Source organism: Meriones unguiculatus, chromosome 15, assembly GCF_030254825.1.
Source record: "Meriones unguiculatus strain TT.TT164.6M chromosome 15, Bangor_MerUng_6.1, whole genome shotgun sequence".
In the NCBI taxonomy this organism is placed as follows: domain Eukaryota; kingdom Metazoa; phylum Chordata; class Mammalia; order Rodentia; family Muridae; genus Meriones; species Meriones unguiculatus.
In genome coordinates, this window is record NC_083362.1 from 36,325,721 (window position 1) to 36,469,899 (window position 144,179).

General features: G+C 43.2%; 2 protein-coding genes across 6 annotated transcripts; one reads left to right on the forward strand and one right to left on the reverse strand.

The window, feature by feature from the left end:
• The first annotated feature begins 17,780 nt into the window (after positions 1 to 17,780).
• Positions 17,781 to 88,824, forward strand: Mfsd6 (major facilitator superfamily domain containing 6). Of its 5 annotated transcripts, XM_060368341.1 has the most exons (8): positions 17,781 to 18,269; positions 41,609 to 43,203; positions 67,599 to 67,696; positions 81,605 to 81,766; positions 82,519 to 82,617; positions 84,045 to 84,325; positions 86,438 to 86,462; positions 86,623 to 86,766. In XM_060368341.1, the coding sequence occupies exons 2-8, from the start codon at positions 41,660 to 41,662 to the stop codon at positions 86,631 to 86,633; spliced, it is 2,220 nt and encodes a 739-aa protein (XP_060224324.1). In that variant the 5' UTR covers positions 17,781 to 18,269; positions 41,609 to 41,659; the 3' UTR covers positions 86,634 to 86,766. The 5 variants fall into 5 exon arrangements, with proteins under 5 accessions (XP_060224324.1, XP_021504955.1, XP_021504954.1 ...); XM_021649280.2 differs by lacking the exon at positions 86,438 to 86,462 and having other exon boundaries at positions 17,784 to 18,269; positions 86,623 to 88,824; XM_021649279.2 differs by lacking the exon at positions 86,438 to 86,462 and having other exon boundaries at positions 18,264 to 18,394; positions 86,623 to 88,824.
• A 2,248-nt stretch (positions 88,825 to 91,072) lies between these two features.
• Nemp2 (nuclear envelope integral membrane protein 2) lies at positions 91,073 to 110,487 on the reverse strand. Its single transcript, XM_021649275.2, has 9 exons — positions 110,360 to 110,487; positions 103,538 to 103,653; positions 100,027 to 100,258; positions 99,833 to 99,905; positions 98,786 to 98,879; positions 97,965 to 98,079; positions 96,113 to 96,338; positions 92,584 to 92,760; positions 91,073 to 92,104 (listed from the first exon to the last, which is right to left on the reverse strand). The coding sequence occupies exons 1-9, from the start codon at positions 110,451 to 110,453 to the stop codon at positions 91,966 to 91,968; spliced, it is 1,266 nt and encodes a 421-aa protein (XP_021504950.1). The 5' UTR covers positions 110,454 to 110,487; the 3' UTR covers positions 91,073 to 91,965.
• Between the last annotated feature and the right edge of the window lie 33,692 nt (positions 110,488 to 144,179).

The window sequence follows — 144,179 nt, forward strand, 5'->3', positions numbered from 1 at the left end:
TGAGCTCAATATAGAGAATGAGGTTCAGTAGCAAAACAAACAGCAGCATCAGCAAACCATGATGAATAAGAACTACATTGCAGAACAAAAGGAAATGCGTTTACATTTATACTTTAACGGCAGCTGCCCTGCTTTGAAGCAACCCTCACCCCACCCCACTTCCATGGGAGCGTTATTTAACTCTGAGCAGTCTGCTTTCCACTTCTGATCTTACTAGATGTTGTAATTATTTTCTATTTGCTGGTCTGACCCAAACCCAAGCCTCAGGGGAGCTTCATTTGAAAGTTTACTTCATCTGAAAGTTTTTAGTTACTTGAAATCGGAGCCAGTAACAGTGTTAGCATTTACTGTAAACTTCCCACCAGGGGGGTACCAACATCTTTGTACAAACAGAATCAGTTTAAAGTCAAATTGTGGCGAAGGTCCTGTCTCTGCTAAAATATTTCAATTGGTTACGTCACTGTGTTTGAAAAGAACCATCTTCCTTAAACAACTCACATCTTTCACTCTGTTTTAAAACAATCATTAGCTACTCCTAGAACTGGAAACTATGGAGAAGAGAAAAAGGAAACCCCCACATGGAGATTTCGTTTCAGCTTAATATTAGAGTTAATTTGTGGCATTCTTTCTCCATAACTTAAAAGCATAAGAGAAGAAGAATTTAAGCCACAGGGTAGAGGGGACATTTGCAGGATATACTGATTGAAGACTGATATGCACGAGCAATAAAGAACTTCCTTAAAGACCTTAAAGTCAACAAGAACAAAACAGAAGGCCAAGTGAAAAAGGACTCTAGGCCCCTGTAAAAGAGAACATTTAAATGGCCAGTAAGGACATGAAAAGGCAACCAACATCACTGACTATCAGCAAAGTGCGCCAAAACTGCATAGAGATCACTCCGCTCACTCGAATGGCTAAAACTGAGCAATGTCAAGTGCCATGAGAACCTACAAAACTAACATCCTCTTACAAGCCGAGCATGGTAGCTGCAACTCAGTCCCAGAATATAAGAGTCAGAGGCAGAAAAATTGCTGTGAGTTCTAGGCTAGCCTGGGCTATAGAGCGAGTACCAAGCCAGCCTGGCTACATAGTGAGAGCTTGCCTTATAGACTATAAATAAGTAAAATAAAATCTATTTATACTGATGGTGGTAGTACAGATTTGTGCAATTACTTTAGGAAAATGCTCATCGGTATTTAATAATACGAATATATACATAGTCTATGATCTCTTTCCTAATATATAGCATGTAAATATATACCAAAAGATGTGCTTTAGAGTACCTTTGTGTCACTGTTCACACTCACTGACATCGCAGCGGTGTGAGTAAATGCGTTACAGTGTGCTGAAACAGAATGAAGCAACATGGATAACTCACAGTTGCACAATAGCAAATTAATGCAACACACACACACACACACACACACACACACACACACACGTGCGCACACCCACACAGTACAAAACCATTTTTATAATGCTCAAAGTTCAATAAGTTGATAGAACACAGCATCAGTATTCCTAGCCATAATCCAGGTGTTCTTTCCCTAACTGTTAAATGTTATTCTTTTTTATTTCATGCGTCTGACTGCTAAGTCTGTACCCCATGTGCACACAGTGTACAGGCACAGGAGAGCCTGTGGAAGCCAGGAGAGGGCACCAGATCCCCTGTGACTGGAGTAGAAGACAGTTGTGAATTGCTATGTGGGCGCCAGGAAATGAACAGTGCTCTTAACTTCTTTCCAGCAGTCTTTCCAGCCCCAGGAATGCTGGCATTCTTAGCTGAAGGAAGCAAGCAGGCCCAAACCTGCACTCCTATCTGGGGGCAAAGAATTACCACTCTTACTCCATTCTCAATCTTCAGAGTTCCCCAGAGAACCAGTTCAAGATTTGGGATTCTGTGTAATCCCCGTCTGTATCACTGCTCAGTCGGCTTCCCCATCCCTGCCTTCCTTCTCTTCTCCAATCTCTTCCCACAGGTACTAACTCAGCTATACAGTAGTCAGTCAGCATTCCTAGGAGACCAGGCTGCAAAGTTGGAGCAGTATCGTATTTCCCTTGAGGGGCTTTCTGGGCTCCAGCAGCCTTCTCCCTCTACCTCGATAGTTTGTGTAAACTATTCCTTCATTAAAAACAGATGCATGAACCAGGCATAGTGGTGCATGCTTTTAATCCCAGCACTCAGGGAGGCAGAGACAAGGAAGATCTCTATGAGTTTGAGGCTAGCCTGGTCTACAAAGCGAGTTCAGGACAACAATAAGAAAAAAGGATGCGTATATTTAAATGTCACGTATTTTACACAATTTGTTTAATTTTAACTTAAAGTGTCATAATAAAGCCAGGCTTGGTGTCATAGACCTGTCATCTCAGCTTCTTGGGAGGCAAGGGGTGGAATAATTGCAAGATCAAAGCCAAGCTGGGCAACTTAATGAGATTCTCTCTCAAAATAAAAGCTTAAAGAGATGGAGGGTGCTGAGGATATGACTCAGGGTGGAGAGCTTGCTGACATGGATTCAACCCTCAGCCCTGAAAATTAAACAACAAACCAGGCATATGCTAGTGAATGAGGAATGCTTGAGGAACATACATTCGTGTCTGAACTCTTCTCTGTAACAGTAAGTTTTTAGAAGAGGAAGTTTGAGGTATTTATTGACAGCAGAAAAGGTGTGCCAGTGGTATCACCAAGAAAAGTTGGGAGCTACAAACTCCTGACCCCACATCCTTGTCAACACTAGATCATCACGCATTTACATCCACGCCAAAGAAAGGCCAGCCCGGATTACGTTCCATCGTTCTTCACACTGGCTTATGTGCTGCCGAGACCCTTCTGTCTGTCATTTGTAAATTGGAGGCCTGTGTATTCCATAGGTTATACTCTGTAATTGTATAGAACAGATGAAAGTTTAAATGTTTATAAAACCACTTGCAAAATTGTGGAGAAGCAAGTTGGAGCTCAATTCAAGAAGCTTCCAAGGGATTCGAGATATTCAGCTATGGAAAGAACTTCATTCTAACCACATCAACCCAGCTGCCACGGAAAAAAGGGAAACCCTAGATGGCCTTTCTCAGGCTACAGCCATTACAGTGAGCTTTCATGGTCAATTAGGATTTTCTCTGTCGGGTTTTCTTTTTCAACTGGAAAACTCCCAGTTGCCTGCTGGCCATTTTTACTTGGATGCCTTCATGGGCCTTAAAAGAATCATCTTCCTTTTCCTGCCCCCGCCCCTCATTAGTCTCCTCTAGCATTTATATCCTCCTGTAGCGTTTCTGGTTAGAGGTCTCCTCTTCCACTAAGGAAGGACACCGGAGCTTGGCCCTCATCTCCGAGTTTTCTGCACTCCTGTCTTCCATTAGACTCTCATCCTTCTGACATCCAGATACCAGCTCTGACCTGACCGCCCCCTCTGACTGCTCACAGTCAGCAAGACACCAGGGTCCCCCTCCCCCATAGTACTTTAAGGAAATTTAAGTTTAAGGGTCAGGCTCCTGGTTCTGTGGTTGTGGGAATGTGAGCACTGGGCGCGCGGCCGTAGTCAGTGGCTGGCACAGCTGTCTCAGAAAGCCCCTCCAACAGCTGTCCTCCTAAGAGCCCCTGGGCAGTTGCTACTAACAGCCTGGCTTTGGTTTGACGCTCAGCGTTCTCTTCCTGATACTCAGCCCGACATAATGAAAATGAAAACAAAGTACCTCTCTGCTTTGGCTTTGAGCCTTTTGGCTCTTCCTGTCCTTTGCCTGTTCTTCGCCTTTCCCTCTAAGCACACAGCATCTAAGAATTAAAGTCATGAAAAGAAACTGCACGCACAGCACTCCATTCTCTGTCATGTTAGGTCTTCAGTTGTGTGTCATCCATAACCCTTAATCTGCGATGTTTGGCTTTCCAGTCCACAGGCATGTTGAAAGCAAGACTCGCTCCACCCCACGATGTGAGTCTGAAAACGCCCCAGCTTAGCAAAGGCTCCTTAAAACAATAAAACCACTACTCGTAGTGGGAAAGACAGCATATTCTGCCACCAGCTGAGGGGAAGAATTGTTTCTAAACGCACTGGTGTGGAAGGCTCCCATGGTGTACAGTCCTGCAAACTGAAAACAAGGAGCAATCCAACTTATTATAAAAGTTATGTATACATGTACACACATATACATATATCCTCTGGCGTTGGTAGAACATTCTTGTGGAATGTATACAATTTACCCTTGTTCATTCACATGCTGATTTCTCTACCCCACTATCTGGTTTCAATCCCTACATTGCATTGTGATGTCTATTCTAAGCGGCACCTGTCTCAAGTTTGTGTAAACATGCCACCATTTGTTCTCTGTATTGTCAATTAAACAACCAGACAATGCTGAGCAAGGGAGAGAATAGGATGGGACATCCTGGTCCGGAGGGAAAGAGAAGGAAGCCAGTGGAGAGAGTCAGAGAAGAGAGATCTGCAGGAGAGGACATGGAACCAGGAGGAGAGATGAACCAGACCTAAGATATGACTAAAAGCAAGTATAATGGATAAAATTTGAATGGGAGGAAACTATATGGGCTTGGAGGTTTAGGATGGAGTATTGCCCAGCATTGTGTTCTAGGTTAATTAAATAAATCCCATTCTCTGTGTGGTGATTTGGGTATACAGCCGGTTTAGGAATAACTGCTGTTTAAAAGATAAATCAATAATAAGTATTAATAATCAACAACACTCTGGACGTAAGTTAGATGAGAGTAGAGACGTTGTCTATTTGATATGTAGCTGTGTTTCCAGCGTCCGGAAGAGTGCAGCGGTTTGAATGAACAGTGTCCCCACACAGGTGCAGGCCATTGCACACTTGACCCCCAGGTGGTGGTACTGTTTGGGGAGGTAAAGGGGGAGAGGTGTGCAGCTTTGCTGGAGGAAGTACATCACTGGGGGTGGGCTTTGAGAGTTTAAAGCTTTGCCCCCTTGCGGTTCTCTTTCCCCTTTGTACTTGCAGTTTAAGATCTGCGCTCTCAGTTTCCTGTTCCTGCTGCCATTCCCTGCTGCTGGCTGCCACTCTTCCAGGGCATGATGGACCCTTCTGCCCTGGGAACCATAAGCAAAAATAAATTCTTTCTTCCACAAATTGCCTAGGTCGCGGTATTTTATCATAGCAGCAGAAAAGTAACTAATGCAAATTGTGTGAGTTACATAAATAGACACTTGATAAATTCTGTATTGGCTAATTCAGCTAATTCAGTGAATGAATGAGTGAATGAATGAATGAAAAATAACTAAAAGTATTTGACAGAAACATTAAGACCTGAAACTAATTTCTGTATCTAATTATCTCCAAAGACTTATTATATGTGAAATTATGGGAGGATATTTTAAAGAGGACTATTTGAATATGACCAAGTACTTCTCTTCAACCAAGTATCTGAACTATGCTCTAAGCTGCTGAGAGTGTAAGCTTCTAACTGCCACAGCCAGCATGTCATGGCCAGTCTTCTTGCATGCTGCCACTCTTTCAAAAAATGGGTGTACCAGAACTCTCAGTACTGACAAATGTTACCGAAAAAATCACTCAGCTGTTGGTACTTCATCATTTATTCGTTACCAGTGCAGATGTGCTCCAGTGGTATAAAGAGATTTTGGGTGGCTTTCCAGGCAGCGAACTGTCTCTGTTCTCTTCACTTACTTTGGAAGCCGCTTGCCTGCACTTCCTGCTTACTCTGGTATAGTTTTAGTCCTTCTCAAGTCTCTGATGGGGTTGAAGACCAAAATAGTTATAGTTTTACAGTTAAGTTTAAATTGCTTAAGAATTAAAAAGGTGTTTTAAGGTCTAGAAAGATGTGGGGTTATTTTGGTAGATATATACAAGATGTAATAGAAAATGATTTATTTACAAAATTTTCGACTCATCTAGATAGGATAAATGGTATTTTCTTCAAAGTTACCAAATACATGTAAACTGAACATTATATATGTAAATCTTATCTAATAGTTTTCATGATTGTTCATAATTGTGCTTATTGCATATTGTCTATTATTTAAAGGCCCTATTAAGTGAACTTGGGGAGGGACATGTGTGGAGAAGGGGGAGGAAGGGATTGGGAGGGGAGGAGGGAGGGAACTAGAGGGGGTATACAAAGTAGATAAAGTGTAATAAAATAAAATAAAATAAAAATATTCCAAGAAAAAAAAGGCCCTTTTAAATTAGACAGAAAAGGAGAACTGTTGGAGGCTAATCTGGTGCTATGTATTCTAATCTCAAATTATTTTGCTCCCCAGGGTCTGCTTTGTCTTCTAAATTACACCTGATTGGATAATAAAATCGCTGACACTGGGCTGAGGGAGAGGGAGGCTAGTAAAGGTAGGCTGCTTTTGGGGGGTCAAGAAGAGACAACGGTGAGAGGATGTAGGAGGGATGAGAAAGTGCAGATTCCAGAGAGGATCATAACTGCAAGTATTGGAGACTCTGGATGGGTAGAAGATAAATGGATGGTAAGGCAGTAGATTAGATTTTATGCTCAGCTCTACGGTTAGCTTTTGACTAAATCACAGTATCCATCTGTGGTTATTTGGAGAAATTATATAACCAAGCTTTATTAAAATATGAATGAATATTAATTATTAATTTAATAACAGAGAAAGCAAAAGTTTCTTTTATAATGGCCTGGTTTATTATTTTCTTCTATGGTTTTTATTTTTATAGTTTATTTCAGCAAATTTATCACGCTGGCTGCGGTGGTACATGCCTTTGATCCCAGCACTTGGGAGGCAAAAACAGGTAGATCTCCTGTGAGTTCTAGGCCAGCCTGGCCTACACACTGAATTCCAGGACAGCCAGAACTATGTAAAAAGACCCTGTCTCAATAAACAAACTAACCAACTAAAAAAAAAAATCAAATTAAAACGTATTTAATGGTGAGTTTTAGCAATACAATGGTGAGTTTAAGAAACTTCTTTTACCTAAGGCATCCAGCCTTAAGAACTTTGATTTAGCAACAGAAAATGGATAATGAAATTAGCTTCATTGAAAAATCACTGGATTATGTGTGACCATATTTCTAGACCCCTATTCTGGTCCACTGAGCATCATGGCTATCTCTACCGATAGGATTTTGCATTACCTCAAAGGTTATGGTAAGTGTTGTGTGGTGTAAGTCCTCCAACCCTGGTAAGTTGCCTCGCATATTCTAGACTCTCAATTATGTCATAAATTTTAAGATCAGTCCATTCCTACAAAAAAAAAAAAAACTTGCTTAGACTCTTGTAGTATTATGTTTAGTCTACGTTAGGAGAGAAATGACATTTTAACAACATTTTAGACTTTACTGTACTGACACAATAGGTTGCTTCTATTTATTTGGTTTTCATTAAATTCAACTGTTGGAAATCAGTCGGCCCTTAGCAACTCCATGTGGGAAGACACCAGACCTGTCATCACCCACCCTACGTTTGGTTCATTTCTACCATCGCTACATGGTACTCTTTATTCTCTCTCTCTCTCTCTCTCTTTCTCTGTCTTCTTCCCTCCCTCTCTCTCTTCCCCCCACTCTGTCCCTTCCCTCTGTCTTGTCCCCGATACCTGTCTTCTCGTCTGTCTTTCTCTATCCCTCTCTCCCTCTCTCATGTCCCCATTCCAGGATGGCCTTTTACTTCCCCCTCCTCCAATAAACTCCTTGTGTTAGATCTGTTGCATGGTGTGATCTCTTTGTGGCGCACCTTGGCCTGGACCTGCCAAAGTATATTTTACTGATAAATCCTAACATCAACAATCTTTTTTTTTTAAAACTTTTCATGTACTTGGTCAAATCATAAATATTTCATGTTTTAGTATAGTATGAATGGTGTTTATAAATTTGAATTTTCTGACATTCATTGTCTATTATTTAGATAAATGCAATTGATGTGTGTGTGTGTGTGTGTGTGTGTGTGTGTGTGTGTGTGTGATATCCATGTGGAAATTAGTGGTCAATCTTGAATGTCATTCCTCAGGTACTATATATCTTATGCCTTTGTGAGATACAGTTCTCACCTGACCTGGAATCCATTGTTTATGACAGGGTAGTTGGCCAACCAGTCCCAGGGATCCTCCTGTCTCTGCTTCCCTGGGCCCAATATTTCTTGTGTGTGTGAATGTTTTGTCTTCATGTGTGTTTGTGCACCATGAGTGTGCCTGATCCCCTGGAACTGTAGTTACGGATAGTCGTGAGCTAACTAGTTTGTGGATGCTGAGAATCAAACTCCCTGTCCTCTGTAAGAGTGACAAGCACTCTTAACTGCTGAGCTTAATGTTTACATGGCACCCACTTTACTCACTCAGCCACCTTTCCAGATCCTGCAATTCACTTCTAAATTCATTTCTCTCTCTTTCTTTTCACACTCATATGAACATTTATTCACAGATAAATATACAAGGGAATACATTTTATTGCAGTTTCTTTCTATGAACGTTTACTTTTGGGGAAAGAAATCCAGAGCATGTGATTTTTGTATGGGCAGAGCTTCTGTTGTTGTTGTTACCATTAAAGTCATATGGAATAGTAAACTGAGATTTTTATTTTCTTTCTTTCTTTCTTTCTTTTATCAGTTACATTTTATTAACTGTATCCCAGCCGTGTCCCGATCCCTCATTCCCTCCCAGTCCCTCCCTCCCTCCCTCATCTCCACCGTGCCCCTTTTCAAGTCCACTGATAGGGGGGACCTCCTCCCCATTCATCTGATCCTGTTTTATCAGGTATCTTCAGGACTGGCTGCAAAGCCCTCCTCTGTGGCCTAACAGGACTGCTCCTCCCTTCAGGGGTGGGGAGACCAAAGAGCCAGTCATTGAGTTCCTGTTAGAAATAGTCCTTGTTCCCCTCACTTTGGGAAACCAATTGGTTATTGAGCTACCACAGGCTACATCTGAGTGGAGGTTCTAGGTTATATCCATACATGGTCCTTGGTTGAATGTCAGTCTCAGAAAAGACCCTGTGCCCAGATATATTTGGTCCTTGTGGAGCTCCTATCCTTTCCCCATGAGATTTTTATTTTCATTTCTCAGTTTTCAAATATTTTTTAAAATTTTTATTAATTACAGTTTATTCACTTTGTATCCCTGCTGTAGCCCCCACCCCAGCTCCTCCCAATCCCACCCTCCCCCTTCTTCTCCTATGCCCTTCTCCCAGTCCACTGATAGCAGAGGTCCTCCTTCCCTTCCATCTGACCCTAGTCTATCAGGTCTCCTCAGGACTGTCTGCATTGTCTTCCTCTGTGGCCTGGTAAGGCTGCTCCCCTCTTAGGGGGAGGTGATCAAAGAGCCAGCCACTGAGTTCATGTCAAAGACAGCCTCTGTTCCCCTTACTAGGGAGCCCATTTGGAGACTGAGCTGCCATGGGCTACATCTGTGCAGGGGTTCTAGGTTATCTCCATGCATGGTCCTTGGTTGGAGTATCAGTCTCAGAAAAGACCCATGGGCCCATATTTTTTACTTCAGTTGCTCTCCTTGTGGAGTTCCTGTCCCCTCCAGGTCTTACTATCTCCCCTTTCTTTCATAAAATTCCATGTACTCTGCCCAAAGTTTGGTTATGAGTCTCAGCATCTGCTTTAATACCCTGCTGGGTAGAGTCTTTCAGAGGCCTTCTGTGGTAGGCTCCTGTCCGGTTCCCTGTTTTCTCCTCATCTCATTTATTACTTTCATTAAGCATAGCAGCATTTATTACACACATAAGATCTACATAGACAAGTATCATTTATAAATATAGTTTTTTTTATCCTTTCATTTAGATTTCTAAACACTTTCTTTTCTTGTTTTATTTTGATAGATGGATTCTCTAGTACAATGTTAAATAGTGATTGGTTTTTGTCAGATGCTTATTCTGCATCCATTGAGAATATTACGTATTTCCTTTTTATCCTGTTAATATAGTGAATTATATTGATCTTCTCTCTATGTCTTCTCTTCCTTGTTTTTTTCCCCATACAGCTCTGTAATGTCTGGGATTGTCCTATTGTTCAGGTTGTTCTCTGACTCACAGGTCCTTCCATTCTGTCTCCTGAGGGCTGTTACAAAAGATGTGTGCTGCCATGCGCTGTCCAGGCCTGAACCTTTATAGTTTCCCTGTTTCTACACCCCTAGTGCTCAGATTACAGGTGTGCAGGTACATACACCCCCATGGTAGCTGATTCCTAACACCAAGCCAAGCTTGCACTCCTGCCACAAACACATGAAGTGTGTGCTTTTTGAGGCATCAGCGAATTATATTTTCTTTAAAAAGTGGTTTATAATTTGTATCTATGTTGTGAATATTGGCATAAGATTTTCTTTGCTTAGGATAGTTTTATGGATTTGGGTCTGGGCTAACGATTCTGGAAACAAGATCTAAGCTAGGAAGTATCCCCTCCTTCCCAGGTAGTTCCAGGAAGTGGTGTTGGTCCACAGATGACTGTGTAGCAGAACTTCCTGTGGAACCATCTGGGCTCGGTGTCCTGGAAGGCAGAGGGTATGAAAACACAAACACTCATGTTGGTGATACCCCATGCTGTGAAGGGCTTTCCCCAGAGGTCTCCATCACTGAGAGAACTTGGCATTTCATCTAGTCCCATAAATTTAGTTCCCAAAAATTGTCCCTGTAGTGCTTAATGTTCTTTTGAGAGGATTGCACAGCTCTCTTCCTCTTCTAAGCATCGATAGTTTGTTCCTCCTCTATTTCCTATCTAATCTTTGTATAAGTTTGTCAGTTTTCTTAATTTCTTCAAGATACAGCCTTAACTCTATTGACTTGGCAAATATTATATGGTATCAAAAGCATAATCCATGTAGTTTTTTAAATGTTCAGATGGATTTTATAGAAATTAAACAACTTGGGCTAGAGAGGCGGCTCCATGGTTAAGAGCACTGGCTGTGCTTCCAGAGGACCCATATTTAATTCTGAACACCCACATGGCACTTCACAACTGTAGTCCAGGGGATCTGACTCCCTAATCTGGCTCCTGTGGGCTCCAGGCTTACACATGGTACACAGATATACATGTGGGCAAAGCACTATAGACATAAACTTAAAACTTTAAAAATTAAACAAAATTTCTCTGTTTACAGGGCCTCTTTTAAGAGAGTGAAAACGCTTGGTGCAGTGTGGATCTCTACTCCCAGATACTTGAATGGCCGAGCCAGAACTATGAATTGGAGGGCAGTCTGCATAGCACAGGCAACATGGTAAGGATGGGAGCAAGCTGTGAACTTGGAGTAGTAGTGGGAAATTACATGCCTACTGGAGAAATCACATTTAGGATATACAAAGGCCCCCCAAAGCTCAACCATAAAAATACAAACCACTCCATAAAATGAACAAAAGATCTTAACAGACACTTTACCAAAGAAATATGTGTCAAAGAACATATATACAGGTGCTCAATATTCTTAGACCTTAGGGAAAAGCAATTAAAGCCTCAGGATGAGTCATTACGTCCATTCAAGGGGCCCAAACTAAGACACAGTGTGTAACAAGTGTTGCCGTGGACTCCTCGAAGGGGAAAAATACTACAGTCATTTTGAGAGCATTTCAGATGGTTTCTACTGTCCTTAGACATTTATTCTAGTGAACTTTTTTCAATTGCTACTGTTTCCAAAAGTTTAATTGAAACTGAAACACCTCAGATGCCCTTTATCAAATGAAATGACTGAAAAACTGGACTCTATTTACACAAAAGAATATTACTGACCAATAAAAAGGAATGAAGCTCTGATTCATACACTATTGTCTCATGATAATTCATATAGCCATGCCAATAAATTATAAACTGGTATTGCTAAGTGAAGGAAGTCACACCCATTTTGCATGATTCCATATATGTGTCTTTCTGGAAAAGGTGAACTACTGGAACTAAATGCCAGCAGGTGATTGCCAGGCATGGGGAAGATGGTAAGGGATGCCTTCTTTTAAAAGAATGCTTTGAATGGCACAGATGCTCCCTTCTCACAGGCCAGAGGTAGGTGGGGTGGGAGAAGCCCTTTTGTAGGATGGAGTCCCATTCAAGAGGGTGGAGCTCAAAGCTTGCTTGTTCACCGCCTAGAACTTCCTCCGTTTAATGCTGTTGCATTGAGGATTGTTTCAACATGAAATGTGGGAAGAGACACAAACATTCAAACCACAGTTGTGACAACAGTGGACACATGTAGGTCACAGACACTTCATATGGGGAGCAAGATGAACACTGGAAATACTAGGGCATATGAAGTGCATGTCCCTGATAATGGCACATCTAACTTGTGATAGTCTTCCTGAATATATGACCTTGAATTTACCAATGAGAAAATACCATTTAATTTGATTTTTTTCTCTTTGTCAATTCCTTTCTTTAATATATTAAGGTTTATTATACAAGTCATTAATTTGGTTAGTGTTTTTTCAAGAATTTTTTTAGGCTGTTGCAAAAGATACTGCTACCCTGATCTCTTTTACAGTATCTTTGTCATTTTTATATAGGCAAGCTTTCTCTCTCTCTCTCTCTCTCTCTCTCTCTCTCTCTCTCCCTCTCTCTCCCTCTCTAGCTCCTAAAGCCTAAAGCTGGGAATAGAACAGCCATTACAAAGGTGGTTGCAGTGGTCTGGCATCAGGTGAAGGCAAGTTTGGGTGTGTATGGATGAGCAAAAGCAAACACTGAACATGTTTAAAGCTTTTTTGCTTGATGTTCTAGACTACAGGGATTGAATAGCTTTTCTTAGGAAGAGATGAAGAAAGGAACATGATGGAAATACCATTTTGAAGGTGCATGGTACCACTCACAACATATGTTACTTCGTGTCATATGACAGTTGAGTTATTGACAGTCATGTCCTAGTAATAAAGGGCAAGCCTGCCAGCAAAAAGGAATATGATTTTAAATCTCCTGCTGTCTCCTTGACACTCTGCCCCATTACGCTAGGTTATCATTTCACAAGATCACGGCTAGCAGACAGTCAATATCATATGATATGGAACTGAATTGGAAGTAAATGAGAAAATACTCCAGAAAATATATGAAGAGAATTATACTAACAACTTGTTATTCATTTTTAAGTCTCTTATAAACCCACACATAGGATATTTTATTAGTCTAATGAAAAATATCTGTGTCAAAGCAATAGACACTCATATAGTCAGTGGTAAAGAATAGAGCAGTCGTGATAATGTACAAGTGTCAAATGTTGATTGTCATGAATGCTTACAATGGTTTTTGTCAGTTTAATAAGACTTCCTAAAATAGATAACAAGCACTGAGAAGGCCTAATGAGTTATTGTTTGTACTTTGATACAACCATCTTTCCAGAGACTCAAGACAATGAAGACAAAATGGGTCAGAATAAAAGAGGGCTTCATGTGGGAACTAGCAGGCCCTGAATGCAAAGCACAGCTCGCAGTCACTTTTCTTCAGGCGCCCATGACAGTATCCTACCAGGTCTCCTCCTACTTCATGGCTGATTATTTTTGGTTTCTCCGCTGGTGAGTCCTGACCCTCCTCGAGCTCTTTTAACACATTGTCTCTCTAAAGGCTTCTCCACAGTCATGAATGGCACCTCAGCACCGATGACAGCCAAGTCTAGCCTTCTCTTTTGAGTTTTGGACTCGGTAATTGCCTAGTTCCCTGTTCCACCTGCGCTTCAAACTGCATGTGACTTTTTCTTTCTTCTCCAACCTGCTCCTCCCACGGTAAACGTTATCTTAATCTACTCAAACAGCCAGAAACCTGAGTCATATGTAACACCTTTCCCTTGCCTCCCACATCCAATTTATTACCAAGTCTTGGGTCTGATCCAGCCTCTGCTCCCCATCCCTCTGTGACAGCTGTAGACCAAGAATCCATGAACCACTCTCCTTACCACTGGATATTTTGTAACTTCCTTCCTGGTGGTCTAGCCCCCTTCCTGCCATCTTCCAGCAGCAGCCATTGTGAGCTCCTTAAAAGCACAAATCACATCTCCTTAGCACCTTTTGCTGGGTTCCTTTGAGTTCAAAAGTTTGTACTGTTTCTCGTGGGAGGCTCTGAAGCCTCCCCAACCCACCTTCTGCCTGTATCTCTCCGGTCTCTACAGTCTGAGTTAGGCACACGGCTTCTGGTTTCCAGGCTGTTCCTCTGCAGAACTCCACCTGATCATCTCCTACTTCGATTCAGCTCTCAGCTTAATGGCACTTCCTCATGAAGGCTTTCTTTTTCTTCACATCTAAATTACATTCCTCCATTTTTCTGGTGTATCTCCAGTTTGTTTGTTTGCTTTTCCTATGTTTGGGACTTCTGACTGATTCTCAAGGTTCACTCTCCCTCTCTTAGGGTCTCAGTAGAATCTACTTATGCACCCAGCCTCTTTCCCTCTTTAGTGTCAAGATGTGGCCATGTGTTTGAGTCCCAGCTAATGGGAAATAAATGGTCCTAATGGAGCACACTGGAAGATTTCCTAATAAGGCCTGGGGATTACAATCTCTGTTGTTGAAAATTAAAAACAGTGTTGGGATATATAATGTTTACTATTAGCCCTAAGATTATCACGGCGACATTATCTAACCCGATATCACAAATAATAGACACAGACAGCTGTTAGATTTATAATTGCCTTATTTACCTTGGGCCAGGGAGATATTTCACTTACATTGTCTCAATCTCCCAGCCCCCATCCAATGGCATCTCCTTAATCACACTCATCTGGTCTACCTTTCATCAGTATCCCAATATTCTTGCTTATATTTCATCTTGATGTTTTCTCCATCCACGCCAACCTTGGAGTCCTTCCTCCCAGCCAATGTGGTTTCTTCTCCAAGCTAGCCCATTATGGTATCCTCCTTCCTCCTCTTTTCCCATTTGTTAGTTTCCTGTGATTCTCCTGTCCTCTGAAGACTGGGAACCTTAGCCACACCAACCCTATTCTGCCCTGCCCAAGTATATGCCATATATCAGTCAGTCAGGTAGGTTTACAAAACAAGGCTAGGTGTAACCAGATCTTGAGGGTCAACATCAGAACAACCCCCAGCAAATCTCCATTTTTCATGTATTAGGAATGTGATCCTGGGCCAGAGATGGAAACTTTGTATTTGTTGCGGGGTTAGAGGGTAGGAGCGAGGGCAACTACACTATATGAGGAAACTATGCAAACCCATTTAACTAATAGACTTTTATAGCTGCGTTACAATAAAGAAGGTAATTGGTGGGTTTTACGAGGATCAAGGCCTCATGGGAGAATGTACAATGCAAAGGGCACCCTGCTGGTATTATGCAGCCTCTAGGGACTGCAACCCTGAAGAGCAAATATTTTAAAACATTATTTTTTGGTTGCAAAATAGAATAACTGACAAGAGAACACACCAAGTGCAGGCAGGCCTACAAAATCCAAGGAAAATTAAAACACAAACGAGGGCTGCAAAGGGGTATGGCCAGAGAGAAAGAGGAAAACCCAAGGGTTGTTAGCCATAGGCCTTGGAGGAGGAGCATAGTTGAAGTAACACTTTTACAAGAATAAAATCCTCATCCCTCCATGTACAAGCATACATGTTTATAAGTACTTGAATGAGTGATTAAGAGTCAAGGCTGGATGCCAGTCTATATAGGTTCAGTGCTGTCTCTCATTTGCTAGTAGTATGACCCTGGCCAAGTTACTCCATTCTTATATGCACAAGTCTCATTTGTAAAATGGGATAGTTGCAACCCTGCCTGCATGTGATTTCTGTGGAAATTATGTGAATAAATGAAGTTGAAAGCACATTGAGCCTGGTACATGGTCAATCTCGTGTGTGAGGATTTTTTTTTTTTTTTTTTTTTTTTTTTTTTTTAGTTATTGCTACTCATTACAATGCATTTATCCTACTACTTAAGGACAAACAATCCTTCCAAAGGAAATAACAGAAACAAACATTAGGAGGACAAATGAATTAAAGTAGAAGAAATTAGTTCATGAGATAAAGTAAGTCGTAGACACATGGGCTGAATGTAAAGGAAAAGCTTGAAAGATCAGTGGGTACCAAATGCTCCTGATGACTATGTGAAAGGCAGCAGCACTCAGGAAGGCTTAAAATGATCAACCTCTGGTTACCTGTCTGAAGGCCTTATTTTTTCTGTCTGAGAAATGTAGACAAGATCCACAGCTACTCATCACACTCTAGCCAGGGGCTTGCTCTTCAGTGAACCAGGAGAGCAAACACGTGCTCTCCTGGGCCCCATCTACCATCTTCCTTGTGCAGCCGGGAGGAACGGCACAGCTCAGACTGCAAGACTATATGCCGATCCGAAGCACTCCACCTGTTTTAACTAGCCTTAAGTGTAGCCTAGCCCCTTCCTCTGGCTTCCTGCCAGGGGATTTCAACATCTGTTTGCCGGGCTTCCGGGCGATGATCTCTGGGACGGCCGACCTGTATGTATGTGGAGGCTGATTTCCCACTCCACACAGACTGGCTACCCCACAGGGGGTAAGAAAGCACGAATGGCATGGTGAGGCGCAGTAGATTATGTTTGCTTCGCGCATATTTGTGTTTAAATGATTTTATATTATTTTTAAATTATAAAATATTTAAATACGACCCAGGGGACACAGTAAAAACTGATAAATTAAAAGCATTGTGGTTGCCAAGAAAAAAAAAAAAATCCCTGTTCTTACAAGGCCAGTTAGGCAGCACTTTCTCCTGTGGTGGTACTCAAGACTCTTCCCATTTGAAACAGAAATGCTAGCTTTCGCTCCAGGGTAGCTTGGTTTTTCTTTTCAATATGGAGCTGCTTTTGTGGGTCAGGCACCAACCCCCTCTCCCAGGTGTTTTCTACCCTCCTCCTCTCCCACAGCAAAGGACAGTTGGATCTTCAGCCAGTTTGCTTACTTTGGGCGCTCTGCTCTCTCTCTCTCTCTCTCTCTCTCTCTCTCTCTCTCTCTGTCTCTCTCTCCCTCTCTTCCTTAATGGCTGGACAGAGGATGAGAATGATAAGTCTCTTATGACAGCCCAGCTGGGTGCTTGAAGAGCCATTCATGTCCACATATCGCTGAGCGACCCAGAAGTCTCCCAGCCATGCCAGAGCAGATAGATCTGTCATCCTGAGCCCAATAATCACATTTATAGTTTTCCTCTGACACCATAGCAGACATCACCTTTCTGTGTCTGAACATTTCGGGTGGATTTATCCTAAGACTGGCGTATCGCCTATAGAAACTGTCCCTGGACACTGGGGCTGGGTGTGGGCATCCAGCAACTCTGTATTTATTTATATTTTTCCCTAAAGAGGGGCTCCGCATTTTGAAGCTTCAGGGCCAGTAGAATTCTCTCTAGTAATGTCTCATGACCAGGACAGCAGAGCCTGGATTTTCTACTGGTTAGTAAATTTGAATGTTAACTTTTAGCCTCATTTTGTTGCTGTAACATCAGATTAACATCGCTTACATTTATAGGATTAGGTGGTGTGCCCACAGTGCTTCCCATACAAGAAACAAACGTTACCAAGCGTTGGCAGTCATTATTACTGGCTTCGTGAGAACAGGCTCCACGGCTCCCTACACCGCCGTCACGGGCACGGACATACACTTGCCAAATGAAGCCTGCATACAACGAGCTCCACTCTTAACAAATAACACAACTTAGTTCTTAGCGTGACACCTGCTGTCAGGTTACCTCTTCGGAAAGGGGTCACGTGATCAGCTGTTGCCTAATTGTGCCCAGGTTCCAGGAGCTCCTGGAAAGAGCATTGTCTGTCTCACAGCCCTTCTCTGCAGGGTCATCCAAGGGCAGTCCACCGAGGCTAGCACCAACCAGCGTTAGCTGGCTGTCGCCATCCCTAGGCCAGGTTCCCGTTTACGTTGGTCCTCAAGCCCCCTGGGGAGCAGAGCGCCGCCCAGCCGGAGCTTGTGGGGTGTGATGCGGTAGCGATGTGGCGTGATGGGACATCGCCCACCTCGTTACCCCTCCGGACTTGTCTCCCTGGCTGAGCTGATTCCTGGGTCCCCCGGGGCGGCCCCAGCGGGCGGGAGGTGGGGGGGGGGGGAGGAGGCCGCCGCCGCCGCAGGAGGCGGAGCGCTGCACCTGGCGGCCGGTCCTCCAGCTCAGCCCCGAAACGGGTCCAGCCGGTCGTGAGCGGCGGCGGCGGCGGCGAGGACGGGCCCGGGACCAGAGCGGGGAGGAGGAGCAGACGAGGTCGCTCGGCGGCTGCGCCGGGCCACCGCGCTCGCCCGCCCCACCCGGCCCGCATCCAGCCGCCGCAGCCCCGGGAGAGGAGCGAGACGCCAGCCCGACATGCCGCGCTCCGGCCTGCCCGCCGCCGCCGCCCCGGCGCCCCGCGCCGCCGCCCCGCGCCCCGGGGACCGGGCTCCCCGCGCCCCGCGCAGCTGAGCAGCGCCAGGTGAGTGGGCCGGCGCCGCCCCAGCCCCCGGCCCCCGCCGAGCGCCTGCCCCTCCCGGCCGGCCGCCGCCTGTCATCCTCGGGGTGCAGGGCTGCGGCCCCCGCGCTGGCAGCACTTCCGCAAACGTAAGTGGCGTCGGGAAAACAAAGGCGCTGCCCGGGAGCCCTCGCACAGCCGCTGCGGAAGGCGGGGGCGCGGGTGGGCCCCGCGGGGCCAGGCCCTGCAGCGCCGGATCCCGCTGTCGCTGGGAGGTAAACATCCCCGGGAGAGAGGGGGAGGCGAGACTGTCCCCACGGCCCGTGACAGGGACGTGGCCCCCTGCGTGGAAGGAGACAAATACGGGGAGTGGCACACCTCTTCCCCGGGCTGCTGCCTTCCTGGGAGAAATGCGTCCTGCTTAGCTTCAGCTAGGGGATGGGTCCCTTCGCGCACGGAGATTACCCGGGACGGTTTCTGGAGGATGGTGAGGAGTTCAGATGTGGCCCCTCCCCCTCCCCGCCCCTCCCCGCGGTCTCGCCCGGGGAGTATTACCATTAAGCGCGGCACGCTACGCGTTTTGCTTCTCCCACGGGCCTGCGGAACCACAAACATTCCCTTCCATCCTAACACATTTGATAAGCACGCCTACACCCACTGGAACATATGATACTTGCCGATCCGTCCTAGAAATAACCCCGCGGAGCTGAAGTTTCAGCTCCCTAGTGGTGTCTAACTAGTTTTGTGTTCTTAGATTGTTGCTACATCATCCTGGGCTGCAGTTTTCTCACAGTAGAGAAAAGATGTCCAGATAGTACAGCAGTCAGATGTCTGGACGTTCACGATACTGTGTGACATTAGGTGTAGTTGAAAGTAGGCGGCGTGCGGTTCAGGTGTTATCAGCGACACTGTAACAGAGGTGAACGTTTGGTAGGTCCGTGTCCTGCACAGAACGTCGCTTCTCCAAGACCCAGCGCTAGGTAGCTAGAGCCTTATGCATTATTGATGGTCTTATGAAGCAAGGGGGAGGATGGAATCCTCTGCATTGGAAAGCGTGCCTCTGACACTCAAGAGCTGCCTGTCATTAGCAGACGTGGAGGATTTTTCAGATAGTTGCGGATGAATAAGAGTGAATACAAATTCACATTGTTTAGGAAAAGATGGAAACATTGTTAATGAGCTCAGCGCAGGACATTGGAGAAAGTAAAAAGGGTCTCATTTCAAGAATGAATTAAAACTATACATATTTTACAGTAATTGTTTCCTATAATATTTCTCCATAAAGGTAAATATAAAACAAGAAGGCAGATTAAAGCGGCACCAAAGAGCACACGCTTGGTGGTCTGAGTATTGATCGGGTCACCAATTCTATCGATCATATAAACATGCACACGCATACATATGTGCTATATATATATGTGTGTGTATATATAACTTCTGCATTATCAATAGTAATATGGAACTTTGGGGAAATCTTACTTTTTTAAAAGTACCATTCTGAAAACGTAATTTCCAAATCTCTGTACCAATGTCTGACCCCTGATTTTGTGCACCATGAAATGGATGTTCAGAGAAATTATGCAACTTAGACCAACCACATTTTCAACAAGAGGTGGAGTTAGATTTGACCCATGCCTCGGCCCAGAACAAAGCACAGGAAATTTCCACAGGGTGTTTCTCCCAGCCCTGGAACGATTAAGTATCCCCACCTACACTGGTGCATTCCTTTGCTTCTTGCCTTTGAAGATTAACTTTGTTTCAACACATATGTATTACACGTGGCCATGCAGAATAATCGTAGTAATAATGTATATAAATTAGTAAATATAAAATAGTTTTATCCATTGAATCCTACCATTTTTGAACTTATAAGGAGTGTAAAATGAATAGCCAAAGGTAGGTTCTTATGATTTACTTCTGATCTTCAGTAAATTTTTAGAGTTCTTACCACAGGGAAATGGAGACAAGCAGCAGCTGTGCCTCCTAGCTGCACTGGTCTTTTGACTTAGGAAAACCCAAAGTGTATCAAGTGAAAAGGCAGGTTGCAGGCCAGATTTATATATATTTACTTAAACATCAGTATGGACACAGGTGTAATTCCTTGTCCTCTAACTGCTGAATGTAGAAAGTGGCAGGGATAGAGACCTTAGAAAGTTAGATTTGGGTTAAAAAATTGGGAAAGCATATATCCTTTTATTATATAAACTAAAGGGAGGTGGAAGAAAGGAGTATTTCATTTAAGAGAAAATTGAAAGCACTGACCATAACACAGTGTTTGTTTGGTTTGTTTGTTTTTTTTGTTTTAAAGTAGTGTGGGGTCAGGGTAGATGTTCTGGGGGGTGTGGGGCAGAGTCAGGAGTCCTGGATGGCCCTGCTCCTCTCTCCAGCAGTAGCTGTGGTGTAATCTGCAGCTTGCTGGGTTTCCTGTGAGGAGAAAGCTGTGGTGCATATCATGGGCGTCCACTAGGTCCCAGCTGGGATGCCAGAACTCCTCTCTGCCTGGCCTGCCTTGTAACTGCAAGTACGAAGACACTCTTTTCTTTTTTCTTTTTTCTTTTTTTCTTGGTAGAGTAAGTTGATAGGAGGAATCAGCTTACCTGCTGTGTCATCTCGGGGAAAATGTGGCATTATAGATGACTTCAGTTTTACTTAATGTCATTTCAGGAGCAGCAAGTTATCATCAAGTTTAGTCTGATGTACATGTGTATTTAGTAACACTAAATACTGCTCCACAGTTTTCCCTACTACTGCGTAAATGCAACTAAAATTAATGTGTACAATTTTTAAAAGTCTGTATATTTTCCTGCCCAGAACTAGAAATCCAAAGCAAAATACATTCAGACTTCAAATACAAGAAAACAAATCACTCTTCTTGTGTTTTGTATGTTAAGAAAATCTGAATAATCTTGGTTTATTAGAATGCAGCGTGACTATAATGCACAAGTGGCCATTATAAAGTTATTTTGTAGAGGAGGCAATCTGACAGGCTTAGGCATCGTTAGGCTTCATGTAACATTTCATTTAAGATTTTTCATTTTGTTTCAGGCAGAAAGAAATCTGCCTGATTTGGGGATGATCAAGAGCAAAGAAACTACCCTGGTTAAGGCCCGTTTGGGTAAAAGTTTCTTCCTTTAGGTGGAACTCCCGTGGCATTTTCCAGGGCACAGTAGTTTTAGGTTTCACTGTGAATTTGGGGCAGTAAACACACCTTAGGGTATCCAGCTGAGACATTCCTTCTGGGTTTGCAATTCCTGCATGTTTAGTTACCCAGAGTCACCTGTCTGGGAATTTACTATTGTGGCCTCCAGTGTGTGAATACAGCTTTGTTCATCTTGCGTGTTTTCTTGAGTCCTGAGTAGCAGGTTTTCTAGTATTAATACTCATTGACTCACTACCCTCTCTCTGTAGCTGATTTGGTCTTTATATTTGAAAGATATTTATTTTATAAAACAGCATAGTCTCAATTTATTGGGCAACTTTTGTAAGCTACCAGAGTGCTTTGCCATGACAAATGATGTTTGGTTTGTTGGTGCAAAGGCCCAAAGAGAAAACCAAAATAAATCCTGAAAATATGGAGCGCAAGCCTTGAGTTTGTGTCTGCTGTGGATGTTACCCTCCTAGTTGCTACTTTGTGCTCTGGTTCAGTAAAATGCAGGAGTAACTGAGCCACAGGTATGCTGAGTTGAGGGTGTGTCCATGTTTGGCGGTATGAATGAAAGCACGGTGCTGCTTATGGCTGGGGACTCTGCTGGGCTTTAGGATGAGGAGGGGCAGAGTGAAATCATGGAGCAAAGATGGAAGAAATTCAGTCTCCTGGAAAAGCCACAGCCAGGGGATACGAAGAGGAATGAGCTGGGTGGCAGGCACACCTTGCTCACCTGTTGTTCTTCGTTTCTTTGAGAAGAGAGGGTAGCTCAGGGAATATGTGAAATTAGACAACTTTGAATAACAGAAGAAACGCATAGAAGTATTTTGATCTGAGATGCTGAGTGAGACTGGAGAATGAGAGGAAGGATGGGAATTCCGTGAGTCAGCCTTGGCTGGAGGGAGGCCTGCTTTGAGGCGGAGACAAAGGAGAACTACAAAGAGGAACTGTTGGTGCCTGGACTAGCCTGATTTGTGGGTTTGCCATGCCAAGGGAAAGTGAGTGACGAGTCTGGACTGGTAGTTCCCTCCACTGCTCTTGAGTGCCTTCAGCTCCCCATGTGTTCAGCTGAGCACCCTTGATAGGGCCCAGGGCTTGCTCACACACAACAAAACACACATTCCCTATAATAAACACAGAAAGGCTGAGTGCATCTATTGGCAACCCTACTCTATGACTATCAAAAGTTCACTGCTCTTGGCAAACATGGTTGATCCTGAAGACCCTCCAGTTCCAGCTGCTCTAAAGCCTTCTTAGTTCTTTTCATAATGGTGTCGGTACTGGGTAATGGGCAGCTTTGTCTGAAAGTCACCTTTGTTAAGGAAGTTTAACCACAAGTCTTTATTGTTATACTTAGAAAAAAGAGACATGTATCTCACTGTTTTCTTTGTAATGGTGCTACCTGTTATAGGTGTAAAGCTCCTGAGTGAGGCCCTTGTGACAGGCCCTTTGAATGGTTTCTGTGGGTGACATGAGCCGTCTCTGAGCAACAGACATCAGATCAGGGTGGCAATTCCCTATGAGTGTCCATGATCTCCAGGATCACGGGTGCCCCAGATGTCACTTAGGTGTCTTGTATTTAATGCAAAGATCTTTAAATTGTGTATTTAAAGAGTGATAAATGTTTGTTAAAGAAAAATCTAGTCACGTATAAGGTGGAAAATGACTTATAAAGTCCTAATTTCTTTACCCACAGATAAGCCCTTAAAACAATTTGGTGTTGTTTCTTTAATATATTTTAATCTAAAATATATTTCATGTGAAGGTCACAGGTTTACAGATAAACACTGACATGATGTATAGAGGTTTGTCCTGCTTTGTTTGTTTTTGTTATACTTTGTTTTCCCATGGCCTGGATATGATGCTAATTTTTCTGTTATAACGATAAACCATAATTTATTTAACTGCCCATATTACTCCTGCTTCTCATTCTTTACAGTGGAAACCATTTCATATCTACACTTAAATCTTTGCCTTCCAGAATGCCTATAGCTCTGCTTCAGTTGAATGAGGGTGCTTGTCCTCTTCAGCAGCATTTTACAAGGTGCTGCTAGGATTATATATTCAAACTTTGTGTCTTTAACACATTAAGTAATAAACTTTTACTGAAGATAATTATATCATTGATAGCATGTGGTAATTCTCAATTATCAGAACCTTAGTGGCAAAAGAAGCAGCTGAACTAGTTTAAATGACATATGGAATGTGCTAAGGGAAGACAAACTTTTTGTTTTTTATGTTAATATGTTTAGTGGAATCAGCTAAAAAAATTTGTAATAAGCTTACAGCTATAGAAAAACATGTTTTAAATCATGATATCTATATTTTGGTTAAATTATAAACTTAATAAAAGGTGTATTTGAAGGAAGTGCCCATGCTTTGACTATGACTTTTCTGTGAAGAGACCTGCTTTTTTAAACCCCTTTACTTCCTTGTGTCTGCTGTTAGCATAGCCACATGATAAAAGCAGCCTTGCCAGGCCACAGAGGAGGACAAGGCAGCCAGTCCTGATGAGACCGGATAAGCTAGGGTCAGATGGAATGAGAGGAGGACTTCCCCTATCAGTGGACTTGGAGAGGGGCATGGGAGGAGATGAGGGTGGGATTGGGAGGGAATGAGGGAATTAAAAACAAAACAAAACAGACTTTAACTGAATAATCATTTATTAAGGATCCATCCTAAATATATCATTAGTCTATATCTAAGAGTGCTGTGAATGGTTATACTACTATACGAAGTTATGTTTTTACTTTTCAGTGTTCCTAGTTTTTTGTGTATATGTTCTTGGACCCATATTTCTACTGTAATTGTATTGACCATACTCATTCTTTTTCTGAAAATATTGGATGGGAACTCCTTGTGTAAATCTGGCTGAAAGGAGAATTCATTTAGCTGGTTTTCAAAAGCAACTTCTCAGCCACTCAAATTTTTCTTTTTAAAAACTGATTTTCACTTTATATAAATTACTTCAGTGGTATAACAAACATGTTTTTATTGAGGAAAAGTCTTCTATAAAACCTTAAACAAATACTCTCTTTCAATGTGAACTCTTAAAAGTCCTTTGTTTTATTTCTATGAAAAGATTTTAAAAATCATTTTTATTGCTAGTTTCCTGACAGACAGATGTGTAGTCACTAGACAGAGGTGTGACACTGAGGCAGCTGTCAAATAGCCACTTAGGTGGGACAGGACGATAGTTAAACTCCACCCTTCCTGTTCTCCTGTCTTCTCTTACCAGTCCTGGCACCTATGAGGAAATGGGAGGGAGAACAGACCAAATACCAAAGACTAAATTCTCAGCCCCTCTCCTCCATGACCACCAGTGTGTAAGACATTTGTTTAAGGATTTCAGAGACCCCTGGTCTTAATACTGTGGCCTGGAGGAGGCAAGTGGTGGAGTTTCGGGTCCCTGCTGAGGGCATGAGTAGAATCCTGACTGTAAGATGTGCATCCAGACTGCATCCTGGGTTATCAAGTAGAAAGGGAGCCAGGTAAGGTGGTGCATACCTATAATCCCAGCACTCCGGGAGGCAGAGGCAGGCTGTGAGTTCAAGGCCAGCCTGGGCTACAAAACGAGTCCAGGACAGCCAAGGCTACACAGAGAAAGCCTGTCTCGAAAAACCAAATAAGTAAGTAAAAAAGAAAATAAGTAAATAAATACAATTTTAAAAAATAAAAAAATTAAATATTTGCATACCCTATAATCTTTGGTCCTTAGTACTATAATCCGGGTGTTCCCATTTGTAATGTTACTTCCTTGAGGAAATGGTTTCTGTGCTTCAGCAATTGAGGGACAGTAGATAGTGCCACCCCTGCCTATTAACTTAGGTTGTTCTACACAAACAATGTCATTTCTGGGTAGTGATGGTGGTTGAGGAAGAGATCAATAAAATTTGCTCCTACTTCACAAAAGCTTCTGAAATCCTTTAAGTCACCACATCATATTTCTTAACAGATACAGACACAGGCTCAGTGGGACATTGAATTCTCTTGGGTATCTTTTGGATTTTTTAAATTGGAGAAATGAAAAATATATAACTATGTTTTCTTTAAAAGCTTTTTCACTCTTAATACCAGGCTTGTTTGAAGATGGGGCATTTATTTGAAAGAAGGTAATGAGTTCTGGGACCAGCTTCAAACTTATATTCTAAATTATTCTTACATACCTACCCATATACTAAGTTAGACACCTAAAACACAGTCAAGAATCTGAACTCTATGTATTATCTGAACTCTAATTATTTATTTATTTATTGTTTTTTAAATAAATTAAATTTATTTATTTATTTCAATTTATTTACTTTGTATCCCCGATGCAGCCCCCTCCCTATCTCCTCCCAGTCCCACCCATCCTTCCTCTTCTCCCCATATGCCCTTCCCTAGTCCCCTGATAGGAGAGGTCCTCCTCCCCTTCTGTCTGACCCTAGCTTATCAGGTCTCATCAAGGCTGGCTGCATCATTTTCCTTTAATTGACATTTGTTTTTCTGCACAAAGCAATAATACTGAACCACTTACTTGGCTTTTTGTTAAGGTTAGAACTATTTCTCTGTTTTAAAGAAATGCAATCAATTCATTCCTGTTACCCTCTTAACAGATTAGAGAGACGTGTTAAAGATTTCAAATCCTTTCTTTCAGATTTGTGATATTACAGATATGTGAGATCATTCTTTAAAATGAGCAGCTATTTTTGGCCTCAAGACAGTTCTTATTGTTGTACTCTGTAATTCAAGGATGTTCTCTGAGAGGCAGAGCCCCACTCCTCCCTCCTCTAGGGGGTGGACTAGGAAGCTGACTCAACACAGTCTTTGAGCATCATGGGTGAAATACCAGCCTAGCCTGGGGCGGGGCAGGAGGCGGGGTGCCAAACAGTTCTGGAACATTCTCTTGAGAATAATCTTTTTAGAATAATTGCAAAAATCAGTAGAGTACCATGGAGTAAAACTACAGCTGCCATTCTGCCACCACTAAATGGTTACGTGTTGGCTTTGATTGGGGGGAAAATGCTGTTTTTCATGCATTGTTTCAGTTCAGTACTAAAACTCTCTGGGAGCAGTTGGCTTGGGTTGGAATTTTCATCCTCTTTTCACTAGAAGGAAAGCGAGGGTTAAAGAGGTATTGTTTCATCAAAGTCTAGGACTTCGTTGTGTTCTTTTCTAAATTTAATCTCTGATCAGAATAAATTTTAAGAAACATGTAAAACATATATTGCTACTGGGAATGGCCAAGTGACAGGGTTAAAGAACAGTATGCGAAGTATGTGATCCCTCTCTCAGAAGGCCTGGACTGCTGTGGGTAGGGAGAAGAGATCTGAGAGAGAAGAGATGGAAAATAGGATTACCTATCAATTGTGTAATAGGTCAGGTGTGAGAACAGTGAGTGAACATGGTGGAAGGAGTGAGACAGTGTCACAGGATGAATCACTTTCCAGGTGTCAGCAACGGCAGCATCAGACACTTTACAAAGTGCCCTTTGTCCTAAGACAAACTATCACATCCTTATCATACTCAGGGAGAGGACCTTACACTCAAATAAAAGTTCAGTCAGTAGGGTGTTGTAAAATACAAATGTGGGCTTTCTCCTCCCTGCCCACCCAGCAGAAGCTCTGCATTGCTCTCCATATAAAGAATGGCCACGTGTTCTTGAACATCCCCAGTGCCGTGCTGAGGTCTCGTATGCACTGTTTCACCCCTGCAGCTGCCCTGATGCAAAGTCTCCCACTCCTTTGTAGCTGAGGAGACTAAAACTTTGAGAAGTGAAAACTTTCCCAGAGTTTTGACAGCTGTGACCCCAGTCCTAGAATCCCTGCCTCTCTCCTGAGCTGCTCTGCGTCTCTCTTTCAGCTCCCTCAAGAAGCTCCCTCACAGGCCTTCATCTGCATGCTTGCACCTGTTTTAGCATTTGAAGCAGTGTGTTGGGACCCCGAGTGCTTCTGTACTCTCACTCCTTGACTAGAAAGCAGGGACTAGACGGTTTTCACTGTGTGAATGGTGGGACACAGAGTGCAAGTCCATCTAATGGTCGGTGGTAAGCTTATACCTGTAAGATTAAAACTCCAATCTGTATTTTTAGTCTTTGGCACTGGGTTTTGTGCCGTGCTTTCCTTCAGGCTGGTATTCAAGTATTCGGTACTCTGTTCTGTCTGGCAGCTTCATGTGTCCTACTGGAAATTCTGTAAGGATGGTTCTCCTATCATTTCCTATCCTGGAAGACTTTTCTCTTTTACCTTTGTGCAAGAAAAACCCTAAAGGTTGCTCCAGGTTCGGTTTAAGTCTCATCTTTGCCTGAGATAAACCCTGACTTACAAGGTTCATTTTAGGGCTCTCATTTTCTTTCTTTTTCTTCATGTGATCGGCTCCTTTGTTTTTGTTTTTGTTTGTGTCTGTGTGCACATGCACACGAGCGTGTGTGTGTGTGCATGTGTGTGTAACCGTTGTACACAGAACTGGATCACATGGAATATTTTACACAAATATTATATATAATGTACTTTGGTCATGCCCCATCCTGTGTCTCTGTACCTTGCCTTCATGCCTCTTCCTACTCTCACATGCCACTCTCTTCCAGTTAAATGTTGCTGATAGTTTTATGTCCCATGTACACATACAATTTTATGTATCTGTATACAACGTGGGCACCACAAAGCGAAAACGTGGCATTTGTCTCTCGGACACTGACTTAAGTTTTAATTGATTATCTCTGCTGAGCCCATGTGCCCGCAAATGACCTAATTTCTTCCTTCTTTCTGGCTGCAAACTTCTTCCTTGTGTATTTATCCCACATTCTCTTCATCTGTTCCTCTATGATGGACACCTCAGTTGGCTCCACAGCTTAGCTGTGTGAATGGTGCAGTTCACGATACTACGCACTGAGCAGGTGTCTCTGGATGGCTGACATGGAGCCCCTTGGGGCTGGTATCACTATGTTGTGGGGCGGGTCTCCTTACAGGCTTATGAGTGACCTCCACATTGATTTCCACTCAGGCCGGACTAGTTTATATTCCCCCCAGCAGCATATATATGTTCCCCTCTGCCAATATCCTTCCCAGCATTTGCTGTTTGTTCGTTTTTCTGACATAGGGTCTCTCTCTGAAGTCATGGCTGTCTTGGAACTCACTATAGAATGCAGGCTGGACTTGAGCCCACAGAAGTCCACCTGTATCGCCTTCTGGTGCTGGGATTAAAAAGTGTGTGCTATCATTCCTCAGCTCTTGTTGCTAGTTTTCTTGACTGCCGTGCTGAGGCCAGTAAGATGGACTCACAATGTGGTTTTAATTTACATGTTGTCTGATCATTAAATATTTTCCATTATTTATTGGTCATTTGTGCTTCATCTTTTAACTCTCATTCTTTTCATCAGCCTGTTTATTGCTTGCATTTTGAGTTGTTTGTATATCCAAATTTCAGCCTATCAGATGTTTGGTTAGAAAGGACTTTTCCCATCCTATAGGCTGTTTTTGTTTTCACCCCAGTATTTGTTTTGTTATACAGAAGCTTTTTTATTTCGTAAGACTCCATTTGTTAACTGGTAGAATTGTTAACTATGATCCTTTTCAGAAAGTTCTTTTTGTACCTGTATCTTGAGGTGTTTTCCCCCTAACAGTTCAGAATTTCAGGCCCTACATTAAAATCTCTGTTCCACTTGTAGTTGGTTTTTGTTTAGGGTGAGGTAGAGATCCAGTCAATTCTTCTGAGTGTAGATGTTCCGTTTCTTCAGCACTGTGTTGGCGTCTTCATGAAAACTCAGGCGGCTGTAGTCGTGTGGCTTCTATCTGAGTCCTGTGTTACACTTCGTTGATCTTTGTGTCTGGTTGTTGGTTGTGTGCATGTGTGTGCATGCTGCTTTAATTCTGTAGCTCTGCAGCATAACTTGAGATTAGGTAAGCCGATGCCTCTAGCATTGTTCTTTTTGTCCAGCACTGCTTTGCTTTCTAGGCTCTTTTGTCTTTCCATATTAGTTTTCTTACTTCTATGAAGGATGGCTTTGGGATTTCTGTGGGGATTGCATTAATGTTTACATTGCTTTACGTAGAATAATCACCTCTTCAATGACAATTCCTCCAACCTATAACCATGAGAGGTCTTCTAGTATCTTCAGCTTCTTCTTAAAAAAAATTTTTTTTTAGTGTTTTAAATTTTTCATTGTAGAAATCTTTCATGATTCTGGTTAGATTTATTCTAATATTTTTCAAGAGCTGTTTTAAATTGGGTTATTTCCGTTTTTCTTTCTTTCTTTCTTTTAATTCTTGAAGTATTTATTTTTGGGGCTGGAGAGGTGGCTCAGCAGTTAAAAGCACTGGGTGTTCTTCCGGAGGATCAGGGTTCAATTCTTAGCTGTACACAATGGTCTGGAACTCCAGTCTTGGGGATCTGATGCCTTTTTCTGGCCCCCATGCACTGCAGGCCTGTGCATACACTCAGGCAAACATCCATCAAATAAAAATAAATAAAATGTTAAAAAAATCTTCAAAAATTAAAAAAAAATCTATGTGTGGGCTCATATCTATGAGTGAGCATGGGGCATGCATACCAGCACGTGCAAATGGGGGTCAGAGGGCAGCTCTCTGCAGCAGGTTCAGGGGACCAGCAGGTTGTAGAGCAAGCCCCTCGCCGAGGCATCTTGCCGTTTCTCCGTAAGCTTGTTACTGATATGCAGGAAATCTGCTGGGTTTTTTCATGTTGATTTTTGTCTCCTGCTGCTGTTTGTCAGACCAAAGATTTCTGGCAGCAGCTTTGGGGTTACTAACGGAGAGAATCGGTCATTCCGTCTGCAAGGAAGGGTGCCTTGCAAGTCTTTGTTTTCTCACCAACTCCTGTCTGACGTGTGAATACTTTCCTCAGAACTCCTGTTGTCTGTAATTTGTTTTCATTAATTTATTGTTGCAGTGTAATATGGCTTCTCTTTCATTACTGGTCTCCACTGCTACTTAGCTCTTTCACATTGTTTAATGTTTCTTTGAGTTTAAGGGTTATGTTACCTACTCTAAAGCACAACTTTGTGGCAAAAGAGCATGCATTTGGCATCTTCTTCAATAGCTGCTCAATACGTCTAGAAATAGCACCTGCCAGGATCACTGACTTTCTGGAATTGAACCCCATTTCTTTGGTTTACTCTGGGTGTGTGCTAGGGCTAGCTGTCTGCTGTGCCTCAGTTTCCTCATCTGTACAGTAAGGAAGGGGTCATGTGTATTCTGGAGAGCTGTTGTGAAGATTAAGTGACTTACTCCTTACAGAGCCATGACAGGTTGGTAATGATAGTGACAAAGCACTGTGCCACCAATTAACACACAAATAGGCCACCATGATGGTGCAACTGCAGGTTATGGGTCTGTTTGTCATCCCACAGACAAGTTTCCTCAGGGATCTGGGAAGGGCCTCTCAAGAATGATGGGGTGACAGGTTCTGGGAGGAGGCTCAGTCACCACGCAAAGCTGAGGGGAAGCTCGGAAGCCTGGGCCCAGTGCTGAGAACCTGGACGGCCCAGCTGGGAACTGGACTAACAGGGTGGGGTGAGCACTGCTCTCCGCTTGTCTTAAGGTCACAAAGCCTCAGAAGGAAGAGGAAGATTCCAGAGCCAGTCATTCCCTGTGGTGTGCCTCAGGGCCGTGTCTGTGGGCTGCTACACAGTGAGTTTGCATTTGTTTTCATGACATTGACTGGATGCGTAGCAGAGGCTGAAGCAACCCTGAGCTTGAAGGACCTGTCGGGTTGACATTTGCAGGTATGCTTCTGAACACAGCTCTTCTGGAAAATGCTAGCAGCAGAACAGACTGCCTGGAGCGGAGTACGTAAACACCAGGACTATGAGGCTGGATTGCAGTGGTTTCCCCTCATCTCCGCCGGCAGTAAATTGCAGCAGTCAGTGGCTGAGTTCTGCTTTGGGACTCACATTGCATAAGGACATTTTGAGTGATCAGTGACAGTTCACAAGGTAGGGCTGGATCCCAGGGTTCGGGAAATGGATGTTTCTGTTTCACAGCATCTGCCAGGCTTCTGGGCAACATTGAGTTACTGCAGTAATGACACAAGGAACAATTCCCTCCTGTGTTAACAGGGATTGTTTAACTCTCCTCGTGGATAGCTATGCCACTGCTACATCAAAACATACTTTGTCAGCGTGTTCATGAGTCTGGCCTTGCAATTATGCCAAATAATGCCTCAGATCTGAAGCTGGTTTCCCCGAGCTTCCACTCTCTTAGCATATATGTATGGTTAAGGCATTTTAATGTAAGCACCAAATGAAAAAGCTGTCTATTTTAGCAAGAATGATTTCACTGCCTCAAATCAATAATTTGGAAATCCCTGCTGTAGGAATGACCCTGAGTGGGTCCTGGTAGGAGTCCTAGTAATGCTGTGGTGTTGACTACTAGCGTTCAGGTCTACTCGGTGACAAAACTTTTGGCTTTCTACGACAAAACAAAGGCCATTCTTATCCAGTTAGAACTAGCTGCAGTCCCTGAGTGGCACATACATTTCTGAGCATGGTGTTGGTGAAGCAGTCACAACAGACGCTTTCTGACTCAGAAGATCTGACTCAGGAGACGGTTGGATGGATAAGTGTTGGCTGACTGCTGTCCAAGGATTCACAAGCTGCTATGGCAAAGCTCCATCCTGCACTGGGCAGCGAGCTTAATTTTTCACGGTTTCGGAGACCAGGAACTTACAGGTCCCAGAGCCCTGTGAGGTTTGCTTCCTGGCTTTAAGTCAGCGGCCACTCACCGTGTCCTTACATGGCCTTTTCTCAACAGGTGCATTTGGGAAAAGAGAAGCCTGTTTTGTTGTTGTTGTACAACTATAATCCCATTGCAAGGTCCTTCTCTCAGGACCCATGTCCGGAGACATCACAGTGGTGTCTGGAGCTTCAGCTTGGCACTTGTCAGGGAGATGCAAACAGCTGCCCTCTCACCCCCTGTATAACAGAGACCCCTCACTCTGAGCACACTACACCTCAGCCATTTCTAACCGTCTGCACACTTTTCTGCTCTGTTCTTGTAACAGTCAGATATAATCCAATTCCGTGTAGGTACACTGGCCTGTATAAATCTTAATTTTATTAAAATGCAGACATTGTTTCTGGATTGCTTCTTTCCCTTGAGTCTGAGGTTGTAGAGATGACCTCATTTCTACCTTGTTTCTTTGTTGTTACAGCAGTTTCTCCATGATTGGGTTCTGCTTTCTCAAAGTCCAAATAGGATATGAAAATAGTGTCTCAAAACAAATGTCCTGGTGCTACATGTCTTCAACCCCAGGACTGCGAAGGTAGAGGCAGGCAGATCTCTGTGAACTTGAGGCTAGGCTGGTCTACATAGTGAGTTCTAAGGCTGCCAGTGTTAAAAATCGTGAGGCTTGTTAACCGATATTCTCTGCAAGAAGTTAATTAGGAGGAAGGGGGGAAAGGGGAGCAGGACATGGTGGGGAGAGAGAAAGGGAAAGGGGGTGCCCCAAGAGAGAGAGGGAAAGAGAGAGAGAGAAAGAGAGTGTAAGAGTGTAGGAGAGAGAAAGAGAGTGTAAGAGAGAGACCACGTGTCGGGGTCAGTCCTTTAAGGAGCAAGATAACCACGCCTTCCAGGTGTGGCCACCTGGCTGGTGACACATGATGACATCATAGGTTGCTGGGTAACCCAGGAGCAGGTTGTGTTCCAAAATACTAACATTCCTCCCTTTTTCTATAATTAAAAATGGGGAGCTTGGGCTGCTTTTTATAAGGTAAGTTAATGTATATAAATTTAGGCTCATTGGAAGCAGCTCTTGGTTGTCATGCAAGGGTTTGAGAGAGAGAAGAATTATAGCAACAAAATGGTCAGATTGCAAGGTCAAGAGTAAGAGAAGCCTCTGCCCTGGAAAATTTAGGGTAGAGGGTTGTCAACAGAGAGAGTTGCCAGCCATGCAAGGCAGCAGGTAGGGGCTGGGGAACGCTGGGAAAACCTGGAGCTGCTTGTCCTGGTCCTGAAACACACCATTTCAGCCTTTTGTTAACAACAAGTGAATTCTCTTCTGGCTACTTCCTGCTGACACTGGGGGTGCTGTAGGGAGGTCAAAAGGCTGAAATGTTGGCCAAGTCCAGGAAGAATAGGCTGTTTTGATGCTTTCCAGGGTCTGCAAGAACATCCATGGCTGGGAGGGAAGGTGCAGGTCCAGCTTGTTGGAAGTCTGTGAGGTCAGAGCTGAACACCTGTAGCTGCTTTGGCGCTGTTGTGGCTATAGGAAACATCTGTGTCTGGCAGGACACTGAAACACATATATAGGCAAAAGGTAAAGTTGAGTATAGAGAAAATCCTGTAGGTATACATTGAAAACTTTTGGGAGAACAAACAGGAATAGAAGGTTTGGATCGATGAGGCTTGTACATGGGAACCTCTGTCTACCTGGGGGACCTTTATTTACCCAATCACTGGTAATATTTAAAAGCTTTGTTTTCACTCTGTCATTGAGGTGAGGTTTGGTTACAGAAGCATGTAAACTTAGAGACCCTGGTGCCAGCTGGCACTAGGTGTAGAAATTTAAAATTCTCTAGAGGACATCCTGTCTGGAGGGACGGGCGTCTGGGCATCTCCCATTGAGGGCAGGAGTCAGCGACCTTTCAGAGGCGTCCCAATGGGAAGGTGTGACTCGAGCAAGAGGGGTCCTACCTGGTCCATTAGCTCGCCAGCTTTTGGCCAGAGACTGGGGCACGGTGCCCAGTGGGGCACAGTCGGGGCACGACAGTTCGCATAGCACTAGGTCTTCTCATGAGTGAGTGAGAAAGGGGGAGAAGGAACCGTGTGTAAGAGGGGACGTACCGCCCAAGGGAGAGTGAGGCCCTAAAATGGAGGTCAGCATAGAGGGTCAAACCTAGACAGTTAAGGCTATGGCTGGGGGGAGGGGGAGCTCCGTCTCAAAAGATAGTACAAAGTTGCCAGAGCTCTGTGGTCAAGCTTCCCCTACCAAGAGAGGTGTTTATGCTGAGAAAATGGAGTGAACTCACCAATCTAGTGGCTGGTCAATAAGGAGAACTCACCAATTCAGCCAGTGCTGCATGCAGTAAACAGCAGTCTGGTAGCCAGGAAAGGAAATCCCAAAACCAGGAAAAGGGGAGGAGTCACACCTTTTGAGATAAGCAGTAAGTGCAGTACTTATCTGGAGTCCAATTGACCTGAGAAGTGGATTTAGGTGGACTTTCTGCAGCTTACAAGAATTACTTTTAAGTTTTAAGATGGAGATAAAACTTTAGACATGTTAGTATCACAATTGTACTGTGGATTGAGAAAAAGGCAATAGACATACATATTTGTGTTAATAGCATAAGTACTTTTTAAGGTGAACTCTGTAAAGGCAAAAGCCTTTTATGAAATAAAAGGGAAACTCACTTGATCTTAACTTTTAGTATAAGCATATATATTATGGAGGCTTACAATCTTGAGCTTAGAACCATAATAGTATGTGGTATAGTGGAATGTTTTTGTATCAGAGTCAGATTAATAAATTAGAGCCTTATTGATAAAGGTTAAAACTCTGGACACTCAATACAACAGTAGCATAACAACAGGAGGAAATATTAAGCCTTTTTACCTATTTAAGATACCTTAAATCACCTTAGACCTTGTAACCTTTATAACTTGCATTTACCAACCTTAAAACATTTTTTTAGACCTTCAAACATTTGTAAGTTGTATTATCAACCTTAAGACACATTTTTAGACTCTCATACATGTATAACTTACATTTACCAACCTTAAGACACTTTTTAAGACTCTCAAATATGTATAACTTGTATTTATTAACCTTAAGACATCTCTCAAATATGTTTTTTGAGAGGGACCCTTGTATTTGTTATCATGAGACATGGTTGAGACTGCTATGAAAATTTATTGTCCTTTAAGTAAAGGGATGGTAAAAGGTTTCATTTAGGCCTGTTTCTTGAGTCTGGACTGTGTCTAGGCCTAGAAATAGCATCTCTAGGACGTAGGCTTAAGGCCTGGTCTCCTGCATATGAAGAGAACTGGGAAGGCACCTGAAGTCTCCCAACATAGAAGTTGGCAATATGTCTGTGGGACCTCATTCTGAGGTCAAAAACAGACCTGTGCGAGAGCTGTGGAGGTTGCTGTGTCAAGGAGCCATTCGTCCTCTGCCAGGCCAACGAGCTAGAAGGCTGGAAGTGTCTGGAGCTCTGGTTGAACCTCCGTGGCTGGGCACAGAGGACAAGCCTGCTTGGGAGCATTTTGACTTCCAGAGGCCAGTTTGCCAGCAGCCAGCTTTGGCATGTCGGCAGTGGGACCAGCATCCACTTGGCTGCATTTGAACACGTCACCTGGCAGAACGGACTTTTGGCCATGCAAACATCTTGCACTTTTGCGGGAACGCCAGCAGCTTCCGAACGAGGCTAGGTCTAGAGCCATTTGGGATGGCTCTTACTATTTTTACCAACTCCTATATAGTGACGCAAGGACCATCCTCAGCTGTTTATTAAAAACTGCAGTGAGACCATGTTTGCATCTGTAGGACTATAAATATGTATCTTATGAAATGACTATTTACCTGCATTTGTTAACCATTAAATATTAGGACTTTAGGTTTTGTCCTTGCTAAGTTAGAATCTTAAAAGTCATGACTATAATTTATTAAAGTGAGAGCACAACAGTTTTTGTATGATTTAGTATATAAAAGTTTATAGCTTATAATAGTCTAAGGCTATACTACAGATTAATAACATCATTTTTAGAGAACAAGACCAAGCTTATATTTTGATAGTAGAGATATAGTAAATTGACCCAGTTTTAATGTAAATAAATACCTCTAAAATTAATAGATCTTAATTTAGAATATTGGTAAACAGCTTGTACATAATAATGAACCCTTGAGCTATAAGTTTAAAACCAACAATTTAGCAGAACAGTATAAACCAAATTATACTGTTTTAACACTTTGATAGTAGAGATGTACTAAATTGATCCAGTTTTAACATAAATAAATACCTGTAAAATTAATAGATTGGGCACCCACCAATGTTAAAAATCATGAGGATGTTAACCGATATTCTCTGCAAGAAGTTTATTAGGAGGGTGGGGGAGGGGGAGCAAGATATGGTGGGGAGAGAGAAAGGGAAAGGGAAAGGGGGGTGCCCCAAGAGAGAGAGGGAGAGAGAGTGTGTGTGTGTGTGTAAGAGTGTAGGAGAGAGAAAGAGAGAGAGTGTAAGAGAGAGATCATGTGTCAGGGTTAGCCCTTTAAGTGGCAAGGTAATCACGCAAGGTAAGCCACAGCCTTCCAGGTGTGGCCATCTGGCTGGTGACACATGATGACATCATAGGTTGCTGGGTAACCCAGGAGCAGGTTGTGTTCCAAAATACTAACATCCAGGGTTATACCATGAGACCCTTTCTCAAAACAAAACAAAACGTAATGTCCTGAATTTAAACTAAAATAGTTTATTACCTATATTTTAGATTGAAATTCATGTAAACATTTCTGAGTGTGCCTTTCATATAGAAGAAAGGGAATGTTCTGTGACAGGATATTTCCTTAAAGGAGTTAATTGCATTTTTTTGAGACCTTGTCCATTTGTTAATGCTTGGGACCTAGTTACCAGGTGGATTTTTGACCATGGGAAACCTTACAAGGGTACAACAAAAAGTCATTGGAATCTAAAGAAAAGAATGGCTAGCGAGTCACGCCTCTGGCTGGCCTGTATCCTGACATTAGAATTTGCATCTGGACATCTGTTCCTCATTGTGCCTCCCAAGAGGACTTGATGCCTTCCCCTGACCTAGCTGGTAGTCTCACCAGTCTGTGGAGGGCAGTTAAGTAAAGGCCACTGACATCCGTTAGAGCACAGTCAAGTGTTTTTTATAAGTCTGAAGAATCTTTTTGGTCGGTGACAGAGGTAGTTTACTTAACATCTCTTGAAAGGCCTGAAGTCACACAATTCCACATTTTTTTTAAATTAAGGTTATTTTCAACTGATCTATAATAATATAAACATTGTATCTATGGATGGAATACACACACACACACATATATATATGTATATATATATATATATATATTTTTTTTTTTTTAAATAAAAGAAAATAGTTGGGTTTAGACGGTCAGAGTTCATGAGAGTAGAGCAAAGGCATGGAAGCAGGAGCAGCTGAGAACTCACATCTTGAGCCACAAGCAGGAGGCAGAGAGCACAATGGGAATGACACAAAAGCCTCAAGCCTGCCCCTAGTGTCACACTTCCTCCAAGGATGTCACACCTCCTAATCGTTCCCAAACAGGGCAACCAACTGGAGACCAAGTATTGAAATAGATGAGCTTATGTATATTAAAATAGATAGGTCCATTTTCCTTCAAAGCAGCACAGACCGTTTCAGCGGGCTGACAGAGTGAAAAGTGGCTGCTGTGCTGGGCAGAACCTCCGCTGTAATTCCGTTACTGCTCGTTTTGTCTACTTTCGATGCTGTAGCTAGTAAACCTGCCTGCGAGGGTGCCCTGAAGTGTTTTCCTAGGTCCTAGATGTTTTGTAATGCTCTTTATCTTTTCAAATATTTGTCATTTCTTTATAGTGAAAACATTTGATATATTCTTTGGATTTTCTGAATGGAAAATCCATTGTTTTTTTTGTTATCTGTTTTTTACTCTTTTAAATAAAAGCTTGGTGTGTATAGTTTTAAAAGTGAACAAGATTGTTTGTTTTACGTTTTCAAAGCAGACAACAAAAATGAAAACAAAAGTGTTTGAACTTTTGTTTCCTTATTCTTAGACACAAGTTTTTTGTTTTTGTTTTTTTTCTTTTTGTGTTTTGGATACTATGATTTCTGGACCTTTGAATGTAGGAATGTCTACAGCTGTGGGAGGCATGGAGTTGACTCCTGCCCTGTGCCTTGCTGTCTGTGCCCTCTTGCTTTCTAGTGGAACTATTCTTTTGCTGTCTGTGTTGATGGTACTGTTCACAGTGGGGACATGGAATGGACTATGATTATTTCCCTGTCTTATACAACCTTTGTTTTCACTGTACCTTCATCAGCTCATCCCTGGACTCTCCTCTGAGGACCTCTTGAGATGCACTGGTGTTTGACTAATGTCCTAATGTCCCTTGGTTGGCAGAATTGCCCATGGAGCCTTCCCATCTATCCTTACCGACCAGTGGTCTCATGGCATCTTATGACCTTCATCCTAGTGTTCCCTTTGCCTACCTCATATATGAAATCACTTATTTCCTGTATCATTTGCCCTGCTCTCTCTTGATTAATCTCATTCCATGGCAGACCACAATCCAGGATGAAATTTTTTTCAGATATTACATATGTCAGTTCACTTTATTTCGTTGTCATCATGTGCCCTTAAACTCTTCCTTGCTTAGAATTGTGACTGCTGAGTGTACACGTGCACTTTTCTGTTTCTGTGTTTATTTTCTGTCATCTGTAGGAGAATTAGGGAAGGAACCCAACTACCTATGTTTAGTTTGACCTGTTCAACCCCCACTGTCATATAATTTTATCCATTTTAAACACAACAAACATTTCTTTCCAATTTGAATTAAGAAATTAAAACAGTTTAGGAAAAGGGGGGATTACATGTGTTTTTCAAGTGATGAAATGTAATCGAAGCTGCTGAGTTAAACAGGAGCAGATTTTAATAACAAAGAAAGAAAGCAACAGCACATTGGAGAAAGTTTGTCATAACCAGGCAGTAAGAGCTTTATGTCTGCGGGGGGGGGGAGCTTTTTCTCTTACTACTACGATAAGTAAGGTTTAGGGCTGGGAATGTAGCCCAGTAGTAACATGCTTGCTGAGCATGTGCAAGGCCCCATATTCTATGCCCAGCATCACAAAAGGGGAAAAGTGGGAAAAAGGAAGAGAATGAAAAATGAGCTCTTCTGCTCAAGGTTGTGAGGTCAGCAGGCTGGGCTGGCTTGTGGTGTTCTTGATGCTGGGAGCTCCTGGGTCACCAATGGAGCCAGGTTTGGTTTCATTAACCAAAAAGCCTAGCTGGCACAGCTCTAAAGGCCGACTATTTTGCAGGTGTTTCTTAAAGCAAAGGGAACTGTGCTGGAAAGGCAGGGTTTGGAGTAAAAGTCTGCTATCAGGAAGTGTGTCGGGTCCAGCTGATCAACAACACAAGGAAATCCGAGCCTTGGTGCCCCGTGATAGCTGTGTATACTTCAGTGAGAAAACGATGACGTGGTGGTTGCTCCATCTGGTCAGAAAAGACATATAGGCGGTGATCGTTCTGGAGTCCAGTTTAAGGTTAGTAAAGTAGCCAGTGCATCTCACCTGGTTCTGAAGAAAGCAAGAAGGAAAGATCAAGATCATATATTTTGGTGAGGGAAATACAGTGGTAGCACATTTTCATATTTAAGAATTTGGAGACGAAGTGAAGGGAAAGCTATCCAATGCTATGACCATACAAAGTCAGTCATTTAAGAATGACTCGGGATTTTTAAACCGTAGGAGTTAGTGGCTGCGTGCTACGTCAGTTTGGGGGCTAGCAGGTAAATCAGCTTTCCACACAGGTCCCATTCCAGTGTGCTTCTAGCTGCACAGGGTGGTGCAGGCATTGACCCAGAGTTCCACTCTGCAGAGCAAGTGAGGCATAGTGAGGCAGTGAGATCCTGCCCCAAGAAATGTTTTTATTGTTTGTATAGGGGCTTTGTGGAGATTTAAAGATGTTTACATGCAGGATTCTAGAACTTTTCTGAATGTCAATTCATATTGAGAAGAAAGAGGGTAAGGTCATTGGCTGGGGTGGCAAGTGGAGCTGATGTTTCTCTCTGCTAGAGAAAGTTAAAGGATTTGAAATCGCTGTAATGAACAAGCCTTTTGCACCAGTATATTTTCACTGCAACTAGAGAGGACAAAGTCTGATGCAGGCACAACCTTTTGACTCCTAAATCATTTCTGTAATAAAAGGAAGAGGAAATTGTGGAACATGGCATGGTTCCTAGGAATTTATACTACTGATGTATTGTAATCTTTCATATGGAAGATACTCCCCTCTTTTGATTTATTTTATCTTTTGTGGTATCAGACATTTTGATGGTAGAAGTGTCCAACCTTTTGATACCACAACACGATCTCTTGTAGTTTACAAATATGTTGGGCCACATTCATAGCTGTTCAAGAATGGATGGGTGTTGTATAAACCCAGTATTGCACAAGATTATGTATACTGAAGCTATAAAGCAGTTTTCACATCCAGGCTCTGCTACCTACTAGTTCAGCACGCCAGGCCTCAAATTTTTTATCTGTAAAATGGACAGAATAGTAAGCATGTTGTAATGAATGTGAATTAATACATGTAAAAGTCTTTAAGTGTTTTGTGGTGTAGTAAGGGATCAATACCATTTTTTCTTTTGTAAACTACTAGGAGGTTGAAGCCACATCTATTTCTGTGTGTATGTCTTGCTAAAGGCCAACTCCAGGGTCTCACACACATTGGCCAAATGCTGTACCACAGAGCTATATGGCAGCTCTCAATAGATGTCACCGGTTTTTGGTTCTAATCTCTTAAACTCATGCCCTAAGTGACTCTTTAGAGCAGTGGTTCTCAATTTGTGAGTCATGACCCCTTCAGGGGTCAAATGACCATTTCACAGGGGTCACATATCAGATATCCAGCATATCAGATACTTACATCATGATCCATAATAGTAGCAAAATTACAGTTATGAATAGAAACAAAATACTTTTATGGTTGGTACCACAGCATGCATGATGGACTGTATTAAAGGGTTGCAGCATTAGGGAGACTGAGAACCAGTGTGGTAGAACATCCTATGTAATGTTGGTGATGGCAAGGTTGCAACCATACCCAGTGCCTCACCAGCAATCAAATACCATCAGTGGCCATCACAGTACTTACTTTTCAGAAGAGATATATTTTACCTTTGTGTGTATATATGTGTCCCTCCAGTGTGTGTGTGTGTGTGTGTGTGTGTGTCTGTAGATTTGTGTATGTGCCTGTGTTGATGGAGATCAGAAGAGGGCATTAGAGCCCTAGAGTTGGAGTTACAGATAGTTGGAATGGTTGCAGGCCACAGGTTGTGGGTCCTCTGTAAGAACTGAAAGTGATTTTAACCACTGAGCTACTTCTCCATCCTCATATTTAATTTTTTAAGGCTATTTTTCTTGGCCAGGATCATGTGGCTGTGATAAGAACTCACTCCCCAGTTGTGATTTTAGTTGTGACTGAAACTCCTCATCTCTCTGCAGGGTGAGGCTCTTACTGTCATTACTAAGTGTCTTTTCACTTCACTTTACAGACCACGACTCAGGATTTTGAAGGTCACAGACCCCGATGCTAGTGGTAAGCCATGGCTGCAGATGATAAAGTTGCTATCCTAACTGATGATGAAGAGGAGCAGAAGAGCAAATATGTGCTTGCGGACCCATTCAATGGCATCTGCAGGGAACCGGAACCAGCGTCAAACGAAAGCCCCTCCTCCGCAGAGACGGCTGCTATCCCCGAGGAGGAGATAGACTGGATAGAGAAGCACTGTGTGAAAGTAAGCAATGGCCTTCTCATCTCCAAGGTGTTTTACTTTTTCTTTTACTCCGCCTATGGCTCTCTTTACCCTCTCCTGCCTGTGTACTATAAACAGCTGGGAATGTCGCCCAGCCAGAGTGGACTGTTGGTGGGCATTCGGTACTTCATTGAGTTCTGCAGTGCCCCCTTTTGGGGCGTAGTTGCAGATCGTTTCAAAAAGGGCAAAATTGTCCTCCTCTTTTCACTTTTGTGTTGGGTTTTGTTCAACCTGGGCATTGGATTTGTCAAACCCGCTACCTTGAGATGCATACCAAAGATGGCTCCAACAGCTCCCCCCACCAATGTAAGTCACTCAGTAACTGTCCTGTCACTGAATTCCTCCACCATCACCTTCTTTACCACACCACCGAAATCACGTGAGAAAAGAAACCTGCTGCGGCTGTCTGAAACCAAGCCCAACATCTCCGACACCGCTCTGCTCTCGACAGCGTTGGCTTTGACCAGTGAACCCACGGTCCAGCCCGAGACAGAGGAGGTTACCCACCAGGCTATGGACTTGATTTTGAACACAAGCACAGCGATTCCCACCCCCAGAGGAAATGTCACCAGGGAGACAACCACTGCTGTTGCCACCACCACCAAATCGTTACCATCTGACCAAGTCGCCCTTGTTTACGACCAGCAGGAAGTGGAGGCGATATTCTTGGTTATCTTGGTGGTTGTCATAATAGGAGAGTTTTTCAGTGCCTCTTCTGTCACGATTGTGGACACGGTGACCCTCCAGTACCTGGGAAAGCACCGAGACCGCTACGGGCTGCAGCGCATGTGGGGCTCCCTGGGCTGGGGCCTGGCCATGCTGTCTGTGGGCATTGGGATTGACTACACCCACATAGATGTGCTCATTGATGGGAAGGGGTGTAAACCCCCCGAGTACCGGAACTACCAGATCGTCTTCATCGTCTTCGGGGTTCTCATGACCATGGCCCTGATCGTCGCCACGCAGTTCCGCTTCCGCTACAACCACTTCAAAAATAGTGACAGTAAAGGGAAAGAGGTGGAGATCCCGCAGGTGGAAAGGGACAACTCCACAGAGTCCTCCGAGGAGACTCCAACCGCTGCGACTCACTCGCAGGCCTTCAACTTCTGGGACTTGATCAAGCTGCTGTGCAGTGTGCAGTATGGCTCCGTGCTCTTCGTGGCCTGGTTCATGGGCTTTGGCTATGGCTTTGTGTTCACCTTTCTCTACTGGCACCTGGAGGACCTGAATGGAACCACAACCCTCTTTGGGGTCTGCTCAGTCCTGAGTCATGTGTCCGAGCTGACGGCTTACTTCTTCAGCCACAAGCTTATTGAGCTGATCGGCCACATCAGGTAAGAGGGTGCTTACTATTGGCTGCTCCCAGCAACTGAACTTCCTGTGATGTAGCTCCTTAATAGGGTGGGGCCAGGTGGGGGTGGAGCTTTCTGTTGCTCCTCCTTCCAACAGGACCACAAGGAAGCAAGGAACAGATTGAGCTGGATTATCTACAAGAGACAAAAGCGGGCTACAACCCATTCCCACAGAAGGGCTGTGAGGCTGTGTAGTAAGGGACTCAGGCAGCTAATATTTCCAAGTTCCAATGTGGGGAACTCTATTGTTCTGTGGAGCCTGAGGGCCTACCTCTCCGTGGCACTTCTGAGGGATGGTTTTAGTGGATAAAGTGATTATCTTTCTTCAGCCTTTCTATATTCCCAAATACCTACTGATAAAGAGCCAGGGAATATGGCATATAAAGTTCGTCAGAGCTGGACATGTACCTCAGTGACAGAGCCCTTGTGAGTGTGAATTCTGATCTCCAGAACTGCCAGGGAAATAAAAAAGAAAGAAAAGGAGGGGAAAAAAAACCCTTATATTCAATAAAATTGTGATGTAACATAACATAGTTCTCTAATCCATGCTATTACATGGAAGAAATTTTCATGTAACACTGTCCGCTAGTGACCTTAATTTTTGAAGTTGTATGTACCTTGATGGCATGGATTACTTGAAGTCTTCTTTTTATCTTAAGTTTCCTAGGTTATCCTTTTAGTTAAAATAAAATAGACAACTAGTCTTCTTTACCATTAGCATTTGTGGAAAGCAGATTGAATAGCTGTTTTATAGTCACATCTGCTCTAAGATATGGAGCAAGTTACATGTCATGCTTACCTGTAGAAAGGTGGAACGGGTCTGTTCATGAACTTGGCCTCACTAAAACCACCAATGAGTTGTGTGTCTGTGAAAAATCTTCAAATCTGTGTTGCTCTATAAAATTACAGAGTAGGCAGTGGGAAGGCTTGGAAAACGATACTTATTCATTTTAAACTGAGGAAAATATTTTCTAATTTAAAGTTTCCTCCAAGTCATTGTGCATAATTTTCATTTTTTTTTGTGTGAGGTTGTGCCCTGTTCCTTTTCTTTGTAATGTCTTTGATCATCCACTGTCACTAAAAGCACTGTGTAGGTGGTTCCCAGAGCTAGAGGCCCCGTGGCACGAGTAGCTGAATCAGAAAGGGTGCTAAACATTGGGGATTCTCAAAACCACCTCTCAAATTGGTGGAAGCCACATCCAGTGCATTGCCCTCGATGAATGTGTTCCCTGCAGCCTGGATGTAGGAGTGGACCTCACTGCTCAGAGTAGCTCTTGAATAAGCATTTCATTCCTAAGGACATGTCCAGTTAGGCACCAACAAAGAGTGGAATTCACAGACAGAATAATTTAATCGACTAAACATAGTTAAAAACAGTATTAAATATACATACATTTTCAAATAAATTCTATACTAGCCCTCCTTACATGGAGAAAAACACATTTCCCTTCTGTCTACATGAACTATATATATATATGTATACACACACTTTTGGGGGTGTTCATTTATTTTCTAGCACAGGGATTGAGTTGAGGGCCCCCATACATGCTGGGTAACTGCCACTGAGCTGTACCCCCAGGCTTTAGGTGCATTCCTTCTACAACAAAATCACAGTGCACTACTACTTTTGGTAACTCAATGAGATTACACTTGCATTCTTCCTTTCTAAGTAGTATTAGTAACTGCTTAGAAATCTAAAGTTCACATAATCTTAATTTTCTGGTTTTATGTACAAAGAACATATCCCCTTTCTTGCTTAATGATGTAATGAAGAAGGTGGCTCCTGTGGTTTCTGTGTTGCTCTCAAGAGCTTTGAGGATTCCATCAATATTATGTCATTCCCCCATTTTGCTTTTAAAGTCTGTCCATTAAAATATTAATCAGAATCTTGAGGGATAGCTCACTGAGTTACAGGGCTTTCCATGCAAGCACAAGGACCTGAGTTTGCATTCCTAGGAGAGCATTTCATTTGGATGTCACAGTGTGCCTGTACTATGACACTCTTGAGGGGATATGGAGGGGGCGGGGTGACAGAAGAATCCTTGGAAGTCCATAGGCCAGTGAGCCTGGACACCCAGCATAGAAACAACAAAGAGACCCTGTCTCAAACAAGGCGGATGGTGAGGATGGTCTCCTAAGGTTGTCCTCTGACCCTCACACACATGTACAGCATGTGTGCATCTACAGTCACAAACGTGAATGTTCACATACACACATCATGCACAGATACACAAAGCATGTTAATGATAAAATGTTCTAATGGTTAAAATGAGATTATACCCACATCTGTTCAGAGACAGGGCTGTTTTTCTTGGTAAGAACTTTGAGAGCCCAGTCAGGTGGTGGTTGAGATGTGGGAGTTGAAATGTGTAGGGATGACCATTTCAACTTTTTGTTGGAAAAATATCATACATGAAAAAGCCTAGGAAATTATCTAAGAATTTTAGACGTTATATAGAGCCATAAATATATGCCCCTGGGTACTATGCGTTTTGTTGTTTGGTTCCTATTGGGAGTTTTTAGTGTTAACATTGCAGAAAAAAAATTTAAAAATATCCAAATATAGTTAGTTACAACTATGTTTTCATAAAATCTGTGTGTGTGTATGTATGTGTGTATGCAAACATGCAGAGGCTACATTAGGTTTACCTCGTTTTTCTTTTCCTTTCTTTTTCTCTTTACTTTTTGACTCTTGGTGGGGGACAAGATCTCACTGTGTAGCACTAACTGTCCTGGATCTCTCTGTGTAGACTAGCCTGGCCTCAAACTTACTTAAATCTACCCGCCTTTCCCCCAGTGCTGGGATTAAAGGCCACAATGCCTGGCTAACCTTCTTCTTAAAACAGGCTCTGTCCCTGGCCTGGGCTCGTTAAGGCAACAGGCCAGAGAGCCCCAGGGACCTTTCTGTCTGTCTCCGTGCTGCTGGGTTCCACCCTGCTGCTGGGTTCCGCCGCACTGCTGGGTTCCGTGCATGAGCTGCTGCTTTTTTATGTGGGTTCTGGGGATTGAACGTAAGTCCTCATGCTTGCAAGGCAAGTATTTCACCAACAACTGCTCTGTGCCAACAGACCCTTTTCCACAAATTGTTTATACGGTTTCATAATGAAGAAAAATAGTTAAAAATAGCCATCTATCTCCTTATAAACCATATAAAATTAGACAACTCCACAATTGCGCACAATGTTTCAAGGAAAGACTCAACAGAGGCACAGGATAAATAATTTCTCACTGTGACCTTGGGTTTTGTTCTTCTTTATAAGGTAGCTTTGTCAGGAAAATGGAATGATTCTTAATATTTGCACTTAAAGAAAATCTTTTTTTTTATTTGAAATCATAAGACTTTGGAATTTATTGCAAGTATGTTTCTAATCCTGTTTATGTAAGGATGGTTTACTGGAGCCCTAAATATAGCTTAAGGGTATGTTTACCTTGATGAATATTTGAACAGTGATGAGTAGGTCGTGACCAAAAATAAATCACAGTAAATCATTATAAATGTATAAGCTATTGTTAGTGTTCCAGCATCACCCATGTCATTCTATTTACATTTATTTCCATTTTAAGGGATACATGAAAATCTACTCAATCACTTGATCCCACAGTTCTTATATTGAAGGTTGGTCCTGCCATGAAGTAGTATCTAGAGGGAAGAAAATATTACCTATGTTTTCCATGTATTACTACATAATACTAGCTATGGACAAGCCAGTTAGTTTGGCAAAGATGAGTTGGCTGGCAGGAGGGGTCACAGGCCTCCTGAGAGGAACACTGCAGGAAGGCCCAGGGTAGGGAGGAAAGGTGCAGGGCAGCCCCTGGCTGAGGACACTGGGAAGGACACACAGTGCCCTGCGCTCACTGGAGAGACAGTGAGCCGAGAGGAGGGAGACATGACCTCTCTGTGTGTGAGTCTAGATTTGTTTGCTTCTCATCCTTTTCCTTGTTTCTACCCATGTCTTTGTGCCCTCTCCTGCTCTCGGAGCTGCTGCCTCTGGAGCATACTGGTTCCCGAGGCTATGCGTCCTGGGATGGGGTACGCCGTCTTCTGAGGAATTCAGCTAATGCAGTGGTTCTCCACCAGCAGGCTCACCAAGACAGCATTTATAGCTCCCCATACCCAGGCTGTACCCACATCAGTGACATCAGACTCCAGTGTGTGCTTTCTGAAGTCCCTAGAGGGTTTCACTGTGCAGCCAAGGTTAAGAAATGCTGGGCTAATGAGATGCATTGATGAGAGGAACCCAGGAATGATCGGGGGCAAGGAAGGGGGGTCATTTTTCTGCCTTTCCAGTATATACAGTGTGGTGGTATAACCTTTGGGCTCTGTTCCCTTATCCTTCCGAGTGGTCCTTTCCTTGCCTGCAGTTCTTGTCATGCATGTTTGTGCTAACTGGTCCTCAGGGAAACTCATCTTAGAGTGGGTGGGCCATTCCACCACTGCTCTCTGAGCCCTAGGGGTCTTTTCAACTTGAGATCTCTGTGCTGTATCAGTTCTCTGCAGCATGTGTGTCTGACTCATGAGTCTATCTACCATGTGGATCATTTCTTTCCTTTGCTTCACCTGGCCATGCAGAAGTTGCTTGCAGCAACCACATGTTCAAGCTTCTCCATTTGCTTACTTAAGTACTCAGATGAAGAAAGACTGGTGTCTTTTCCCCCGATTAGATGTGGCCTCATACAGCATCGACAACCTAGGAGAGCTCCGGTGACCATGGCCACTGTGATGACACAGAATGGACATCAACAACTTCCTTGTTCTTTCCCACCAAATCTGTGTAGCCTTGGATGGCCTGGGACTCTCTATGTAGGGCAGTCTGGCTGCGGAATCCAGAGATCTGCTGCCTCTGTCTTGTGAGCCCTGGGATTAAAGGTGTGCACCACCATCACTGGCTAACTCATTTTTTGATTAAAAAGCAAGGCAATGGTGGACCTTAAACAACTTCTGGTCCTCTTCTGATTTAAAGGAGGAACAGTTCTTTTTAAAAAGCATTTTCTCCTGGGCTGACAAGGTCTCTCAGGAGGTAAGTGTCTGCCACCAAAGCCTGATCACCCATGTTCAATCACCAGAACTAAGATTTTAGGAAAGAACCAATTCCTGCAAGTTGTCCTTGACCTGCCACACAAGTAGCTGATGCCTGTCACCTTCCCACCTCCACAAAGTTAATAACCACGATACATTTATTAAAATATTTGATCACAGTGAAGTGTTTTAAAAGACATAATTAAGTTTGCAATGTGCTCTAGAGGATCAAGTATTACTCTGTAGTATTTAAAGTAATCAGTGTAATTGTACAATTTAGTTGAATACCCTGCTAATCCCTGCACTAAAAGGGCTGGTAAAGACAGAGGCTATTGAAGCTCAAACTGATGCTGGCGTGAGCAAATGTGAACTTTCTCTGCAGGCAAATGGGAATCATAGCAAGGTTCAACAGCAAGGCCTCAGCCCAACACATGGGAGGGCCACTGACTTGTGTAGGCCGCAGCTGAGTCTAGAGCGAGGAGCCTACTGAGGATGTTCCTAAGGCGTCCAGGTGGGAGGCAGTAACCACTTGAAGTACAGAAGTAGCAACAGAAATTGAGAGGCCACTACGGGAAGGTGAGGCTGACGGGCTGCAGCAGTAAGTAGAGTTATAGACCGTGGTGTGTCCCGATAGGACACGATAGCTGGGGGATAGGAAACTCAGAAAAGAATGTGGACTTGAGGATATTATACAGGGAGATGTCAGGCACACTGGACTACTCTAAGTGGCTTGAAGATATGGGACAGTTTAAACCATGAGCATAGGCAGGATCACTAAGAAAATCTTCTGGGCTAAGAAAAGTAGGGGGTTGTAGCTGTCCCCAAGACAGCATTGCATGTTTCTGATGGTGCTAAAACGTTGGTCTGTGACTTTTGGCACTAAGAAAGTGCCTGCATGCTGGGCACATGTAGTGTTTGGGGTGTGTGAACTTTATGTAGCTTGTTTCTACATCTAGCTTGAGAAGGAATTGACCTTCAAGAATCCTCTGACACCATTCTGAGAGCCTGTGGCCTGGTTCTTGAAAGGCTGCCTCATAGCATATGCTAGTACAAGCTGAGTCTGGCGGCCCAGCTCAGCCCAGAGCTGCCACTTGATGCTGACAGCATTTGGCAAGTTAGAGACCTTTTGTGTCTGTTGTGTCCTCTTCTGATGGGCACAGGGTTAGTGACTATCATTGAGAATGCTTTATGAAGGCTAGATGAAACATGGCAGTTTCTCATTGCAGTGGCTGGTACAGCCAAGGAGTTCAACTAATTCTGAATTGTTTATTTGTCCATCGTTTATTAAGGTTTTCATAGCTGCATGACCTATTGAGTCTATTAAAAGTGCAGCTAACAACAGCAGTGTGTGGATCAAGGACTTGTCAAAGTCAGGGAGCACAGGGTTTCCTGGAAAGCTTACATTTTCCTCAAACATACTGGTCAAATCAAGTTTTTTTTCCACAAATTTATGGTGGCTAGAGATTGTCAGATGAAATGGATTTATACTGAACTGGTAGAGCAGTAACTGACTGAGCCTTTATAGTTTTTTTTAATTTTCATTTTATTTTTTTTAATCATAGTTTATTCACTTTGTATCCCGGCTGTAGCCTCTTCTCCACCCCCTCCCAATCCTACCCTCCCTCTTCTTCTCCTATGCCCTTCCCCCAGTCCAATGATAGGGTAAGTCCTACTTCCCTTCAATCTTACCCTAGCTTATCAGGTCTCAACAGGACTGGCTTCTTTGTCTTCCTCTGTGGCCTGGTAAGGCTGCTCCCCCAACCCCTCAGGTGGATGTGATCAAAGAGCCAGACACTGAGTTCGTGTCAAAGACAGTCCCTGTTTCTATTATTGGAGAACCCTCTTGGACACTGAGCTGCCATGGTCTACATCTGAGCAGGGGTTCTAAGTTATCTCCATAAATGGTCCTTGTTTAGAGTGTCAGTCTCAGAAAAGACCCCTGTGCCCAGATTTCTTGGTTCTGTTGCTCTCCTTGTGAAGTTCCTGTTCCCTCCAGATCTTTCTATCTCCCCCTTCTTTCATAAGATTCCCTGCACTCTGCCCAAAGTTTGGCTATGAACCTCAGCATCTGTTTTGATGCCCGAGTCTTTATATTATAGTGTGTGTGTGTGTGTGTGTGTGTGTGTGTGTGTGTGTGTGTGTGTGTTTGCTTGTATTATGAACATGCCTGTGGGCGACAGAGGACAACCAGGTCAGGTTTCCTTCCTCAGATGCCATTCACCTTGTGGGGAAGACGGGTTCTCTCACTGCCTTAGACTTTGCCCAGAAACTGCCTGTCTCTTCCTCTTGAGCACTGGGATTGCAAGTATAGGCCACAACACCCTATGTGAGTTTAGGGGATCAAACCCAGCAAGCACATTACCAACTTAATTATCTCCCCAGGCCAGAATTTCAAATTCTTATGAATCATGAGATGCTCTTAGAAATCAGTCTTGTCTAATCAAAGTTTATTACTTCCAAACAATGAAGTACTTTTGCCTTTGGTAACTTGATGTCTTCTAGTGAGTTAATAGAATAAAGTAACCTTTCCTTTGCCAGAACAGTCTGTGTAGTTGACTGTTCTTCATCCTTACACAGAAGGAAAGGAGACAGTTTACTTAGAGCCCCAGTGCTGAGAATGGAAAGTGAGTGAGCTTTCTGCTGCAGGGGATTGATTTAGTCATTTATCCCCTAGGTCTGAGAAAGGTGGATTACAGTCAAGATGGTTGTGTCCTTTGCCCTCTGTGGGAAGGACGCCATAATCACCCTAGAAGCCTCCATTTTCCACAGTTCAATTTTGTTATTGCTTGTCATATTTTGTTCATTTGTGGCATGCAAAAGTGTGGTGCAGCACCAAAGAGAACAGACATAAAGTCTAACCCTTGAAACTGGTTGATCAGCCGAGCATTTCTAGCACGTGTTTTCATCAGCAGGGACCTTTAATGAGTACAGTTTTGCAGTATTTGGGTGTGGCAAACAGGCCATTTCTTCCAGAAGCAGTTTCATAAATACTGTGCTTTATGCAGTTTTGAATTTTTGTTTCCTCAGTTGTTAAATTCTAAGCTTTTCCTGTAAGATCACGGAGTGGATGTGACTTTATTGTTTCCTCATTTTACAGTGTATTTAGGCGAATTAACTCTCACGTGCTAAGATGAAATAGATTTAGAGATAAAATAGTTCAGGTTCCTCATGTGAAGACTTCACCCTGAAGATCTGGCCTTGGAGCCTGCCCTGGCTTCCATCCTGTGTCAAGTCCTTACACACCTTAGCTGGGTGTGCAGAGCCGGAGTTTGTTCGACTCTAAGTCTGGATGGCAGTAATTACAGAGGAATTAGAAGGAATTTCATGAGCATTCATGTACCGCATTAAGTGTGGAGCTGGGAGGAGAGCAAAGATGGGGGAGGTGGAGGGGGCTGCTGTTACTAGCTATGATACTTAATGTGAGGTATTTTTAAACTTTTAAACATTATTTTGTACATTTGTGTTCACATGCTGTTTGTGTATGGTCTCATATACTGTGTGTGTGTGTGTGTGTGTATCAGGGAAAGCTTTAATCAGTCAGTTGTCTCCTTTCACTTTTACTTGGCTCCCAGCTATCTGACTCAGGTCACCCAGCTTGCTCAGCAAGTTCCCGCTCGGCCGTCTGCTGCCCCTAGTAAGTTCTTTTCAGTTTATCAGAGTACTAAGAAGAATACATGAATTACATAGTTTGCATACTAGGAAGTATCCTCCAATACTGTTAGTTCTAGGCTCCCTGCTTACTCATTTTGTGTGGGGGGTTGTGCATGTCTACCTCAGCCCATGTGTGGTGGGCGGAGCGTAGCCCACGTACAGGAGTCAGGAAACTCAGGTCCCTCAGGCTTGGTGGCAGGAGCCATCTTGCTGACCCTAGGTGCCTTTTTCTGAAACAGTGATACATGGTGCTCAGTTAAAAAGGAGCTGGGACGGGGGGCGCTGCTCTGTTAGCTGGGGCTCCTTAGAGCCTCCGAGAAACACCTCAGGGGTTAAACTCCTTGCTGTGCAAGGACGAAGACTTGAACTCACCCACACCGCACACAGCTGGGAATGACAGCACACATCTGCATTCCTGGCGTTTCTACAGAGAGATGACGTCAGATCCCTGCAAGCTCCTGGGTCACTCAGCCTGGTGTGTACTGTAGGAACAAGAGACCCTGTCCCAAGTCAAGAACTGGCACCCAAGATTGTTCTCTGATTTTCACACATGTGTCACATGCACACACGCACACACACATGCTAATATTCATATGGAAATGCATGCACAATTACTAACACCCATATATAAACACACAGTCAAAGAGGCTCCACCATCACCGTGGAACACAAGAATGAGTAATGTTTCTTCGGTTCGCCCAAGGTTGGTGTCATGATAGCATGACACTATGATCCTAGTTGCATAAAAGAGAAAGTAATTTATTTCCTGTGGTGACTTACAGCATAAAATCATATTCCCATCCCACTGTCTTCATTAAAAAAAAAAAAAAATTTGCAGAGTCAGTTGAAAAAAAAAATGGTTCTGTTTTCATTATAGGAAAGGAGTTAATGACTTCTGCCACTGACCGACTGTGTGGACCACAGGCAGACGTTTTACCGGGTTTTCTTTGAGCTCCAGATTACAGAACTGCTATCTTAAAGCAGTCTTCTCTTTTAGAAGGGAAGTAATATTTCACAGGAGGTTTAGAGCATGTATTAAAAACACTATTGTCAGAAGAAAGGACGCTATTTCCCCCTGGCTTAAAGGGCATAAACTTGGATATTTTTAAAGATGTATTTGTAATTCGGCTGCCCCGCCCCTACCACACCCACAATAATAGCACTGTCAGAAAGAGACTAACCACGAACAGTCTTCAGAATTCTCCCAGCCTGTGACAGGGTGGGGTTCCCTGAGAACAGGCTTGAGGTTTAGCCTTGCCTGACTTTTTGAGTTATTATTGTCACAGAGGAGTGGACCTGTAGACCACCTGACTCCCTGGCAGAGCCCTCTACCCCACAGAGATAGAGCCAGATGTACCTTACTGTGTGGAATCCTGAGCTACAGTTGTCCAGTCCCCCTAATTCCTGAAACGTTAGTAGGAAGGTAGATCTAACCGATAAAAACCGTATCAGCTGTACAATCTGCCTCAGCAGCTCACCAGGATCTGACTTTGAAAGAAAATTTGGCAATGATAATGTTATTTCTAAAATTGAGTGGGGATGTATTCTACTTATAAAGACGCCAGTGAGCCACAGACTGAACAGGGACCAAACACAGGACGTCTGTAGCAGCTGGGACAATAATGACGCTGGGACAGTATAGCCTGGCACCAGGTGGCCTTGGGGGCTTGTTTCCAAGGTTGAGCTTCGCAGTTAGACAACAGAGCACCAAGAAGGCTGTACTCATTCTAGTTTTAAAAAAAAAAACCAGAGTTTAGAAGGTCAGGGGCTTAGGAAGCCTGGAATTTTAGAGGGTTGGGATCAGGTGACCTTGCTGGCTTATGTGAGCCACTGAGGAATATAATACACCTTTACTCCATGCCAAGAGACCTGGCTTTAACACAGTTTCTTCTGCCTCCGAAGAAACTAAACAGAACTCCCGCCCAACTGTGTGTGTGTGTGTGTGTGTGTGTGTGTGTGTGTGTGTGTGTGTTTTGCTGTCCAGGTTTTTTGAGACAGACTCTCATGGGGCCTGGAACTCACTAAGTATGCTAGGCTTGCTAACACTCAGAATCTTCTGCCTCTGCCTGCCTAGCGCTGGGATGACAAGTGGATGTGGTGCTGCCTCTCCTAGTATTTCGTTTCTATATGGGTTCTGGGGGATTGAGCACAGGTCATGCTTCCCAGGCAAGCTTTTTACCGATTGAGCTATCAACCGAGCCCCCTTAGTGCCATTGCCTGTGACAAAAATATGAACACTCTCCTTTGAGATAGCTTGATGCAGCATAATTCTCACTATAGATGTTATTACTTTTATGTGGGTAGATTTCTATTTTTCAATTCCTTTCTGATTCTGCCTTCAAAGAAATAAATACCTACATATATAGGAAATGCTTTTTAAAGTTATTTCAAGTTTAGAATAATATTAATAAACTATAAGACATAGAGTCTCAAAAAGAGAAAAATTAGTGATTATGAACAAAAGAGAATAATTAGCTCTTCTGTTCCTTGAAAAAGCATCTTTGCCATTAGCCATCAGGGAAATGCAAATCAAAATGACCCTGAGATTTCACCTTACACCCATGAGAATGGCCAAAATGAAAAACTCAAGTGACAACACATGCTGGAGAGGCTGTGGAGAAAGGGGAACCCTCTTCCACTGCTGGTGGGAATGTAAACTTGTACAACCACTCTGGAAATCAATCTGGCTCTTTCTCAGACAACTAGGAATAGTGCTTCCTCAAGATCCAGCCATACCACTCCTAGGCATATATCCAAAAGAGGCTCAAGTACACAATAAGGACATTTGCTCAACCATGTTTGTAGCAGCTTTATTTGTCATAGCCAGAAGCTGGAAACAGCCCAGATGCCCCTCAACTGAAGAATGGATGCAGAAATTGTGGTGCATCTATACAATGGAATATTACTCAGCAATGAAAAATAAGGAAATCATGAAATTTGCAGGTTAATGGTGGAACCTAGAAAGGATCATCCTGAATGAGTTGTCCCAGAAGCAGAAAGACACAGACAGTATATACTCACTCATATAGACATGTAATATAGGATAAACCTACTCAAATCTGTACATCTAAAGAAACTAATCAAGAGAGAGGACCCTGACTAAAATGCTCAATCCCCATCCTGAAAGGCAAAGAGGAAGGACACAGAAGAAGAAGAAAACAGGAAACAAGCTAGAAACCTGCCCCGGAGGGCCTCTGAAAGGCTCTGCCCTGCAGACTATCAAAGCAGATGCTGAGACTTAAGGCCAACTGTTGGGCAGTGTGCATGGAATCTTATGTAAGAAATGGGAAATAGTAAGATCTGGAGAGGACAGGAACTCCACAAAGAGAGCAACAGAAGCCGAAATTTGAACACAGGGGTCTTCCCAGAGACTCATACTCCAACCAAGTACCATGCATGGAGATAACCTAGAACCCTTGCACAGATGTAGCCCATGGCAGTTTAGTGTCCAAGTGGGTTACATAGTAATGGGAAGAGGGACTGCCTCTGACATAATCTGATTAGCCTGCTCTTTGATCACTTCCCCCTGAGTGGGGAGCAGCCTTACCAGGCCACAGAAGATGACAATGCAGCCATTCCTGATGAGATCTGATAGACTAGGATCAGAAGGAAGGAGAGGAGGACCTCCCCTATCAGTGGACTTGGGGAGGGGCATGCATGAAGATGGGGAGGGAGGGTGGGATCGGGAGGGGAGGACGGAGGGGCTTATGGAGGGATACAAAGTGAATAAAGTGTAAGTAATAAAAATTCAAAAAAATGGAAAAAAAAGAAAAATTATCTTTGCAAAGAATTATATTTTTATGTTATATTCTAGTCCCCAGAAGACTTATTAATAATAATACACTTGGAACCAAGCTATTTGTAGCTTAAAACAAAAGGGCACTGTTCCAAGAATGAAAATTAACCCAGGGTTTTCAGTTGTTAGTCCTGCTTTCTTCTCCACCTCCAACAGCTGGGTTGGTTGAGGCACTCGGAGGCTTAGCGAGAGCAGGGTAACTTGTTGCATTCTGCAGCTTTCTGACTGCGGCCTGCTCCAGACGCCTGTTCGCTGTATGCCAAGGTGGCAGCCAGGGGTGCTCTGGTCAGGAGTGAAGGCCGCCCCCTTGTTCTCCGTTTAGACCGCCTCAGTGGAGACCCACCTAGGAGTCTGTGGTAATCTTAAGTTTGTCCCAGCGACCTAAGAACTACATGGAAGGTAAAGGAACGTTTACACATATGCAAAAGAAACACGCTGCCATGAATTCCTGTCCTTTTGTACAGTGAAAAGGGGAGAGTGATATTCAGCACGGCATAGTCACAAGAAGAAATCGCATGTAAGAGTTAAATAGGCTGAATAGGTCAGCATAGAAGGCTCTCAAAATTCAAAACAAAAATTAAGTGGGTAAACATCTGGTACATTTTACAGCTTTTAACAGTAAATAAGTATTAAAAGTTAAACATCTTCATGTGTATACGGATGCGTTTAGAAAAATATTGAATTGAAAGGCAGAGTGTACTGTAAACTTTTATGAGCCTTGGATGTTTTTGACAAGCCATAAAGAAAAACGAGCATAGAAAACCCATGTTCTGTCTGCAGAAGGAGGGAAACGGGTTCTAGGTCTTCATTTCTTCGTGCGTGGTGTTCTCTGAATTTCCTTTTGTTTGTATTTCCTATTGGAGATTTGAATCCCTGACTCCATATAGTGGATTGGCATACCTGTTAAACTTTTGGAGATCCAAATGTATGTATGTGTAAGTCATTGTAGCTGTATTTTAGAGAAATGTATCCATCCAAATATAGCAGGTAAGAATAGCACTAAGAATTTTTATCCTTGCTATGTTCATTGCTATATATTTTCCCTAAGTAGCACAAGCACAAATTATTTAAAAAAGTGTACTTTGTATCATTACCATGGCCACTGGCTCTATTTTCTCTTGTTTAACAATGAGACCTGGTCAAATTTATAATATATCTACTTAAGAATCCATTTTCTGTTTTGTCCAACAACTCTGATTTGAGCAGCAGTTTTAGTTCTTATTTATAAAGGGGGAACTGGGGCCATCATGGGGCTATTTAGAATGTGCAAGGACCTGGGTTTGAGCTCTCGTAAAGGGGTAGGGCTGAACAGGAGTCAGGGGAGGATCAAGCTTGCAGTGAGGATATGAAAAATCCAAGTGATAGCCAGTGTCTGAACAGCCATCGAGTTACTTGATTCATTCAGTGTCAGTCTACATCTTAGTAGAGAGACCAGAAGCCTAAGTCATTTAGCAGATTGTATTTCTACATATCCATGGAAATATTTAGGGAGTTGTAATTATATAATTTAGAAGAAAAGAAATTCCCTAGAAGCTTTTTTTTGTAGAATCTCTCTCTAAAGCCTTTCTAACCTAAAAAAAAAAAAATCCATTCTTATTTCTGGCATAGTAAGAGCTATTCTTTCTGCAAACATGCTTGAAAGAAAACATGCTATAAAAGGCAACCTTAGCAGATCTTTGCCTTCCTTTGAAGACAGAAGACAGAATGAAGGTCTGGCATTATCAGTGGAAGATGAACTTTTGATTACATTCCCCTGGGTTTCATGTCTTTTGACCAGGCCACTGTGTGTTGTGGTTGCCTGTGGAGGCTGGGAGTGTTCAGGATAGTGTTGGTCCACAGTCCTGGGTTACCACCATGGCCAGGCATTTTATTCCACTTAGGAGACCATGGAAGAGTAAAACAGATCAGCTGAGGCCTGACGACAGCAGCCATTCTAAGCCCTAGCCGGTTGGGTAGTATGGCAGCATAGTTTGCTTTTACTCTTCTCAGTTTTGTGAAGTTTCAAGTTCTTTGTTGGTAAAATGGGGCAACAACTCTGTCTGTCTTCATTGCATTTTTAAGAACCAGTGAGGTGATGCATAGCATTTACCAAGTGCTCAGCTAGGAACAGGAAATGGTGTCATTACTGTTGTAGGTTCACTCCTTGAGCAAATATTTATTAAACACACAGTCTCAGCAGGCACTGTTGTGGGTGTGGGCATAGTGCAGTGTGTAATAAGACAGATACACATGCTTGATGGGGTGGGCAATAGAGAGTAAACATTAATCTGATAATTTGTGGCACAAGGCAAAATAAAGCAGTGTGAAGTGTCCCAAATCAGCTAAGGCGAGAGAGTGGTTTTAGTGTGGGTAGGCTGGTGTGTGGAGGGGACCCTTCCCTGAAGAAATGGCAGCTGAACCAAGTCCTGCACATTAAGACTTGGGGACAGAGAAAATCTAGAATGTGAATGGCCTGGGTACAGAACAGGAAGTCAGCACGGTGGGCATGGGTCCTGCAGGCCTGACGATCTCAACAGCAGAGGCGATGCTCTTCTAAGGGGAATGGGCGTAAACCGTCGACTTTGTTTGGACAAATGTTTACAGAGGACAGCACGCATGCGCGCATGTTGATGTGAATGAATGCGTGGCTGGGCCTGTGTGCGGGGACCGGAGGTCGCCGTCTGGTGCTTTCTGCTGTCGTTCTGCACTTTATCTTTTGAGTCAGGGTTGCTCACTGATTGGCCAATGAGCATCAAGGATTCTCTGGTCCCTATCCAACCCTGTGAGCTAAGGTAACAGATACACAGGATCATTTTAGGCTTTTACATGGGCACTGGGCATCCGAGCTCACACTGTGTGTGGCAGGCACTTTACCTGCTGAGCCGCGTGTCTCTCCAGCCCCTTTTCTTGTTTTCTAGAAAACAATTACTTGGTTGATAGTTTTAGGTGTTTATGTTGTCATACATCTGCAAAGGCTCATTTTACTACATTCTTTGGATTTCAGAGAAATAATGAAGTGTTCTTTTCTTATTGAACTACAAGTTGATACTTTATGTACTCTCAATTCAGTTGAAAAAAAATTTTTTTTAAATTTTTAACAGCATCAAGATTTCTATTGCCCTATAATCTATAGCACAAGTAACGTATAAAAATATAGTAAAAATCTCTTGTGGCAAGAAAATATAATTACAGGATAAGACTGTCCGAACAGTGGCGGCAATGCTACCATTTATGCTTATTGTGCATAAAGTGCTTTGCAGAAGCGTGTGCAGGGCACTCTGCCAACGATCTCTAGCTTAACCTCAGGGCCCCTTGAGTGAGCTCTTGCTAGGTCCATTTTAAAGTGGGAAGTGTAACTGGTAAGTGCCCATGGTGGCACAGCTTGTAACTAACAGATGTGCAGTATGTGTGTGTCCAACCTTAGACAATGTAGCATCACGCTCTCATCTACGTTGAGGGACTTCACAGTTTAATTACACAAAAAAAGTCATGAGGAAATCTCTTAGCCCTGTAAGCCTTTGTTTTATGACTTCGTGTTCTGGGGCTCCTGGGTGCATGTGGCTGGTGGGCTATCCCAAAACCGTCAGACCTCAGAGCTCCACCTTCAAGTCCTAATTTCTAAGTTAGCATGGCAAGAAGGTAGTTTCTTCATGGAACCCATTCTTGCCTTTTAGTCACCTTTTCTTTTTGGGTTAAACATGTTTGCTACTCAGGTACCATCTTGATAACAGTTGTGCTGCTGAGGGCTGGTCTATGTCCTCTCCAGAACTGGCCTGTTGACACTCAGTCTGTCAATGGATGGCGTCTGGAGATGAAGCCTTTCCAGGTTGTTAGGCTGGCATGAGGTCGTGAGAACATGGGATTAGTGCTCAAGGGGCTTGTATGCTCATTTCTTTTCACATTTGTTGGTTCCCTGCCTTCCTCCCTTTCCCTTCCCCCTCTCTCCATTGGCCCCTCCCTCCCCCTCTATACCTTCTTTACCCTTCTACCTTTTCTGTCCATTTCTACCTTTCCCTCCCAGTCTCTTCCTCCTGCAGCTGAATGAGTCTCAGTCTCATTGCCTGGAATGTAAGGAGACTATAAATAGGTAGGCAGCCTTCTGCCAGAAAGTAAGAGAATTGTCACCAAACACAACCATGTGTCGCCAGGCCCAGAACTGAGAAATGTCTGCTCTGTGAGCCACTCAGGTACCTTCTTGTGGCACCCTGAGCTAACTGATCTATGCCTCTTTATCAAGTCGGGAAGGAAAGCCTGAATGGGATTGTAAACAGACTTCCAAATATTCTCACAGTCAGGGACACAGTAAAGGAACTCAGGACTCAGCATGGCAAGGTAGCAATGGAATGAGTCCATTCCACCACTTGCAACAAACCTTTATTCTTCTGCATGTGTATGCATTCTTGGTAACATAGACATTGGTTTGGCAAACCTACTGTGCAGGCTGTAAAAGCAAACAAAAATCAAACCAGATATGTCCAAAATCTCCTCCCTTCTTTTTTTGAGGGGGAGGTGGGGTGGGGTGAGTGAAACTTCAGCCTGGTCATTTATACATATCAGACATATGGTCAGGGTGACCATAATAGGTGACATCATGATTTCACTGTGATTAATCAAGTCACTGGTAACTACTATGGCTATTTTCTTCCTAAGGTATCACTACTAATTGTTTTATTCTTGAGTTGTGTGAGATTTTGTTAGAAATCTGTTTCAAATGTAGGTAGAACATTAGAGCACATATTTATATGAGAGAGAGAGAGAAGAAGGAGAGAGGGAAGGAGAGGGAGAAGGAGGAAGAAAGAGACTGAGACAGAGGGAGAGAGAGATTTCCCTGAAAGGTTGATGATGGGAGGAAGGGCTGCTCTTTGTGGTTTGTTCCTACCTTCCTTATCTCTCAGCAGTGTGTGGAACCCCTTCCTGGTGTCTGTTCCTTACACAGTAGATTTCAGAGCACTGCCTCTCAAAGCCAAACAGCTGCAAGTACCCCCTTTTTGGCCCTCAAGTAGCAGGGAACCCTTCCTCATGCTGCCCCCATCCTCCCTCAGATGGATGCCTGTGACATCTGCAGCTTCCTCAGTGGAGATGGCCTCCGGGCTCCTTTCCTCCCATTACACCATTTCCTGCTGGCTGAGATTTCATTTGTAATCCAGAATAATGGAGCAAGGGAGCACTGCTGAGTGGCATTTGCTTTTCTACTTTTCTCCTATCTTCTCAATGATTCGTGAAAGTTAAAAATGCCAACCATTTTTAAAGCCAATGCAAACACACCAGCTTCCTTAATCTAAATGCACAGCTGTGTCCTGTGAAAACACATTAACATGCCAGTGAACTGTCCAGGGACCTACCCTGCAGCAGGAAAACAGCACGTGGCTGGTAAGTCCAACAGAGACATTGTGGCTGCATCTCCTTCCAAACCCCTGACCCTTCTCTTTGCTCATCTGTGAAATGGGCTGCTGGAGTAGACGCTGTGCTTCTCTTAGTTCAAACTCTGGCTCTATCTTTATGTTTGATTTTGGAAAAAATCACATATCAGACCCTCACTCCCTGACTGCCCTTATTCTTTATTTCCACGCTATTCAGATTGTGAGCAGCAGAAGTTTGCACAGAGTCATTCAGACAAACTTGTCAGTCATTATAGCCACTGGTGGTGTTAGGCCCAGCATGAGCCTAATTTTAAGACGGTATGAAGAGAACCCGGAAAACTAATCATGGATGCAAAATCGCAAGAGGTTTATTTTGACCATTGCACAATGGGGTCACCCCTGCTGGTCAGCAAGGAGTGGCTTTTAAACATCACAATATGAGAATTCTTTATTAAGACAAGAGGATAATGCAAAATAAAAGAAGAGAAATGGACTAGGGAAGAAAACTTAGAGAATCCTGAGCAAAATGGAAGCTGTTGATAAAGGATAGAGTGGTGGGAAGGCAGCAACCGACAAGGGAGGGAGGGAAGAAATAAAAGACTGTCTAATGTGAGCTGACCTCAAGGCTCTTAGAGGGTGTGTATTAGAAGAAAGACAAAGAAAACGAAGCAAATGTGGGGAAGGGATTGTGCAATAATGCCAGGGCAGGCGTAGAAGAACCACAGACCAAAATATTCAGCTGGGTTGTATCTGCATGAACAAGGTGCATTGCACAGTTTATTCAATACAGAAATATCTGAGAGGCTAGGGCATAGGGTACAGAGGATGGTGTAAAAGAGTTGGATATTCATAGATGATGAGTTTATTATGCCAGTGGCGGGGGGGGCATGCCTTTAATCCCAGTACTTGGGAGGCAGGCGAATCTCTGTGGATTTTGAAACCAGCCTGGTCTACAAAGTGAATTCCAGGACAGCCAGGGCTACACAGAGTAACCCTATATCAAAAAACAAAACGAGAGAGAGAGAGAGAGAGAGATATGATTATGCCTAAAAATCACATTTCTGCAGGGTAAAATCCAGGCATACTTATACCAAAGAAGTGGCCAAAAGATTAAAAAATGATTACGTCTAAGAAGGAAAACGTAAGTATGAGAAGTGGCACAGTGAGACACTATAGTTTGTTGTTGGTTTTTGTTTTGTTTTTGAGACAGGGCTTCTCAGTATAACTGCCTTGGCTGATCTGAAACTCACTTTGTAGACCAGGCTGGCCTGGAACTTACAGAGATCTGCTTGCCTCTGCCTCCTGTTAGGCCCAGCATGAGCCTAATTTTAAGAAGGTATGAAGAGAACCCAGAGGACTAATCATCGCTGCAAAATCAAAAGAGGTTTATTTTGACCATTGCGCAATGGGGTCATCCCTGCTGGTTAGCAAGGAGTGGCACTGGGAAACAAAGGCCTTAGGTTTTTAAAGGACAAAGCTCTGGAAATTCCAGGGGTTGCAATCTTGGCGATTCAGGATTGGATGAGGTATTTAACTTTTAAAATAATTGGTTGGTTCTGGGCATCCTTAGGTCCAGTCAGCCCTGTCTTAAATATCTGATCTTCAAGTCAATTTGAAATTTCCTGCCACATGAGATATAGCCACAGTTAAAGGTGGGAGAGTGATTAACTCATCCCGTGTCTGTTCTGAGGAGTGGGAGTTACAGGCTTTGGATCAAAGGTCAGGAGCTATTCAGGAGAATGATTGGGGCCATTTGGCCCAGTTTCCAAACAAAGCCCATTTCACAGGTGCCAGCCAGTGATTTCTCTCAATTTAGTAGAGATCTCTGCTTGTTCTCTTCCTTATCTCTGCCCTCACAGATGGCTAATGTCAGGAACTTTTACATTCCTCAGCTCTCTGGAGAAGCACTAAGAGTGGGGATGGGGAAGGCATGCAGCCCATGCCTTTCTCCAGAGCTGGCTGACTCCACTCTGAATTTGGGACCTGGGGTCTTATGTGCTTCTCTATGTACAGGTTTGGGAAGAATTGTCAGGGCGTACATGTTCTTGCTGAAAGCTTTGCATTTTACTTAATGCTGGCCCATACTCTTTTTTTTTCTCTTCTCTCTCTCTCTCTCTCTCTCTCTCTCTCTCTCTCTCTCTCTCTGTGTGTGTGTGTGTGTGTGTAGGGAAGAGAGCTGTATGAGTGCTACAGCACACATGTAGAGGTCAGAGAACAACTTACTAGAGTCAGTTCTGTCCTCTCACCATGCAGGTTCTGGGGATTGAACCCAAGTTGTGAGGTGTGCAGTAAAACATTGTTCCTGACAGAGCCACTTTTCTAGCACTACATTTATCCTTTAAAGGCTTCTTTGATCTGCTCAGAAAGGGCTGTGTAGAAAAGGCCACCTCCAGCATGCCTGTACCATGGATATAATCCACGAGCCCCACTGTGTTCCACACTTGAAAAGTGCACTAATTAGTGCTGTTTGTACAAGCCTTTCATTTCCTGTCAACCAGTGGAAAAGTAAATACCAACTCCCCAGATAAAGTAAGTGGGCAAATACATCTGGATGAGGCTGTACAAAGTGCTCATAGCCCTTCTCGTAGACCTAGCTCTCCCTAACTGCAGAGTCCCGAGACACCAGCACTGACCCATCATCTATGGCGAGGCTGTAGTGACACACTCTTGAGGAAGACACATTCTGCATGAAGTATTTCTGCATGTTTGTGTGGCAAATGTCTAGCATGGGAGAAGGCATTTTTCTGAGCTAAGCTGTCATTTTTCTGGGCTGTGTTGTGTCCCCTGAAAACTCCTCGAGTTGCTAACGTCCAGGACCTCAGTGACTGTGTGGAGTGAGTGCTTTTAGAGGTGGTTCACATTCACAAAGGCGCATCCATCATGATTGCTGTCCTTATGAGAAGTTATCAGCACACAGACAAGCACAGAGGGAAGACACACTCCACAATGATGTAGGCAACAGCAAAACAAGCTGGAAGGCGTTTGAAGAAACCGACACTGCTGTTACCCTCTTCTTGAACTCTAAGCCCCAAGAACTCTCAGACAGAAACTGTCTGTTGCTTAAACCAGTCAAGTACTCTATGGTATGTACTGGGGTAGTCCCACAGGACTGGATTCATCCCGCTGTGGCCTCTAGTCCTTGATAGACCCAGCCTTGGCTTGGCCATTTGTAGTGACATAGAACATGATAGTTCATAAGGCAGCTAAGATTTTGTGTCACATGGAGCTCGCAGTTGATGTGGCAGAGCACCTTACTCAGAGACACTTCCGCAAAGTGGGGAACGCGTTGTATAGCTGAAAAGCCCAGCCTGTGGCCTGAGGTGTAGCTTTAAGCCGATCTCAATCATCAGAAACTGCCTTCTTCCTTCTACCAGTTCTTTTGGAACAAGCTGACCCAGACAGATGCTGGAGGCCCCAGGCAGGTGCAGGAAGAAGCCCAGCTGGAAACCAAGGAAGACCTCAGACAATACTGTACTATGCCAACTGCATCCTCGTCTGCTTTGCACCCCCTCTTCTGAAGGAGGGGCACCCACATCTTGAGTGTCCTTTCAGCTTTCTTCTCAAGTTTCCTTGGCTGCTCCTTCCGCACTGTATCATCTGAGCTTCTCTAGCCCCTTCATTTTCTGGCTCATTTTTTGTCTATTTATCGTGTTTATCTCTTCAAATGTACCTTTAAGAGATTCTCACCATGTCTGGCCAAAGCACAGAAGCAAGGGCGATCAGCATTGAAATCTCTTTGGACTTGGTCACAATTCTGACTTCAGCTTGAATTCTAATTAACTTTTTCAGTTTTCTCAAATGCCACCCAGGGTAACCTAAACTTTTGATGCCTTTTTCCAAATAACTAATATATCAAATGCCAGGATTATGCTTTGGAATTACACCACTTACACCATGTGGCTACTTCAGCCCTACCAGGAAAAACTTAATAAAATTGTGTGTGTGTGTGTGTGTGTGTGTGTGTGTGTGTGTGTGTGTATGTTTTCACTTGGCTTTTACCTAGTTGGAAAATACAACAGCCAAGTAGAAGTGGACAGATTCCATTAATGACAGTCCTATTTATTTTTGAACATTCTTAATTTTCTTCATATATATATATATATATATTGTTCATATATATATGTATGTATGTATATATGTATATATGTATATGAACAATAAAGAGGTGGCCAGGGACTGGCACTACAGTGGCTTTGCTAATGGTGGCTGTCATTGTCCTATTAGCTTCTTAACCATCTGACAGGAGATGGACCTGACAGAGATCTCAGACATGCCTTTATTGTTATCTGCACAAGACACACACAGCTAAAATGATTGTCGCCCCCCCCCATCTTCTGATGCAGTGTGGTTCTTGTGCTGTCTCCCAAGGATGGGGCAGTAGCTCGGGAAGGCTGCCTGGTGTCCCCAGGAGCTCTTGGTTACCCCTTCAGCTGTGCTCTGGGAATGCCACTGGTTCTTTGAGCTTTGTGGTTTACATGCCAACAATTCTGTCTTCTGGTGAGTCAGGCCCATGGTGAGCAGAGCCTCCTTATCTGCTGCACACATGCTGGTTCCATTGCGTAACACTTCAAGATGCCCTCCAAAGTCACTTGTCCCTATGCATTGAGCTGTTTAAATCTTCACAGAAATTACAATGTTTCTCTTCAAGCTTTATCATGAATATGTTGCCAAATATGGATATCCTTTTTAACCTTCCTATTTCTAAGAAGTTAATTTATTTTTCCCAAACTTTTCACTTATTCCTGTACTATAACTTGCTATCTGAAAATAAAGTCATGCGTATAAACACAATACATTCATCTTGAATACTTATATTTCATTTGCCATTGTATCCCTAGAACTTAGGGCAAAATCTGCTTGGTAAATATTTATTAATTGGTGTTTGATTTAAGGTGTATATAATCCCCACCAATTCATGAATGTTTATTGAGGACCCATTATGTCAGGCAGAAAGGGTAACTGAGAGGCCACAGGATCAGAGACCTCACCTTCCATGACTACATGGTCAGCCTCTAACCATGTAAGTGTTGTGCAGAGAGTCACATGAGGCTGTGAGTGCGTGCAGAAGAGAACAGTCCTGGCGTGAGACCTGAAGGAGCACCATCAAGACTAGGGTGGAGGGGGTGGTGGGTCAGCTGTTCCTTTGGTGCTGGAGGATATAGCATTGTGCCAGGTAGGCTGTGTGGGGATGTTTCCTGCTGGACTAAGGTTGGTTTGATTTGACGGTCCGTACTGCATCCCATGTGCTTTCTGATGATGTGACTCTTGAAGCAATAAAGCAGTTTCCTTAAGTTTGTCTCCACAGACTATCTTTCTGTTGTTGTTGTTCCAGAAAGAAAATAATTGTGGCAATACCATTTCATGTGACATTTTCAACTATTTTGGCAACTGTATGGTTCATTTTTACCCAGACTCTCGATAGATTAAAAATATAGGAGCACTATTCAATAGTATCTCAGCTAGGAACTGGATTTTTTGTTTATTTTTATTATTTTTGTTTAGTTGTACATGTGGGTCTGTGCAGCAGGGCTATGGGTGTTTGTGGCTGCCAGAAGAGAGTGATAGTTTGGCCAAAGCTTGAGTTTCAGGCAGTCGTGCTGCCTGACAAGGGTGCTGAGAGTTGAACTTGAGTCCTCTGGGAGAGCAGCCAGTACTCTGACCCACTAAGCTATTGCTCCAGACCCTGCTGTTTTAAGCCGAAACAGAAACCCAGATCCGGGGACTTGGAGATGTAGATTGAGGTGTCTAACTAAGCTGAGCGTCACAGGAAGCCCACTTAGACTTCCTGTCTATGCCTGCACTGTCTCTGCAATCATTTCTAGAATAAGGTCTGCACTCATATTTTTTTTACCCTTTTGTGTATCTTTTCAATACACATCTTCCAGCTTTCTGGTTAGTTTTCACTAGCTCCGCTTCTACTGTGTATATTGCTCTTTGCACTTTTGTCCTTTTAACCCAGATGAGTCTGATCCCAGGTTGTACGAACGTCCTTAACACTTTATTCCACGTGTTTGTTTATGTTGCTTTCTTCCCACTGCATTGTCAGGGTTTTTTTTTTTAAGGAACATTTTTTGTTGGTTTTTATTCGCCTTGAGCCCTGCAGTGAACAGAGCGCACAGTGGTGTCTCAGCTGATATGCACTGTTAGAGCTCCATGTTCATGGTGGGCCTGTCTGGCTCAGGGGTGGGACGGGGTGGGGGAGGGGCAGTTGGTACCCTCCTTATAGACACTGTATCAGTGTGAAGTGCTTACAGTCCCAGGCATGTTTAGGCTACAGCCATTTGAAAGGAAGCCAGCAATGCCAGATCATAGATGGCTGTGTACCCAGACCATCTGAAAATACCACTAATGAAGGATAGGGAAGGGCAGTCCTGGCTCTTACAGTAAGCATTCAGGGAAGGCAGCAGGCAGAAGGGTGGTTAAGTTTGTCCACAAGCTTTCCTGTTCCTAAGGCTAGAACATATCTGTTTAGTCAGGAATGGTTTGGACAGCAGGAACCTAAGTAGGATTTGCAATTTGTGTTTCATGTTGGGGCCTCAACCGACTTTCCCCCATGTTGCCTTTTCTTTTCCAGGGTTTTGTACATTGGCCTGGCTTGCAATACGGCGCGATATATTTACATTTCCTACCTGGAGAATGCCTGGACTGTCCTCCCCATGGAAGTTCTTCAAGGTGAGCTGGTGGTTGGCATGAGAACTAGCTCTCTGCTGCTCCTGCAGTGACCTTAGTGTCCCTGACCTTCTGCTTCAGGATCTACCCGAGAAGGGCGGGTCCACTGCTCTAAGGGCTGGGGTTGGCTCTTCACTGCTCTGAGTGCTGTTTTGTGTTGAGCCAAACGAAGCTGGATGTTCTCCATGCCTTTGTGTTGAAACAAAGAACCAGGAACTGTAGGATAGCCCTGCTGTTAGGCACAGGCCTCCACAGCTGGTTTTAAAGTATGAAAAGATGTATGTTTCAAAGGCTCAGGGTCTTCTCATTTTTTTTAGATTAACTAGCACATATGAGAAAATATGGCCCTAGTATTTTATCTCCAGTTATTTTTATCACATCTAGTGGTTTATAGGGAAAGCTTGAGAGTCATGTTACTGTTTTCCATGGATCATCTAAGTCGTTACTCTGACATGCCGTCGCAGTGCTCTGTTCCCACCAAGATAAAAATTTGAAAGATTTCGTGGGAGGCTCTTACTGTGTGGATTCAGAGCATTGAAAGCACGGGTCTGTGTCTACAGTTCCACACCAAGCTAGTGTACAAGATCCTACCCAGGTCTAAAACTTCTGCTTGGCTGTTTATCCATTGGCTTTATGATTATGATCTTTAGGACAAGAGCACTGGAGCTGAGTGGACTGTGACAACCTCCAAAATCATTGTTCAAAACAGTCTGTGACTGCATAATTTCATTAGCTTTATTAGATGTTACTGCAATCATTTCCTAACACAGAAGATATGAGTGCACCTCAGCCAAGATAATGTCCTGTTCTGATTCAGATTCACAGTGCCTCATCTAAGTACACTGTATAAAACACACGCTCATTTGCCACAGTCCCTCATCATAATGATAAAAAGAAGATGCTAAATTAAAGGACATGTACCATTTATAGTCATGGAATGATGTAATTTAGAAATAGACACACTTTAAAGGTGCTTTTCTCAGATCTGATATAATGAGCAGTAAGAGAAAATGTGTTTACAAATATATATACGAAGTTGGGTTTATAATAGTAAGTTATTGTTTGTCAAAAAGTAAGCTATTGACTATAATAATCCGAACTCTGAAAGGGTTTTTCCCTGAAGCAGGCTCGGCATGGTTTCACTTAAGAGTCATAAAGTATTAACATGAGTAGCAAGGGGGTCTCATGGTAAGAAGGAAACCGGATCCTTGGGATTCCCCACTTCAAGGGCCTGTTCTCTCCTTGTATTATTTAGTTGCACAATCTGTCGATACATAAAGAAATCTGTGTGCCTACTAAAAATTGATGTTGTTATGAAAATATAAAAGTATATAGTGTATATACACTAATTACTATTTTTCCTTTAATTAGATATAAATTACATAGAAAAGTTTACATAATATACTCAAGAAAAAAATAATATCCGTGAATCTAGTCATAGTTGTAATACCAGTACTTGAGAGGCTGAGGTAGGAGGATTGCTGTGAGTTTGAAGCCTGCATGGAATACAGTGTAAAAGCTTGTCTCTAAAAACCAAAACAAACAGCAACAAAAGGCATCATGAGATGGTCACAGGAACAACAGAAGAGCTGTATCAGAGAGGAAAACAAATGCTCTTTGTTGTGAGTTTAGAAATCCTTCCCTGTTATTTTTCAAAGCTGTATAAGGTGAGCCAAGCCTGAGACACGCTTTAAGAAGCTCAGGTGCTATGGTCAACCTGACTGCTTTGGAAGCCAGATACACAGCGTGTGCCTACTGCGGTGTGTGACATGGACAGAAGAGTGCACGCTTGCAGTGAGGAGCTCAGTGGAGAGACCAAGCAGCTCTGTGAAGCAGGGAGTGGCCGCCTGGGGCCAATGTTTCTTTATTGAAACATTCTTTAAGCTCCAGTCTAAGCGGAAGTCTGAGGTGCCACCGAGTAGCATATAGATATCTGCTGCAGAGTGGCAATGTGGGCCAAAGTGTAGATGGCAAAAGTCACATGGCACCATCAGGAACACACGTGCTGTGCTGTGCGCAGGCAGGAAAGGAGTGAGCGTCACATGCTGCTGACCAGGCACATCCTTTCCTATGGTCTGCACCTTAGGGTGTGCCATGGGGGAGCTGGGCATGTTCTGAACCTAAGAGGAATTGTTCTTCCTGTGGCCAGCTATGGCTTATACTTCATCCTTCACTTTATTCTCCTGTGTGCCCATAGAAGATCAGTGCTGATCTCCCGACAGTAAGAAAGGTCTGTGAATGATGCCTCCTGACCCAGCAGGGGTTCTGCAGCTTCCCCAAGTTCTAAGCTGGAGGACAGCTTCAGTCCCAGGCAGGGTGAGTGCTGGCTTTCTAAGTGCACAGAGCCCACAGAAGGCAGTGGCTCATGCAGAGACCAGTCAACATGACGTTACTGAACAGGCTGTGTGGGCGTCCTTGACTCTGCTGCCTGCTCAGGCTTGTCCAGATGACCTTCTAATCTCTGCCCTTACAGGAGACACCCTTAGGATACAGATATAGCCAAAACAGGAAACAATGGTAAGGAAATACTGACTTTAGGACAAGCCCACTTTCACCATAGATGAGTTTTAAGGGTAGGGGTGTAGCTTAATGGCAGTATTTGCTTAACATGTGCCAAGCCCCTGGGCTTGAGCCCAAGCACCGTTGGGGAAAGAAAGATAACCCCAACTGAGGCTGTTACTTAACTGCTACCAAAGTATCAGGACGTTGAAAGGCTGAGGCTGGGGTACAAGACTCATCACAGGCCGTCTGGACCCCGAACAGCCATCATGGTCACTTTGTTATTCTTAATAGGTGTCACATGAGAGCCAAAAGGGTCTTTTGAAAAAAGTTTTAAAATCTTATTTATGTGTGTGAATATTACAGCACATGTTGAGAAGTGAGAGAATAACTTTCAGGAATTGGTTCTAGCCTGCTCCGTAGTCCACCTCACTATTGCTCCCCCGTTGGGGTAGCAAAGGGGCTACTCAGACACCTATTTGGGGTCAAAAGGTGGCCAGTGGAGCTGACTAGAACTGTAAGAACTCAGCTCTTTCCCCTGTTGTTATAGTAAGTTTAAAAAAATGGCTGTTAGGCTATATAATGTTTATTTTTAGCCCTATGATTATCACGAGGTATTATCTAACCTGCTATCACAAATAATGAGGCACAGAACCTGTTAGATATAGAATTGCCTTATTGACCTTGGGCTGGGCAGATAGTCTACCTACACTGTCTTAGTATCCTCACCATCCATCTCCCAGCCCCCATCCAATGCCATCAGCTTCAATCCTCCTCATCTGAACTACCTTCCATACAAAGTCCTGTGGGACTTGTTTTTATTCTTCACCTGGGCCTTCCCACGCCATTATTGGAGCTCTTCCTCCTGGCCCCACGTGGTTTCTTCTCCAGGCTAACCCATCCTGGTGTCTTCCTTCTTCCTCTCTTCCTCTCTGTCTCTCTCCAAAGCCAAGGAACCTTAGCCATGCTTACCCCATTCTGCCCTGTCCAGGTATGAACCAATCAGATATAATGACTTAGCAGGTATACAAAATGAGGATAGGTGTAACCAGTTATTGAGGGTCAGCATTGGAAAGACCCCCCAAATAATTCCCCTTTTCTGTCTAAATAAAAAGGACATTTTTTATACAGTAAGAATAATATGAAACAATTATAAAAACAAATAGGTAAAACTATACACACACACACACACATACACACACACACTTATGTAATGTATGTCTAAATGTATGTGGCAATCTTGGAGACTGTATCTATTCTATCTATGAGGGTCTACGGCTTTGTACCTAAGCTATTTTTTATAGTTTGTATCTATCAACCTGAAAACATCTATCTAGATGTAATATATCTTTTTAGTCCTTAGCAACTAAGCTAATTGTAATACTATGACTATCTGGTCTTCAACACCATCGGACACTTGAGAAGGAACAAGATTAATTATTTGAGTAAATAGGAAGCGTATGCTAGCAGCTTCTCTGTCAAAATAGAATATTGACAGAGAAAGTTAGCTGAACAGCCACCCAAAACTCTAATGTTGGAGCATCATCTTCAGCCTTCTGGTCCCAGTATAATTGACAGACATACATGTGAAGCAAGAACTATTTAGAACTTGCTTACCCTGTTTGGAAGAGTTTGGCAGTCAACTTGGCCTGCATTTGAGCTTGCCCATTTTAGGCAGAATTTTGTCTGTCGTGAAGTGAGGGCATTTTTCTTTGCCAGGGTGGCTGGTTTGCCACATTTGAAGCCATCTCCATATGGAAGTTCTTCGATGCTCATCATCTTCTTTGAGGTAGGCTGGGTGCTGCCAGGAGATGACATGTCTCAATGTCAAAAACTCCTTAAAGTAATCAAAAACATTTTTAAATGCCATATTTTGTAGGTCTCTGAAGTTTTTGAAGACTTATCTATGTATTTTTATATATAATCTATCTATCTATAAAATTATATATTAAACCTAAGATCTATATTTTTGTGATAAATTAGACTAATGTTTGACATAACCATGAGTTGATTAACTAACAATTAACTTGCATTGCCTAATATCCTAAATAATTTGTAATAACAATTTAAAAATATTGGAAATAACCTTGAATTTATATCAATATACTAAAATTTATGCCAATATGTAAAAAATAAACTTATTTTTGCATCAATATACAACAGCCAATACCACTGAATTAAAAATTTTTATTTGAGAATAACAAATAAAGCCTTACATTGAATAGATTCCATTATCTACCTTTTGTCTCATTCCTGTAAGATATCCCCATATTCCCCTTTCTTTCTTTTCAACCCCCTTTCTCCTTATCTAAGAAAGAGGAAAAAATGAGAAAAGAGAAAAATCTGTAAATCTAACCTCATTTTTCTTCTGAATAAGACCATTAATAACTTATAACCAACTCCCAATGACAATAAACATTCATAACCCCAGAAAACAACCAAAAACTTACCCAAACCCTCTTACAGGAAACTGGACATTGTTCTCATGGATTTCTTCTAACTGATTTTGGGACATATAGAAATCCTATTTGGGGGCCCAGAGAACACTGGGAAAAGTGGTTACTAAGCGTCAGGTTTTCCACGCACAGCAAGTCGGCGGTTTCTTTTAAGAGAGAGTGGGTCTGTGTGATGGCAGCGTTGTTGGGTGGTGGTAATACTGCCAGGACTGTATTTTCAGTCTTCACCCTTACTTTTACAAGAAGCATTTAGACACTCAGGACTGTGACCCTGAAGATTGACGGAAGTTAAGATCAAGCTTGTTGAGCTCCTTCCCTGTGTGGAGGTCAGTTATAGTGTGTCACAGAAAAACTCAGCCATGAATGTGACCAAAATTGTACTTGATACTAATGTGTATTGTGCTAATGACCTGAGTTCAGTCCCAGGCACACACACAGTGGAAGGAGAGAGGTAGCTCTTGTGAGCTGTCGTCTGACTTCCACACTTTATCATGCATGCACTTTGTCCAGCACACAAAGGAAACAAATGAATGTTTTGTTTGTTTGAGTGGAGGCTTAGCACTTAAGAGCATAGTCTGGCGCTCTTCCTTAGCATCCACCCAGATTTGATTTCCAGAACCCACATGGGGGCTCACAACCATCTGGAACTCCAGTTCTAGGGGATCCAATGCCTCTGGCTTCCACGGGTACCAGACATACGCATGGTGCAAGGTAACCATCCAGGCAAAACACCCACACACATAAACAAAGAGAAATGATTTTGAGGAGAGTGAGGCCCAAAGGCTGCCATGGCTGAAGAGATACGTTTGAAGATTTGCTTTTATTTGTTTATCTGTGTGTGTGTGGGGGGGGGGGTTGTATGTGCCCCATGCCTGCAGGTGCTCACGGAGGCTGGATTGACAGGTGGCTGACAGCCACACAGTGGATGTTGGAAGCCAATTTCTGGTGTTCTGGAAGAAGAGCCAGTGTTCTTAACTGCTGGGCCATCGCCCTAGCCCCAGAGGAAGTCCCTCTGAGTTAGTTGCATTAATGTTTCCAGCACTGAGCTATCAGATTCAGCCAGCTCCTCTGTGGGCTCCTAAAGGTAGGAGCAGAGTTGAGACTGATGAGAGGTGGCTTTCTGTCACCAGTCACTGGGCAAGCTGACCTTTAAGGTTTTACTGTCTCATGCAGCATGTTAGTGAGGCAGTAAGAGCCCCGTTTCCTTCTCATCGTGCTCTGGAAATGCACAGGGAAGCTTTATAAGATGATTAGCATCCAGGCCTTATCTGATGGAAGACCTTCTAGAGTCCATCTGTTGTCATGTGTGTTGGAAAACTTCTGCCTGGCTTAGTCCTTGAAGCGCATGCAGTGTGCTCCGTGAATAACTGCGAGAGACAGATATAGCAGGGACTGGCAGAGCAAGGTCAAGTACATAGTTTACAGTTACTGAAAGTTCTTTTAAAATGTTCTCTTCAAAAAAGAAACTCTCGTCCATTTGAATTCACCTGAAACACCTTTTTTCCCCCTGAAATACCTTTTGTTCTAAAGACCCCCTCTGACAGTTGTGCCCACATTTACTTTTATCTAATTTTTTCAACCACATGGCCTGTTACACAGTTTAGGACTTAGCTAAACTAAGTAACTAATTAGTTTCCAAACACTAGCTTTACTTCCTGAGTGTAACCCCTTGAATAAAAAAATGCGTACCTTTACCTTTTGAATTATTTCTGTGTACAGAGAAAAACATCAGTTTTATTGCTCTCTGTATCCTGCACTGTAGTTGGTATTTTCTAACTTTCCAAGATCCTGGTCAATAGCTGAAATAGTTCTGTCTTAAAAATGTGTAAGTATCACAGAAATTCTGAAGCCTGGACCACTGTCACTTTCCTTCCATGGATACTGCCTCGCTGTCTCTGGCACGTCTGTGATGACACCGGAGTGTGATGCTCCTACATTTAAACTTTCACCTTCATGTTAGTTGAGGGAGTTTCCGAAGTCTGCAGGAATCTAGAAACCGCAAAGTACAGTTTGCTTTGCATTCCTGTTCCCCTGACAGTAAGCTCTGCATCCTTGGGCAAGAGCCTCACAACCTTCAGCTATACGGTGAGGCTGACAGTATAAATAAGTATAATCAACCAGCTGGTCAAAGTGTTAACGCAGTGTATGGCCACAGTTCCTGTCTAGTTGGTGTTAGGTAACACAGATGTACAAAGGTAAAGAAATAGACAAAAACCAATATCATATGCTTTAGAAGATTCCCCTATTAGGGGCTGTAGAAATGGCTCAGTGGCTAAGTACTGTTCTTCCAGAGGATCCAAATTCAAGTCCCAGTGCCCATGTCTAGGGCCTCAGAGTTGTAACTCCAGCTTCAGGGCATCCGATGTCTCTGGCTTCTGCTGGCCTGGCACACCCACACAGAAATCTACATGCATACACATTATTTCAAATAATAAAACAAAAGTTTTTTTAAAAGGCTGTCTTCCAAGAGATTCAACTGCATATATGACATGACAACCTGGCCATAAATTGGTTCTGAGGCCTTGTGACCAAAGCATGTGGGGATCATGACTGATCAGTGCACTGATCAGTGGTCTTCAGATTACCTTTGAGGATGTGGAAAATTTCCCCACATTGATATAAAAGTCATTTTCATGGCCGCATGGAAAAACACAGTAGAAGATCCTGATGCCAAGTCCTGACATTAAACACATTCAGTTTTCACTGACACAACTGAAGCCTGCTTTAAGATAGGCAGAAGGCATGATGTAAGAGTCATGAGGTTCTCAAATGTCGCATGAGGTTTGTGGAACTCACTCTGTTTTCATTTGTGATCCAAAGTACATAAATGAGACATATCTAGTATTTCTTTTCTGTCCACTTCTGTGTATATATGAAATTGGGAGTTTTTCTCCAGCTTTATCCAGAGTGTGTTTTGCCCATAAACACTTCCCTCCTCACCCTCCATCATGGGGCAGACTGCCTGCCTCATTTCAGGTCATTGCCCTTTTACTGAGTATGAAGCCCTGTGCTGGATGCTGGGCTCTCAAGGGCGTTAGTGCTCTCTTCTTTCAGGTAAATCCTGTCCCCTTAAACCTGTTGCTATATTGTACACTACAAACTCTGTGGTGGCTACAGTTATCTCCTGTCTGTTGTCGGATGTATAGGCTCTCAGGCACATAGTAAGGTAATGTTGAATGGAATCAGTGCTACACATTGGTAAATGGAAAGACAGAGGCCCTTAACAATAATCACTCCTCCTCTTCCTCCTCCTCCTCCTTTTCCTTCTTCTCTTCCTCTCCTTTTGAAAGTCCTTTGTTGTTGTTGGCTATAACTCACTACCTAACAGCTTACTACTTAACCTGTTTTCTTTGCCTCATGGACAAACAGCTTTTTAAGGTACCCCTTACAGTTAGTTATGTCTGGCCAGTACAAAATGAAATACTATCTCTCCGTTCAGCCCACAAGACTTCCCATGTGCAGTCACCCTTCTTCCTGGCTCGGTGGATGTTGAAAGCCGGGGCCATGGGGCCCTGAAGAGGGCAGAAGCAGCTGGGTCTGTGGACTCTGTGGAGCAGAGCTGCTCACCCTCCAGTCTCCTGCTCATTGGACTTTCATGCAAGCAAGAAAATTACTGTGCAGAGCCAAAGTCTGAGGCCTGCACACTAGGACAGTCATTACCTTAGCCATTACAGGTACCTTCTGCTGCCTGCCTGGTAGAGGCCTTTCGTAGGGAGAAAGCACTCTCTTTTGGAAGCTCTTCTGATCCCCACATTTGGGAGGCACTCTGGACCGAGTGAAGCATGGCTCGGGGTAAGCATTCTGCCTCAGCTGCTGCTCTGAAGGGCACTAAGAAGAAGGTTGTGTCTTGTTCAGGGAGTGTGCACAGATAGCAGAAGCAAGAAAAACAAAACAATCCCACTTCCCAGTGCTTTGTGAGTTCTCACCCTTCCAGCCATCATGACTTGATTTCCCCAAGTGAAGCAGCACTGTACAAATGCCTCTTAAGAAGGGACCTTCCCCCTTGCTTGTACATTCTTTTACTGCAGTACAATACTACCATGGGCCAAGAGAGAACAGTTTTGAAATACATGTTTTGGAATATTATAAGGTTAAGAATTCCCTGGGTACATTAAAACTTTGGAACATGCATGTTACAGCAGCTACTTAGGAAGGGAACAGGGTAACAATATTCATTTAATAAGAGGATAGGATCCTCAGTAATGATTGATATTCTCAGCAAAACTTCACAAAGGAATTTGACTTATGCCAGACCTGAAGGAATTATTGTGAAGCCACATCATGTAGCATTTACACACATCAGCTCTGAACTCACATACCTGGGATTCAGGTTCCTCCTGCTGCTCTGTTGTCCCTCTGGCCTTGAACAGGGCTAATCTCTCTGTGCCTGAACCTCCTTTTGGAAAATGTGGAAAAGATACTTCCTATGGTTTCAAGGATTAAATAGAAGTCTATGTAAAACCACCTAATTCCTTGTAAAGAAAGCTGTTGCGAGGGTACTGCTGACAGAAGTCTTACTGTTAATTGCACCTCTAGGCAGATGCCGCCTCAATAGTATGGAAACTGTTTCATTTCGTGAGGCTTCAAAGCTAGTCCTGCCCCACCCCAGGAGAGCTGTGGGGACTGAGACACTAGGAATGCATCCCTGTCTGCTGTTGCGGAGTCATTCACTCAGCATATATACCAAACACCTACCATGTGATTTGGTGATAATTCCTAGCAAAGGACAACAGCACACTTATGGCAGATGGCCAAAGAAAGCTAACCATGTTTTACAGAATCTGTCTGGCTGCCCTTGTCACTGCCACTACATGGGGAGCAACGTCTTTTTATTTTCCTTCAATCTAACAATATCATCATCTGATTTTTAGGATTTAAAATTGTGTAACCCCTGTAGAGGCTCAGTGATTAAAAGCACTTGCTGTTCTCTCGAGAGGACCTGGGTGTGGTTTGTAGCACCCCATGGCACTTCTCAAACACCTGTAACTCCAGTTCCAGGAGATCACATGTGGTATACATAAACTCACTCATGCAGGCCTGTGCATGAGTGCATGTGTGTATGTGTGTGTGCAAACACATGCACATACACTAATAATAATAATGAAACTTTAAAAAAGTTGTGTCCCTAGTATAAATTCATTAGCCTGTTCTACTAAGTAAATTTACTTATTTTCTCAATAAGGAGTCATTGGGCACTGCTTTTCACACATCTCTAATTTTAAAAAGCAGCATTTTCTGTTTCTGTTTTGTAAGAAAGTTGTTTTAAGGAACACTGTTGCTAAGGTTTCCACAGTCATGGCTTTTAAATATAGAAAAGGCCAAAGGGGTCCAGGATGTCAGCTTTTCTGTTCCTTTAAAAGAAGAACACAACAGTATGAAACATTAGTAAGAGTGTGTGAATAATAAAGTTACTAAAGAGTTGCATGTTCAAGATTAAGCACAAAACCACAATTTCATAACTTTCTAAGATAATGTTATCCCAAGGAAGTTGGACACGTTTAATTGATTCTTTTCCATTGACAGGGCATTTTGAAATGGGTTATTCAGAAAAATCAGTTTGAACTCTGTGTACTCCCGGGTAAACGCTGGTGATACAAGCACGCACAGTGGCGTCCGCGCTGCTCCTTACCTCTGGTCAGGGACTGTGCACATGACTGGTTTTTTTCTTCAGTGAATGCCTCCAGTTGCTTCAAAGAACATGGTTTGCAATTATCTAGTAATGACCCCTTCACATTAGGGACCCTACAAAATCTAACTGCGCAGATTCCTTTTTATACAACTGCCACCTAATACCTGCCAACAAATTGTAAACATAATGTAAGTGTCTCCCTGAAGGTGTACTGCTGAAAAATGCTTTAATTTAAACATTTTTAAAAACACAATTTTGAAGGAGGAGCGGGAGGAGAGAGATGAAAGAGAGGGAAGAAAAAAGGGAAAGATGGGGAGCAGGAGGCAATGAGAGAGAAGTGTGCACATTGCTACGCAAATATGTTTGTGTATAGCCAATTACTCTATTATAAATAGGATAATTCAAGACTTATATTTGATCCAAAATCACAACCAAAAATATAATTTAATGTTGTAGTCACATACATAGCCAGGCCTATTTACTTCTACTTATAAAACCTACAACTGATAGCTTAGCCACAGCCGTCAATAAAGTTAACCTACAACCATTTTGGGTCATTGGAAATAATTTCTTAAAAATGAATCAATTTCAATTCTGCTGTGCAGTTTGTTTCCCAGGATACTTTTGAACTTTATTCTAGTGTTATTCCTAAAAATAATATAGGTATCTCAAAAAAGTCAATACCATCTTTAATAAGATAAGTAAAATTTTTCCACTATATACTGTCAGCATTCATAATGAAGAGCCTGTGTGGACAGGGTTTAATTTGGAAGAGACTGACAGTATCTACAGTGTTGCAGTTGTTTAATCAGACAAGGCAAATAATTTATTTGACATCTGTGGAAATTAATTAATTGGGCATGCTACTAATAGCTACTCAGTCCATGTTTCTAGTTAAAAAGTAACCTAGATGGATTCAGCATGTATCTCAGTGGAAATGCTTGCCTAATGTATAAGAAGGCTGGACTTAACCTCAGTAGAACCTAAACCAAAGCAAAACAAAACCCCACAAAACCTACGTCCTTGAAATGATGACTGAACCATATATGAGAAACAGGAAAATTATTTCAATGTTTCTAAATTGATGAGCACAGAATCTAATATTCACAGTGAAGAGAATTTATTCCTTTAAGGGCCTCCTTAAGCACAGTCAGTACAGGTGACTTTGTGCCCACACAGTGTGACTTAGGATTCAACTTTTCGGCATTCCTTAGGTGGGGCCAGCTCATGCTTCGTCGAGGGATAAATACTGTGTGAGACCCACAAAACCCTCTGCTGTTCATTCTTGTAACAGTGTGCTTTCCAGCAGGGCCAAACAGAGGACACAACGGTCCTCTACAGCTACACAAATGGCCAGTCAACACCGGAAGGTGCTTAGCAGTGCTGGTCAGGGAGGCAAGCCATTGCTCAGGGGGACACTATTTCCCAGCGATTAGGATTGCTACTGTGAGAAGAAAATTTCAAAATAAAAGTTCTGGTTAGGAGATGGAAAATCTAGTGAACGTCTGTATTTCTAGTGGTAATGTTAAACGGTACAGCTGCTGTGGGAAAACTGCTCTTCTTAAAAATGTTAACTCTAATGAATGACACCTGAACTGGAAAGTCCACTTCTAGTGGTATAAACACCAGTGTATAGTCATTTACTTGAATATACGTAAATGTCAATATTTAAACAATCTCACTCTTAATAATCAAAATGTGGAAACAACTCAGATGCCATCAACAGAGGAACAAAATATGGTATGTATGTGCAATGGACTATCATTCAGCCTTTGAAAGGACAAAGTTCATTTTTATATTAATAATTTTCTTTTAGACAGTTTCCTACATGTATATAATATATTCTGATTACACTGCCCGCCCTCTGGCTTTCATCTCCCTCCTATCACTGTCAACCCTCAAACCGCATCTGTACCAGTCCCTTTTTCCAGGGTCATGACTTTTGGTTTGGTTTTTGTGACCCATTAAATTTACTCAGGGCCATGTGTGTGGCCATTGGGTTGGAACTATACATTTGAGCTTGGAAGGCTTATCAGTGGATGACTAGCTGCGGTCAAGAAGTCCCCTCTCCCCGACTCTTACCAGTAGCAAGCATTTGGGATGAGGGGTAGAGCTCTCCGAGCCCCACTCCTTCCATTCCTGACTTTTGAAGGGCTCATCCTAGTGCAAAACCACTGTATTCATAGCAGCTGTGCATTCAGTTACCATTGCTCTGATTGCTCAGAAGACGGCATTCTGCAGTCCTGCTCCTATCACCTGGCTCTACGTTCTTTCTTTCCCCTCTTCTGCAGTGTTTCCCTAGGGCTTATTATCTATCACTTATTCTCAGCACTTTGTACAGCCACAGTCTGTACTACCATTCATTAGAAAGAGGTTTCTCTAAGGATGATAATGGATGATGCCCATTTCTGCATGGGTATAAACATAAATATTTTAAGGCAGCTTGATGCTGCCAATTTAGCAAAATAATACTGTTTAGTCCCCCCCCCCCATGTTTTTGTTTGTCTTTTTGGCCAGTTTTAGAGCACTAGGTTCCCCTTGTGGATCAGGGCTCAAATCAACATCAGTTGGCTATCCTCCTAACAGTAGCGCCACCATGGCACAGGTGGGCACCTCCTCCCTGAAAGATTGGATTTGTAGATGTGCAGTTACGCCCTGGGTACAACTACTGACATTTGCCTCCTAGCAAACTCCTGGGACCTGCAAAGAGAGGGAGGAGGTTTTCTGCTCCACCCCAGCTTGATTTCTCAGTGCATGCATCCAAGGTGTGTAGTGAAGAATGGGAGATGCTGAACACGTGCTAGCATGTGCACACGCCTTAAAGACATCACCCTAAGTGAAACAAGCCAGACACAAAAAGGACAAATACTGTTATGACCCTACCCATATGAGACCCAGAACAGTCTCCTCCACAGGGATGGAGAGGATGGTGCTTGTTTAGGGAGGGCCCGGGGAGTAAATCGTGCAGTGTTCTTGTTTAGGGTGATAAAAAAGTTAAAGGGATGGAGAGTGGTGATGGATGTACAACACTGTGAGTGTACCGAAAGCTGCTGAACTGTACGTTTAAAAATAGTTAAAATGGTAATTGTGAATACATTGTATGCTTGCACAAAATTCCCAAAGTGCAAACATATAGTACATTAAAATGGCTTTAGGGATACATTTGTTATGTATGTTTTATTATAAAATATGTGTATGTGTTTATGTATATGCATAGAGTATTTATATTTTAGAATAGATTCCTGGTTTAATAATTCACATCACAAAAAACGTGTGATGGGAGGCGTGCTGAGCAGACACTCACTCGCCCTCACTCTTCCTCCGTAGGCGTCACACATGCAGCCATCTGGGCAGCATGCATCTCTTACCTCAGCGCAGCTGTGCCCCCTGAGCTGAGGACTTCTGCACAGGGCATCCTGCAAGGCCTTCACCTGGGGTTGGGGAGAGGATGTGGTGCCATGATTGGAGGCGTGTTAGTCAATTATTTTGGTAAGAATAATTTTCCTTTTGTTCCTTTGGGGAAAATAGGTTGTTTATTTTTTCAACCATGCAAGAGTTCAACTTCAGTATTCCTATCCTCTTTTTACATTGCATGGTCATCATAATTGTAAAGCGTATGCTTAGGCTGTGCAGATGTTTAGAGCCAGCTCACAACCCAGTCTTCTGGCAAACAGCTTAGTGAAATGCTGTAGACACCTCAGAGGAGCTGAACAAAGGAGTGTGCACACATGCTTTTCGTTGAGTCAGGTACCCACACGTGCTGCTAATGATAAAAAACAGAATCCATCGTTGTTCCTCACAAAATCTTAACTGTTCACTGGCCACGCCACCCCACCTTCACATCACAGCCATCTGCCTCATCAGACCTCTCGTTGGAAATACGAGGGCTGAGACAAAGCAGATTATGCTGGGATTTTTGACTGCCTGGTCTTCTGTGCGAGGCACGTGGGGTTGTGTGAATTCGTAGCACTGTTTAAGCCCTGCTCTCCACATACAGACGAGCAGCATTGTTTGTTAACCAGTTGGTAGACAGTCACCATAACAATAGTGCTACTGAGTGCCCTGTCAGGGTGGAAGTTAGGGAACCAGAACTGGGGTGCTCTGCTGCTCCCGTGTTCCCCCATTACAGGACACTGACTGGGCTCAGCCAAGCTGCACTGCCTCTCCCTGGTGTTAGGTGTTAAGGTGGAAGGTGGCTGTGTCCTGGAGTCACCATCTGGCCTGCTCTGCTTGCTTTCAAGGGGCTGCTGCAACCTTCCGAGGAATTGGCATGGCCTGCTTGGTGATCCTCCTGCTGTTCGCCCTGATCCAGTGGCTGGCAGTGCCAGACGACGAAGAAGGTGAGCATCTCCTCTCCTTTCTTCTTTGGGGCCGAGGTGCGGGTGGGGTGGGGGTTACTCATGTGTATGTAACCCACATGAGTCTGCAGCCCTGCCTCTTTCTATTGGTTCCCTGAGAACGCCGCTACCCTGTGGCGTGACATACTGCAGGTGACCTACTCTCACACGGTAGAGATGCCACCTCCTGTGATAAGAAGACTGGCTGCTGAGCTGATTGTTAGGATTACATAACAGTGCCAAGTGCTGTGGAAGCATTAGTTTTTTTTTTTAAACTCTTTTTTTTTTTTAAGATTTATTTATTTATTACTTATGCAATGTGTGTTAGCATGTATACCTGCACACCAGAAGAGGGAACCAGATTTCATGTTTAGATGGTTGTGAGCCACCATGTGGTTGCTGGGAATTGAACTCAGGACCTTTGGGAAGAGCAATCAGTGCTCTTATCCTCTGAGCCATCTCTCCAGCCCCCACATTAGTTTTAAACCTCCCGAGAATTAAGAAATTTCAGACTTAAGGCAAATACATATAAGGCTGCATGGTACCTTCCTACTAGGGACGGGGTGCTTTTATTAATCTCTATGCCTTTACCGTCACTAAAAACCTGTCTACTGATGCTTCTGAGAGGCCTGGCCTTTAGTAAAACTGTCACACAAAAGGGAAGGGAGGGGCCAGGGAGACAGCTCAGCAGGTAGCTGAGTTCAATCCCAGGGAGCCACATAGTGAAAGGAGAAAACCAACTCCTTCAAGTTGTCCTCTCGGGCCTTCATGTGTGTTCTATGTCACTCCTACAAATGCCACACACACAGTAAATAAATAAAAACATAATTCAATTTTTTGACATTTTAGTTGTAAGGCTAGCTTTTATCATCTGAACCATCTCTCCAGCTGATTTTAAAAACAATTTTTTTTAAAGGAGGGAGGTTTTATCAAATGTAATGTGTACATGATATGAACAAGTGACATGAAGCTCTGGGTGAAAAAGGTCAAGCAATAGACTGCATTTGTTCTTGATCACGCTGCGGCCCAGCACAGAACTACTCATGTTGGAGTCTCCCATCTTTCCAGCAGCACTAGCCTTGGGGCCCATGGTGCTTCTAGTAAGAGAAAATACTGCATGTAACAGAACTTCAGAGGGATGGTTCAATCCCACTGAGCTTCTCAGGAGAAAGCCAGTGGTGGTTCTTCTCTGTCCACGAGCACGGGCTCTAGGTGTGTGCCACCGTGTCAGGCTGTGAGCCTGGGGCTCTAGGTATGTGCCACCGTGACAGGCTGAGTCTGGGGTTCTAGGTGTATGCCACCACCATGTCCAGCTGTGAGCCTGGGGTTCTAGGTATGCTCCACTACCATGTCAGGATCATCTTCTTCTTCGCATTGTTTTTAATATGTAGAAAACTCGAAAATAATTTTATCATTAATTTTCTCTCTAGACAAGACAATGTTGGCAGAAAGGATTCCTGTTCCCTCTAGTCCTGTTCCCATAGCAACCATCGACCTGGTACAGCAACAGACAGAAGATGTCATGCCACGCATTGAGCCCAGGCTTCCGCCCAAGAAAACCAAGCACCAGGAAGAACAGGAGGATGTGAACAAACCAGCCTGGGGGGTCAGCTCTTCTCCCTGGGTGACCTTTGTCTATGCTCTCTACCAAGTGAAAGAGATGATGCAACTGACAAAAGACAGCCGTGCTTCTGAGATACAGCCTTTACAGGTAACCCTCTGCTGGACTAGCCGGGCACCTTCACTCTTCCTCCTTCCTCATTCATCAAAAGATCTGGAAAGCCTGGTAGGACAAACAGACATGCAAGCAGAGGGTTTCAGTGGTCTGAGATCACTCTGACACAGGAGTGTTTACGAGGCTGCAGAGAACGAGATTGTGCTACATAGAGCTCAGAAAGGCTTCACAAAGGAGTTGATAATTCTAAAACAACAAAACAAAATCTCTTATGTGTTAGTGCTAGAAAATACAGCCTGCAGCCAGAATATACAGTGCTTACTTTTGGAAACTGTATTACTAATTTCCATAATTTCAGAATTCCAAGGGGATCACTATACATACCAGGAATGCAGTGACCAGCTGCTAGTAACCCACTAATGCATGCCTCAGATGGCTCTATCTGATACCCTGCGCAGTAAAGTGTGGCTCTGAGAGGCCTCACTTGGGAGGTAAAGGCATGGTCTTTCTTCCTAAAGGAGCAATCTTCCCTGAGAAAAGGCAAATGGTACTGATAAAATCAGCAATTATATAACAAAAGTAGCATCCTGACTTTGGGAAAGGAATGTAGCTACTGTGGACAATTTGATCAAGGCAGTAAACCTACTTCCTTGTTATGTCAACCTTTTTCTATTTTCTTGATAAGTAATGTCAGCTCTGTACTTAAAAGGACCCAGGGCAGGTCAGACAAGATGGCCCAGTTGGTAAACACACCTGCCTGTCCCCATGCCTGATGACCTGAGTTTGTTCCCTGCAATCCACATAGTTGAAGGAGAAACTCCCACAGTTGTCCTCAGATTTCCATACCCACATCATGGCACACTTACACACACAATAAAAAAGGGACTCAGAAGAAAAAAATGAGAGAAAATAAACAGTAATTTCTTTTTTAAAAAACTGATAAACTAGTGGTGATCACAGAGATGGCCTAGCAGCTGTGTCTACTGCTTTGGGCTCAAAGCATCCATGATGGGCGGATCACAACTGCCTGTAACACGAGTTCCAAAGATCTAGGGGCCTTCACAGACACCTGCACTCATGTCCCGTACACCACCGCAGGCCCACACATAATTAATTCAAAATAGAAACAAATCTTCATAAGAGAAAAAGCAAGTTTGTCAAACTAACTTCATTAATCTTGGCTTCATAAACTCTAATTGCATGGTTTTACCAAGCTGACCTTTTACTGGTGGCCATATGCCTGCCCTTCTGGGCAAATCCTCCTTACTCAGCTATCGAGCCAGGACTGGACATGAGAGTCGGGGGCACCGAAGGCTTCTGTTCCGTAGAGCAGGAAGGTGAGGCAGGGAAAGGATTACCCTGCTACCTGAGAGGCAATGCTTTGTGAACCCACCCTCATTCTCACAGAGGCCCAGGAGCCTACACAGCATTAAAGTCTGCTTTTCACACCCTCTGGCATGAGTTAAAATTAAAGGACTAACAGGTATGGTGTAGTATCGATATAGTATTGACATGATATAGTAATTACGTTTCAGAATGTAGGTTAAGGGACTGACAGGTATTAATATAGTATTGATATGAAGTAATTACATTTCAGAATCATAGGAATGAAAGAAAAAATTAAACTACAGAAAATAGAAGTGGTAAGCATCAGTTCAGAAGAAAACCATTTCTAAAAACCACGTTCCCTGACTTGTACGATCAATGTGGCATCTTACAAAACTGTGCTTCAGTGTTCTCCGTTCACTCCCCTGGCTTCACAAAGCTCGTTTACACTCCCCGCTGTCTTAACCATTACCTACTGCTCATTTTGAAACCCCACATGTACATTAGACTCTGCACCACAGGCATTCTCTGCCTGGCTGTCTTGAGGCTGAGGGTCCTTGCTGACTTCCTTCTGGACAGTGTCTCCTGTCTCTTGAATACTGGGATTTTCCCAATGGCTAGCATTCAGGTATCCCATGGCCCTTGCCCGGTGACCTGCCATAAGGCTGGGGTACTCAGTAAATATTTGTGAATTAAGTTGTTTGCCTAGCAGTGACAAGAACACTGATAAATATTCCTTTAGCCATAGGCATTGATAAATGTTCCGTTAGCCGTAAGTTATGTCTGCTTATAGTGTTTGTGTTTTTCATGCGGCTCTGGCAGTTGCACCTAGGAAAGGAGATGAAAGGTAAGATGTCTATCCTATTCTTTTATGCACTGGTCCCTGAAGTGGACTCTTCGAGATCTTCATGTTTGCTGTGTCCTACTTGAAAATATGTATAATGGATTGGAGTTATTCTCTCTCATACACCATGGGATTGTTTTTTTGTTTTTTTTTTTCCTTCCAGGGGACCAATGAGAATTGGACAGTCTCTGCAGCTGGTGGAGCCCAGCGTGTCCCATCTGAGACTCACTCTGACCTACCTAAAAACCAGCCATTGCCAGACACAGCAGCATCTCAAACACAGTCCAGCCCCACTCATCCTAATGCTGCCCCCCACACAGAGGAGAGTGGGGAGCGGGAGGCTCAGCCCACTGCGGGAGAACACTGAGGGCTCCTAACCATCTCACACCTGCATGGCACCCCAGCCAGGACAGAGGGCGAGGACCCAACCCTGAACATGCCTGCCCAAGGGGAGAACCACACTGCATATGCTTCTAAATATCTACTCATAACTGTGGAACAACACACACACAGACACACACACACACACACACACACACACACACACACACACGAGCTACAGTACATATTGGCAGGGAGAAGGAAACCTCCATGGTCCTGTAGAGATGCAGAAGAACAATGCTGAGTGAGGACCCCTGCTCGTGGTTAGTTAGGTCTGACCTAACTTCTCTGCCAGGGTGTAAGGGTGGGAAGCAGAACTCACCAAGTTGGGAGAATGAGAGAGTCTCAACGTGAACAGGGATTTCATCTCCCTTTTCTGATTATTTATTCTAAATATTGGGTTCTTGGGGAGAAGAGAGAGGAAAAGAGTGTATCTATAGTTTTATTTGACTTGAAGAAAAACATTTTAAAAATTATAAGACATATTTAAAAGGGAACCAGATGGAAGCTAGTAGAACATATGCTTTTTCTGTTGTTTAAAAAAAGTTCAAAATTTCACTGAACTTTGCACATCTCTAGCAAATATATTTTTATATGCATATGGTATATAGTGAAAGTAGTTCCTTGAGTAGCAAAACTGTTATTGACTACTGCACACTGAGTTGAGATTTAAAATGCCTTTGTTGCAATGGGCTGTGAGAATGGGCAGAAGTGAAAGAACATTTCACAGAATCCAACCAACTCAGTATCCTAAGACTTGACAGACAGGCTTGACTAAGCAGGTCTTACTGTAACAGCCCCTGTCACTGTATTTCAGAGTGACTCAGGGTCTAATTAGCTAATGGAATAAAAATCAATTCACTGGAATCCTAAGCATTAAGTTCAAAAGTAACATTTACACTGAATAAGATGATTTAAGTGCCTGGGGGAGGGACGCAATGCTTAAACATTACATGGTAGGTCTGTTTTGTTTGGGAGGTAGTAAATGGGAAGCCAGGAATGAGAATTCTGGGAATAAGAGCAACGACTTTCTGATGACTTAAGAAACAAACCTTAGTATATTCTTCTCCCCCAAATCACAGTCATACACTGGAACCTTTTAGCTTTGGGCTACAGCTATACCAGCACAGACAGGAGGTCTGGGTGATCACACACAAGAGCTTGGTCCTGCAAGGAAAGCAGAGGCTGAGAGGCTAGGGAGGCCTGTGGGGAAGGGGCTGCTGCTGCAGCTAAATGAAGGGCAGTCATACTGTGGATACACACTGAGGATGAAAACCAGAGAAGGGTTAGAAAAGGGAAACCCATGGTCGCCTCCAAGCCTGGCAGACCCGATGGCTCTAATGTGGAGGCTCTGCGTGCCAGCTCTGCCTGCCCCTTCATCTGGGAGACCTTCTACACGTGGGCATCTAGCCTCCTCAGAAAACACAGCTGAAAATGATGGAAACAATTAAGCAAATGGTTGTTTTGCACTAGAATGGTACTGTACTGTCAATCATCATGACTCATTTTTAAGTGACCTTTAAAATCAGATGTATTTATTATGCTTGTGAAATTACAGAAACGAAGTGGGAGACAGGCTGAGCCCCACCTATGAATGTACAGAATGTGGATCTGTGAAGCTGACCGTAGGGAGTCAGAACCTTGTCTCTTGTGTTTACAGTTCTGGTTGATGTCTTTGAAAAGCCTGCTGTTTTTGGAGATGCACAGTGGATGTGTAGAAATAAAAAGTAAATACCATTTTTAAATATTTCTTAAATGAAAAACATGTGACCAAACAAGTGAAAAATCCTCTGCTCTGTGATGAATGACACCAAATTCAACATGCCTTTGTTACAAAATGTTTACTGTAAGCGTTGATCCAACAATGCAGTAATTTCCAGCCTTCTGAGCTGACACTCCTAAGTTTGTGGACTTTGTGACTTTTTCTTCCTGTCCTTAAAGTGCCATATGTCACTTAAAAATATTAAAGTGAATTCCTATTAAACTTGATTTGAGAATTTTATAACCCCTCTTGAGCTTCTTGGAAGTACTCAGGGTGTCAAAGCCCAGGCTGGTAATCACTGCTCTAAAGGCTGCTCCTGCTCCCCGGGACCTGCAGCACAGTAAGTTATCCTACAGTTCCGTGTGGACCCAAATTGGCGGAGGCTAATTACTAGACTACTCCTTACATCCTAAAGCACAATAATAGTACATTCCAAAGGGCAGGACACCTGAAAGGCCTGGGACAGCATCACTTTACCATGCAGTGCCACCCGGTGGGGAGTCTGGGAAGGCAGCATGTTCACAGGGTGGTCTGAAGATACTCGTCTTCCTGCAGGCTCCATCACTGCTACATCCCATGCTACCAATGTGCAGTATCCCACTTTCAGTTAGACAGAAAAGCCAACCCCAAAAATGTATAGTAATTCTGGGGACTCATCAAATCGAGGAGAAAGTGAGGTCCTATTTGGGTTGTTATTTATCAACATCATCTCTGGTCTTAAACTATGTACACATTCAGATATATTAATACAATTCATCAGCTATTCCAAAAATTTTAACCTCTTAAATTTCCAAATAGTTTAAAATATCATAAATTCAAATATTTTCCTGTCAATGGACACTCCTCTATAATTCAGCCCTAAGTATTTTTTGGCAAACTATATAACTAATTCACAAAGCATTTTTGTTCTTGTAAAATGTGTTTTAAAACCCTTTAAAATTAACATTTAAATGATACGATTTTGAAGCCATTGAAGCATGGCCACCCACGGTGCGTCTCTCCCACACATCTGGTGTCAAACAGTCCAACTTACTCTTACCAGGAAGCTTTGTGAGCATCTACTGTAACAAGAGCACAGCACAGGGTTCTGGCGCATGCAAGGCAAGCCTGTGAAGGTGTGCGACACACTAGCTGCCACTGAAGGGCAGGGTCATTAGCCGAATGATCATTAAGTTTCAAGACCTTTAGAAAGCGGAGGAAGGAAAAAGGGAAGATGGATGATGTCATTGCTTGATGGGGATTAGGGTTGTGACGGGTATTTGTCTAACAGTGAGTCAGAGGCCATGATACAAGCCCACCAAATACCTATTTCACCAGAAACACTTTGTTTAGCTTTTCACAGTAGTCACAGAACAGTCCGACAGGTCCATGAGTCCTTCCAATCAAGCATGAAACTGCATCCCAAAAGACTGCCCAGTTTCAACTGGGCCATGCTGGCTCACTGCTCCAGGGAGCTGCGGCTTCCAGGGTGGTCGCTGCTGGCTCGGGAAGGCTGCGGAAAGTCTAGAGCGTCGGCAGGCTTATCAGTCACACAAAACACATTCTATACCAGACAAACTGCCTAGTGAGAAGTAAACGTGGCTCTGCATATGGGACACCTGGCAGGTTACAATACACCACCAATAAATAAAGTCACAGAAAACAAAAACCAGATTAAGCTTCAACAGAATGTTGGAACCCCTGTCTATACCTGAAATAAGTAGCCAAAATGAATGGAAGCACACTATTTGGGCATGAATGTTTTGTCTGTGTGCACATATGTGCAACACATGCATGTCCAGTGCCTTCAGAGTCAGAAGAGGGTATCAGATGCCCTGGGACTGGAGTTCTGGGGGCTGCCATGCCGCGTGGCTGCTGGGGACTGGTTCTGCAAATCTTAACTGCTGAGCCATCTCTCAGACTCCATTATTCCGACTTTTAAAATCAGCATCATGCAGAGGCACAGATGGAGCTGAAGAGGCTCTAAGGAAAGGAAAAAGACTCCTGATATTAGCTGTGTCTGTCAAAGTGCACAGCCAGAAACACTGGCACACTGCTTCAAAGACCGCATCGCCTGAGAGCCAATCTAGAAAGTTCCAAAAAGTCAGCATCATTCTCAGGAAATTACAGTGACAAACTGTGTCCCTCCCTCACTGCACCTTTCTTTTTAAAGGAGGATGTCATGTTTTGTTTTCTTTTTTTTTAAATAATTACATTACAAAAGAAAAACCAACCCTGCATCTGATTCTCAGAGGATCCAGGAGCACTGGCCTCCGGTGTTCACCATATCCAACCCTCATGCCCAATGTTTCTGCACTTTTCCTGGGGGTCGAGGCAACAGGCAGTGGCTCATTTCATGCTGGAGTTTATCATGGATCAAGAAGCAAACATTTACCCTATTAAAAAAAAGTATCACAAATCTCTTTTGTGAGAAATCATTGCAAGCATATAATCAGTTTTTAAAAATATCAAAGTATCACAAATGGTTCTGTGCTTTCAACTTTAATATATAAAAAGTACAAAATTATAGTTTTAATCGGTCTACATATAAAATCTTGTCAAAACATTGAACATAACTCAAAGAAATGTTTCTTTTTAATCACAGTTATTAAGAAGCTAATGGCTAACTGGCCATTATTTAAATTAAAAACAAACAAACACTTGAGGCACCAACAATGTGGGACCAAGACTGTAGGGAGACAGTCCTGAACCTGCAAATGATAAAGTGGCTTACACCTGAGTCCCAGGATGCACCAGGGATGAAGTGCTGTCAAGGCTGCTGAGGATATTTCCATTCTGACTCTCAAACCTAAGTTCCACCATCAACAGTACTTCCAAACATGTGTTCTCAAGATTATTGCTCTCATGAAAAATGGTTTCTGGTAAGCCCTTGTACATGACTGTCAGCCTCTTAGCAGACCCACAATGCCTTCACACCACTAGAGACAGAGAGACCTGCCGCAGCCAGCCTCAGAACTCCTTCAGCAGCACTTACTAGTGCCCTGCAGAAGGCACTTTAGAAAAGACTGGTACTGCTGACACGGAGGACTGATGCTGTCTTTTGATCCAGCTTTGGGGCATCAGGGGAGGACTCGTGCCTGGTGGAGGGAAGGCATCAGCTCCTGCTACTAGTCCAAACAGCAGGTTCCCACTGTTCTAGTGAACGTCTTCTTCATTCCCAGCAAGTGGAAGTGGTTCTTACAGTCTTCGTGCTACCCATAGATAGCACGTGAGCTGCAGGGGTAGGTTCTCTTCGGCAGACGAGGCTTTCCTTACTCCGTATGGCTTCCTTTTCTCTGCAGGGCATGCTTTCCCCACCGCCCACCAGATGGGTTCTTCCCAGCTGTCACAGCAGCTTTGCCTTTTGACTTCCATGCCTGGAAGTCAACTTCCAGGTAGACTGTCAGTCTGCAGGCTAAAGAGCTGCTCTTCCAAGAAGGCACCCCCAAGGCCATACTGCTTTTCATGGGTGCTGACCTCCTCCGGTGACAGGTGGCTGGCTCCGAGAACAAAGTCTGCAAACCTAAGACGTTTTGGTTTTAAACAGTTAGTTTTGTCACAGAGATTTATCTGAAAGACGATGTGTGCCTTGCTACTTATTCCTTTTAATTAAATTGACTTTGTGTCAGCCAAGGATGGCATTTCCACGCTGTACAGGGACTGATTTATATGACCTCTGTGGACAGCTACGCAGGGGAAAATGGAAACATGGGCAGGTTTATGCCCAGACAGGTGGGGGCACCCCAACATTCCCTCATCCCTTCCGTGTTCCTTCTGAGTGTAGTATATTGTTCAGATTGTCAATGTCTCAGATCTGCATGATACCTCACACCTCAGCAGCTCTCTGGCCAAGCGAGAGCACCCAGGAAGCAGAACTCCCACAACTCTGGTGTAAGGTTTGACCAAGAGAAATTGTTGCTTTCCAAGCAGAAATACGTGCCCCAAAATACTGCATAATTTTCAAATCACTCAGAACATGAGCTGTGGCAGGGCAGGACTTACTTTTTAGGAGCCTGGAGTCTGGAGACAGCTAGCCAGGAAGGGAAGTCGGGCCTGCAGCAGGCTTGGCGCAGCTCCTCAAGAGCTCTGGCTGTTTCGGCCTCAGTCTGCTCCCTGTACTCATCATCACTGAGATACCTCACCACCGGCGGTTCTGTTGTGAACCATGGCCTTATTTTCCTAAAACATATGACATGGTTGCTGGATTCCTGCCCATATGGTATGGTGTACAAAATACCACATGATGTACAAGCATACAGGTCTTGGACATCGAGAGTAATACCTGGTACTGGGCCCTGGACTTGCACCATCCTGTGACTAAGGGGCAAGGAATGGTAGCCTGGGCCCATTGTGCTTTCTTAGTTCTCTGGCCAGCATAGCAATGTCCTAAGGCCTTTCTCAATTTCTGATTAATATGTTCATATTTTTTCAGTGATTTCTAATCAAACAATAGACAAAAAGTCTGGCAGTCTGCTTTGCCTGTTGGTTTTCTTTGGCACAAACAGAAGTAAGCTTTCAATGTGTCCTTTTATGGAGAGCAGGGACTTAAACCAGTCAATACACTCACAAGAAGCTGCATCCGTGGGGTATCACTCCCACCTAGTGGCAGTGATTAACCTGGCCCAGAGAGCAAAGATGCACAAAGGTTTGCTGTGGAAAAGAACCTGAATTAGTTCTTTGGCCACATATGCACTAAGAAGCCAGAGACTAGGAAAGGGATAAATATTATAATACAGCAGTCGGGCTTTAGGAATTCAAAATGTTAATAAAGACATATTCATGATTAGGTTTTAAATAACATTTATGCTACATTCATCAGTGAGTCTTAAAAATGTAGAGGTCTCCAAGGGTTTAAACACACACACATATACACACACATTCACACATTTGTATCCATGCATACATACGCACACACCTATATATACATACACATATACACACATGGGCACACACACATATACACACATATATTTGAGGGCTAAGATTTTAAAGATTTTTTTTTTTTCCTTTTCAAGGCTGATTTAATGGTTGATGAATTGGACTGAGGAATCAGTGAGATGCTTTGTTCTCCTCTTTTGAATACCTAGCCAGGTTTCCTACAGAAAAACCTAGGTTCTGACCCAGCTTCCAGGTTTTGTGTCACTTTGTCACATGAAAAGGAGACAGCAGTACCACTGCCTCATGAGATACTTATACGAATTGCTTGGCAGCACAATCCAAAGAATATCATATATTATTAACATATACATAAACAGCTCTTTGCAAACTAGAAAGTATGATAAAAAAAATCAAGGCATTCTTTCTCCGAGTTATTATTTAAATTACAAGTTCCTACTTTAGTCCCTATGTTTCCCTATAATTATTCCTTAGCAAGATTTAAAGTAGACAGCATAGCAGTACATACGGATTATTACAGAATGCCCCATAGATGCAAGATGGAACCAGCATGCAAATGAGACATACTTGCTACTAACAGGAGTGCTGGGTGGCTAAGGAAGGAGAAAGGAAGTGTACCTTGGGATCCTCAGGCCACACCTCTGGCAAAGATGGTAGCCTGGAGGCTGTGCAGTAAGTAGCCAGCCTCCTCCTGGTGGAGAGGCCTCGGGTAATCCCTTGGTCCCCATGCCTCCCACTCAGCCTGTCACTGACCTGGACCGTCACGGATCCCTTTACCCCAGCGATGCTGCCACCAAATCCATGAACTACCTGTCACCAGGGAGTCTCCTGCCTCAGCCGTTTCCCAAGCGTCTATTAATCATCCTTCCCAGCCTTAATCTCGCTCTCCTGCTCCAAGTCTGTACAGTGTCTGCCGACACCGCGGCAGTGCCCAAGACCATCTCCTGCTGTAGGAGCCTCCATTTACCAACCCTCTATGTCAGAAAGCAGAAGGGTCTACCCCACCAGCCCACGAGTACCCATCTCTAGCTGAATTTTTGTCTGTCAGCTGTACTCTATTTTTCATTAGATAACTGCTGACACTTACACTGCACAGATCACATTTGAATTGCAGCCTGCGTTTGCAGTTTTCCTAGACTGTCAGATCTGAAAGCAGGACGCACATCTGCACTGTGCCCACCAATCAGCTCCTGCTGGTCTGAACGGCCGCCACTGTGATGGCGGGTGCGGCAGCTTTCCAGAGTCCCATCGGCCGCCCACTGCTCTACATCTACCGGGGCCTCAACTCCTGGATTTATATATTCTGTCTAGGCAGGCATCAGAGAGAACTAATGAAAATGCACACTGGCTAGCCGCCCCCCAGCAGCCCCCACATACAGAACCAGTGCAGCCTGTGGCACTCGGCCACAGCACCACCAGAGCACAGCCTGCTCACTGCCCTGAGAGGGCTGTGGCCTGATGATGGCACTACAGTGGCCTTTTCTGAGAGGAAAGCCCTCCTCGTGTTATGGCCACTCTGGGTCCTTACCCAGATTCAACCCAATGATGCCTCTTCCAGGAACTCCTGCCTGTACTAACAGCACTTCAGCCCCTGTGGAGCTCTGTCGTCACACCTAAAGTGTGGGGGTGGAAAAGGTGGCTCAGTGGCTACGGATGCCAACTGCTCTTCCAGAGGGCTGCAGTATGGTTCCCAGCACCCACATCAGCTGGCTCGGGATGCCTGTAACTGCAGCTCCACAGGATCTGATAGCCTCTTCTGGCATTCTGGGTACCCACAAATATATGGCAGGCAGACACACGCACATGCATACTCTCTCTCTCTCTCTCTCTCACACACACACACACACACACACACACACACACACACACACCTTTTTTAAAGGCAGCAAATATATAAATGCATGCCCATGTCTCCACAATGCACCGCAAGCACAGGACCATCTCCACCTGTGCGCCTAACACAGCTGTGCAGCCTAAGGAGCAGCCTAACAAGATTGTGTCAGCAAAGGTTACTTTTTCTTTCTTTCTGTATTCTCACAAGGCTTAAACCTTAATTCAAAACCTAAAACAAGGCCAGTCCTTAATGAGAATGAATTGAATAGCTCCCCCCACCCATTTATGACACATTTCCCCCTAATTTTTTTCTTATGAGCACAATTAAATCACTACAGCAATACTGGCTTTAATGAAAAGAAATGTACGATAAAGGTAACATTTTTATGCAACCCAGAGCTCAAGCAATTTTGTCACTGATTTTTGGGCACTCTAACTACTGAGTAAATGGTGTCACAATTCGATGGAGACTGGAACAAATGCTTAAAGATATTTTTCCTTCTCCTCTTTCTGAGTGAAACCTCCAGATTAAACATAACTACTTGGCTGGGCAGTGGTGGTGCGCACCTTTAATCCCAGCACTCAGGAGGCAGAGGCCGGCGGTCTCTGAGTTCCAGGCCAGCCTGGTTCCAGGACAACCTGGGCTGCACAAAGAAACACTGTCTAGAAAAACAAAAAAGAAACACACAAACAACAACCTGTAAGATATAACCTATAAGATGTAACCAACATTATCTCTAAAACAATACATAAAGCCAGAACTCAAAATGTCAGAGTTGGTGGCCAGAGGAAAGATACTCACCACCTCATATAGCTGAGTGCTCTCAGTGGGTAGTGCAGACTCCGGGAGAACATGAGGAGGACCATAGCAGCACAGGCAAACTGAGGCACGGCCACACCGGTGTAGACCAGAAGCAGGGAGAGCAACCTCAGTGTCCACATCAGAAGGCCTCTGCTCCCGTCATCAGTAAGAGGCCCGTGACTGTAACAGGCAGCAAAGCTAAAGAGTCCAACAACCAAGACATAGCCTGGAGACACAGAAGAAGGGCAATAATTTAAGCCTGAACTTGAAAACTGATGTGGAAAATCTGGCAGTGCCTTGACTGAAAAATAACATTGGAAAACATCATCATCATCATCATCATCTGTCCATGTGTGTACATGTGGTACTTACAAAGGCACTGGCTTGCCAGCAATGGTAAGCTAACCAATCTAGGAGATGGAAAATAAACTTTAGGCCTCTGGAAAAGCAGCAAGCACTCTAACCCACTGAGCCATTGCTCCAGCCTGACAGGCTGACTTTTGTAATAATTTAAGACACATCCTGGCAATTATGATAATATGTCTATTTTTAAGTCCAGTGTCCTAGTAGACAAATGGTTTCATGGTTGCTTTAGTTAAAAGTAAGCCAGTGGATCCACAGTTGGCTGCAAACCCTATTTTTTATTTTTACCTTCTAGTCACTAAAGGAGAATGTAATTTTACAGATGACCAATCAGGTGGCTACCCAGTGCTAGTCACGGCCAGTCCATCATTACCAATGGTGTGACCATCGGATACTTTCTTTCCAGTGCTACCAGATGGGAAGTGTACATCACTTCTAATGATTTCCATCATAAGTGCTTTAGTTGTTTCTAAGCAAATCTTGGGATTCAATTTCTAATTTACAGTACATACGGAGAAGAAATAAACAAGTTATATGCTGCCACAAAATGGGCAGTATAGGAATCCAGAGAGTGGAACCATTACAGGACGTCTTACTCAGCTTATCCAGCACACCTGTGTGATGGATCAAGCGTAACCTGACCTTGCAGAAGGTTCAGCATGACATCAGGTTAGACAGTCAGCCAGCATGGGTAAGTCGAGTCTTACTGTGACCTGGGCAACAGGTGACTCTATGCAATTACTAATCCTTAGCATCCACTAGTGAGTTCAGGTCATAACTCAGTAGAAGAACAGATGCTGAGTATGTATGAGGCCCTAACAACTGTAATTAATAGTTACATAGAAAAATGCTCTTGTTTCTTGGAGACAAAGAGAAAAGGAAGTGAAAGGAATATTCCATGTTATGAGTAAACTATAAATACTTTAATATACTAGGAAAGTAAACAGAAATAAAGTATTCAAGAATGAACTGCTTTTGTTTTAGCAACATTACCCTTATATTTGAGATCTGGTTAATGGGTCTCCAATTCCCATTATTTCCTAACAAAATGAAAGATTTTTTTTGTAACATAGAACAATTTGAATTAAATTTTATCCTGCTTCTGAAAAGTCAAGTTTTCATTAGTTACAATTCCCCACCTTTTACATAGTATACATAAAGAAAAAAAACCTGAGAGATGAAGAGAGCCAACTTTTAGAGATGCTTTTCTGTCACAGCTTAGATGTGGTTAAAGTTCAGCCACAATTCCAATGCATTTTTACTCTCTTGATGATTTTTACAGAAGACTGAGAAAGTTTCTAAAGGAAAATAATTTAAAGTGGGACCTTCGTGAACTAAAACACCAAGTATGGAAATGAAATATTATTTTTAATAGCACCTCTCCTTAAATCAAATGACAACATATACGAAGAGAAACATCAGCCAGAAGCCCTCTGCTTGCACTCTCAGCCTAACCAATAACAGAAGGTTCTTTTGTGCATTTACCTACCTAATACATACATCCTGTTTCCACACCACAGCTGCTTCAGATCTTCCATCAACCGGCACACAACATAAACTGAAGCAAACCAACAACCAACCATTAGCGCCCCAAACGTGCTATACTGTGTGCGGAAGAAAATAAACGATACAATATATACATATATTGGTTCGTCCACTCATAAAAATAGAAGCAAACAAACAAATTCTTTGTGCTAGAAATGTCTAGGTCAAGTGTAAGTCACAGTCTACTGCTCTCTGAGTCTTACTGTTCAAGACATGGTCCTCGGAAGGGGAGAGTCATTTTCATACAGGAGCTGAGGTGGCCATATAGGCTCAGGTCCCATTGCTAGACCAGAATCAACATTTTAACAAGCTCTCTGGGTGGCTAGCATCATTAAAGCTGCAGAGCACAAAGTTATCTCAAAATAATGCTCGTATTTAGAGCTCAGATTGGAGTAACCATAAGTTACCATCATGAATTAATATTTACTTTTGGGACATTATTTTATTGAAGGTGTAGAGGAGAGACACCAAGAAAAAAACTAGATGTAACACCACTATTCTATAAAGCCCTAAAGACGCAGGACCAAAAGTATACAAAAATGTCAGCAATCTTAATATAATTCTATATATTATACTAATAAATGAAAACTGACTTTTCAGAAACAGACACATTTAAGGTTGATTTATACGACAGGGAAGCATAGATAATAAGTATCATGCTAAGAATTAAGTTTGATTAATTTTTCTTATTTGTAAACCCTTAGTTCCCATTTGCATCTAGTACTCATTTGCATCTTAGTACTCATTTGCATCTAGAATACCTACCTTTGGAATGTGTCTTTTAACCATCAGAAGGACAAAGACTAGTGTCATTACAACACCTAACATGGTACCGGCGGAGTAATAGAAAACAGAGCTTCTGTCAAGACAGAAAAAAGGCCACATAAACATCAAGCAGCATTTTCAGCAATACAAACTAAAAATAAATTCAGAATGCTCAATGTGACAATAGTAGCCCGTAAGGAATGTTGAGAATTGAATGGGTACGTGAAAGTGTCAGTAAGTGGACTGCTGTGGAATGTCTGAGTTACCGTCTACATTCACAACGTCATCCAATGATATGCACCTGGCACACGGCAAGCACTTGCCTGAGAGCTTTCCATGAAGTCCCAGATACACAGTGAAATCCCAGAGAGGAGGAAACTGAGACATCAAGAAGTTAAAGGACGTCTATAAGTGAGTCAACTGCTGAGGATTCAGGGCAGCAGCCCAGCTCATCAGTGTGAAGGACCTCAATCTGAGGCTTTCTTCTCCTGCCACACATGCATCCTCCAGGCAGAAAAGCTGGCGGACACCACTTACACCTGACCAAACCATACAGAAAGGTTCAAAAGTGAACGATGGCAAGATTGATGCAGAAACATTGGTACTAAGCAGTCTGTACAGATTAAGAAGCAAACATTGGGAAGAGAGTGGGGTATAGGATAAGTTAAAAGAAACAAGCTACCAGGGTGACATGTTACTTGTCATGTCTAATGTCCTACGTCAGACCCACCAGTCTAGGAGGCAAATCTCATGCATCAGACCTGCTGCCAGAGCACGAGAGCACAAACCTCAGCACTCATGAGAATGAGTGGGATAATGATGGGTGTGGGTTCTTCGACTAACAAAATAAGAACAGCAGTGCCAAGTTCACATATGTGTACATATGTAAAACAATGTAAGCAAAGGAACTATGCACCGTATCTATTAGACAGCTACCGCTGTCTTTAAAGGTGACTCCAGACTTACCATTTGTAAATTCTAGAAGAACTACAAATTACCTATACACTTTTAAATCAGAACACTACAAATATAAAAGTGGGTACTTACTGGCTCAAGGTCTTTGCATAAAAGAAAAGAAAAATGCCAGTCACAAACACAAGGAAGAGTTTGAAATCCACAACTGGAAAAAAAAAAAAACAAAACAAAAAACAACAAATGTTGTGTCAGTATATAAAATTGCAGAAAGAACAGACAAGCCAACTCAATGAAAGTCCAGTCAATTATACTGAAAACAGACTTACTGTTTCGATTCACGCTTACTACGTAGGTAAATATCCTCCCGACAGGCTTCACAGAGAAGCATACAGTTTCTCCATATGGACTGAAGACTATGGTCATCTCATTACACTCTTCTGGTACCCAAAAGTTATGAATCACACATTTGATAAATGATAGAATGGTTCCTGGATGCTGGCAATTATGACTCCCTGTGATATACACAATACTGAGCAGGCCTGGACTGGTAACTGTCACCTACAAAACAAGAATGGATCAGTCCAGGCAGAATCTCTGAGACACAAGCAGAAGAGTCAGAAGCCAAGGCTGGCTGAGGGAGGCTCACCCCAACACACAGGACGTGGCTCTGGTCCCGAGCGCCAGGAACACACTTGCATTTAGTTCACAGGTATTTTGGGACGTGGATGCTCTGCCACGTGGCCGAAGTCCCAGTGCTCAGGACTCTGAGACAACGGATCACGTTTGAGGTCACATAGTTAACAACATGGAAGTGCTAGACCATGGTCAGGGCAGCCTTTTGTGTGAACTCAACTAAAGGAAGTGTTTACAGAGAATGGGAGAACTGCAGTCTGCGGACATCGACTTTTAGAAGGAATTTCATTATAGTGAGAAGTAGAGAAATGAAGACGAGCTAGGGTGAAAATGGAGTCCTCGGGATTCTGCTAGTTCACAAACGGGAATGTTTTACTGTTACTTGTTTGGAGGAATCATCTCCTGGAGAGGGCAGTGCTCACGGAGCAGACTTGAGCAGGCAAGAGTGGGTATGATCCAGTGCAGTCAAGGGCTTGGACATACACACCTCCTCCATGGCAGACACTCGGTCCCCACGGACAGGGAGCGCCTGCGGTGCTGACGTAAGGGGGAGTCTTAATGAAAGAGCTAGTCCACAATCACTTCTGCTTTTTTTACATTTTTTTCTACATGACCTGAATCTTTATTTTTTACACTTTTTTAAATTGGAAACAATTTTTTCTCATTTAATACAGTCTGATCATGGCTTCCCCTCCCCCAACCTCTCCTAGATCCTCCCTACACCCACTTTATTCTATGATTAGAAAACAGGCATCTGAAATAAATAAATAGATAGATAGACAGACAGATAGATAAATAATAAAACAAACTCAAAACAGAAAAGAGTGCCCAAAGAAAAAGCACAACACACACATACAGATGCAGAGATGCAAATTCACACACAAAAATCTCGTGAAAACACAGAATCAAAAACCATGATACATAAGCAGAGGACCTACAAAAATTTTAAAAACATCCAAAAACTATTACTGAGTTCATTTTGTGTTGCTGGACATGGAACGCCCATGAGATCAGTTTGTATATGCAGTAAGACTTCATTAGGGAAAACTAAGTTTTCCTTTATACACAGTTGTCAGTTGGAGATAGCTTCTCTGTTGGAGATGGGGGCTTGTGTTCACATCCCTTCTCAGTGTTGGGACCCAATGTGGCTTGGACTTGTACAGGCCATGCACATGCTGCCATAGTCTTTGTGAGTTCATATGTCTATCAGCCCTGTTATGTCTAGAAGGACTCATTTCCTTGGTGATTTTCACCCCGTCTGGCTCTTCCAATCTTCTGCCTCCTCTTCCTCAGAGGTTTTCCCCATTTTTAATAAAGTAGAAGGACCATCAGCCAAGAATGAAGGTAGGGATGAGGTGCTGCAATTATGACATCATTGTTGGAAAGAGTAGAATGAATGAATAGGAATGTTGAGTATGAATTACTGCAGTATTCATGTCATAAAAGTTCCATGGAGATAATGTACAAGATGCTGGGCATGGTGACACAAGAAACCACATGGGTCTCAAACATGTTATTCTTTAAAAAGGGTACAAGGTGACACCATGTCCTAGGATGAGGTCAAAATATCCCTCAGCCTACAGCAGTCCTCATCAAAGTCTTTCTGAAATGTCACATTCTCAATAACTACTCTCATCACTTCTTATTACTACCTCTTTGTGTTCACTTAGATCAGTGGTTCTCAACCTGCCTGTACTGGCTGGTTTTGTGTGTCAATTTGACATAAGCTAGAATCATCAGAAAGGAAGAAGCCTGAGTGGAGGAAATGTCTTCATGAGATCCAGCTTTAAGGCATTTTCTTAATTAGTGACCAATTCTGGAGGGCCCAGGCCATGGTGGGTGGTACCATCCCTGGGTTGGTGGTCCTGGGTTCTAAAACAATCTGTATACCTAAAGAAGCTAAGCAAGAAGGAGGACCCTGGGTAAGATGCTCAATCTTCATTCAGAAAGGCAAATGGGATAGACATCAGAAGAAGGTGAAAACAAGGAACAACGCAGGAGCCTACCACAGAGGGCCTCTGAAAGACTCTACCCAGCAGGGTATTAAAGCAGATGCTGAACTCATAGCCAAACTTTGGGCAGAGTGCAGGGAATCTTATGAAAGAAAGGGAAAATAGAAAGACTTGGAAGGTCTGGAGCTCCACAAGGAGAACAACAAAACCAAAAATTCTGGGGAAAGGGGTCTTTTCTGAGACTGATATTCCAACCAAGGACCATTCATGGAGATAACCTAGAACCCCTGCACAGATGTAGCCCATGGCAGCTCAGTATCCAAATGGGTTACCTAGTAAGGGGAACAGGGACTGTCTCTGACATGAACTCCGTGGCTGACTCTTTGATCACCTCCCACTGAGGTGGGGGCAGCCTTACCAGGCCACAGAGAAACACAATGCAGCCAATGAGAAAGACAATGAGACCTGATAGGCTAGGGTCAGATGGAAGGGGAGGAGGACCTCCCCTATAAGTGGACTGGTGGAGGGACATGGCAGGAGAGGAGGGAGAGAGGGAGGGTGGGATTGAGAGGGGATGAGGGTGGGGGCTACAGTTGGGATACAAAGTGAATAAATTGTAATAAATACAAAATTCTATTAAAAAAAGAGAAAGCATGCTGAGTGAGCCATTTGAAGTAAGCAGCAACCCTTCATTCCCTCTGCATAAGCTCCTGTCTCCAGGTTCCTGCTCTGCTTGAGCTCCTGTCCTGACTTCCTTCAATAATGAACAGCAATATGGAAATATAAGCGTCCCCAAGTTATTTTTAGATCATGGTGTTTTGTCACAGTAATAGCAACCTAAGTAAGATACTTCCTAATGCTGCTGTCTTATGTTGTGGTGACCCCCAACCACAAAATTATTTTTTGTTGCTACTTCATAACTGTAATTTTGCTACCACTATGAATAGGAATGTAAATATCTGCATTTCTCTGATTGTCTTTGGCGACCCCTACAGTGGTTGCAATCCACAAGTTGAGAACCACTGACTTAGATGGTATTTTCATTAGGAATGGTCAGGGCAGGGCCTAGGTGGATATAAAGAGGAATTAATGTCTTCTCCCACATAACTAATCCCTGAGCCACTGTATACACCTTGAGTTGGCTTTCATCCTGATAAGTCAGCTATATGCCACAGGAAATGTAATTTTAAATCCCAAAGTGGTGCATTTTAATTCTGCATTCTTATGACATGATAAAAAAGCAGGCCCTGACCTGCACAGTTGACCACATATATGTCCACTCCAGTTGTGAATTTTGATTGTAGCAGTAACAGTCTGACACTGAAGTTTTAATTATGTCCGTTTCCTTCAGAGATTTACATCTTGGAACTGAAAGATAAAACATAAAATAAGTGAGTTTCCTAAGTATTTAACTGCCCAGATTTTTAAAAATGTGTTCAAAAGGAGATTTTCATAGTTTTTAGTATTTATGACCAAAAAAATTCTTCTACATGGTGATTACAGTCCTTTATCTTCCCAATCCAGTAGGTGTCTGAAAATATCACACCCAGAGTCAATATTCTTATGTCACTTAGTGAGCATTATACATGCACAGAGAGCAGCATGGTCCTAAAGTAGATGGCAAGAGTGAAGAGAAGCTTCCTAGAAAAAAATGTGAGTGGGAGACTCAAGATTAAGTTCCAAGGATAAGACAGTATCAGGACTGAGAGATGACAAAGTGAACATTATTAAGATGAGCCGAATCATAGTGGTTCAGCTCACTGACATCTGTCACACAGATGAGGAAGCAAGGATGGAGTGACCAGGTACAAGGAGGTAAACAACGATCACATCTACATAAGGAATCTATACTCCACCCTCAAAGCAGAGCACAAAGGGACTTCTGGTAAGCACCAAGGACTCATAGGAAACAGAGGACATTAAAAAAGGGGCTCAACTCAACTGCCTAGTAAAGTGTGGGAAGGATAGGCACGAATTACCAGGCAGAGGCACCTACAACAGGATATCGCTTCCATCAACTCCAGGCCCCACAGCAAAGAGAGGACCCTGTTACTTAGGCTATGAACTGAGGAGGGAGGACAAACATATTCAAGAGCTCGTAGGAAGACATATCAGCACACTCTGGATAAAGGAGACAGAGGTGTGAAGGTTTCTGGTGAATGGAGAGATGGTGAGGCACTTACCAAGATCAGAAGGGCTGATGTAGAAGTCAGTTTGTGAGAAGCATGGAGAGGAGTTCAGTTCTGGACAGACAACCATACACCTGCTCTCCACTGGTGGATCTAAACATGATGGGCAGGTCTACAGCCAAAAAGACATTTGGCTGGAGCTGGCTATGGATATGTAAGTACTAGTTTGTGCACAAATAACACTAATGTAGTGTTTAGCGATGCAATTTCGGGGACAGGTCCTCTATTAGATTGATGTGATAAATGCTACAGAAGAGTTAAAAATACGGTTCATGTTTCTTCTGAGGCTGCTGCTGTGTTTGAATTTGAACTAAGTAAGTTCTCTGGAATCCAAGACAGTGTGTCAAACAGGAAATACCTCTCAGGAATAGGAAACAGGAGAAGGGAGAACTCATGGATATACACAGAAACGAGCCCTTTGCCCTATTCAATGAACAGGAAGGAAATCTGCAGACAACCCCGAAATGAAGTTCGGTATGGACTAAGTAACCAATAGCTACTAGTTAACCATTACAACTATTTGGAGAATAATGCTAAATAAGCTCACTAGGTACGCGCCCTGGTGTGAAATATCCACTGTGACAGGCGGACGCGAGGACCGGTGCAGTCCACCTCCTAAAAGTGACTTGGCTACTAAAGTGACCACTTGGCTACATAACGACCCAGGATGTTCTATTGTAACACATGAACCCTTTCATTTTTCCCTCTTAGCATAGTGATGAAATGCATATGCTTTTAAATATATAAACAGAGTCTGAGCTGAATATTCAAGAAACTAACTAAGCCAGGAGCCAGGTTTCAAAGTAGAAAGAGGACACTTGGGAGACTCTTTGTTAAACACGGGATACCAAAAACTAAAAATGCATTCCTACATGGTATGCCTGTACATAAGAACCCAAAGAAGATAGCATGAACACTATTATGAACATGTAAGACAGCCAAGGTGACATGCATTCTTGGGTACAACTGAGATACACACAGGCCAAGGGCAGCATGCCTGAAGGAACAGTCTTAGGAAAGTTAATAATGTCAGCTATAGAAAAGGAGGAGGTCAAAGAATGTGATGTAAAACCAGGAAGTGCTTGAGCAGATATGCCAATACAACGACACACCTTAAAAGCTCTGCCTATTGAGTCACAGAGAAGGGAAGGAGAGGTCTCAGGCCTGGTCTTCCCATATCATATGCTCTCTACTTCCTATAAGGTCTCTGAGCAGGAACCAGAGCTAAAGTGGGCAGCTAGAACCGAAAACTTCGTACAATGAATCCTTGATAAGTGATCCATTTATCACTGGAAAAGAGCATGTCCCCGCAGGAAGGCAGAAGGCCACAGGTTCACAGCCCCAGTGTCCCAGAACTTTATACACATGCTCACCCAATCCCCATTTCGTCACCAGGTGTGCTTTATGCTAACAGTACTTTTCTAAGAGATGGCACCAAGGGTTCTCCTCATAACTCCTCTCCTAGTGAGCCCCATTATTTAAGGGATAAACGAACTCCCACAGAAAACTTTCTTTCTGTCTATGGTCTATAGAAGCATCCTCTTGAGAGGACTGAATTTGTAAACAAAGGCTATTATCAAACAAAGGCTTTCCACAGGGTCCCAAGACTGTCTTCTAAATCTCTGGATAGCTGTAACCCTTAAAAGGAAGATGATGTATGCAAGCATAGTGCCAAAGCATGGGTGTGGGAACAAATGCTCCTGTTGTGCAAGCCATGTTCATTTTGCACTGAAGATTACTCTAACAGCCTTCTAGATGGCCTTCCTACTTCCAGAACTAGCCCCATGATTCCCTCCACACAGCCCTTCTTCCAATCAAGCACAAAGATCTTTTAAAAGCATCCATTACTTTCCTCTAATCACTTCCGATAGCACCAAGACAAAATGTCCTCCTTTAGAACGGCTCAAGTACCTCTCTGACTTCCTCTTCCTCTCTTACTCGATGGCTCCTTTCACCAAGCCTCCTCAAAGTACTAGCCTACTCTGGCCTCCACTCTCCATGGACTGTAACTTTCTTCCCCCAGATCCTGGCAGGGCTTACACCTGTCAATTGCTGGCATGTTTGCCCTGATGTCACCTTCTCTGAGCCATGTTTGAACATGCATACTCAACTCCACTCACCAACTTCCTGCTGACCACACAGTCTTCATCTTACACATGCACTCCTTATTTTACTGTCTTTTCTGTGGAATTCGTGAATCCTGCTGCATTCAAGATGTCATTTGCATCGTGTTGCAATCTGAGAGGGTTAGAGGATTACTTGAGCAAGCTTAGCCCAGCCAATGAAAATAGAACCAATTTCCCTGAAGGATTGCCAGCACAGGAGGAGGTGCACTGGGCCCTGCCCTTAAAATCTCCCAGCAGTATCACGATGTGTTCAGCCTGTCCCGTGCAGCAAAGAGCCATGTATGAAATTATGGGCTACATCCCTCTCCATTTCTATCAGCAGTGCAGCCTTAGCTAGAGACTAAGGCTGGCCACAGGTAACAGCCTTTGGCCAAGGGCCATCTTTCTTGCTCCTCTCCACATATAGGAGGTCATTAAGTGGCAAGAATCTTGGTTTTGACATCAGTGTGTATATAAGGTACTTCCTGGTCAGAACTTGTTCTGGATTTCCCCCTCAGACTTCAACAGATTAAGGAACATGCAGATGGGATTAATCACTTTACATTACCAAAGGCTTCAAATCAGGTTTATGGGAACCAATGAGACACGTCCTTCAGTTCACTTTAAATATCATGCAGTTTATAAAATTCAGCTAAGGTAGTGTGGGGACTGCAGTGGTCCCCACTTCTTTGACTTTACTTTCTACTGTCACAGGAGTTAACAATGATCCAAAATTATTAAAAAGAAATTTCCAGAAGTAAACAATTCATAAGCTTCAAGTACCTGCTGAGCATGCTGTTAGGAGTGCTGTATGATTAGTCATTGTGAATCCTCAACTGTCCTAATTTACGTACTGCTTCAGTGGCAGAGGAATGACACACGAGGGGCTCAGCACTTGGTACTTCCACTCATCTGCTCAGGGTCTCAGAATGCGTCCCCTGGGGCAAGGAGTGATGCTGCACATCACTTGCTCTGTTAATCAGCTAAAAGCAAACGGCTGCTTTACAGCTTTCTTGTTTATTAGCTTTCTTATTTTCTCAGTATATTTAACTTAAAGAGTTTATTCAGACATATGGTAAAATAATCAGTCAAATTTTAGGAGCAGGTAGTACTTAAAACCACTTATAGAATCTTCTAAAAAAGAAAACGCAAACACTTCTCAAGCTTTAGCAGATGTTAAACCCCTTCCCATATAAAAAAGCAATTCATCAGCATTCCTGCTGGGAACCTAGCCTTCCACAGTTCGCACACAGGAAAAACAATCCTCTAATGAAACCAGAACAGTAAAAGCCAACATAAAAGTACATTGCATTGTCTTCATTAAACCTAGACTTGCTTTTTCTCGGATAGAGAGGGTGAACAGGAAAAAAAAAAACAAAAAAGCAAAAAGCCAACAACCAGTCCTTGCAGGAGTTCAAATACAACCGAATGGTTCCAGATGGCATTAGGAGCTTTCTTGATATTTTTAGTAAATTCACATTTTTCAAAGATGTAATTTACATAAGTAACGTCTCTCCTGTACTAGCTCCAATTTGTTGCTTTTAACCTGAATATAAATTTTGGTGTTTAGTCCTCCAATGACACAAAAGCGGAACTGAAACTAGCACCTCCTAACACACAGGTCTGATTGTACCTTCAATAGACATTCTCCCTTGCCACAGAGAAATTTCAAGCTGTGAATCTGACCTCTCGTTGGAATGGAAACCTGGGAAGCCATTTATTACTAGAACCTCAAGGTTCCAGAAGGGAAGGGAGGCAGTTTCTATGGACCTGGCCGATTGGTTTCAAATTAAAAGTCATTGACATTTCTCTTCCTAAGACAACTACCTCTGTCTCCTGTGACAGGTGTCTGCCATTTCTACAAATAAGATGACAGAGGACTGGCCTCAGAGTGGGTTTCAGGCCATGGCAGCACGTGGGTGCCCAAGACAGACTCTGTCCTGGAGAGGACTTCAGGTCAAAGGCAAGCCTCCCATGCTACTGCTCCCGCTTTATGACAGGAAAGACAAGTCTTCATTACACTCAGTTTTCTCTGTTCAACTGACATCTGAAAATATTAAATGGGAAATCTTTCAAAGTAAGTATAAGTGCAAACAACTTTTTCTACACATTTTATTATAACTACATTTTAAATAATTATCTTGTTCTACCTGATGACAGGTATGTATATGTAGGGAGGAAAAAAAATATATATATATGTAAGGTTCAGTATTATCTGAGCTCTCAGGCAGCCACTTGGGCTGCTTTTTAAAAAAACACATTTCCTGTGGGTGAGAGCATTGATTGCCCAGCTGTCTCAACACAGGGTTCCTTGTAAAACCACAGCTTTTACAGTTGCAGCAGTTCTCAGGCCTTAGGCCAAGCAAGGAGTTTCCACAGTGTCACTGAACACTTCAGAACAGTGGTCACCTCCTACACGAATTTCAAGAGTATCTGGAATTGCAAGACAGAAGTTGCCATTTTTCTCAGCTGTGGACCACAGTTTTACCACCTTGTGGGTATCTTACACTTTTTAAGCAGGTAAGTTCTAGCGACCACTTCCAAGTGTCTTTAACACAACCGAGGACAGGTGAGCAAGTGCAACAGCACAGCCCTGTACACCCTTCACCTGGGAGGTAGAGGCAGGACTGTTGTACATTCATGGTCAGCCTGTTCTATATAAAAGCTCAGGCCAGCTAGGGCTATACGGTGACAGACACACACACACAACACACACACACAAAACGCACCCGTCTCAACAAAAACAAAACTTGAAAAAACTGGATGCCTCGAAGCAAATAAAAGGAGAGGAAAATATTGAAGCAGTATCATTTTCCTGATGAGAAAACTCTGGTCTCTGAGAAATACCTGCCTGGGACTGGCGAAGGCGACAACTGCAGGCGAATCCCACACCTGCACTCCAGCCCAAGGCTGTGAGGGCTGCTCAACTGCTTCTAATTGTGTGGCTGCTGCCGTGCCCCGCAGCTCTCCACCAGAAACTGTTTTCTATTTCCCCAGACATCTATTATATCTACTATTTAGTCTTTGTTCCCTGGTCTGTAAAATGGGCATATATGGATAACGAGTATAAGACAGAGTAATTAGAGCAATTCAGCCCTGCATAGCAAAGTCATTACTCAACAAACGCCTGCGGAATGAAAAGCTGTCCAGACATACCCTAAGGTGTAAGATACCAGTGTGCGCACAAGAAGCTAGTAACTGCTCACTGAACATCCACTCACTCTTTCCGTCTTAGACACCCTACTGACTTGTTGGTGTGGGGAGATTATCCAATTAAAAGTCCACATCTTGATAACCTCCCTTGAGTCTGAGTAACTAATGTAATGGAGAATGCAAACAAGCATTCTTTCAAAGGATGTTATCGATGGTAAAAGTAAATGCTAAGCTGAGTTTTTTGCAGCTACAACTTTCTAAGCCAGGATCTTAAGCACCCAGTCTACGCTGCTTCCTAAGCACCGGGTTCAATGCTGGGGCATCAAGTGTTTTGCTTAGGACCAGCTACCCAGATCACAGCAGCCAATCAAAAACAGAATTCCGGTTTCATTCTGAAGCTTTGCTTTCTCTAGTCTTGAGTTTCATGAGATTCCTGCAGACGGATAAAATAAGGTTTCAAACATAAACAGGTGACAAGGGGCCAGCTGTGTGGGTGCCCGGCGGTGTGATCCAGAACAAATCAAATCGGGACGCATCCGGATGGCCGCAGACAGGGGCGGGGCCTGGCCGCGCCCACGCGGGACCCGGCGGCCCAAGAGGGAGGACCCCCGCCGGAGCCGGGGTTACCTGACATCGCTGCCTCCTCCTCTCGCGCCGCGCCCGCGGGCAGCGTGGCCAGGGGCGGCAGCCAGAGAGCCAGGCTCCACAGCCAGGGCTGCATCGCGGTCAGAGCGGCGGAAATGGCGCAACCGGCTCTCGGCGGGAAAGCGGAGGCCGGCGGAGGGGGCGGGGCTGCTCCAGGCTCCGCCCCCTCCGCGGGCTCCGCCCCCTGCGGTCCGCCGCGCGACGGCCCCGTAGCCTCCAGGGGGCGCTCGCCTGCCTTTCCGCTTCCGGCTTCTGGAGGGGCCGTAAGCGTGCTGAGTGGGCGAGCAGCCGCGAAGTTAAGCCTGGCCCCGGGGCGCGCCTGCCCGGAAGGACGGCCTCTCGGGAATCAGGCTAGCCAGCGCCACTTACGTGAAAGCCCGTTTGTTTCGTTCCTCCATTGTCTTTTCTGAAAACAACTGTAACTCCCGATGCTTAAACATGGCACCTTTGGAAAAACAAAAGGGTTATAAAAGTTCATTATTACTGTAGTGTCGCTTTAAAAAGAGATTTGGAGTCTGGAGAGAAGTTAGTGGTTAAGGGCTCATACTGCTCTCCCAGGAGTACCCCCCCCCCCCGCTAGTTCCCAGCACCCACATGGCAGCAGCCCGCATCCATAAGAAACTACAATTTCAGGGGATCCGGTGCCCTCTTCTGGCTTCTGCAGGTATGTGGTACAGACGTTCACACAAGTCAAACACCCATAAGCTTACAATAAACAGTACACTTTTTTTTTTGAGATTGTGTTAAAATAAATTCAAAGATAATAGTGAATGTTCTAAACATAACTATCTGTCAGAGATGATGGCACTCGCGAGACAAACTTTTGAAATGGTGTCCCCCAAGAAACTGGAGGTGCCCTAGGAATACCATGCTGTGAGAAGAGAAAGCCTTAAGCCAGCACCAGCCACAAGAGAACACTTTTTCCTAGAAAGAGACTCACGGATTCTTAGCCTTACAGAATACAGAATACTCAGGATAGTTCTGTGTCAAAAAAACAAGCTTTCTTCGGTCTCTAGAAACCTTTTAAGGTGACTTGCAAGAGGACAGAAGAGTGCGAGGGAAACTGACTGCAATCCCACTGTGCCTCAGTGACACCGAGAATGCAATGGTCAATAAATAAATAGCTGTGATGGCTGTTTTCAGGCATCAGTTTGGCTACATCTAGAATTAACTAAAACACAAATGGGTGGGTACGCATGTGAGGGCAATTTCTTAATTAAATCATGTGAAGTGAGAAGACCCATTTCTAACCCAGATCTTTGATGGTGAGAAGATCTACTTTAATCCGAGCCACACCTTCTGCTAGTAGCCTATATAACAGACATGGAAGAAGAAGGCTTGCTCTTTTTTCATGCTGGCTCTTGCTAGGTCCATTCCTTCACTGGTTTTAGAGCCTACTTGAAGGCCAACAGAGACATCCAGCCTCATGGGATGAATAAATACTGGGTTCTTGGACCTTCCTTAATAAACAGCCATTGTTGAACTAGGTGTACTATAGTAAGCCATTCTAATAAATCCAATACATATATCTTTATCAGTCCTGTTCCTCTAGAGAACCCTGAGTAATACAGATTTTGGTTCTAGAAATGGTTTTATGGTAACAGAAGTATAAAAAAAAATTTTTTTTGAAGTTACAACCATGGGATTACAAGAATCTGATAATCCCATTAATGTTATTTTTTTCTTTTTTAAAATATTTATTTATTATTTATTACAATTTATTCACTCTGTATCCCGGCTGTAGCCCATCCCTCATCCCCTCCCAGTCCCACCCTCCCTCCTTGTTTTTGTTTTTGTTTTATTAAGTATCTGGAATAAGCCTTCCAATTTGCCAACACCTGTAGTTAGGAGGCCTCTCTAGTTACTGACGCCTTTCCTAGCAGCTTGAAGAGGACTGATGGCCCATGTGTGAAGTATTTCACAAACTTGAGAAAACAAATTTGATTATCCTGATTTCCTAATTATGAGAGGCAAAAGATTTGGTGCCTTTGTATATAAAAAGTTGGGCAATTTGTGGAAGAAAAAGGAAAATGATGATAATGGTTAGTTGCTCTTACCATCTCTGGATAAACTGACAAAGGAAAAGAGTGCACTCCATGATAAAATGAACCAGCTTCAACCTTCCCGGAGTAAGGAGTTGGATGTTGTGCTAGTTATTGATTTATTTGTGTATTTTTGTCACCTGACACAAATGAGAGTCATCAGTTGGGAAAAATGCCTCCATCAGATTGGCTTCTAGGCAAGTCTGTAGGGGCATATCCCTTTCTTTCTTTCTTTCTTTCTTTCTTTCTTTCTTTCTTTCTTTCTTTCTTTCTATGAGCTTGGTGATAAAAAATGAGCAGCTTCAGATGTGCTTAAACAGTCTAAACGTTCTCAGTATGGCCTGCAAGAGAAACTTCTCTCCAGCAGCTAAGATGCTCAAGTACAAAGCCCTGGCTGAATTAGAGTAGCAATTCAAAGCCCAGCCTCAGAGCGGTTCATCCGTTAGAATATGGCATTAATTGGTAAGGAATGACATCCTCTAACGTGGGCTGGAGATATGTGGATGGACTTTGAACCCACATACTCTCAGGAGTTTATCTCTGCTAAGGAAGCAGTCTCACCACCCTCAGCAGATGATGCACTCACACCTCCACCTCTGAAATTGCCCTTTCTACCTTGACTGAGGAAATTAATTCTTCATTGTCTGCTAAACCAGCAATGACTTTGTCTGAAGGAAATGGCAGCCAAGACAATACTGATGCCCATCAGGGCCCACCAATAGTTACTCTAGACCTATAACCAGACTTAAGGCAAAGCAGGCTCCTACAGGGGAAACAGAAAGTGTAGTCCAGGAGGAGGTACACTATACTACTAAAGAGTTTAATGAGTTTGCTAATTCATTCGAGCAGAAGTTTGGGGAATATGTATGTAAATGGATTTTAAGGGTGTGTGATAATGGTGGAAGAAAAGTAAAACTGGGTTGGGCTGACTTTACTGATATGGGCCCTCTGAGTGGAGATTTTAGGTTTAATATGGAAGTTGTACAGTTAAAAAAAAAGTGTCAGAAGTTTGTGTGAATGGTTGTCTGAAGCAAGTGTCAAAAGATGGCCTACTGGAAAGGAGTTGGAGATGCCTGACATCCCTTGGCTTATTGATAAAAGGATTTTTAAGGCTCAGGGAAATTGCAATGTTAGAGCAGTAACTGTAAAACCCAGTCCTCTACAATGGGAAGGCCCAGAAGACATGCCCTTCACTAATGTTATAAGACAAAAAATAGTGAGAGGGGCACCAGCACGTTTGAAGAGCTTTGTTGTTGCTCTTTTCCTTATAATAGAACTTAGTTGGAGACACTGTTGCTTAGTTGGATGAATTAAATGCAGTCGATTTAATTGGGCTTCAAAATAACAGGGGCCAGGTGACAGCACTGAACAGCCAAAGGCAAAATAATCACAGTTACCATAATGGGCAGCATAGACAGAGCAGTGTTCGTAATGTCCTGATCCGTAATAGTCAGCACAGGCAATGTGAATTTTATGATGACATGACTTGTATGGACTTTTGGTACTGGTTGATCCATCATGGTATTTCCAATGGTATTATCATGGTATTATGCATTTTGTTTACTCTGCATAGGTGAAAAAATCTCAAACAAAGAAAAGAAAGACTGCATTGGATTGTGGCAAACAGAACTCTTGACCAATTTTTACACTTGAGCCAGTTTGCAAACCCAATACTCCTTGAATGAAGGTATGATTAGGTTCCCCTGAGGAAGGACCTTGATAAAATACCTCATGGTTTTACTGTTATCCTTTCCCAGTTCTTTCCTGTGGAGACCTATAGTCTTTTCCGATGGTAACTATACACTGGGGGAAAAGAAACAATCAGATTTTCCAGGGTCTATTGGATATTGGTTCTGAATAGATATTGATTCTAAGAGACTCCAAGAAACACTGTGGCCCTCCAGTTAAAGTAAGGCCCAGGTGACTAATGGAGTTTTGGCTGACATCTGACCCACAGTAGGTCCAGTGGGTCCCCAAACTCATCCTGTGGTTATTTCCCCAGCCCTATATTGCATAATTGGAATAGATATACTAAGAAGTTGGCAGAATTCTCACACTGGTTCCATGACCCATGGAGGGAGGACTATTATGGTTGGAAAGGCTAAATGGAAGCCTTTAGAGTTGCTTCTGCCAGGGAAAACAGCAAATGAAACACAATATCACAACCCAGAGGAAATGGGTGGTAGAGGAAGGTAGTTATAAATATATAACTACCAGTTATAAATGACCAGTTGCAGAAATGAAGATTATACCCCACATAAGTGTTTCTGTCATATTTTGTTAAAAATGTATTTGTACAGGAGCCTACCACCACAGAGGACCTTCGAAAGACTCTACCCAGCAAGGTATCAAAGCAGATGCTGAGACTCATAGCCAAACTTTGAACATAGTGCAGGGAATCTTATGAAAGAAGGGGGAGATAGAAAGACCTGGAGGGGATAAGAACTCTACAAGGAGACTAACAGAACCAAAAAAAATGTGGGGAAAAGGGTCTTTTCTGAGACTGATACTCCAACCAAGGACCATGCATGGAGATAACCTAGAACCCCTGCACAGATGTAGCCCATGGCAGCTCCCTAGTGGGTTCCCTAGTAATGGGAACAAGAACTGTCTCTGACTTGAATTCAGTGGCTGACCTTTTGATCACCTCCCCTCTGATGGAGAAGCAGCCTTACCAGGCCACAGAGGAAGACAATGCAGCCAAAGCAAGATAATGCAAGCTCCTGTCCAGTTGCCTGTTTTCTCCTCTTCCGATGTCCATCCCATTTGCCTTTCTGAGTGAGGATTGAACATCTTACCCAGGGTCCTCCTTCTAGCTTCTTCAGGTGTTTAATTTCTTAAGTTATTTATATATTCTGGATATTAGCCCTCTGTCAGATGTAGGTTTGGTAAAGACCTTTTCCCAATCTGTAGGCTGTCATTTTGTTCTGTTGACCCTGATGAGGCCTGATAGGCTAGGGTCAGAGGGAAGGGGAGGAGGACCTCCCCTATTAATGGACTTGGGGAGGAGCATGGAAGGAGATGAGGGAGGGAAGGTGGGATTGGGAGGGCACTAGAAAGGGGGCTACAGCTGGAATACAAAGTGAATACACTGCAATTTATCAAAATAAATACAAACAATAAAAGAACTTCTGGGGTTATCTCCATCTCTGATCTCAAGCTGTAGTATAGAGCAACAGTAATAAAAACAGCATGGCAGTGGCATAGAACAGACTATAGAACAATGGAATCAAATAGAAGACCCAGAAATAAACTCACACACCTACAGACTCATGATTTTTGACAAAGAAGGCAAAACCATACAATGGAAAAAAGAGAGCATCTTCAACTAATTAAATAACAAAAACCAAATAATCCAACTTAAAAAAAATGGAGTACAGAGTTAAACAGAGAATTCTCAACATAAGAATATTGAATGGTGGAGAAATACTTAAAGAAATGCTCAACATCCTTAGTCATCAGGGAAATGCAAATCAAAATGACTCTGAGATTCCATCTCACACCCATCAGAATGGCTAAGATCAAAAACTCAACAACACATGCTGGAGAGGATGTGGGAAAAGAGGAACCCACCTTCATTGCTGGTGGGAATGTAAGCTTTTACAACCACTTTGGAAATCAATCTGACAATTTCTCAGAAAACTGGGAACAGCGCTACCTTAAGACCCAGCTATACAAACCCTGTGCATAAATCGAAGAGATATCCCACCATACAACAAGGACATTTGCTCAGCTATGTTCATAGCAGCTTTGTTCATAATGGTCAGAAATTGGAAACAACTGAAGAATGGATAAGAAAATGTGGTACATTTACACAATGGAATGCTACCCAGCTATTAAAAACAAGGAAATCATGAAATTAGCAGGCAAATTTATGAAACTAGAAAAGATCATCCTGAGTTAGGTAACCCAGAAGCAGAAAGACACACATGGTATATACTCACTTATAAGTGGATGTTAGCCACACAATACAATATAATATAATATAATATAATATAATATAATATAATATAATATAGGATAAACATACTAAAATCTGCAAACCTAAAGAAGCTAAATAACAAGGAGGATCCTAGGGAAGATGCTTAATTCTCATTCAGAAGGGAAAACAGATGATGCTGGAAGCAGTAGAAGACAGAAACAGGATGCTAGCCCACCCCAGATGTCCTCTAAAAGACTCCACCCAGCAGGGGACTGAAGCAGATGTAGAGACTCACAGCCCAATTTTAGACAGAGTGTAGGGAGTCACATAGAAGTATGAGGATATAGAAGGAACCAGAGGGGACAGGAACTCCATAAGAGACCAACAAAGCCAAAAAATCTGGGCCCAGGTGGAAGTGCAGAGACTGATGCATCAACCAAAGACCATGCATAGAGAGGACCTAGACCCCTGCTCAGATGTAGCCCATAGACAGCTTAGTCTTTATGTGAGTTCCCTAGTAAGGGGAGAAGATACAGTCTCTGACATGAACTTGGTTGCCTGCTCCTTGATCATTTCTCCCTGGTGGGGTGACCCAGCCAGCCCACAGAGGAAGAGGATCCAGGAAGTCCTGATGGGACCTGATAGGCTAGGGTCAGACAGTAGTGGGGGAGGACTTCCCCTATCAAGGGACTAGGGATAGGAGAGGAAGAGGGAGGCAGGGTGGGACCAGGAGGAGATGAGGGATGGGCTATAACCAGGATACAAAGTGAATAAATTGTAAATAACAACAGCAATAATAATTTAAAAGAATGGTTGTCTTCAAGAAAATAAATGCAAACAAATGCTGGTGAAGATGCAGAAAAAGAAGAAGAAGCTTTATTCACTGCTGATGGAAGTGTAAACTGATGCAGCTACCATGAGTATCAGCATGGAGTTTCCTCCAAAAAATTTTTAAATAGAATTACCATATGATCCAACTATATCGCTGTGTATGCCTTACTGAGTATAAGCAAGCCAGGGCCCCTGTTTATTGCTTCACTACTCACAATAATCAGGATACAAAACCAGTCTAAATGTCGATCAGCAGATGGATGGCCCAAGGAAGTATGGTTCATATGCACAATGGAAACTTTATCAGAATAAAGAAGAATGAAATCATGACAGTCCCAGGAAAATGGATGAAACTGGGGGTTATTATGTTAAGTGAAGTAAGCCAGACTCAGAAAGACAGCACATTTTTTCTCTCATGAGCAGAATCCACATTAAAAATTTTGTAAATTTTTAATGTGACATGAAGTAGACATGAAGTATATATGTGACATGAAGTAGAAAGCTAGACTATGAGAGGGGAAAGGAGATCTAAAGAACAAAGGTGGAAGGATCTGTGTCAGACATTTGGTCACGGGGCAGGTCGTGGAAAGGAACAGTTGAAAAGGGCATTGGGTTTATTTTGGGTCATGGTTTCAAAGGTGTGTGGCTGCCTATCTCAACTGCTTCATATCACACACAAGGCAAAGCACCAGAGAGGTGGGAGTGTGGCCGAGGAGCGTGACCGTGGATCCCTGAAGTCTGAAGACACCAACAGGAAAGGACTGGAGACAAGGTGGGCTCCAACCAGGCTCTGCCCTCCACACTATCCCCTATCCAATAGTACAGCAGTTATGATTTCATCAAGTGAAGGAAGTTAAGCCCAGTGGCCTAACCACTTCCCCCAGAGTCCTGAGTCTGGGCTCTGGTGCTTCAGGGTCAAGTCTTCAACACAGAACTCATCAGGAAACTTTTCATCTCCAAACTTAATTAGGAGTATTTTGGACAACTTAGCAACCGCAACTGAACCATTACATTTGTGTAATGGATATGGCTTTATTATGGCATGTACGTATTGACAAGAGCAACATACAATAAAGACCTTTAAAGTATTGTTAATGACCTATGCTCTTTAATTCTATTAGACTATGCTCATGAGCATAAAGAAAGATGATAATTCAATATTCAGCCTCTGCATTTTTATTTCTAGAGTTCTTTCTCTTTATAACTAGTTAGTTTTCCATAACTGTCTGTCTTAGGGTTATAATCAATCACTATGTATCAGAAGAAAATTTCAACTCATGTCAGAAATTGTTTAGAAATTATACCTGAGCAGAACTCTTAAGAAAGAAAGAAAGAAAGAAAGAAAGAAAGAAAGGAAGGAAGAAAGAGAGAGAGAAATTACACCTAGCTTCTATACATCATTTAATTGAATGAACCAGAGGAAAGCAGGAGAAATCCCACTGGCAGTCCTGATGGGACCTGATAGGCTAGGGTCAGACAGTAGGGGAGGAGGACCTCCCCTATCAGTGGACTAGGGGAGGACCATAGGGGGAGAAGAGAGAAAGTAGGACTGGGAGGAGATGAGGGAGGAGGCTACAGCCGGGATAAAAAGTGAATAAACTGTAAATAATAATAATAATAAGAAGAAGAAGAAAGACTCAGGCTTCTGCAGTGATGGCACTGGTTACTGCCATGAGATTGCAGTGGTCACACACCATCATTATTGCTAAAACTCCAATGTTTAGAAACTTACACATCAAGAAAGGGGGGAAAAAGACTGCCCAAGGTTCCTAAAGAAAAAGAAAGACTAAAGGGCATTGACTCATTGGATGCTTTTCTTAGCATTATTTTGTTTAGAAAATATTTTGAAATTGAGTGTTCGGTAGTTTTAGTAACAACTAAGTTATATCAAAACTAAAAGATGGGCATTTTCAGTGTGAGTGAATGACAGTGGGAAGAATTAGAATAAAAATGATTTTTTAAGATGTAGGTAATAAGTCTTCTACACTAATTTGCTAAATCCCTTTGTAATAAATAGTGAGTTCAGAATTCTTGTGTATAGAAAAATGTGGACTTACCTTGTGCATTCAAAGCAAATGCTTTATTACTGAGCCGTGTGTGTGTGTGTGTGTGTGTGTGTGTGTGTGTGTGTGTGTATCCAGGCAAAGTGGGGCCATGTGCAGGTGTGTAGCCTCAGGAGAGGGGGTTGTTCAAAGTATTGCCTCTTAATTTGGGGCTTGGGGAAGTGTTAAACATTTAAGATTCTGAGGCAACCAGTCTTCAAAAGTGATTGGCAATTAGTAATTGATGGCCAGAAACTGTTATCTATGAGAAAAGTATAATTTGTTAATTTCAACAAACAGAAAGATTGTGTTTACAATTTTGTGAGTCCAATTAAAGAACAAGAAACATAAAATCCTTCACCAGTCATTTGCTGGGCTGAGATGGGTAAGTTGCAGTGAGTTTAGAATTGCACTACATGAAATGCATTTTTCTTAGGACTGGAGTCCTAGATTATATTTCACTGGGCACCACAGTTTGCTTAATCCCTAAGGAGATTTGGCCAGTTTTCTTTGAGACCAACATTGCCTTGGGAAACATTTTTTAAATCAGTCATTCTCTACAGCCTAGTGCATTCCTGCTGGGTAACTTCCACTCAAATGATTTATATGAAGAAGGTGAATCATATTTCAAAAGTGTTTTCCTTTAGAAATAACAGACACTCTTTAATTTTCCTTAACTGCCTTTATTAGACATCCATTGCAATTAAAAATATTTGTATGTGATTCAAGAACCTTTCAATTTATTTGAAACACTAGAATGTTCTGTCCTAGCTTTAAATTACTGAATCTTCACTTTAGAAAATCTCTGGCAGTCACAATCTATCCAGACAGTTCTGTTTTCTTTCATGTGTATTTGGAAATAACTGTTTTTAAAGAGGGGTGGATGGAGCCTGGGAGAAAAGACCAATGTACCAATCTCAGCTCAGATTGTTTTGACCCCATGAATTCCTCTCTTTTTTCCTCCCTCCCCTCTTTTCTTAAACTCTGACCTCAGCAGCCTCCACTTCCAATATTGCTGTCCCCCCCTCTTTTTTTTTTTTTAACGAAACATGGATCTAGTTCCTACAGCTAGGAACTCTCTCGTTTCTCTAGTTACCTTATTGTTGATCATAGGAGTGGAATGTCAAAGAAAATATTAGTAGCTACTAGAAAAAGTTATAACCAAGATATTTCTACTCTTCTATAAAGATACATTTTAAATGCTTGCAGTCCTCTGGTGTGACTTACAGGCTCTGATCTATCAGCCAAGTTTACCCGAATTTGAGGGTACATATCAGCAGGGATATTTCTAGCTACCAGTAACAGAATTTGCAACAAAGTATCTTAAACAATGGCAGTTACTCTGCCACCTGAGCCCAGTTCCAAGGTGCCTTGGCTTTCTAACTTTAAGTACAATGTTTATGACAGGCTGTTTGCAGCTCTGTCTCCCACCACTCTGCATTTGGTGGACTTGGCCCTTAAGATTTTTCTCTCTGGATAACTGCAAAATGCTTGCATAGGTGATAATACAGGTTATCATTCAGCTGTGGCCAGATGTGGGAGAACTAGAGTATCTCCTGACCTAGCTCTAAAGTCGCCTTGATCCAAGCAGGCTTCTTTTGTTATTCCTCAAATCACCAGCCCTTATCATGCAAAGAGTTAGGGAGAAAGTTACTAGGCACTTGATGGATAGCAATTTTATAGACGACAAAAGAAGGAACAGCAGGAGATAAAAAGTCACTATGCTGGTTTTTTTGATGGCTTTCCAAAGCTTGCATAAATGTGCATAAAACAGCAATTTGAAATTAACTGGTGACCTCACAGTTAAATTGTAATTGAGGTACTAAACGTTAACAAATGCACTTTTTTTTTTCCAGACAGGATTTCTCTGTGTAGCCTTGGCTGTCCTAGACTCACTTTGTAGACCAGGCTGGCCTCAAACTCACAGAGATCCGCCTGGTTCTGCCTCCCCGAGTGCTGGAATTAAAGGTGTGTGCCACCATGACCAGCTGCATTTTCTATTTTCTTCTTCTTTTTTTTAATTTTTAATTTTTTTTATTTTAAATTTTATTATAATTTATTCACTTTGTATCCCAGGTGTAGGTTCCTCCCTCATGCCCTCCCATGCTCTCTCTTCCTCTTCTTCTCCAATGCCCTTCCCCTAATCCACTGATAGGGGAGGCTCTCCTCCCCTTCCACCTGACCCTAGGCTATCAGGTTTCATAGGACTGGCTGCATTGTCTTCCTCTGTGGCCTTTATTAGACATTCATTGCCTTTCCCTCACCCCCACAAGGGGAGATGATCAAAGAGCCAGCCACTGAGTTCATGTCAGAGACAGCCCCTGTTCTCCTTACTAGGGAACCCACTTGGAGACTGAGCTGCCATGGGCTACATCTGTGCAGGGGTTCTAGGTTATTTCCATACATGCTCCTTGGTGGAGTATCAGTCTATTTTCAAATGTACAAGTTGAATCAAAATTAGAGTTACCTCTACATCAGTTATTTTCCTTCAGTTGATCTGCTTTAGTACATTGGCATAACACCTTTATTCTGAATCATTCCATTTTGTAGGTAGCAGATAGTTTATATTCTTACAATGAAGAGAGAAAAAATAGATCAAAGAGGGTAAGTTATAAAAAGGAAATTAAGGAAAAAGCAGATTTTGTGGGGATAAAAAAAGAAAAGAAAGAAAGAAAAGGGAGAGGCCTACTACAGGAAGAGTGACTAATGTGAATTGTCTGTGAGTAAATTCAGCTAACCAGGTCACTTGCCTCTTGAAGTGATATTGACAATAAGCCCTTGAGACACCAGAGAAAGAGGACAAAGCGATGAAACGTGCATTTTGCATGTTAGAATCTGTTCCCCCTAACCACAGGGCAGGTGTGGCCTGGAAACACAAGCTCACACAGCTTGATGGTACAATTCTGGTGGCACTCCTATTTTTCTCCCTACTCAGAGATAATTTGCCTAACAAGCTATATTAATATTTAAGACTCTTAATTTTATTCTCAGCAGTAATTACCACAAGTTTACAATAGGTCAAAGAATTGTCTGTTTTGTTTTGTTTTGTTTTGAGGTTAACCTGTTACCCAGGTTGACTACAAACTTTTGTGTGAGCCTTCAAAGTACTGGTGTTTGTTTGACTGATTGTTTGGTGGTTGGCTAGATCTTGTCTGTTTGTCAGTGGCTCAGTTGAGAGAACCAAGGGCTTTGTGGAAGGGAGGTAAGTGCTCTACAGTTGAGCAACAACTCTACAGAGGAAATTTTTATGTCCAGAGCTTCAAAAGAACTAGACCTTGCAAGTCATGGGATCTTTGTAAAGATTTATTCCTCTGTGTAAAATTTAAGGCCACATGAAAGCAAAGAGGCCATTTATATTAGAATTGCTTTATAATTTAGAGGTTATACTTTCTGCCTTCAAATTTCATTGTTTCCTGTGGTCTTTTATTGCCTTTTAAATTTTTCTTTCTACCTTTTGCTAGACATAGTAATTATCAGAAATAACATAGGTACATTTTTCAAATATAATTTTCAGGACTGGGGATCGAATTTAGGGCTTTGCACAGTGTGTTAGGCAAACATTTTGGTACTAAGCTATGCTCCCAGCCCTCACTACTTTCTATCTTGAGTAATACACACGAGAGAATCCTGTCAAACTTTCTGCTGTTACTATGACAGCTATCATTTATGCTAAACAAATTTTTATTCCTTTTAATCTTTGTATCTACTACAAAATAAATAGGTTTTGAAAGCCTAACAATATATACTCTAATGAGCTACTACATGGCACACATTCTTGCAATGAACAATGGAATCAGGAAACAGGGTTTTCCAGCTTCTCCAGAAACCCCACAAATCCCTGAGCCGTGTGGCAAGCCTTTCCTCACTCTACAAGCACGCATGGTGGGTGCCTGGTGAAATTGGACATCGCCTCTACGCATTTCTTCAGAGCTGATTGGCCCCAGTACAACCATAAACAGTACATTTTGTAATTAAGCATTTGCAGGACTTCCAAGCATCCCACATTCTATGCTCACGCTCCACCGTTCCTTTTTCTCTTACACTTTGAAGATCTCTAGCCTGCAGACATGCAGTCGAGTCCCAGCTTCTTGGGCAGGCCCCATGTTCAGTTCATCTCGTCAAACTGACGATCAAGATGAAGCACCCTCAAGTGTGTTCTTTGATCAAAAGACAGTTGCACCAACCCAACCTTCTTTCTGTGATCCATGAACTCACTGAGTCTTGCAAAATCACGAGATTAAAATTCCAGTTTCTTTTCACTTGTAAGCCGAAATCACTCTGTAAAGAGAGGCATGTCTCTTCTCCTACGTGACTCTACCTAGTGATACAATTCAAACGTAGAATGTTGCTTTTCCCATATATGCTAATTTTCAGGTAATAAAATTTTTCCACACAAACTGAACAATTGTGTGATTCTTAAAATCATAATTATGACCTATTTTAAGAGGTTTAGTCAACAATAGCTTTTTCTTAGAGCTTAAAGTGTCCTGTCTTTGGGGCATAGGGCTCTCTTTGAGTTGGTTTCTAGTCACTTTAGCCATATCCCAGGGTTGGGAAGAGTTGGGGCATGGGAAAGAATATAAAAATATACTGTATGAGATTATCAAAGAACACAATTTAAGAAAAAGCGAAAGGCTATGTTTTCACATAATACAGATATAAGACTATTATATTAAGTGGAGTCTGACTGAAGACTGGGAGAAACTAAGGTGCCCTGTATGCTTATGCTGGTGGCAGTAATGTATGTATTGTTATTCCGATCCTTTTGAATGAATAATGTGGCATAAAGTAAATGAATCATTATGAGATATTCTGTCTACTATGATTTGAGTGTTTGTGTTTCCAAATTTGTATGTTGATATAGTAACTTATGTCAACTAAATGTCAGCAAGCAGTGCCTTTGAGAGGGTGACTACAGCTTGAGGCAGAGTCATCACGAATAGGAATAGTGCCCTCCAGAGAAGCCCAAGGGAGCTTGTTCACCCTTCTACCACAGGAGAGCACAGGGGAAAGCATATGGACCCTGACCGTATGCTGGATCTATTGGCGTGCCATTTTTGGTTGTCTCAGGAACTACGAAGAGTGAATTTAAATTGATTATAATCTAATCATCTCATGGTGTTTTGTTATCACAATCCAAACTGATTAAAATACCAGTTTATGATGTTCTGTTTAAATAGTAATCTCCAAATGGAGGCAGAGATTCGGATTTTAAAAGAGCAATAAAACAAAAAATAAAAACCATGCACAGTCCTAAATTTTGATTAGAAATATCAGTCTGATAATTTTCACTGTAAAATTATTTCCACATCCACTTAAGAGCAGGTAGAATCTCAGGTACAATCATCAACCCAGCGGCACTAAAAATTAGTTTATGGACTAATCTGGACTGTAGGCTTGGAGTTATATTAATATTTCTCACTACAGAAAGCAGGACTTTTGGAGAAAAGACTCATACATCTGAGGCAAGAAGCATACTTCTTGAAACACCTGACAGCAAAAATCCAGCTAAAATGATGTGGGCTCAGTCTTCTCAGCTCTGCTTACTATCCAGGTAACCTTGAGGAAGGAGTGGTACTGTGCATCTGGTCACTTTCAGGGAATTCCTGAGACTACTCAGTTGTTCTTCACACTTGCACACAGCCAGTCTGGTGGGGCATTTTCTCATTTTCCTCTTTCCAAATGACTCTAACTGTGGCTTATGTCAAGCTGACATAAAACTAGCCAACATACTTTATCTGGAAATAAACGGCCCGTTAAAATGCTTGTATTCCTACTGGGAAGCACTTCAGAATGCTTAGAGGCAATATGGAAGGAAGATGGTAGGAAGGGGGCAGTAAATCATTTGAAGTACAGATAGGCCATACCAGCTAGCATTCAGAGCAAGGCAGTGGGGTGCAACTGAAATCCACTTAAAATTGCCTACAATTTTTTTATGAAAGGGATCTGAGTTTCTGACTTGAGTTAGTCACTACTCTAATCACTGTTAGAAGGAGGAGACAAAAGGTAAGTTTGAATTCTATTTGGAAGTGACTTTACAGACAATTAAGAATTTAGTAAACATTCATAAGGGAGATTGTCCTGAAATTCTCTTTCTCTATTGGGTCTTCGTGAAGTTTAGGTATCAAGGTGACTGTGGCTTCATAGAATGAGTTTGGTAATGTGCCTTATCTTTCTATCTTGTGGAATAGTTTGAAGAGTAATGGTGTTAGCTCTTCTTTGAAGGTCTGGTAGAATTCTGGGCTGAAACCATCTGGCCTTGGGCTTTTTTTGGATGGGAGGCTTTTGAAGACTGCTTCTATTTCCTTAGGGGATATAGGACTATTTAATTTATTTACCTGGTCTTGATTCAGCGTTGGTAAGTGGAATCAATCAAGAAAATTGTCCATTTCAATTAGATTTTCAAATTTTGTGGTGTGTAGGCTTTTGAAGTAAGACCTAATGATTGTTTGGATTTCCTCAGTATCTGTTGTTCTGTCCCCTTTTTTATTTCTGATTTTGTTGATCTGGATAGTGTATTTCTGCTCTTTGAGTTAGTTTGGCTAAGGGTTTGTCTATCTTGTTGATTTTCTCAAAAAACCAGCTCTTGATTTTATTGATTTTTTGTATTCTCTTTTTATTTATTTTAGTCCTGAGTTTGATCATTTTCTATAGTCCATTCCTCTCCCATGTATTTGCTTCTTTTTGTTCCAGAGTTTTCAGGTATGCTGTTAATTCACAAGTTTGAATTCTCTCCAATTCCTTTATGAAGGTACCAAGAAGACAAGCTCTGCCTTTTCCATGGAGGAAGCTGGCACACAGAAAGCCTGCAGTGCTTTACGGGACTCTCAGCATTGCTCTGGGATCCAGCACTAGTGTGTAGTTCCTAAAAGAAGGGTGGTGATGCAGGACACAAAGCAGAAAGCCACCTGTTCTTAGGGCTGCCCACACAAGGCAAAGGGAGGAGGCAGCTACTGAACTGCTGGCGTCCAGCATCTACCTAAGAGCAGTTTCTGCTCCTGAGCCAGCATACTGGGGAACGGGGCGCACAGGCGAAGGCCCTCACCAGCTCAGTTGTCTGCAGCCTTGCAGCCACCACCACCTTCCTCCTCTCAGTTCCTTTGTTAAGCTGCATGTGCTCCTGGCTTCTCAGTTCTTGAAGTGCTGTGAGCATCTTACCATCACCCAGTTTTCATTGTTTTGAGTTCAATCTTAATGCATCCTTTTATTAGTTACTGTGGTGTTGCTGTGATAAAACACCATACTAAGACAACTCAGAAAAGAAAGTGTTAAATTGAGCTTACAGCTTCAAAGGGTTATAGTCAGGGATGGTGGATGAGGTATGGCCACAGACAGTTGGAGCAGCAGCTGAGAGCTCATACCTCACAGGCAGGAGGCAGAGAAAACATGGGGAAACGTCAAAGCCCGTCAGCAGTGACACATTCTCCAAGGCCACACCTCTTAAGGTAGTCAAACATACAAGCCTATGTGGGTGGCCATTGCTGTTCAAACCATGCCTAGTTTTGTTTCCACTTGTTAGTGATTTTATTTCTTTAAAAAATACACTAAGAGTATACTGCTAGTAATTCAAAATTGAAGAAAATATGGGTATTTTCTCGATCTATCGATGCCTCCTTCTTAAAAACCGAGCATTTAGATTAAATATTGCTTAGTTGTGTCTTTTATTGCTATGATAAAACACCATAACCAAAACCAATTTGTGGAGGAAAGGGTTTATTTCATCCTACAGGTTATATATACTAAGAATACAGTGCGGGAACTTGGAAGCAGGAACTGAAACAGAGGAGTGGGGTACTGTTCACTAGCTTGCTCTGCATGGCATGCTCAGCTTGTAGTGTCACAGGACCCAGGACACATCACCCCCTTGTGTAAGTCTGTGCCCTGACTTCTGGGGATTTTTCATGTTGGATGAGGCCTCCTCTGTTTGCCTCACTTTTCTCACCTCTGGAAAGGCTGCCTCTGTTTATGGCATATCCAGGGTCACTGGAGATTAGGATTTCAACATATGAATACAGAGATCACAGTCAGCCTTGACACCAGACAGGTCTGTATTTTTAAAAATCAAATACAGTCTACAAAGTACATTGTCTACAAAGTAAATGACAAAATGTAAGTGTGTTAGTCGGTGTTCTATTGCTATGACGAGACATCACGACCACAGAAACTCTTATAAAGGATAACATTTAAGTGGGGCTGCCTTACAGTTTTAGAGGTTTAGTCCACTGTCATTATTGCAGGAAGCATAGCAGCATGCAGACAGACATGGTGCTGGAGAAGGAGCTGAGAGTTCTGCATCTGAATCCACAGGCAGCAGAAAGAAAGAGAGACACTGGGCCTGGCTTGATCTTCTGAAACACCAAAGCCCACCCCAAGTGACACACTTCCTCCAAAAGGGCCACACCTCCTAATCCCTGTCAAGCAATGCCATTCCCTAATGACAAAGGATCCAAATCTATGAGCCGGTGGGGGCCATTCCTATTGAAACCACCAAAACAAGTATTGCAATTAATTGTGCACTGTCTTTTAACCATCTGTGGACAGGCAGATTTTGTATTTTGGTAACTCCTGAAGTATCTTGGAGGTTTTCATTTTTTTTTTATTCTAAATTTTATTTAAATTAAAAAAATTCTTGGTGTGTTAACTGTGATATGTATGTGATATGAACTTGCTAGTATTGATGTGTGCACATGTATATGAAAATGTGTTCGCATGATTGCGGAGGCCCAAGGTCAACCTCAGATATCTTTCCTGAATCATGCTCCACCTGACTTTTGTAAGAAAATAGTTTCTCCTGGAACCAGAAGCTAATTGCTCAACCAGCTGGCTTATCAAGGAGCTTCCCTGATCTCTGGTCCCCCATTAGCTCATTCCGTTTTATTTTCTCAATCATCTGGTACCGTGACTGGGGGGAAGCTGAGGCCCACAAGCTGGACTTCGTGAGTCCACTCCCTTCCCCTCATAGTTCTCTGCCCATGGTCTTCAAACCCGAGAGAAGTTGAGTACCCAGATAGGCAACTTGGCAACGTGAGTACCAACCCACCTCTCCTCCAACCTCCCTCTCCTCCTGAGGCGACTTTGGATTCAGTAAGTGCCCTGTCCCCCAGCTGCTGCATGGAGGTACCAGATGCCTCTTCCGGGGTTCAGGACACTCCCTACCCTCACCCCAGACTCTTCTGTGAAGATGTGGCCACTGGAGAGGAGTCCTTCCTGAACAAAGCCAGGCCTTTGTTCTGAGGTAATCTCATGTTTCAGAAAGATCTGTTCATAGATTAACATCACCAAAATTGCCAATCCCAGATTATTGATTAGGAACCACACTTTAATTATTTTGGGATTCCAGCAAAGGCTGGGGAAATGGGTGCTTCTGGATCTAAAATTGATCCCTAGACACCCCTTGGGTGTCCGTGGAAATTCTCCAAACAATCTGTCCAGGATTCTTGGGAAGCATGCTTTTACCCCTCCCCCCCTCTACTTCCTGCAGCTGTGTTTGCACACTGGGCTGCAAGTTCCTCCTAACCCATCCTGATTGTACCCCACACCCACGCAAGATGGAGGCAGTGGCAGGCGGCAGCAGCAGGGGGCAAGTGGTGTAGCACCAATGATCCTGTTTAAAATTTCCCACTGCGGCTGCTTAAAACGCGTGGCTGATCACCATGTTGGTTTTGGGATAAAGGAAGTAGAGCCATGGTTTTGTCACCACCTTGTACACTTTTGCTGTTCAGTCTGGAATGATGCAGTGTGATAGGATCAGCAGCATCGCCAGTCTAGGAACTGTGTTGATGCTTGAAAGTTTTCCTTTCATGCTAGTTCAGAAATACATTTAGTTATGCTAAAAACCTGATTAAGCTTTACCTAGTCTCTTGTCTTCTGTTTCCAAGGTTAAGCCTAGGATGGGTAACTAGACAGTTTGTTTGATTCAGCTATACTTAATAGATCATGGTCCTCAAACCTGTCAGAAAATCTGCAGAATAGTGCATCTAGATGCTTAATTAAAAAGCTTAATGTGACAGAGGCCCCAGCTTCTAGCAATTACCCCAAGGCCTCCAGGAAGATTTGGGCACAACAACAGATGACTCAGCCTGCATACTGTGATTCTGGGCAGGACTGCCTTGACTGGCCCCTGCTAATGCCCTGCTGAACTGTGGACGAACATGATGCCTGGAGAGCTGACTGCCCCGTTTTGCCTAGACAAAATAAGGCCAGTCATTCTCCCAAATTCCTCCTCCACAAGAAAGTCCTCTCAGATTTGCTGGGCCCAGCACTGGAAGACCGATGCTGCGATGCTGCCCTAGGACCTGTGCCTGTATGAGCCACTGGCACCACGGGAGCCTGGGAAGGCCATCTGGGGAAGGGAACGTCTGTCATATCAGTCAATACATGGAACACTTGGATCATGCTTCCTGCATCGTCCATCCTTCTCGGGTCTCTGATGACTTTGAGGATCAGTTCAACAGCAGAAACCAAGGCTTCCCCTGCTCTCTCAAAATTGCAGTTTATGTAAGGTCTGAGCCTCTGATAGTGTTGGAGGGTCTGAGAAGATGTTTTAAGGCTGGTGACAGGAAAGTAAGTTCAGGTATATAAAACTCTTCCCCCCTCCACTGTGCTACTGTTGTTGTATTAAGACTGTTCAGAGCATTAACATTAATCAGATGCTAAACTGTCTCCCAAGCCAAATTGTCTCCTTTTGTAAACTTAAAAAGGTTCTTGCAAGCTTTAGGAATTCTGCTGGAATTCACAGGTCAGGCTTCAGATATGTACTGCCAATCAACAGCCTGCTTTACCAAGACCATGGGCCTAAAAGTCCATTGGCCTAGAAGTTAAATTCCTTGACCTTATCTTCTGTCCTAATATATGTGTTCCAACATCCTGTTTCCTCAAGAGCTACATCCAGAACTTAGGTGCTCTGGCCTAAACCTCACAGAGCACATGAGCAGGACCTGCAGTTTCCTAGCCATAGGTGGTCTTACAGATCCTGGACAGCAAACAGCCTACTCTTGGACTTGGCCAACATTCCAGCTTTTTGCCCCACTCCCCAAGATCAATGACCCAATGTCAGCCAGAAGTAGCCAGAAAAGATTTTTCCCCCATTATCCATTTATTATCAATAAAAGGTTAAAGTTCCTATCTGCTGCAGGGCGTGGCTGCCGTACCCTGCCTTCCACTTAGGGGCGGGGCTTCTCGCCCAGAGGCCCTTCACTATATAACCAGACATCGTGGTTCTGTAGTCCCCTTTTCTGCCCTTTCTCCCCCTTTTCTCCCTCCCTTCCCCATCTCGGCATTCCTCCCACCAGCTCCCTCGCTGCTCCCAATAAACCTGCATTAATATAATACAATATATTAATATAATAATTAATATAATATTGTCTCGCCATTAGCTCATTCTGCTTTATTTGATCAATCACCATCGAACTGTATAGACTCCCACTCCATGGCCAAGTCCTTCTAAGTTCTCCATGCCTCAGTCAGTAGACAGCATGTGGGAGTTCATCCATGTGACCGATGGCTGCCTGGCTGCCTCGGTTACCATGCCATGTCAGGCTTGAATGCAGCAAGTTTTTAAATCCCATTTTCCGTTAAAACAGTAACAGTCTCTCTTCCTAGGACGCTAAGGATCACTTTGGATGGAAACTCTAAGCTCATCCTCCACTCATTCCTGGCTCTGCCTGGGTCCTTATCCACAGAGGCAACTCTGAGGTCACGTTTACAAGAGGGGACAGGAAGAAAAAGTGTTCTGCCAAAGACATCGCGGTTTTCACCACCAATTATCAGGCTGAAAATAAAAGAAAACACGTCAGAAATAGCTTGAATAATTTTAAAACTTTAGACCAACCAATGCTAAGGCAGCCTGGGCAGTGGGACTCTGCAGCAGTTTTGACTCCCAGTTTTCTAAGGCTTTTTAAAATGCTTGGACTACTTCCTTAAGCATTCACATGCAAAGCTGCAGAGCTGCCTTCTCCAACCGCCCACACGTACCTGCCCTCCTCCTCCCGCTGACTCAGCGCCCAGCCTCCTCCCACGCAGCCGACTTAGTGACCCGCACCCACTTCCCACAAACCCACGCGCTCCTCGCCTTCACACAGGTACAAATATTCACACTCCCACTGCTCAGCAGATAAAGCACACTGCTAATGTTAGGGGAGGGTTTTTTTTCCCCCTAATGACCATTATGTTTCTTTTAATTCACAAGCTTTGCACAGCACAATGAGTAGCTGATGAAATTATTTATTCTTAAATTGGTTTTTCAAAACTCCCTCATGTTCAAAATTGGATTTTTCTATTTTTGAAAACTCCACGCAAATGTATACACGGAGAGTTGGACTTTTTTTTTTTTTCAGGAAGAACAGATGCCCTAGGGTTTGTCCAAATTAAAATATTTTACTCACATTTTGCAGGGAACGGCCGCACCTACGAGACAAAGGCTCTCTGGGGTGGGTGTTCGCTGTGAGGGTGTTTGAGCTACAGCTGGCATCAGCAGGCTGCCTGACAAGATTAATTGGCAGCGAATTAGACCAGTGCAGTCCAGAGCCAACACCAGAAAGGAGGACCAGCCCACTCGTCAAGCTCTGCCAACACCTCTACATCAGCTGAGCGTGGGCTGGGGAAGGCAGGGAGGCCAGGCTCTGGGGCCTTTGTGTTCCCAAGGCTAGTAGAAGGGCCGCCCCCATTCAGGGCAATGATATTTTCTTTTTTCTGTTTATGTATGATATCTGTGTGTCTTATGGTGGGTAAACCCATGCCACAGTGCAGGTGCGGAGGTCAGAGGACATCGGGTGTGTGTCCTTCTCTTCTCCCTGGCTTTACGCAGGGTCTCCTGTTCACAGCTGCTTGGTAGCGGGCCAGATCTTTAGGAGTTCCCCCAGGACTGCCTCCCACTTCCTAAAAGGCACTTTTTGATTAAGACTGTGAGCGGCGGCATCAGCTTTGGGTGGGCCCAGAGGGCTCACACTTGTGTGGCCAGAGCTTTAGCCTCTGGCCATCTCCCCAGCCTTCATGACAACTCTTTGTCTTTGGGGGTTGATATTACATGCCACACGATGGGAGCTGAAACAATTCTATACAATAACTCAGCTCCTCTTTAAAAGGAGCTACAAGCAAAATGGTGGATTTAAAAAATACTGGACTGATCGGTGTTTGCTGGTTTTGCTCTATCATTCATAATTGATGTGAATTCTTCAGGAAGGAACAGAGGACTTTTCTTTTCTTTTATCTCTAAGAATCGAGCATGCTTGACATACAATACCCTGAATGGGGAACTGAGAAGTGGTTTTCTGTCCTGGTGGGTTCTGTCAAGCAGCTGGAGGGCCAGTTTTAATCCCGTTCTGCCTGCCTGTCTGGTACTCTTTGCTTTAGATTTCCACCAGTTTGATCTGTTCTCATGCATTTTAGCACTTCCTGTCTTTTATCATCTTTAAACTTAAAAGTCTTCTTGGCTCCTTGGGACTTTTCAAGCACATCCCTGTATGTTTAGCTTTGTATCGTTGTAAAAAGCAAGGCTCCTCACTTAGAAAGTCCCTATATAAGAAGATGCGAAAGCAACAAGCGTCTCCTGTCACTTCATAGCCTGTGGTGATAAGACTGCCGCCAGGCTTCAAGGTGCTACTTCCAGCAAAATATGGCAGAATGAAAATGAGAGTGCCTGACTCTCACTAGGCCAGCAGAGCAAATGAGCAGATGAGATCATTCAGTGACAGTGCTGTGCTGTGTGTGTCTCCTGAGAGTGCAAATGCTGCTCGCTCAGTCATCATTGTAGCCATGACGGGAAGCCTCTGCTGGACATTAGTGGAGGGTACCTGAGTCCTTGTATGAGAGGTAAATAAACTTCTTTTCTGCACCTGTTGCTCAGGTACTTTGTTACAGCAGCAGCAACAACAAAAATGGTCTAACATTTTTTTTGAAGAGCATGGAGGGGGGTTAACAGCTCTACTGTGAACAAGAGCTGAAACCTAGGTGTGGATAAGACATTTCACTGTAAAGATCAGGTCAGGATTTAGTTATCTCTTTTGAAACAGAGGGGAGTGTGCTACAGACTTTTGTTGAACACATATGTGTTGATCAAACAACTATTTTTATATCCCAAACACAGAAAACCAGTAATCACAGTGTTCCCACCTGCCCCAGGATGTAGGGGTGTATTCACAGGAAACCAAAGGCAAAATGGTGCACTGTAGAAGCCAGGCAGGAAGCTGAACTGGGGATGGTCTTTGTTTTCTCCTGTCCACACAATCCAAGCTTTGTTCCTCAGACAGCTGTGGATTATGAAATGAGTTATGATTAATGGGTTATAAATTCAAATTAGTGGATCGGAGCAGCATTTTTATGGTTGAATTCCCCAGGAAGCAGACTTTGAGATGGTTTGGGGAGTTGACTGTTTGTTAAGGGGGTACCCTTAGAATCAACGTCTAAGAGAGATAAAGAATTGGGGTAATGGAGATGCAGCGCTGTGATGCAAGGCCCAGTGACTGTACCCTGAAGGTATAATGACTCTTTGTATTTTGTCCCAGTTGAGGCCAAGAAAGCCAGGTCTTTATTGTCTCTCATGGACCACATTGTGCCCCCCCAAACCCATATGCTGAAGTCCTAGTACCTCAGAATATAGAACAAGTCTTTAAGTAGGTGATAAAGTTAAAATAAAGTTCTCAAGGTGGGGCCCTAATTCCCAAAGAAGGTGACCTTGTGTAGAGAGACAGACTACCACCGTAAAGCCCATACACGGGAAAAGTCATCATCGGACTCAGTGGGAAGGCAGGTGACTGCAAGCCAAGGAGGAGTGGAGAAGTCCAACCACCCACAGCTTAACCTTACACTCAGCCACAGAATCCCGAAAAACAAAATTACATTGTTTAAGCCCTCGGAAAGTGATTATTTCATTGATGGATGAAGCCGCAGAAGAGTGCACAAGGGAGCTAGACGCTGGTACTGAACACGGCACCTCAGCAGAATGGCCACACCACGGGGTCCTCCCAGAGAATAAATACAGCTCTGTAGAGGGCACAGAGAGCACCTGATAAACAGTACACAGGAAAAGTAAATCCTATTGCCTGTGCATGCACTCGGTGTGTGTGTGTGTGCAATATTTAGAAATATTTATTATTTCTAAATGTATTTAGAAATGTATTTCACTGTAAAAAATGTTCTAGAGTCACCTTCCCAGGCCAAAACAAAATAAAATGGGGATTTTTTTTTCTTTCCTATAAAAACTAAACAGATCCCATGAAAAGACAAATGTTTTCTCTACCCCAAAGTAACACCCAGTACCGTATAAATACATTCATCTGCCCATGCTGGGCCCCTCATCAACTATTAATCCCCATTTGTAACTATGTGTGGACAAAAAAAAAAATTAACAGGTTTGTAAAGCACGTCTCTAAAAGAGAAGGCTCACACACTAACCGCAAGGGGCCAGAAGGAGTGGGCCTTTGCTGTAGTCACTATTAAGCCATCCTGGGAACCTCAGGCATGTTGACACCAACCAAGGGTTTGGATTTTAGCTTTGCTGTTTACAGGGCTCAAGACCTTAAAATCAGTAACTTTGGGGAGAAGGGAGTAAAGAAGTGAACACAGTTCAAAATTGCAGCAGATTGAAAAGATCACGGAGAGTTTGCTTTGTTCCTCTCATAGACAAACCCTCACTTTCAACCATCCAAACTCTAGTTCTGTGAAGCCTGTCCCCTAGATTCAAAAGGATCCCAGTCCTTGAGGCTGGGTGCCTCAACAGTCAGCATAGTCCCAGAATACGAATCTCCCATAAGTGTGGCGACAGCTGGCAGTCACTTGGCTCACAGGGCAGGTGCACAAGGTCTCAGTAGTCCCATTGTGGAGAGCCTCTGGTCCCTATCCCAGGATGGAAGCTAGAAAACACTGGTTCTGCTGCCAGGGAAGAAATCGACAGCAGCAACAACAAGGTAGACCAAGAGGTACAGACAGGGATATGTGAAAGCGCCCTCACTGTGGGAGCGGTGGGTAAGCCCTGCCACACCCTCTATAGCAATCAGAGCACCTCGGCAGATGAGGGCCTACTCCATTGCTTCCAATTTGTGGTGAGTTGACATTGAAATCACTGTAATAGTCTTTTTCAGATGCGTTTGTACTAAAGTATATGTGCTCAGGTACCGATGCACGTGGGTATACATGTATGAGCGTGTGGACTTGTGTGCATGTGGCATGGAGGCCAGAGATCAGCATCTTTTTTTTTTTTTTGAGACAGTATCTGTCCCAGTTTGCTTTCTGTTGCTATGAGAAAACATTGACCACAACCAATTTGGGGAGGAAGAGTTCATCCATCAAGAAAGAAAGTCAGGGCAGGAGCCCAAGACAGAATCTGGATGCTGAGGCCATGGAGCAACACTGCTTACTGTCTTTCTTTCCGTGGCTTGCTCGGCCTGCTTTCTTCTACAACCCAGGACCACCTGCATGGGTGTGCCACTGCCCAGAGCATGCTGGCCATTCTCACACCCATCATGAATCAAAATCGTACACTACAGGCTTGCCCATAGGTCAATCTGATGGGAGTAATCCCTCAGAGAGGTTCCTTCTTCCCAGCTGAGTCAACTTTACAAAACTAACCAGCATGGCTGACCCCTTTGCCAGCCTATCACACAAATACATCAGCATTACACGACAACCTTTCCTTGCTTATCCCCAAGATTTCATCTTCAACTTTGAAGGCCCTATAGGTTTACTTCCACAGATTCCTAATCCAAGCTATCACTTGAACACCCTTGATAGTCTTTGCTTCCTGCCGAAGCTCCACGAGTCAGGTTTCTATCATCTGCACTGCTCAAAGCATTCTCTTCCAAGTTCTCACAAAACTCCAACACTCAATGGCATTTTCAGCCCAGAGTTCCCGATGCTTCCATAGCCTTCATTAGGAAAACACAAAGCTGTCACAACTGTACTCCACGTTCCTGATACCAGTTTCTGTTTCAGTATCTGACAAAACACTGTGCAAAAACAACTTGGGGAAGAAAGGGTTCACTTTATCTTAGAGTTTGCAGTCCATTAAAGGAAGCCTGAGCAGAAGATCAGGCAGGGACCTGGAGAGGGAAGGGAGCAGAGACAATGGAGGAACGCTGGCTTCTGACATACTTGGCTTTCTATTTTTTTAAAGATTTTTTTTATTATTTTATGTGCATGGTTTTTTTGCTTGCATGTATGTGCATGCACCATGAGTATACTTCGTACCCACAAAGGCCAGAAGAGGATGTTCTATTCCCTGGACTGGAGTGATAGGCATTTGTGAGGAGCCGTGTGGGTGCTGGAAATTGAACCCAGGTCTTCTGGAAGAGTATCGTGTTCTTTAACCACAGAGGGATCTCTCTCCAGCCCCTTCAACTTGCTTTCTTTTATAACCCAGACCACCTGCCTAGGGACAGCAGCACTTACAGTGTGCTGTGTTGGCAATCCATGCCAACTAAGGGCAGAGAAGGCTTTCCCTGCCAGAGTCAGATACTCCTTTTGTAAACTTTGTATACTTTGTAAAGAAAGCCCCAAGGCACACAAGGGGCCTTGTCCCCAGACTTTCCTCACAGCTGTTTTCTAAGGGCTATAACAGCCATTCCCAGCCCTAAAGTGGGAGAGTGGCCAGGCCCCACCTTATAAGAAAAAAATCCCACCAATCCCTGAGCTTGCCCCCGGATCAGGCCACAGAATCCCTCCAATTCCCAGCCACCCTGTAACGCTCCACCCACCCCCTAAGCCCCATATAAACCTTGTATTCTGCTCAGTTCTCTGGTCTCCAATCCTGAGCAGAGGCAGCCACCCTCCTGGGTTTGTTTGTTTGTTTGTTTGTTTGTTTGTTTGTTTGTTTTTCCTCCAGTAAATCTCTGTGTGAGGCTTGTTGTGCAGTGTGACTTTGTTGTATTCCTTGGCTCCAGGCCGCCAGGAGACCTTTCCTATCCAAGCTGTAATTTGTACATTTGGTGCAGTGACTTGGATACTGGTTCCTGAGCTCCCTCTCGGGAACAAGGGAGTCTGAGCCACACTGGAACCCTTTCCCCTCATCTCTAGTCCATCCACAACACATTCACCTTCCAGCTCACTGGTAGCCCGACACTCCATCCACCAGTGGCAATTAGGTAAGTTTCTCCTTTGGTCCGTGTAAACACTTCCCTGGGTCCAAGGAAGTGACAGCTGAGCATCTAGCACCCCTCTTGGAGGTGGAGGCATCCGCAGCCACAGTCATTAAGTCTATGGCTGGCCGTCTTCACCGGCTCCATTCCTACCACAGAGAGCTTACAGACTGCAGCTTCCTTCATCAGTCATTCATAAAAGAAATGCCCCACAGGTGTGTCCACAGGGCGGATCTGATGGAGGCAATTCCTCCACTAAGGTCCCTTCCTTGCAAGTGCCTATAGTTTGTGTCAACCTGACAAAAACTAACTGTCACACTGTCTGAACCTGGAGTTCTCGGAGCGGGCCATGCTGGCTGGCCAGATCCAGGGCCCGTCTCTGCCTGACCAGTGCTTGGATTACAGGCATACATCATGCCTGGCTTTCTGCTTGACTGCTGGGATCCTCATGCTCACGCAGCAATCACTTTCCCAGCGGAAGCGTCGCTCCATGCTCTGCCTGTGAAAGTTTAGAGAAAGTGTAGTCACCCCTTCGAGTCTGCAGGCCCAATCCACAACAGATAAAAAAATATTTGGATTTTTTTCCCCTGAATGAAACCAGTTGTTCAGTTCTTGGCATTGATTCCCTAAACAACACCTTGCAGTGGCTATTTTCATTTTATTAGGTTTTATAGTAACCTAGAGATGCTTTAAAGTATCTGAAACATGTACGTAAGTTCTATGCATATACTATAACGTTTTCCAGAAGGAAACTGGGAATCTGTGGATGTTGGTGTCCTTGGGGCATGGAAGGGTATGGGAAGCAGAGGTGTCTTGGAACAAATTCCTTAAGTACAGGAAGATGATTGTAGCTGACTTTACATCAGGGCCTGGACTTTCCAAGTCTAAAAGGAAATCGTGTAATACTAGGTTTGTGAATGACCCTTAGGTTTATGAGTAAGTTTAGAGAAATCTCAGCAGCATGTAGCTTCACGATTATCAGAGGTTCCAGCCGTCTGTTTCTCTCCCGATGCTCAGCTGTGAGCATGCTTGGAGGGCACAGGCCAGTCCATGCTCACCCAAGGATCAGGGTAGAGGAACAGAGACTGTGCTTTTCAGTATGGGGAGACTTCCCATGAGCACCGTTCTGTTTTTATTTAAGATTCATGGCGTGGACCTTAGTCACATGACTATACGTGCTGGTTGCAAGCTGGCTGGGGCCTCTAGCTGAGTGGCAGCATGGTCAGATTAAAACAGTTCTGTTAGCCTAAAAGAGAATGGAAACTGAATATTTGTTTGGCAACCAGGAATCTTCACATTTTAGTAACTGCCATGTAATTTACTTCAAACAAAGCTAATCTGCCAATTCATTATTCTATATGCCGTTCAAGGCTAATATAAGCATTGTGGAAGACCAATTAGCAAAATCAGTACTTGGAGTCTTGATTACATATTTCTTGCTGGATGTAATAATGTATGCTTTATTCAGTGCAGGTAGGAAGTAAAAACTCAAATTTTAAAGTTGACTGTGTGAACATAGGAAAATTACCAAAACATTCCGACTTGGTTTTCTGTTTTGTATGATGATAATTATGTCTGTGTGATAAGATTTTGGAAGATTAATAAATGCATTGAGTTAATAAATGCATTATATTATACAGATAAGATTGAGTGCATTCAAAGTGGGATGGCCATAGGCAATATGTATCAAATAGCATCTGGCCTACTAAAAATATTCAACAAATTTAGTTACAACTTTTTCTTTGTGTGTGTGGGTGTGTGGTAGGTGTGTATGTGAGTGTTCCTATTGGTGTGCATGTGAAGACACATGAATATGGAAGAAGGAGATGGATGTCAGGTGTCTTTCTTTATCCTTATCTTGCTGTTGTTTCTCACTGAACCTGGAGCTCCTTGACTGAGCAGGATTAGTTGACCAGTAGGCCCGGAGTCTTCTGTGTCTCCTGCTACGCAGCTCTGGGACTATAGGCATGCCCTGTAACGTGCTTCATGGTGGGACATGCCTCGGATGCATGAAAGTCTGAGTCTGATCCTCAGCACTGAAAACATGGGGTGCTTGTCCCGACAGTTAAATCACAGGGCCTTCCTTGAGCCAATCAATGTTACCTGTAGCATCGTGAAAGAAAAAGGGTATTAATAAAATTTGGCAATAATTGGTTTGTGCCTGTCCTCCCTCTTCTCCACTTCCCCCTTTTGATACTCTGTGCAGATGATGCAATCCTCTCTCTCTCTCTCTCTCTCTCTCTCACACACACACACACACACACACACATCCTTACACACATGCAGTGTGGCAGTCTCCTGACACCCCTGGCCTGCACAGATCTTGGCTGTCTTCACTACCATGCTGCATGGCCCCTGCAGCCCTTCTCAGGTTCCCTAATGACTTCTGACTGTTTAAAAGACAAAATCACCCAAACTGGAACAAAAATTTCAATACCATGTTCTTCTGTATCATTTTCTGGGGCTTTTCTTGCTTTTCCTTAAATATCTCCACAAATATGAGAGAACATGTTTTATTTTTAGAAAAACAAACAAACAAACAAACCTTTTGGGAACTTTGGGTCTCACCTCTGTGGGACTGTAAGCATCTAGCATGCATGAGGGTCCGGATCAGTCCTCACCAAAAGAAAAGGCAATACTTAAGACAATGTTTGATGGTTCATGGCGTTAAAGCTGTAGTTAAGACACTACTCACCCTGTTTACATTAGAAAAATTGGATTCGAGGACATTCTTGGAAAAAAAAGACAAAACTGTATTTTGTAATTTGGCGCCTTCATTTTCAGTGACTTCGGTTTTTGTTGTTTTTAGGAAAGGGTAAATAAAGCCCAGGCAACACACACCTTGTCAGTTTTACTTGGTAAAACTTGGAAATCTCGGGCGTTGCTTTTGGGACATTCTCTTGGCAACCCTGGGATCATACGGCCATGCATGGAGTCAGGAGAAGTCTAACATGAGGCAGGGCACGCATGTGGCTGTTGAAGCTGGAGATGTATGTTCAGTAAAGGAGCAGGGGTGGGGTTTGCTCTTGCAGTCTGCTACACACACGTGGGCTAGATCCAATGTACTAACAGCCAGACAGCTTTCTTCTGCTCTTCCCTTTTTCAAAAAGAGGTTTTAAAACACTATTACGTGGCCTTCTTAATTATAAAGTACCACTTTGCACTACATGCATTGAGTGTATTATTTAACTCTTTTTGTTGAACGTGTAGAATGTTTCCAGTTCTTTGCTATTGTAAACAAAGCCACCAGAGTTTTTCATGAGTGTAATTTGTTTTTTATCTTAAGTGATGATTCTCTTAGAATGAATTCCCAGAACCACGATTACTGGGTCAAAGGGCGTGTGAACATTTTATTCTCTTAGTTCTTATTCTAAATTGGTTTCTGAGAAGGCAGTTACAAATTGGTCCCCAAAGGAAATGTGCATATTTTTCTATAAATGTGGGTGGGAGAAAATTTCATATGTCCTCATAGGTAGACTGTTTTCAGCTTTCAGACCAGGCCAGAAATGACATAGGACAACCTAGGGTCTAATTTCTAGGGTCTAACTAAGGTCTAATGCCTTCTTCTGTCATTCCTACCTGCAGCACTGTGCTGTGGGCAAAGCCTTGTTTCTCCATACCTCAGATTCCTTTTTTTTTATTATTTTAAGATTGAGACTACAAATATTTTCCTCATGAGGTTGTGTAGTGATCATTGAAGCTGCTTATACATACCCTGGTGTTCCATTTTGCCGCATGTTGGAAATATCTTCCCCTTTTGAAAATGGACATGGCCTTGTGACAGGTTTTAGCCAAGATAATGACGACTGGCATAATGTGCCGTTGTGAGGCATTGGTACATGACTGAAAATGTTACAGATAGTACCAGCTCTTTAATTTTGAGTTTTAGAGTAAGGCTGGCACAGAGCAGAGACACAACTAACCTGTGAGAGATCTGAAATTGTTTGAGAAGTAAGCCATTGGAAGCCTCTGTCATTCCAACATGACTTAGTCAACCCTGACTGCTCATGGCTTTCTGGAGAATACGGACATACCTATGATGTTGAGCTCCTAGTCCAGCCTTAAGATTATATTCTGTGCAATAGTAACTGGAATGCATTAAATGCATCTTCGTGCTGGGCATTCAGTATTGTTACAGTAGCCATGCTGGTGTATGTAAGAGTCTCCTCTGGGATTTAATGCTCTGTAGTTAAAAACTAGAAATGGAAAGATTTATAAGTTTTCAATAAGTGCTGTTCTGAGTCAAGTGATGGAATCCTGCTTGGGCCCACTCTGTCCCACCCAGGACATGCAGCACCTCTATGTGCTGTTCTAGTTTAAAAATAGCCACACGAACCACTCAGACTCCATCCTCAGTTAGATATGGATGGTTTATTGAACACAGCACCCTAAGACTGGTCAGACCAGAGATATAGTGAGGACTTGGGAGCCTAACTGGGATCTCTGCTAGGCCTCACAGCGGGGTTTTTTATAGAAAGAACCAGATGCAAAAGACACAGAGAGGGCAGTAACACATTTTGCCTAGCTGTAAAAAGCAGTATTACGTTTTTGGCTAACTGGACAAAGTATTATCAGCAAACCTTTAAGCTGATTGGTCCTAAGTGAGGTAAGTGAGGCAGGGCTTAGGGTCTTCTAGAGTACGTCTAAGGCATAGCCAGGTGTGTAGATAAGAAGGGGGCAACCAGAGTGTAACCAAGTGACTAGATAATAAAGCCTGAGCAATAACACTATTAAATCATAGTCAAATACAGGGCCATCTCGGCCCTCTGGCAGGGTCTCCTAGTACCAGCTATGAACAACTGCTTTCAGGAAGCAGAGTTGAAAAGTATAAAATGTTGAATTTAATTTCACCTTAGAAACAAAATGGAAGCTGGAATGGCTGCAGTTTTGTCTCAAAACAGCCTTCCATATCCCAGGCTGCAACAGTTCAGTGCTTCCAGAATGTATTTGTGACCTACCTGTTGGCCACTCAGCAGCTGCCTCAACTTCTACAAGACTGTCTCTGTATTACTTGCTTATGTTAAATTTATCTTAATTTTAAATAACATCTCCAAAATGTAAAATTAGTAATGCTGGTAACCTTATTACAGAACAAACTTTCTCATAGCTACCTATGAATGAAAAAAAAAACAGTGCATATAGAGATTGATATCATTCCTAGTTGCAGGCACCCACTACCAGCATCTTAGGATGTATCCTGAAGGGTAGCTGAGGACAATGGTATGGTGAAATGCTTTGTCTTATAAAAGTGAGCTTGAAGAAGAGGCATTGAAACCCTGAGTTTCTCCCTGGCCTTAATTCTCTTTCTTGCTGTAGGTTTGTGGCCTGATTTTATTTGTGATGGCTATCCCCTTTGTCGAGTAGATTTTTTAATGTTCAATGATTCATACAATGAACCTAGCAAGGTGAACTGAGATGAGCTGAGTTGAGTCCAGCTGACGACTCAAGCCCTTGGTTGTCCTTCAGAGTGCTCATGAGCCGAGGCACCTTCACCATCTTTCTTGGCTTAAGATGCCAGAGAACAGTTGAAACTCAGATGGCCATGAACAGAAAGCAAAAGGCTTCAAACTCCAGCTGGAATGAGTCATATCGGAACAAATTAGATACAGGAAACTGGACATTCTCTAGCACTGTCTCTCGTCCTCCCACCTCCCCTCCGATTTTACATGTTTCCGCACCACACAGTCCCACTTACAGTACATCGTTTCATGGCTTTACGTACATTGGTGGAGTCATGAATTGATCATAAAATAGACTTTGCAACATTTTCATTTCTCAAAAACAGACCCCCTCCGCTCAGCCATCTCCCACTGCCTCTTCTCAGCAGGCTTCCTTCTGTTAAGGAACTTCCTGGACTTACTGTCACCAACAACAGCGCCTCCTGAGCAGATCCACCCAATTACTTGTACTTCAAAATCCCAAAATACTTAATTTTGTTCAGTTTACCAACCTTATACTTTCCTTGTCATATTGCTCCAAATCTTATAGTATTTTTTTTTCAACCTGGCTAGTCGGTCTTTAGAATTTTGAAAATATTCTCTCCCATTGTTCTCATGAGCTATTCCCAGCTCAGGGCCTCTAAGGATTAGCAAAAGTGGTGAACTTACAATTGCTAACTTACCTGATTTCTTTGAAAGCAATGTTTTGGGAGAAAGAGAGGAATTGAAGTTCATAATTAAAGAGATTATTAAATATCATGTACAAATTTCAGTTACATATTAATAGCTACCATGAAGTGTTTCTGGCTTATATTTTGCTATTTTTTCTTTTCTTTTCCTTTTTTTTTTTTTTTTTTTTTTTTTGGCTTACTTTTTCTGAAACAGTCTCTGACTATGCTGCCCAGGCTGGTCTTGAGCATGGAGTTAAGCAAACCCTCAAAGTATCCTTCCTAGTCATTAGGATTACAGGTATGTACCACACCCAGCTTGACGTCTTACAGTGTTCATTGCCGTGGAAACTTGTTGGCAACTTGTTGAGTCAGATTGTCTCTGTGACTGAGATTCGCAGTCTCAGAACTGTGGGACCAGAAACAAAGATGGCCAGGCCCAGCACCAGCTCTTAGGTCCCATCAATGGAAAGGAGTCTTTAAGGAAAAATGCATCATTCTTGTCAGATTAAAACAGAAGAAGAGACAAGGTGAGGATGGAAGAGCGAGGATTAGTGATGTGTTCCCTTTGCACCCACATGAGGTGAATGAAGACTGTAGAGACTGCTTCCAGTCTCCACTTGTGCAGTGCTGACTGGCGTTTTGTATGTTTTGGAGACAGTGGTGCTAGCAACCTGTCAGCCTCTGGTAAAAAGCAGTCCCAGGCTAAGTGAAGCCCAGACATGTGAGGCTGAATAAGCACGTCCTAGGGCTATGAAATATGTTATCATGTTGGACAGTTATGGCAACGG

Coding starts and splice junctions, on each gene's coding strand:
- Mfsd6 (XM_021649280.2), top strand. CDS start 41,660: ATGGCTGCAGATGATAAAGTTGCTATCCTAACTGATGATGAAGAGGAG. Junction 43,204..67,598: donor GAGCTGATCGGCCACATCAG/GTAAGAGGGTGC, acceptor TTTCTTTTCCAG/GGTTTTGTACATTGGCCTGG. Junction 81,767..82,518: donor CGTGTTAGTCAATTATTTTG/GTAAGAATAATT, acceptor CTTGCTTTCAAG/GGGCTGCTGCAACCTTCCGA.
- Nemp2 (XM_021649275.2), bottom strand. CDS start 110,453: ATGCAGCCCTGGCTGTGGAGCCTGGCTCTCTGGCTGCCGCCCCTGGCC. Junction 92,761..96,112: donor GCACTCAGCTATATGAGGTG/GTGAGTATCTTT, acceptor CATATGTTTTAG/GAAAATAAGGCCATGGTTCA. Junction 92,105..92,583: donor AGACTCCAGGCTCCTAAAAA/GTAAGTCCTGCC, acceptor AAAACGTCTTAG/GTTTGCAGACTTTGTTCTCG.